Raw genomic sequence first — 110,242 nt, forward strand, 5'->3', positions numbered from 1 at the left:
GCCTCAGCTTTAGTTTCTGCCGCAGCAATGGAAGCTGGAAAGGCCCCGAAACCAAAACTGCATTCAGTTTCAACACGTCACAGTGAATGTAAAGATGTTTCAGCATCAGCTACCACTGACTCCAGACTGACGTGGATCCTTTCTGATCAGAGTAAAACAAAATCAGTTTGTTCATGAACCTTTCTGTTGCCGCCCTCTAAAAAAAACAAAGAAACAAAAAAACTGAGCTGCAAAACTATTAATTCCAACTTAAAACCTTCATTCGTCCCAAAAATCATGTGATTTATGAAAGATTTTGGCCTAATATGAACATTAAAATCAGAATTATTAAAGAGGAATGTTTTTGTTCTCAGAAGAAAAAAACATTTGCAGATTTTCTTTCCATCTGTCTCTGAACGTGCAGCTTTGTAAGAATCATCTGAACCAGCAGACTGCAAACTAACATTTTACTTCAGGTGTTCATTTTTACAAGGCACCAGAGCCATTTGAGTGTTCCTGGATGAATCTGGATGATAAAAAACTGCCACTGAATGAACATAAAATCTCTCTATCTTCCACGAGCACCAGCTGTTCATCAGTTTATATCTATCAGAAAACAACAAACAGCAGCGTTGCCGTTGAACTGCAGTTAGTGACGCAGCTTTTGGACGTGCTGGTGTGAAAATAGGTGAGTTCTGGTGATTATGTGTCTCCAGCAGCGACTGAACTTTCACGATCTCCCCTGAAGGATCAGAGAGGAGAATATTGTGAAATATCTTTTTTAAGGCACAGCGCCGCGCTGCACGGCATGCTGGGAGGAAATGGAAGATGACAGGACAGGAAGCACATGGAGACACCATCTGTTGTTGGGCAACAATGCAGAAAGAAGTGCCAAACTGACACACACACACACACACACACACACAAGACAAACAGCTCAGGCTGCAGTGATGAGATAGGAAACATGACAACAACAACAGTCATAATGGAGGTGTTAGCATTCTTAGATTAAGCTGTGCAGCTCTGTCGTGGACTGTCGTGGATTTGTAGACCAGCAGCACTCCAACACCTTCATATTTTATCTCCTGGAACACGACGTGACGTATTCTGCTTGAACACAAGCTGCTGTGTGACTAAAATGGATCAGAAATTCATATTTCACTGCTTTAAACTTCAAACCACACAAATCAAAAATGTGTATTTACAGACTTTACACCATGACGCTGAAGGTTTTTTTCACTCAGCTGTGCAGTTTAACTCTGAGAAGGGATGACATGGAAACAGAAACAGAACCAGAAACTGTCAGCATTATTGAACTTTTAACCTTTTTGTCTCATCTCGTCTTCGTTTGGTGAAAAACCTTCTTGGTACAAAACCAGACTCTGATTCAGACCCTCTTTGGTTTTTATTCTCATCATTTCTCTTCTCTCACTATCTTTAAATGCACCCAAGTCAGAGACACCAAGCCAGGCTGCTCTCGACACCTCAGCTCTGCTGTCCAGTGTTTTCTCATCAGCTGCAACAAAGCATCGCTGACAGGACGAGAAGAAGAAGAAGAAGAAGAAGAAGAAGAAGAAGAAGAAGAAGAAGAAGAAGAAGAAGAAGAAGAAGAAGAAGAGGTTGGCTGAGAGTGCGGATGAGTCACTAAAACAGAGCCGACGTTCTTTGAGGCTGCCAGCCGTCACATCTTCCTGCTGAAGCCTCTCCGGATGGCAGCCAACTTTCTAATCACATCCTGCTTATTAACTCTAACTTGTGTGAGGAGAAAACGAAGGTTTGAGACAGGTCGTCCATCTCTAGCCGAAGTCCTTTTATTCATCTGGCAACAGACGAGTTCTTTGTTCTGAGGAATCACAGTGTTTCCTTCTTGTTGCCTCTTGAAGGCACAGATGTCACATAACTGGCTGTGAGAAGCTTCGGCCTGAACGTTTACATTATGAATTATTAACAACATTCAGGCGACGTTAGACTCTGAGAGATCGGCTGTCAAGCTCTCTGGCAGATGTAGCAGTGTGTGATTTGGCTTTCAGAGGTAAAATGTCTGCTGTCATGCAGTTATTAATCCGTCCCAGTCTAATTTAATCCCATATGAACGTGTGCTGATGCTTCTTTTTTATGCCCAACAGTGTCATTCAACTCCCGTCTGGACAAATAACTGTTATTATATGACAATAAAACACATGATGGATGGTTAAACTAACAATGATTTATGCAAATAACATTCATGAGTAATGAATGCAGCCTTCCAAGCACAACGTGTAACTGCTCTGACCACAAATGAGACACAAACCTCCGCTCCAGTTATGGATCCTGATGCTTCTGCAGCGACAACGTAAAGCACAAAATATGAACGTGATTATTGTTGTTACTGTTGTTGAATTATGATAAAGACAGCAGCTGCACAGAAATAAACCCGTCCGTTTTCCTCAGAATATATGTTATCAGACATTATTCTGGCCTCCATCTGTCCATCAACTTTAACCCGCCCCATTAAACTCTGTCCTGCTGACAAATGTCTTGATCTCCATTTTTATTGAGTCACGTGGCAAATTTCACATTTTTGGGCAAACGTCCAGTCGATGCTGAAACACGCTGACAAACACTGACGGTGTCCAGCAAACAGACCGAATAATCATCTATGGAACAATCACATTTTCATCAATGAGTCAAATACAAACAATTTCAAGTATTATATATTATAACTTCTCCTCTACGCCATGAGCTATGATTTATTCCTGCTGTTAGTGTACATTAATACTACTCATACTCGAACTAACTACAATGGAAACAATAATGTAAATATCAAAATACTGTACAAAGAAATCAGCTGGGAAAGACACTTAATACAACATCCAGAGAAAAATAAAAAATACAAAAGAGGCACTTAAGAATATCAGATGCACACACACACGCACACACTTACACACATTATACTAAAAATTCAGATACTTGAGCTCGTGATCACATAATTCACCTGAAAAGTTATTTTTACAATTACATCAGATAGACTTGGCCTGGTCGGATACAGAGGAGCTGCTGTCTGAAACCTCACATGGCTTTTAGTTTCACTGATTTTTTATCTGCTGCACCAACAGAGGCCGGGCGTCTGACATGATCGGGGTCGTGATGTCATGGCGTTGGGAAGCTGAAAAATCTTCATTCATTAGGGGAAAAAAAAAGGAGCAATCTCCTGCAACCTCAATGCAGAACAGAAATGGGATGTTTGTTTTTTCTGGCATATAAATGTACAAATTTGAGGAGATTGAATCAGCTGAGTCAACAACAGACGTATCAGCTGTCTCTGCACATGCAGCCCGTTTAGGATACACTGAACCAAATTACTGCGTTATTGGTTTGTTTTTATGAGAAGAATCCAAAATGTTCCTGACGAGTTAAAATCTGCAAACCTACAGCGCTTTAGACTGGAAGACACAGATTGTCCAAAAAGTGCAACACACAACACGTCACCTGTCGACACACAAACTCCACTCACAGTCCAGTCCGGGGACAGGGACACGCCCTGTGGCCGCCATATTGGAGGCGTCTCCTGCTCCTGAGGATGACAACGACGATGAAGATGAAATTATCGTGGACAATTTTGTGTCAGCACATTGAGCCCTGAAACCGGCTTTGAAGAAAATAGGAGCCCATTCAGACTATCAGACCTTCTCAGACCTGTTCAGACCCGCTCAGACCCGTTCAGACCTGTTCAGACCTGCTCAGACCTTCTCAGACCCGTTCAGACCTGCTCAGACCTTCTCAGACCCGTTCAGACCCGTTCAGACCTGCTCAGACCTGCTCAGACCCGTTCAGACCCGTTCAGACCTGCTCAGACCTTCTCAGACCCGTTCAGACCTGCTCAGACCTGTTCAGACCCGTTCAGACCCGTTCAGACCCGTTCAGACCCGCTCAGACCTTCTCAGACCCGTTCAGACCCGCTCAGACCCGTTCAGACCCGCTCAGACCTGCTCAGACCTTCTCAGACCCGTTCAGACCTGCTCAGACCTGTTCAGACCCGTTCAGACCCGTTCAGACCCGTTCAGACCCGCTCAGACCTTCTCAGACCCGTTCAGACCCGTTCAGACCCGTTCAGACCCGCTCAGACCTTCTCAGACCCGTTCAGACCCGTTCAGACCTTCTCAGACCTGTTTTAAGTGATCTGATCTCACTTCCTGCTTTATATGCAAATGAACATGTTTGTGGTTTGTTGTCGGCCAATCCCAGCTGTTAGCTTCAGACAGGTGTACCTAATAAACCGACACCTCCACAGTGAAGCTTTCAGATTGTGGTGTCTCTAAAAAGTGTCAGATCTGAACTGTTTCTTACAGAAATAAAGTCACAATCGTCCGTAGTCCTGTACAGTTTTCAGAGCCGAGCTGCTACTTTCAACTTGTAGACAGTAAAATAGCAAAGCAGATAGATACTGAGTTGTGCCTGCGATTATTATTATAGATATTATTACTGCTATTATCATTAATATTATTAAAAATATTAAAAATATGCTTTCCGTGTATTGCTGTGAAAACTCGTTCCTCGTGTGTCCCTGATCTCCTTCTTCAGCGTTTGATGAGCCGGACTGGTTCCCAAAACCATCACGTGACCAACACGCCAATCAGCTGCTAACCGTCAGCTCTTGGTTCTGCCTTGGTTCTCCTGGATCAGATGGTTTTGGGATCTGGTCCAAGGCCAGATTGTCAGTCCTGGCTCAGGATGTGACCCCCCAGACTTCTGTCGTAATCGCTCATAGTTTATGTTAAGCCCTTAACCTGAATAGATTCTAATGACACGTTGATCAGATTCAGCCTAAAAGTTCTCGTGTGTTCTGCCGTCCAAGTTCTTCTTTGTTTCTTACAATTTATTTGATTAATTAAAAAAAGTTTCTTTTTTGTTTTTCTGCTTTAAAACCTGATAACAATTGAACCTTATTCAGCCTCACAAAGGAACGACCTCCCCGTACTCGCCCCTCCCTCCTCGAGCTCCCGCCAACATCAACGCCCCCTCCAGTCCGGCCATGTTTGACCCGAGTACCGTGCAGCCCTTCAGTCCCCCCCCAGCCAGGTCCTGGCACATCACGGCATCATGGGAAGACACAATAATCCCGCTCCTTGTCGAGGGGGCGGCGTCCTCTTCTCTCCTCTGTTGCTCTGGTGTTGGAGCTGGTGCTCTGATCCCACTGCTCCCGCTGCCCACACTGCCGCCGCCCCCTCCCCCTCGCCTTTTGGATGGCGGGCCCCAGAGGAAGGCGTGGGCGGGCCTGTAATGCTGGCGGGCGTAGCGCAGCAGGCGTCTGCGGGTGGCTGGGAGACGGATGGTGTAGACGTAGTACTCCAGGACGCTGTGCTGCATGTTAGGGATGGTGTTGTGGCACAGTGACTCCTCCAGGAAGAGGCGGACCAGCGGGGCCTTGAACGCCTCGTAGCCCAGTTCGCCCAGCGACTTCAGGATCCGGGTGATCCGCAGGTAGTTGTGCTGCGACCTTAAAGAGACAGCAACACCTTTAATGACGACGTGAAACTCTAATTCAGGATCGTCTCCAGAAGGACATTTCAAAATAAAGACGCATCACAGTCGGTTATCTACAGCTGAGCCACACGTCAACAAATCAGCTTTTAAAAGAACGTTGACAACATTTGTCCGTCCGCCACCTTGGCTTTTTGAAAAAATACATGTGGTGGAGAAGGTGGAGCTGTCAATCACACAGTGCCCCCCCCCCCCGATGTTTAAATATCTGCTTGTTTGCTGAACTCCTGCTCTGGATATGAATTATCGTCTGAACAAAACAAAGCGCTTTATTCTGGCGTTGCCGCTGATGAGAATGGCTCCCATAACCGTGGTAACTGTTCCCATCAAAGGCACACCTCAGAATAAACTAATAAATACCATCCAACAAAAGAAAACAGGGAAACATTTGATGGGATGTTGAAGGAAAGCGTGTCGAGCAGCAGCTGCTTGATGGCGCAGCATTTGTCCTTTTTGCAGGCTGAGAGAAGAACTGCCGAACACAAACTGAAGAGTCCGACGTGGAACATTCAGGTGGCAGCAACTGCTGTCAGACCATGAAAGCACCAAAAGAGGATGTGAGAGAGGAAAACGAGCCTTTAATTCACCACTTAAACATCTGCTTGTTGACTTAAAACAAGCTGTTTCACATTTGGCTGCTGATACGAGAAGAATTGAGTTGTATGGGCTTTGAAGTAATTGCCTCGAAAAAGGACAAATGAGCAGCACTTTGCAAGCGAGCGATAAGTTTTCCACAAACTTTAAACCTCTAAGCTGCTGCACGTGGACGTGTGTGTGCGCTCACTCATTGAGGTGCTGGAAACGCTCCCGCCAGTTCAGCGCTCGAGCAACGTTCCCGCTCTTATCCAACAGTTTGATGCCGTAGAAGTCCAACATCAGGGAGTAGGCCGCCAGGAAGCGCCGCTTTGCTTCACGAGTGCTTTGGAATTCCTGACAGGAAGAAGAGAGATGTTTGTGAAATAATATCTTCTTTAAACTGCCTGAGCAGACTTCAGTTTGTGTTCTCAAATCTGCCCCAGATAGTTTCCTTCAAAATAATCTGTGAACAAATCTGAAATCTGTAAATGAGAAAAGACAAATCTTAAATATTGATTAGTAAACGATGACATAACGAGGAAGTGCAGACACGTCTCTTACTTTGATCTCGTCCTGAGTCAGTTCATGTGCGTAGAAGTTGAGCCCTTGTTCTCTCAATGGGAACAACCTGGAGGGAAAAAACACATGATGAGCGCTCACTAAGCCCCGCCCCCAACAGCCAGCCACCAATCATGGTTAAAGTAACTAATAACACACTAAAACAGACAGAAGTTCCTATTTTCAAAGCAGCCAGCCAAAAACCTGGCGCTGAAGTTAGCTTAATTAGCTGGCTAGCTACAGCTAAATGAAACATGGGGGTCACTAAAAGGGGGCGGGGTTGAGTTGAAGGTCAAACATCTGGTTTGACCTTTAACACTTTCACTTTATTTCTTGGACCTTTAGCTTGACAACAAGCTAAAAAAGGAGTCAGACATGGCAGCAAAATAAACCAATCAGCGTGGAGGAGCGGCGGCGTCTCACCACTGAATGTAGGTGTGATTGTGCTCCAGTTTGTCGTAGTCGCCTCTCCACTTCGACAGAATCTCCTCGACATAGATACCTGAGGAGAGACAGAGATAATCATCCGACACACATTTTATCCTGTGAGTGTGAGAGAGAGCATGATAACACATCTGACAACTCTGCTGGTCTTTCCCAGTCAAATGTGACCTTTAGCCAAACAAGACGAAGGTGAAGCAAACAACTCTCCTGTCACAGTGTGTGTGTGTGTGTGTGTGTGTGTGTGTGTGTGTGTGTGTGTGAGCTCACCATCAGGTACTAGAGGGATTTTGTTCAGGTAGAAACGAAGGTTGCGGTACTCGTTGGGCTGCCGGGACCTTTTGTAGTTCTACACACAAAGATGAAAGGCATCACACACAGTGTGTGTGTCTGTGTTTCTGCATTGTGGTGTCAGTGTTACCACGACGATATCATTTTTGGTTTGTGTGTGTTTACCGGGTAGCTGTGTCGGTATTTGTAAAGGTCTCGGGCAGCGTAGAAACTCCTCTTCATCTTCGGAGCGGACTCTGGAGAGTCAGTCAGCTGAGAGACGAAACAAGGCCAAAGACGAAGATTTAGAAACAGGAAGTAAAAAAGAAATGAAATGAAAACACGCTGCGTTTGAACAGATGCAGCGACGCTCAGCTGAGGTCGGCGGCTGTCATCGTTGGTTTCTTCAGAAAAACCAGAAAGCAGGACCAGGATTACGCTGAACCAGGCTTCAGTCATGTTTATCACAGCTCTTTCTTTTTCTGTGTGCCTCCTAAAAGTGATCTCTGCTTCAGATTATCACAAATCTTCTCTTTTTTACTGCTGATTTTATGATTTCATGGAAATAAAAGGGACTTGATTTGACAGTTTCTGCTCTAACCTGCTGCTTTTAATCATTCAACACAGTGTGAAACAGCTCATCATCATCATGGATGTCATATTTTATTTCCTTCATTAACTTCACTGGCAGACAATCATTTAGTGAAGTGATGTAGGGGTTAATCTTCGATCATGAAATGTAAAAATGTGGTTATTGTGAGGATTTGGTGGTTTTGGCTCAGAAGCTGAGATGTAAACAGCCCTGAAGAGTTGGCTGCCTGTTCGGGTGAACCTTCACGTTTATCAGCGTGCCATTAAATTGGTGTTTTTCTGAATGCAGTCTGGTGCAGGCTGTCAGTCCCATTAATCTGAGCTCCACCTCCACCACATCCAGCCCTACCTGCGGGGACGCCTCCCCGGCGGCCCGCTCTCCGTCGGCCGGGCTGATGGAGTCGCTCTCCGAGTCGGACCCCCAGGTGGAGTCGCATTCCTCCACGGAGCTCGGCTCCTTCGGCCGCCAGCCGCCCAGCAGGTTTCCCATCTGAAGCCTCCGACCTGAGTCAGTCACATCCTCCGTTTTCAGCCTTTAAACGGAACAAAAAGCGGAATTTCCACATCAGCAGCGATGATGCGCTTCATATGAGGAGGCACCAGTGCCGACGGGGGGGGCATTAAAGCTGCAGATCACACAAAGCCAGCTCAGGTTTACTTTTTAGTTTCATCCTGAAAGTGTTTGTGCTCCCATCTTGTGTTGCTGTTGTGTGTGTGCTTTTTGTTGTGGTTGTCTTTCAATTGAATTATTTTATTATATATTATTATATAATTATCTTATTTTTTATGGTTTCTGCATCCAAACACAAAGAATTTTACTTTTTCAGTCCTTCAGCTGGATGCTGGTCGGCATCAGTCACCTCTCATACGGGATCCAGCAGCATCAGGACCAGAGCTGGATCACGTGACCCGGGACAGGAGTAGGTTACGGTGCCACACACACACACACACACACACACACACACACTGCTCTGAAGGTGCTTTATATCACATCATAGTGAATCAGTCATTTATGAAACGCTCCTTGTTTGTCCTTCATCTGCCTGCTTCTGGAAATCCAAAAATGGGACTTTCCCAAAAGATTTTGAGGCGTTTTTTCATTTGTTCCCAACTTCCACTTCAGGTCACCTGTTCTGAGGACAAAATTGACCTTTTATTCTAACCATAACGTTTGGGACTCACCGACATGATGTAACGTCTCATTTGACAGTTTCATCATATTTTCTAAAATTAGTATTTGATAATAATGGCTATACAAATCATAAATCCTGGACTATTAATTACATTCAAACTTTTGGTTTGTGTTTTGTTGGAGTCTTTGACACGTTTTAGGACTTTTCTGATGTAGATTTAAAACTTTGCATTCACAAACACAGCAGCATCAACTTCCATTCATTGTCATACTTCCTGAATAATAACACACAAGAACAAACAATTTCCATGACTTGGTTTCAGTGTCATGTGGCCGACCACTCATTCCTCTTCTCTGAATATTAGAAATCAGAAAGTTAATGTTGAGCTGTAGATGTCTCTGATGTGATGCTGTTGAAGAACAATTGATGAGTTAATACATAAAAAAATCTAATTTTTATGGTTTTATTACATTTTTGACTCATAACAGAAAATGAAATCTGGTGGTCTGTAATTTTTTTATTTCTTTTGCTCCCAAACAAAAAGTGAGAAAAAATGTTGAATTGAAGACTGTAAACTAGAGACTGAGACCATAAACTCATCAGGAGGAGGGACATTTTCCCATAGAATTCAACTGCTTCCTGCTCCTGTACTGTCGCTCAAAATGTTCTGATCTGGTGGATCCGGTCCTGAGTCACTGAGGATCATTCAGACCTGCAGCCAGAACTGAGTTGGTCATGAAGGATAAGTGAGTTTCTCCTGACACAAACATTTCAAATCAAATGAAACCTCATCAACCTCATCAACAGAGTCCCATAAAAATCAAGAGCCGCTGCGGTTTTGGTAAGAACAGGAAGTGAAAGGGTTTCTGCTGATGATTCTGGATTAGAAGGAGATCTTTGTGATGATGTTCAGTGAACAAATCTGATCATCTTTATTCCGAGAAGGCTCCCAGAAATCTGTGATTACCAGGAAACCAGGAAACAGATTAACCGGCACCAGAAGTGAGTCCAGTCAGGAAAAGCTACAGAGAGCACAGAAGGACTTCAGGAGCTGGTTCATCATCAGGACCGTCTGGACCAAGTGTGCAGATTTAAGCAAAACACTTCAGTTACACTTACACTTTTAGTGCTTCACAACCAAACATTTTAGCACAGTTGTGTTAAAGCAAACAGAAGATGTGTTCATCAGTGTTGTCATCACTCTGCTCTGGTTGTGTTATCGGCACTCTAAACTCTGAAAAGCTGTTTCCTCTTTAAAAGAGCTGCTCTGCTTTTTTAAAGACTTGTCCATGTTGGAGCTCAAACTTTGGAATTTTGTTTCTTTCATTCTTCTGATGTCGCTCGTCCGCTCTTTGTCTTGTCGGTTGGTTTCTTTTCAAATATTTAATTAACGCTGCACTTTTACTTACTTTTATAAGTGAAGTGTAGAGTTTACAACGAGCAGGAGGATTCTGGACTTAGATCCATCAGGCTGATGTTCCATCCATGATGTGACAAAAAATGGAAGGTGTTTGTGGAATTGTCGCAGTGTGTTGTCAAGATCAGCTCCTCAACACACAAAAAATTCCAAAGCAAATAAAAAAGACAAACAGCTTAAATACGATAAACACAATGCTCCCACTATTACCAACAATAGGACTACTACTAATAATAATAACTGATATTAATCTATAATTTTGGTGCATGAGCAAAGTGAAATAAAAAATTGCTTCAAAAAAAGAAGACTTTAAGAAAAAAAATGTTTGTTGTTAAATACAAAACTCAGTGTTACCTCATATTCACCACCAGGGGGCAGTGTTCAATAAAATACTGACTGTGTCACTGCCCATCACCACTGCAAAGCTTAGTTTTTGTGTGTGTGTGTGTGTGTGTGTGTTCATGCATTTTGTTTCTTTGTGCGTTCAGTGAATCACCACATGAGGAGGAAGCTGTATGAGTAGCTGTAGCTGCCAGAACCGCACAAAAGGCCTCTAAGTTAAAACAATACCTCAACATTCGCCACACACTGAGCAGTTGTGTGTGTGTGTGTGTGTGTGTGTGTTAGAAGCTGTTAGCCTCCTCTGTGGAATAAAGCCGGTCCTGTTGCTGCCTTTAACAGCACATTAGCTACCTGTGCTGATGTGGAAAAGCCACCAATCAACAATAATGACCGCACAGCACCTGCATGTGTGTGTGTGTGTGTGTTTAATTGGCTGCAAATATTTAGATGATAATGCAACAAATAAAATGAATTCTTACAAAACACAAAACAGCTAAATTATCTAACCTTGTCATGTCTATTGTGTTTTATTGAAAGTTAAAGGAGGGAGGCCGTGTGCTCGAGTTCCTTCGAACTGATCACTGTGTCGACGACGGGCTGAGAGAGCCGCAGCCAGTTGGAGGGAAACAAAGCAGAGCGGTGAGAGAGGAAAACCAAGAGTCCGACTGTGCAGCAAAACAAAGACACCACAGTGTGGACTGGTCTGCGAACTGCAGGTGGTCCGAGTCCAAGAGCAGAGAGACAGCGACCCCGATCGGCGACATCAGGACTGATTCTGTTGTTTCATCACAGTGAGACCACTCCCCCAATCCCACACCTGTGACCTTTGACCTCTATAACTGCCCATGCAGATCGCAGTCTGTCGTCTCCGCTGATCTACAGTAAAAGACTCCTCTCTGCACAAAAAGGTTATTTTTCTGATGAACAAAATGTCACTTTACTTTGTTTCCTGTCTCCATGAAAACATTCTCTCTCATTATTTAGGAGAAAATTTGATTTACTCCGTAATAACATTTCTCTCTCTCATTTTTTTGTCTTGTCTCTGGACACGCCGTTGTGTCTCTGTAGAAATGATCCTTGATTCCTTTTCTTTGTCAAGTCGTGTGAAATCTGAGTGATGCTGTGTTAGATTTTTGTCATTTCAATGAACAATATCCTGTTTGTCCTCACAGTAACCCTTCACAGTGTTTGCTCCATAACCCGCTTTGTCCATATTAAAAAATGAATCCCTTCAGGCTGATTTAGAAGTCTAACTGTGAAACATTATTTCGGTCCGTTGACGGTGAGGAAGCCGAGCTGATATGTGATAGGAAGTGATGCTTTAAGGATTCAGGAGATAACTGAACGGTAACAAACAGCCGATAAATCACCGTCACTCTCTCTTCCTGCCTCGGTGGGAGTATTTCATCGTGTCCTTAAATGTTCCCGGGTGACTCAAACTGAGAGTCGGAGCAGGATCATTATTGTACTGATGTCTCGGAGACTAATGTGTTTATCAGTCCCCTTTGGAGTTTGTCTCCTGAAGTCCTGGATCTGGACCTGAGGATTCTCCTTCATGACTCTTCAGGGCAGAATCTTTACAGAAATCTGATTCAATTTTTATCAAAGATTGACATTCCGGACCGCTGGGGGCGTGGCTTCTGGGAGTGTCAGGTGGATAAAGGCTCCTCCTCTTTGCCCATTTTTGGAGTCTCACTTTCATCTTGAATGCTGCTGGTCTTTATTCAGGCTACAGATAAACTTTATTAAATGACATCTGAACTCTGCTGAATGGACTATTTTGATTTGTGACCCACGTGATGCACTCTGGGTAATGTAGTTTATGTCAGCCATGAAGGCAAAGAACCTGAAGAGAAGAGCAGAATTGTTGACGTGCACAAATAGTTATTTAAAATCAGATAGCGGCTCCATTTTCACTTCCAGTCATCATCTTCCTCATGAAGAGGAAGGACTGGCTCTTCATCCTAACGGCCGTCATTTGGGGGAACAGAGTGAATGTTCTCTCTCGCTCCATATAGCTTCAGATAAATCAACCTCCCACTGCGGGTGGACAGCAGCTCTTCTTCTGTCGTTCCCACTCGTTCACCTGCCAAACAAAACGTGTTTCTACATGTTCACATCGAACCTCTGAACCAGACGTGACGTGAGCAGCTGCTGATTATATTGATGTACGGATCAAAAGGAAAATCTAATTTTATGCCCTTCGAGAATGAATAAAACTGTAGAATACAATGTTGATGAAAATCTCTTATAAATTATACTGAAGTCAATTTAAGGCTCCCCAAGTGTTGTCTGAGGAACCACAGAACCTCCTCTGTTGTTGATTTAAGGGAATAAAATAATAAATAATAAATAAATAAATGATAGATTGGTTAATACTTTATGGGAAATTTATTTGTACACAATCTCGCAGACATCTTTCTCATAAATATCTTTAATTAGGGATTTTTTATTTCACTTTTCTCAACAGAAGCTTCATCGATGTGTTGTCTGAGCAGAGACGTAGGTATCCATGGTAACCAGGTAACGTCCTTCACCTGTCAGCGGTCCTGTTGGTGAAAGTGGCTTTGTTGTAGAAATGCACCTCCACCCTCCAGACGGCTGGTCTGATATTTAACACCTGGATCATTATCGCGCTGCAGGAATCATTCCAAATGATTCACAATCAGCAATCAGCAGAGTTTCTGATCAGAGTCAGAAATAGGACTTAAAAATGTGTCGGGCTTCGTTCCAGATGTTTGCTGTTGCACCCAGAAGGCATTTTATTGAATCTCACCTCCATTTCCTGTTTCCCAGGGCCTTTGAAGTAGCAGCGAGCTAGCAGCTAATCTCTCAGGTTGGCAGTCTGGCTCATGGCTAATGACTAAGTGTCAGTATAACAGATGAGGCTGTTGTCCACGCTGACCTGTTTACATACACTAAAGGCTGCCCTGTCAATGTTAAATGATAAATCATTCATCCACTGCGGCTCCAAAATGAACTGCTGGCAAATGAACACCAGCAACAAAGTCCAAAATTCAGCTCGATCCATAAATCAACCCAATAACAGATCGGGCTAATCCCATCAAATGGAAATTACAAGTTTGGTGTACAGAATTTACCCACAAATAAGTGAAAATAACAAACTGACATCAGAAGAAACGGTTAAAGGAGCAGCTCTGTTTAATACGTAGCAGCAGTTGATTCGATTGCTTTGTTTTCTCATCACAATAATTTCAGTCAAACAGAAGATACCCAGTTTGGTGCTCGAGGCATTTTTCATTTTTCACATGAAAAAGAAAACAAGCCTCTGGTTTCATTTTTGAATCAAAATGTGAAAGCATGAACTCCACGAGCAGACGATGTCGGGTGTCAGGCTGAAGATGGATGGAGGCTGCGGCTGCTCTGGTAGAGACACCGAAGATGATGTATTGGACTGCAGTTTGAGATAGAGCGGTGTGCACTGACTTTTCCACGGGTAGAGAATTAAAAAGGGGGGGAACCAGAAGAACTCCACTTCCTCTGGATAATCTCCTAAAAAACACAGTGTCACTTCCAGCTGTGTGAGTCGCTCAGGAACAACAGGCCGCCGCCACAGTCATGGATTTACAGAATATGGAGGCCAGAAAGACAGCAGCATCAGCAGCAATGTGACTTTCACACTGAAGTGGCTGAAGAAGAGCGACGTAATGACACAGCAGAAAAGGCTGATGTCTGTTTTTATTGTCGGATTATTACCGAGAAGGTCCTGATGATGCTGTTGGTCTTAAATCAGATCAGCGTTTATTAAAATGGACGCAGACTGCAGGGCAGGAAAAGGAAGACTCCATCTAACGTTTTCCTGATCACTTTATGGTCTCATTCTTCAACACAACATTATGTCCATTTTTTAAATGATGCTCCATTTAAAGGGAAAGGGGAGGGGTTGGGGGCGGGGCTACAGTGTGACTGACAGACTGGTGATGGCGATCTCTGATTGTGCCTCATTTGTTTATATAAGTTTATTGCAACACCAGAAGTCTGAAAACATCAAATCTAACAAATTGGGAATTTTAATATTTCAGTTTTTGGATGAAGGGATGCACTTCTGTTATTTAGACACACACATTGCAGTTTGTGTCAAATCCAACTGGTCCTGAAGAGACGCACTCTGACTGTGGATCAGATTTTCACCTATTTAAAAGTAATCCTGTGCAACTGAGCACAAATTCCAACTGGTAATTAACATCTCACACACGCACGGCACACAGAGTGTACATTGACAGTCTGTTTCTAAAGGGAACGTCTCCTGTGTTATGCTAATGGGCCGAGATATTGCCAGTAATTCAAGGTTAGTCAAACAGCAGTTTGTTTGGTTGCTGGGCACGCTCCAGAGACTTTCCTGTCCTGGCTCGAGAACACACTGGCAGAGCGACAGCCTGAGGTAGAGTGTTTGTTTCCACCCAGTCCTGTGTTGTACACAAAGAAGAAGCCCGGCAGAGTCACACGGGGGTGGGGGGCATCACCAAGAGGTCTCTGGCCAGCAATTGAATCGAACTCAACTGGACTTAGGTTTGTAAAAGACGCTTCGCCTCCTTATCCCAGAGGCTTCATCAGTTTGGAACACATCAGTCTGACGATCACAAAGAGGTGTGTGTGAGAGATACAAATCCAGAAGGTGGTCGCAGGAAAGCGCAGATCTGGGCGTGTTGGAGGTCGTCTGCTGGACTCTGTTTGGGCAGATTTGAACTAACTGCTGAGTGTTTCTCTTTTCCAACCTCTCCACGGTAACGTCTCCATAAACTGCTCCGATTCCTCAAACAAATCAGCTCAGATTGCTTCAGCGCTCTCAAAGAGCGAGAAGGAAAAAGAGAGATTAATATCAGAAGAAATAAGAAAAGAGCAGCAGCAGGAATGGGGGGGGGGCAGAAGCTGGGAAGACGCGGAGAAAATCTTTATTGGATTTTCATCCAGCGACTGGATGGAGGCTCAAAAAAAGTTTGGAGATCTGACTGCAGAAGAAGAAGAAATTCAGTTCAACTGTTTCGATCAGGAGGCCGCAGGAAGCTGACTGCTCATTTGAAGAAACCACCACACCACCTGTCCTACAGAAACACAGCTGACAGACAGAAGCAGCAGATAACTGATGTGTGGTCTCCTCTGAAATGTCTGGAGGTTTTCATTTGGGGCCTGCATGGATCTGCACTCTGACATCATGATGACATCATGATGACATCATGGTCAAAGTAACATCGACATGAATGAAGCACACAAAGCAGCAGGACTTTGTCCAAAGCATCCAACACTCCTCCCATAATGCACCTGGTCAGCCTGGTCCAGCTCTGGGCTCATGTGTCCACAGTAGGAGGTCTTGGTGCTGGACTGGGGTCCAACATGGACCGGACTGCAGCGAACAGATAATCGCTGATCCCTTCCATCGGTGGTCATAATGTTTAGGCTGATTGTTGTGTGGCTCAGGTTCAGTTTTGTTGTTGAAGTAAGGACGTTTGTTGTGTATCATCTCACACTCATTAATTCATTAATCAGTAAAATGGGGCCTTTGTTTCTTCAAGCACACATCATTATCACTTCTAACACTTTAATATGAGACTTTTATTCTGTCAGTGTTACGAAATAAAAATTTAATGAAATAAATTTTCTATCCAGGTCAACTGTTTCCTTCCTCCTCTGAGAGAATGTCACGAGTCAGGAGACCAATTTAACGTCTAATGGAGTTTTATTCTCTGGGCTGATACCATCAAATGTCAGGCGACACCTCTGAATGACTTTTCATCCGCAGCGAAGTGCAGAGGAGCCGGACAGAAACTTATTTCTATGTTAATGGTGTTGTGATCTTATTGTCGTTTTCGAGGAGCTCTGAATTGGACGGTTCTGTGAATTATCATATAATTTCATTTTTTGCTGTGATTAATGGTGCGCTGAGTTTAGTTGGTCTGAGTCCAAATACAGGATGCTTCTCCGGCACTAAACATCAGTGTTGGCCTGCGCCCCCCCCCCCCTTTGCCCCCATTTGCTCTTTCTCTGTCTTATTTGCTTTCTTTCATTCTTTCTTGTTTCCTCCATCCAGTTTTCCCGCCGGCGGTTCTTTCACTCTCTCCTTTGTCCTTTCCATCTTCCCTCATCCGTCTGAGCTGAAGTTGAAGGGACGACCGGTGAGGTGGCCTCGGGGTTTTACACAAACCAACAAACAAACACACACATCACCAACATCATTCATTTGTATGGTATAAACATAAATGTCAACATGTCAATTTATTTCAGTATTATTTGTTTCAAAAACATCTTTTATTCTAAAACTACATTATGCAGTAAATTTCTATATAAAGCATTTCATTACAAAAATGTAAAATGACGATGAAGATTAATGAAGTCTGTCTTCACTTTGTGACAAAATGGTGTCAGACTTTTTAGACCTGACAATGTGTAAGGTTAACTTTGTGTGTATGTAAAACATGTCTATGAAGTAAGAATACATTTATGAACATACATATTTTTATGGGCTTCATAAACAAGTTTTACATACGTTCATATTACACACACACAGATTTATATAAACCTGATGAGAGGAGGATGGCGAGGTCTCGATCACATGACCTGACATTTGACATGATGTCACCAAACAGTCGAACCTTCAGACAAGCAGCTGACTCAAATCTGCTGGAGGACGAACCATCCAGGTTACCGGTGCCGCACCATTTTAGGATGTCTTTGAACATACAATACATACAAAATGAACACAATTATACACAAAACCAAAAACCTGACTTTCCGAACAACTGGATTAATGTACTGAGGCTCACAATGAAGACCTCAAAGCCGTCTCCTAGAATGAGAAGAAGATAAATAACTAGGTAGAATATAAATGTTAGCATCATCTAAAAACTCACCATGGATGTTGTCATATCTACACTGTGTAGAAATCTTAATTCATTTGTATAAAAATCAGCATATATCCAGAGAATATAAATATGTTAGCAACAATAATAATATCTCTCCCTACAGTTAGTATGAATGTGAGTTTTATTCAGTTTTTCTGGGACGTTCATGGTGCCAAAGACAAAATTAATTGGTTTCATCCACAAACAACCGAACATCTAATGACGTTGGATGGTCAGCTGCTCTGAGAATTACCAGCCATCAGACAGATCGGTCTGATTTTAGCATGAAAAGCTGTCGTCTCTGTTTTTCCATCATCAGCGGGGTTTCATTAAAAGCTCATATCTAATTTTACAGGGTTTGATATTAATTCAGTTCGGCCGTTGACAAACTTGCTCACATTGACATTGTAAACGATAATTTGGTTTTGAAAGACGTGGCTGAGCTGAGAGATTTGGCTTCACCTCCACCACAGTGACATCAGCAGGAAGTTACAGTGATGTGGATGTAAACACGTTTATTTTTGGCCCCACAGTCTTTGCAGTTGTGTGTCCTTTACGTTGACACACAGAGGAAGGCGCCTCACCACGGCATGAATAAAACATGAGCGACAATGAGGAGACAGGTGATTTTGACAGGTGATTGATGGGTGTGACAGCCTGACAGATCAGGGAGGGGAGAATTTAAAGGAGCACTGCGTGTGATCTTTGTTGTTTTATGTTCACATGTCGATCCGTTCCAACGATTGGAGAGCCTTCTCCCTAAGAGGATATTTGATGTATTTTTAATTAATAATCACCTTCAGGCCAAAGGGACCTTTAACTTCCACCTTAAAGTTTCCCTGCTCCACCACAGCTGATTCAAATGATCAGCTCGTCATCAGCCTCTGCTGAGCAGGGAACGTCTAAAACATGCAGGGCAGCAGATCTCAGAGTCAAAGAAGATGACTGTTGTTGGTAAGAAAATCATAGATTGACTTTTTCCTTCAGATGAATCATCTTGTTTTGAAGATTCTACCTTAAATGCAACCATCCTCTGTGTGAGTTACTAATAATATCCAACATAATCTTGGTCACCTTGATGTGTCATCTCAATTCTTTAGCTGCTCGTTGTGTGAAAACGGACGAGGGAAGCGGCACCAAGGCTGATTAAAGCGTGATCGGAGCCTTCATTTACGGATACGTTACTTGTTTTTCACCCCCTTTTGCTGATAAAGACGTCAGGCCGCCGCCTAATCTGAACAATCTTCGCTTCTTTCATCCTGTGAATTTCTGATCTTGTTTGTGTGTTATTAGTTTGAGAAGCGGCTCTATTAGCACGGATCAGGGATTTCTCCTCTCTTCCTTCCCGACAGATCTCTTGATCCGTGTTGTGCATAATTAACCACCATTGATTGGCTTCTCAGCTCGAGTGGAGAGCAGCAGTAACTTATTTGTTTCAAGGGTCCTTAAACGGCCGTGAAATAGGCCGCTGGCCTCCGTTCGATCTGAAGAGCCAGCTGGGGTTAGGTGACCTTGGTCAGTCTGGGAGGGGGGTTCATCTTCCAAAATGGCTGTTGTGTTAGATTAGATACAGCAAAGGCTGGTTTGATGGAGGCGAACCAATCATGGGCTGCCATCTTTTATGACCCAGAGGTGATTGGAGAGGAAGTGCAGCAGGGCGGCCATCCAACAACCCTGAAATAGATCAGTTATTCTGCCCTGTTTGGGGGGGGGGCAACACAGGAAAAAACAAACCCACTGCTGCCTGCCTGTCTCCTCCAGCTCCTGATCTTTTATTAAAAACACTTCATTATTTTCTCTGATGGATCCTCGAAGCTTGTACATGAAGTCAAAACACATTTGTATTAAATTTAGAGGCTAAATCTATTTTGACTGAATATTTTATTATACAACTTCAGAGTTTAACTTTCTGACCTGCAGAACTTTCTCTTTATTAGCCCCCCCCTCCTGTTTCATTGCTTGGCACCAACACAGCAAATGAAACTGCTCCTGGTCGATGAAGCAGATTGTGGCAGCTGATGACTCATCCTGGTGGTTTTAGTTCAGAGGAACCTGAACAGGAATCTTTTATTGGTGGAGATCTTCCACATTCTCATATCTAATCAATGTTTATTCATATTTTTCTGACAAACATGCACAGAATTATTTCTCTCTCTCTCTCTCTCTCTGTCTCTGTATGTCTCTCTATCAGATGGGTTTATTCTCAGAGGACACTCTTGCGCACAACATAACAAGGCCTCTCTCTCTCTGTTCTCTCTCTATGTCTCTCTCCCTCCCCAGGTTCTCCCCTCCCCTGTTCTGCACCTGCTCCTCCCCCTCCTCCATCCTCCCTCCATCCTCCCTCCATCCTCCTCACACACTCAGAGCTCCGCTCCGCTCCGTCCTCTCCAAGTGATGCTCCCCGGCGGGGCGGCGCTCATCGGCGGGTTGTCACCGGAGGGCAGCCCCGGCTCGGTTCGCTGATTCGGGAATGTGATCCGGAGGAAGACAAAGCGACGGAAGAAGTCCCGTCCGGGAGCGGAGAGAGGAGGAGGACTACGGGGAGACGGTCCCGGTGGGACGGGAGGGGGAGGGGGGGCTGCTGTAGTTTGAAGCGGACTTCAGATGCCGGTTCTGGGTGTCTGGTCCTGAGGAGGACTCCCGGAGGACGCGGGGCTCTCGGTGTCTTTGTGTCGGGGATGGAGTGAGTGAGACGCGGGGCGCAGCGGAACTTCAGCCTCGCCATGAAATCGGTGCTCTTCAGCCGCTTCTTCATCCTGCTGCCCTGGGTCCTCATCGTCATCATCATGATCGACATCGACAGCAAGAGGACGATCCGGACTCCGGCCCGGACCGGCAGGACGCAGCGGCCATCCCGGGTCGGAGCCCCCCCGCAGAATCAGTCCGCCCTGCCGGTGATCTACGCCATCACTCCGACCTACACCCGGCCGGTGCAGAAGGCGGAGCTGACCCGGCTGGCACACGCCTTCCGCCAGGTGCCCCGGTTCCACTGGATCGTGGTGGAGGACTCTACGACGCGCACGGAGCTGGTGGCGCGCTTCCTGGCCCGGTGCGGGGTGCAGTTCACGCACCTGCACGTGTTCACGCCCCGCAGGTTCAAGCGCGCCGGGATGCCGCGCGCCACCGAGCAGAGGAACGCGGCTCTCACGTGGCTCCGGCAGCACCGGAGCAGGCGGGAGACCGGCGTGGTGTTCTTCGCGGACGACGACAACACGTACAGCCTGGAGCTGTTCGAGGAGGTAACCGGAGCCGCCAACCGGACCGTGAACGCCTCACGGTGATTCCCGGTCGGTCCCCGTCACACCGACCGGGAATCACCGTGAGGTGATGTCAGCTTCAACTTCTCCTGATTCTGTTGGGTTTCAGTTGAGGTGGAAAACGAGTCTGTAACAGCTGGAGTTTCTGTTTAAAGTAACAATTATACAACCTGTAATGCTACTGAAGGGCTGCCTCGACCGGTTGGGGGTGGGGGGGTTAGGGTAACAGTGTTAATGGTAAAGCTGCTCCCAATAATCAATATGAAATGATATTAACGCTGACATTGACTTTGAGTGACGCTGCCTAAGCCCCGCCCACCCTGACGTGATGACATCAGAGACACCGTGTAGATTGTAACTTAGTTGAACTGAAGTTCTCGTTTCTGAGGATTTCTATCCAACAGATTAGAGACTGATGGGGGGAGATGTTGGGATGTTGAGGATAAATCCTAAAAATTGTGTGTTTTGCTTTGTTAGCAACGTTAGCGCTGCGACGCCGCGGCCTTCAGTCACATTTAGCATCCGGGTTCTAACGCGGCCCAGCTGAAGTCTCACTCTCCATATCTGCCAAGATAATTGGAATATGCTTTTTTATTGCTGCTGCGGTGGCTGTCACTGGCTCCCTGTGGAAAAGGAGACAGAGCTTGTTGTTGGACTGATGTAGAGCATCTGGTGGGGGCAGCGTGGACGCTCTGTTAACGCAGAGAGCTGAGAGCAGGACAGAAAGAGAAGATGGAGACGTACGGTGGCCAATTTTCTACTGAGTCACCAGCCAGAACTGAATTCATGGGAAAGTGTGTGTTGATTAAATCAAATGCTCGAGCTGCGTATTTGGGGCGTCTCTCATGCTCTTGATTTCTTGTTCTTTTCGGGATGCCTCGGGAGTCTCTGACCTGCAGTCAGACTAATGAAAGTCTGAAATGTAAATACTGACTGCAGGTCTGAGCTGCATCTGTTTCTGCTGCTGCATGAACGTGTGTGTGTTACTTCTTAATGCTTCTCTGCTGAAAACAGACCACCAACAAACCCCCACTCACGCCAACGTTGACATTTCTCCGATCAGAATGTAAAACATGCTTACAGCCTGGAGGAATGAACTTTACCTGCTGCTAAAACCCTAAAATCAGACTGGTACCGCAGCATTTCATCGGCCCGTTGCAGAGTGTTTTTATTAAGGGGCAGATTTCCATGAAACATGTTGTGATGGAGTGTGTTTGAGGCTGTGTGAGAATAAAACAGCTGCTGGGTGTCTGAGAAGGGAAGTCAGCAGGGAGCTCTGAGGGTTTTAGGGCTGGACCACATGGCTTTACATCCCTATCGTGATTAACTCACGCTTTTATTCTGCAGTGTGATTCTGATCTGAGTCTGAAAGTGAAGCCGGTGTAGAAGAACCTTAAAACTCCTTTCTATCTGACGGCCATCTGGTTATTTATCACAGAAAAGTAGAAATGTGAAATAATACATGTGAAATCCGGTCAGACGCAGCAGAGGATGAAATCAGATCACATGCTGACTTTAAGTCGTCTTCTCTCCATCAGCGGTGTAAAAAGGAACCTGTGTTTGATTTGTTGATAGCACCGTGGCTGTTTCATTACGCTGCTCCTCTGTGCAGGTAATGGCCTGTCATCAGGCCGTCACATGGCAGAAACTCTGTATTAGAAAACCTTGGATCACTTCAGCAAGAAATAAAAATGATTGAGGCGATGTTGACGACAAGCCCTTCATGTTTTTTAATGAGACACCAGGAATGTTTTTGGAAAAATCTGAATATAACCCGACACAGGAAACACAGAAGTGGATGTAGACTCACATAAAAGCTGTTAGTTTCATTAGAAATAGGTGTAATAGATCTGCCGGTGTTCATCTGTGATTGGATCTACTCAGCTGCTGACAGAGTGTGAGTTTTCAGATAATATTTTAACTAATGATCAGCGCGGAGCAAAAAGAAAATGTCTGACCAAAACACAACCAACTCAGTGCCACTTTGGACTCCAGGTTGTTGTACAACCTACCAGAGTAATGAGCAGAAAAGTGTTACAGCTCCCCGTCTCGACTCGACTTCTCGCCCTGATTAAAATAAACATCGGTAGGCAGCAAATCTTTAACAGCCCCCCCCCATTCCTGTTTAACTCCCTGCAGCACAGTTAGAGTGAGAAATCAGGTGGAAAGGCGTTCAGCACGAAGACGAGAATCAAGGCGGGATTCTCCGTTTGGTTTATTAAACGGCTGAGTTCCCCTGAACTCTGTTTCCTGTCAGCTCCTGGAGCTGATTCTGCAGCTCTCTGCCCTCAGGGGTCACTGAGCTGCTGAAAGCTAATCTTTTTTTGGTTTGTTGTGCTCATTTGTTGATGATGATGAAAAGCTGGTTAGATGACATTTAGAATTCCCAGAATGAGCTGACTGTTGGTTAGAAGCCTCACCGATTGGATTTTTTTTTTTTTTGGTTATTTTGAGGAAATGTCTCAGCAGCGTGGAAACATTTCTGTGTTTTGAGGGAACATTAACCCAAATGAACCCACACGTTTAGTTTGGAGATAATCAATGATGAAAAGTTCACTTTTTGGAGTCCAGCTCTCCTGCTGGTTCAGCTTCTGACTCCAGACTGTGGACTGAAACCTTCGATACATTCGCTGCATTAATACAGAAGCCGGATCTGATTTACTGCCAGAATGTTTTGTGCTGTCAGACGTCAGCGCTCCTTTTGCTGAGTTGAAATGAGGCCGGTTGATCAGGACCTCCATCACGGGGAGTCAGTCAGTTAGTTGCATAAGAAGTAATCAATAAAATGAAGTCCCCCCCCACCATCCCCTCTTCTTTCCTGAAAAGCTGACTCTGGGAATTGAAGCTTTTCAGCTGACGGCAGCAGGCAGAGCAGCAGTCTGTCAACCAGCCACAGTTTCCTGATAGCTGAACCCCCCCCCCCCCCCCGGCCCTCAGAGCACACTGACTGCACCGTCTGATGCCACACAGGCCTGCTGTTAATCTCTGAGCTGAGCTGGGGGGGGGGATTAAATGCTGCCCCTTTAAATCTCAAACCACAAACTTAAAAAATGTGCTACTATTTAATTTCTTCCATATTTTGTGCTTGAAATGAATTTGACTTTTTAATTATACGTCCATTGTGTTAATATTTCTTTCCAGAGGGTATATCCAGGCAGGGAGTTAGCTGCTACTCGGGGGGGGTTATTCTTAGATAGAATGCTCCAAAGACACACACATCCAAACATGAAGGGTATATTTCATCAAGTGTGTCCAGGCAGCAGCTTCATGCCTGCAGAGAATCGGCACAAAGAGGAAACCGGTGGAATAAAAGAACCAGAGCGAAATAAGCAATTCAATATCCCCAAACCCCGATGAGCAATTATCATAATTACATAGTGTAGTGGGGGAGTTGTAATGTCGGGCAGACGAACTTTGCTGTGAGAAAATGCCCGTGCTGGGGGGGGTATAAAGGTTGAGGGCTTTTAAGGAGCGATGTAAAAGATGTTAGACATCAGCTCTCTGCTTATTTCTGCTGCTTCTTCTCCTGAAGTGCCCCCCCCCCCCCCCCGCCGTCTGTGCAGCACTGACTGGGATACAGCTGTGTTGAACCGGAGCTGATTTTCATTTGAATAAAAAGTGACACATTAAGTCTTCAGGGCTCGTGGCATGACTGCAGAGGGCTTCAGTAAAAACGTCTCATCTCCTTTTATCTGCTGCTTTTGAAATTAAGAGGCACGTTTAAGGGAATAGTTTGTTAGCTTTTCTTTTTTTCTCCCAACAGTCCGATGACGGGAGCAATGTCAAGCTCACGTCTGCGTTAACACAAGATACCCACAGTCAATATGTCTGTTCAAATATTTCCAAATTGGTACAATTTGATTCAAATCTGCAGCTTTGGAAAAATCCAAAAGACCACAGCAAAAAGCAGTTTAACAGTTTAAGTCACACTGACAGCTCATGTTAGCTGTTGCTGGCAGCTTTAGTTAACCAGCGAGCACCACGACAGGCCGGGTCATCGAGGGCAAAGATCGAAGAGCTTCTCTGACCTTCAGTCTCGCAGGTCACAACACTTTGTTTAGCAGCATCAGCAGTTTATCTGTGGACGTACAGAGCGACATCAGTTCTGCCTTTTCGTGTCGATGCCGTATTGTCACAAATAATTAACAACTGTGTTATCCGCTGGTTGGAGTCGGACCCCCGTGGACACGCAGCAGGTTACAAACACTGACAGATTCATTTCCCTTTTCTGCATATTCAGCCTTGAAATGTGTACTAATTGGATTTTATATATTGAAGCTTCTAAATACACATCCAGATATTTCCCCCGCCAGAGAGAGAAAATGCAGCATTATCTCATGTGTGCAGGTTCATGCAAATATCACACGTACACACAAACTCAGTATGCATCCACCGTCACCTCTTTATTATCATTTTTTTCTGAACCTGTGAACCGCTCAACCTGCACACATATCATGCACCATTGAGTCACAGTCTCATAGCCCATCCACAGCCCCTCTAATTTGATTCATTCATTTTCTCCCAGCTCATTTCTTCCCTCCCTTTTCCAATTGCCTCCGTCATGCATATTAATAACACGCAGATAAAAATACGCTTGATTAAAATCACACCCGGCCCAGCCACCCGAACGCTCATCCCAGCACACAAACAACACAATGACGGCTCTTTCTCCGGGGCAGGAGGCAGGAAACGAGAACATCCATAATGGATTTCATATACTTCATCATTAAGAGTCTTTGTGTGCACACACAATTCACTTTTCACCTATTTGTTTGCAGAGAAAGGAGTAAGAGTTGATTACCCGACTGAGCCGCGGTGCTCCCAGACTCAGGGTCCTGGATACGAGTCAAATGAAATGTGATTCCTCTCAGCACTGTATTTTTCACCTCCAGCTTTCCTTTTGTTTACTTGTAAATAGCCAGCATTTACTGACTGAGCCGCTGTAATTTGTCAGGACTTACAGGTTGTCATGCACTCAGCTGCATCCAAAGTTATTTTTCATGTGCGACGATGAATGATTTGCTATCTCACTGCGGCGTCTTCCCTCTGGTGAAGATATCCATATAGATAATGAGACAAGAGCTTTCTTAATGCATGACGGATCCTGCTGCTGCCTCCCAAATATAAACTGATGCACAGAACAAAAGTGTGCAGACTCACCAGAGAAGAGTTTGTGTTGTTTGGCCACATCTGAGCAGAAAGAAATTACCTGCAATCTTCTTTCACTCTCCTCCACAATGTTCCCAAAATATTTTTATGATTGGGTTTCAGAGTCATTCATTTCCATTTTACATTTTTACCAGAAGTAGGCAACAAGGACAGGAAGTGAAACTTCAGCATCGGAGGACCAACCGTGTCCTCAAACAGCTGCCTCGGATTTATTGGATCATATGAACAGAAGACGGGCGAAATACGATCCCGATAACTCTCCTAAATATGTGTATCAGTAAATATAGTGATCAACATATTTATCGAGCCGCAGGATTGAGTCTTCCATCTCAGAGAGATGAGTGATTAGACGGGGGGGGCAGTAATCCCTGAGTGGTTCAAAGAAATCAGTACTGATGTCGTTGCATTTTCATTAAAGTAGGACTCCAAAATATCTGAGAGGTTTGCTTCCAGTAGAGACGTTGGAGGGTTGAGAGATGTTTCTGAGCTGGAAGATGATTTCCGAATGTCTGAAAAGGCAGTTTGTTGGTCTTGATGCTGGATGTGGAGGAGGAGAGCAGCATCTGATGACCCTGAGGATCTGTGGCCTTCAGAGAGCCGAAGGTGGAGCGGAGGCGACGACAGAGGAAATCTAAGCAGTAAGAGGAGTGACTTCAACTGCGTGGCACAGTTTCAAATAACAATCGGGTCAAGTTCTCCGTCGGCGTTGTGAGTTGGAGGACTGCCAACACATTTTAGGTCAAATTACTGTATCAGGGACAGCAAGTGGATCACCCAGGACGAGGAGCTCGGCCCGTTTAATTGGAGCTGCAGGGCAGGAGGTTCATCCGTTCATCCAGCTGGAGACTAGAACATCAGTCCCAGATCCTGATCTTCATTAACGAAGCTAAAGCCAAACGGCTGCAAACGAGAAATCCAGCAGCACACGGTGACCCTTGACCCCTGACCCTTTGGTCCAGTGTTTGGACATCAGTCTTCAGAAGACAAAAACAAACAGGTTCTCTCCTCAGTGTGTGCTCTCTCCGCCACATTTACATTTTCCTTTCCCTGATTCGGTCCCTGTGGGGAAGCCGCAGAGTTTGTTCGTGGTGACAGACTTGATCAGATATTTGTGGCTTTGTCAGACTTGTTTGTGTTCTCAGAAACGGGCTGGATTTCTGCTGACTGACTGTAACATGACGCTCTGAAGTGACACACACTCAGATCAGCCGCTCGCTCTCATTACTGTTCTACAAGTCCTGGAAGCAGTCACACAAACAAAATCTAATATTCTGAGAAAAGTTGTCGCTCTTTGTCTCTATTCTGAGTTTGAAAAGCTTTTGCTCTTCCTGATATAACTTCATCAGTTTTTTGGTATCTCCTGTGAGGAAGACAACATTTCACAGAGCTGGATGTCATTCAAACACTGAGAGGTTTGTGCTGTAAAAATGAGGATCCTCACTCCGTTTTTTTAACTGACACACACGTTTCCCAAAATAGTGTCTCCTCTGTGCAGAGGATTACAGTCGAGGTTGTATTGATTTTTTTTATTTATTTTTTTCCCCCTTCCACTCAGACTATCTCAGAATTGTTGCAGAGCTGGAGAACATTTATGAATCTTCTACGGAGTCTGAAAAAACTGAATTTGGCTTCAACACTATGAAGTTGTCTCCAACAATAAGAGCTGAAGGTGGGAATAGTGTAGGGAAAAATGTTTTTGCTCGGTTTTGTTGACAGTTGAGGTGATTCTGAGAACCCAAACCACTGTCCTGGTTGGCATATAATATGTTGATAGTCAAGTTACTTGAACAAAGTCTGAACAAAATGAGTTATCTAATTAAAACATGTTTTAAGAAAAGATTTAAAGAAAGATCAGGACCAGCTGGTGGATAGAAGCCTGAATAAATTCACGGAGAGGAAAGATTCAGGAGCGAACTGCTCGTTCGACTCGGTTATCAAAGCTGAGCAGGGCGTCCTGAGTCTGGGAGGCACATTCAGTAAATCTCAGTTTCCTTCTATGAAACCTGATGGCTGTTTACTATGAATTCAGAACGGTCTGATCGGCTTTCAACCGGCACGTCGCTGCCGCTGGCAATTTGTTTGATCAGACGTGGACTGAAAATAGTTCTTCACTTCACTTCTGATGTTGCACTTTCAGGCACAAACAGCCGCAGATGTTCTGTTGTTGTTCTGCACCGATCTGTAGGAAATGCATATTTATTTTCGGTGTCGCGGCAGCGTGGACAGTCCAGCCTCACCAGAGGCGAAGTTCCAACCTATTTGCATGAACATTACCGTTTGTGTAACTTTCAGTCTCAGATCTGACGCTGCTGTCGGAGACACCGTGAGCTCTGAGCCCAGAAATAAGACTCCAGCAGTTTTCATTTCTGTGTGAACTCTGCGGTCACAGAGCTGAACACTATTCAGAACAAACCCTCATCCTGGTTTTTATTTTATTTTAGAAAAATCAAGTTTATCCTTTTCCTGCGTGGAGAAATTCGAATGAGCTGTTGGATCACAATGTCAAATTCACAGAACTTTTTGAGAGTCAATCCAAACTCTGTGTTGGTGTTGAATGTTATTGCCTTTAAAAAAAAACAACCATAAACTAAAAGCTGTTGATGTGAATTTGAAGACAGGTTGTAGCAGCACCTTTTGTTCTTGCCTCATATTTTACCGTTCAGCTCAGGAGATGGTCACAATCATCATTACGTTCTGTATTTTTTGTATTTAGTCGAAGCCGTCTGGCTGATTCGCTCTGAAGCTTCCGACTCTCCGTCAGCCATCTTAGTTTTATTGAAACTCTGGTCATTAGATAGAATGAAGGTTAAACTCAAGAAGAGAAAACTTTCTACCATCAGCAAACTGAAACTCCACCTAAAAACCACCTGAACTTCCAAACAGCCTCCAGCTTCACATCTCTGCAGCAGCGTGTCCTGTAGGCTCAGCCAGATTTCTCTCTACAAACAAACGTACAACTGCAAGTTCGTCCTGCAAACTTTCCGGATGCCAGCAGTGATCTGCAGATGGCGCCAGGAAAAGCAGCATGTGTGAACGCAGTCGCCACTGAGCAGAATAATGCGCCATCTGTTGTCACCCACAGCTCAGTTTGGCTCCCAGCAAACACTTTGACATTGAGCTGCTGTCGATAAGACAGCGCACATCTGCAGCCGCCAACTTCCTGCAACAAGATGTGAATACTGTTTTTAAGATGCATCTGCTTGAGTAGAACTTTTTTTATCTTCCTGTTGTTCAAAGTTGGTCTTGATGCTGAACTTGAGCCGTCGCTGTCTCGCTCTTCAAGCGGCGCAGAACTTAACTTGTCGATTTAATGTGTTTTTTATCCTCAACGTCCCAAAGCGGGAAGATCCAGGCGGTTGTGAGAGCGAATGGGAGTTTAATGAGACCCCAGACAGACACACTGTACACACAGAAAACCAACAGCCTGGACGCCATCCAGTTCTAATGGATAAATGAAAGCTGTGAGGACGCAGCCTCGTGCTGCCGGTCCACAGTTGTTATCGCACTCATTTAATGCAATCTGGAGAAGACATTTGTTTCAGGCAGATGTCATTTAAACGAGACTGTCGAATGGATTATTGACAACCTGCTGAACTGTTGCTGGCCTGCTGGCATCATAACTCGACCAGAAAAAGCAGAATCACCACAACATTCAGTTTAAAGTTCAGCAAGAAGCTGGAGAAGTCATTCAGCAGGTTAAGTCTTCGGGTCCAGATACAGAGCAGGACATTCTGGGTTTGGGGCCTTTCAGTTCGGAGTCAGGCAGGTGGATCCTTCCAGGCTGAACCTGCAACACGGAGAAGTTCATGTTAGTGTGAAGTTTCAGCTGATGGTACGAATAAAAAAACAAAAAAAAACAAAGAGAAAAGTTAAATGATACAGATCGGACTCACATCATCGGTTCTGACTGCTTGGTGTCAGCATGGCCCACAGAGACGGAGCAGAACTCACCTTAAACCTTGGGAACGATGCCGACTGTAATTTCATGTTATTTGGTGGTTCCTGATCAGTTTCCTGATGCAGATACAGAACGTCAGTACAAGAATTCCAACATTTGGTGGTTGAAAGTTTGTTTCGGTAGAAAAAAACAAACAATATCCAGCGTCAGGCTTCAAAGCAGAGGAGAGATCAGTCCACTGCTTTTTGGGTCGCTAAGTCAAGACAGAGCAGGCCGAACCTCCATTTCCTCCTTCCTCGTCTTTAAATTTGAGTTTGTACAAATCAGGGGAAGGATTTCAGTGTCGCACAGGCGACCTGGGGGGGCTTCGCTGAGGGAGGGGGAGAAGAGATGAAATGAGAAGGTGCCGGAGGTGAGGTCGGACGATCTAAATGTTAATGTTCTCACCTGCTTCACTGGAAGAAGAAGTTTCTATAATGAAACATTACATGCTGCATGAATGTCTCCTGGACAATCGCAGCAGTGTAACAAATCCACACAGGACGGACACAATCTCAGCGGTTCATGGGAAACGGCTGCTTCTTCATTTATTCCTTTTTTCCAACTAAACGTCAAATGGACGCTCCGTGGAAGTCTCTCTGCTCGGCTGCTCAGGTCGGAGGTCGTTGGCATGAGCAGAGAGCGGAAAGAATCCGATCAGATACTTCAGGTAGGAACACAAATGAGAATAAGTGGAGCGGTTTGTTTGTTCGACAGGATGACGGATCTAAAAAAAAAAAGAAGCAGCCTTTTTCAGAGGTCATTTTTTAATTGTTGAGACGCACAACGGGATGTGTGACACATAGACACACACACATTTATGTCTATGGTGTGAGACGGTTTGCTTCCTGTATCAGCGAGCACATTTCTACTCCTGTTGCTGACTTCCAGCACGACTCGACTCATTCAGCTGCAGGCCGATCGTCTTGACCCGACGAGACCAGCAGGCCGCCGCGCCACAAATGTTGTTGTGCTCTTGTTGTGCGACTGACCCGGCTCTTTGTGTGTATAGACATTCGCCGTGTTTCCTGCAGCTCAGCTTGATGTCTGTCTTTTGTTCTGTTTTGTCGTGAGCTGCTGGCTGCAGGCCGTTTGGACGAACAACGAGAGGCAGCGTGTGATGAGCAGGCTTCAGGGTGGCCGTGCACACACACACGCACACGCACACACACACACACACACACACACACACGCACACGCACACACACACACTCACACACACAGGGGATACAGATCTTCAGTGTCATACTGCAACACAAACACTCAGCCGTCCTCCCGCAGTTCGTCTCTCTCTCCGTCCTCTGGCTGCTGAGCTTGGACGGTCCATCAGAGTCAGATCGTATTGACGTCTATGGGAAAATGTCCCTTCTCCGTAAACGTTTCTGGTCTCAGTCTGTAGTTTACAGTCTTCAGTTGAAGGTGATGTTCATTTTTTAGACCATGCTCCGTTTGGAGGGAAACTAAAACTCGTCCTTGATCAGGCTGCTGTAAATCTGAGCTGGTAAACTGAGACTCAACCTTTCTGGTTATTTTCTAAGAAAAGAAAAGAAAAGCTCGAGAAATCATAACAGATCTGCTGCAGAACACAGAAGTGTGAATCTCTCTTCCTGTTCCCCGCCATCGAAAAAAAAAGAGAGGTGTTGTGATTGTGTTGTGGTTGATGGCAGAATGACGGCTCAGCGGGCAGCGAGGCCTTCCACGTTCGAGTGGCTTTTTAAATAACACAACTTCCGATTCATCACACAGGAGACAATTGTTGCTCCGTCATCTTTAGGTCTGCGCTCAGCATCGATTGTGTTGTTGTTTGTCATCTCTGAACAAACTCTCCTCCTCCTTTGCAGATGCGCAGCACTCGTGGTGTGTCCGTCTGGCCGGTGGGATTCGTGGGGGGCAGAGCTTACGAGCGCCCCCTGGTGTCGGGGGGTAAAGTCGTGGGCTGGTACACCGGCTGGAGACCGGACCGACCCTTCGCCACCGACATGGCAGGTAAGCAGCGAACCCATGATGAGCTGCTCCCCAGAGGTTGAACCATCAACAGTTTCACTCAAATATTACACAATAAATACATATTTATGTAAACAAATGTACACAAAGAAGATTGATCTTTTAGAGGAGAACTGACGCCACGAGCCAAACTGCTAAAATTAAGAAATAAGAGTTTTAAAAGCACAGCACTTTCTTTTGAGACACTGAAGGGCTGAAGTTTGATGTGAAAGCGTCAGTATGGACATTTTTACAGCGGTGCAGTCCATGGATGAGGCACAAAATGGTTTTGTTGCCATATTTGTTGGCCATTGTAGTTTTGTCGTATTTTTTTGTGTTTGTGTCAGTTACTTTTCTTTACAGTGTCACAGTCGGACTGTTTCAGGGACATTTTTGGGTAAAACCTTGATGTTTGGTGTTTTTGTGGGTGCATCATCTTTTAACTCATTTCTAAAACATTCTGTAACCTCCATCTTTTCTTTCTTATAAATTAATCCGGGTCTCAGTTTAACAGCTCAGATTTCAGATATTGAATTTTTTTTACCTATAAAAACATCTTAAATTCACCCAGAAAGAGCTCCTTCCATGTTTCTCCATTATTCTGTCAACACAATAAACTCAACAAGACCAACTTCTCCTCACAAAAGGACACAAAAGGACTGAGGATGACTGTCGAGTTTACGGAGGAAAAGCAGCTGAAACTATCAGACGTCGACTCTTCAGTCGGCTTCGTGGGGTTGAGAAAGACTAAAAATCAGTTTATCGTCTCCAATCACACCAAACAGCAACAACCTGTCACCTTCAGCCATTTTTCCTGTTTGTCCGTAACAACATTAAATGACAAACGGCTGGTTTTTTGTTTTACATGATTTTTTTCCTGCGTATGTCTTTTCCAAACACACGTGGATACACGTGGACACACACAGACACACACACAGGTCTGCCCTTGGGATTAGTGTTAATTAAACCACAATTACATGAGAGAGTCTGTGTTTTTCTGCTGCTCGACCACAGCAAAGATCTCATCTCCCCCCATCCTGTTCCACCTAATCACACTCACACAAACACACACACACGGTATAATTATCTGCCTCACTTTTACACCGCTCTGTATAATTACGCTGTCAGTATGCAGATGGAAGATTTACTGCTGCGGACGTTTCACGAAACATTTTTCTTTTGCCTTCTGTTCTCAGGGAAGAACAAAAGGACGCATCGAGCGAGCGACACAAACTGTATTCACTCTTAAATTATTATTCATCGGATTCACATTGGAGAGCCTGCACAGCTGCTGAACGAGGTCTAGTGTGTGTCCTAATAGCATTGTGTTATACGGGCCTGTATTGTTAGCAGAGCAGTGAAGCCTCACATCTACGGCTCCGTCTCATTTCAGCAGGCACAAAGGAGCCGGACGGTGTGTAGCACCACTCGTCTCCTGTGTGTGTCTGTAATTACAAACATTGGAAACAAACACCTACCGGCACTCGAACAGATACTGAGGAGCCACGATCCGAGGCTCAAGACACGAACACACACGCACAACTTTCCATGAGCAACACAACGCTCAGGCAGTTGTACAGTCACTGAAGTGGCTCTTGTGTTCCCTGAGACGGCGATGCAAAAGTGTTTAACCTGCAGCAACCCGAGTGTTTGCACCCGACTGACGGGGAGATGAAAGGGAGACACGAGGCCGGAGGCCGAGAGCTCGAGTGGATAAAGATGATGACGAGGACGAGTGACATTTGTGTGGAAAATATCAGTTTAACGGCGAGATGCTTAATGATGCAGAGCAGGTTCAGGTTCTGTCAGGTGGATCAATGACTTTTTTTTTCCTTCAGCAGATGTTGAACCAGATTTTTTTCTGTTTGTTTGTTTTCTCAGTCGGATTTAAAATGATTTTGGAAATTCCTGAAGTGAGATACGTGAAAACTGATTTTGCTTCAGATTGATGACTTCATCATCATCAGCTGCTTCTGCATGCAGATGTTTCCTGCAGTGTGTCTGAATGGAACGACTGACAGCTTCATTTACTTTCATGATCCGGTGTCCGATTTTTATGTCTGCTCGTGCCCCGGAACTAAACCCCTTTCTGTGTTTCATATCTGCCTCTGGATTGAAATTGAACGTCGGACGGAAGCAGGAATGAAGGATGGAGGCTGAATGGAGGGAGGAAACACAACTCAACACAGGCTGCATGCCTGCTCAGAGCTGCAGGTCACAATACAGAGAGGGGAATCAATAACGCTGCATCACAACTCACTCATTTATTTAGTTATTCCTCTTTTCTCCCTCGTCTTTGTTGAGCCAACGTCATGTCCAATATGTGAAAGGCATCGAATTGTACTTGAATTTAGGCCTCACTGAGCTTCAGTTTATTTTCAGCCGTTGCTCATCTGGTTGTGTTGTGCCTGTCGGGTCTGGAACTGCAGACTCAAGGCGTCCACTGTGTGTGATGTCATCAGTGAGGGACACTCAGTGAGTTACCATCCTCACCGTTGTCAGGCCGCTGAAGCCAAAAGTTAGTCATCTTTGTTGTTCCTCTGAACTTCTGAAGGCCAATAAACCTAAATTGTGAGTTTGTAAATCAACAACGAGCTCACGGCTGATGGAGGAAACAGATCAGGAGGAGACGGCTGTGTCGGTCATACAGGTCAAAGGTCAGCGCAGAGAGAAGCTGTGATCTCAGTATCACTTCTCTCAGATCTATCTGCTCCATCTGATTAGCCTGCACTGTCAGTCTGTTACAGCGCAGATCCAATTTAAATGGATATAAAAGGGCGATCAGGTTCCGTCTGTCCCTCGTCCCTCCGTCTCTTTGTGCTCGGGGGGGGGGGGGGGTTGGTGAATGACGGCGGTAATTTTCTACACTAACTGCCAAGGCCAGCCCCTCCAACTAACAATTTGCATTGATGAACTTAAATTATGTTTGTCAGATAAGCAACGGCTCTCTGGCTTTAAAGGAACAGTCCTCCCTTTTATTCATGTCAGTGTGTCACAGCAGCAGTGACCTCCGACTTCTCCGACTTCCAGGTTTATTTAGATTTTAGGGAACGTCACCTGATGAAGGTTTCTCTCGCTGGAAAAGCAGCTTTTTGTTTTATTCGTTTTTTTCTTACTGACTGATAATAAAACTTCAGATTAAATCTTCGACTTTACAAACTTTGTCTCCCAGGAAAGAAAACTTCAGCTGAAATTCACGGGAATGTTTCTATTCCTGTCTGCTGACTCAGCAGGAGGGGAGCCGATGGGGAGGAGGTGCTGATGGGAGGTGTCTTCAGCCCTAAAGCTGCAGCCTGGGGAGGTTAAAGCCACACAGTCCTGATCACTCTGAGGGGATGGACTGTGAGAGGTGGCCTGGTTAGCTTTATTCCCCTTTTCTGATTCTCCTGCCTGCTCGTAGTTTATGATATGAGCTGGTAACCTGAAGTACGTAGAAGACAGGAGTCAATATGTTTGCTGTTTGTGCTGCTGGTTTCATAACCAGCCTGCCAACGTGCAGAAGCTCCCTTACGACAGTATTTGGCCGTCACTTCCTGCGCTCGTTGCCACTGGGGGGGTGACGGTTCACAGAAATGCAAAGCTGGATGGTTTTCGTCCTCCAGCTGAAGGTCGACGTTCAGACCATCAGATCTGAGCTGACAGCAGATGACCAGAAATGAAGATAAGAGCAGCTGGGCAGCTCTTTTTACTGTCAGCTGCCAACCTTCTGAAAAAATCTAACATGGAGGTCAATCACACGAAGCTTTGTCAGCTGACAGCTGTCAGTTTCCCAAACGAATGGCGGGAACTTCAGTGTTCTGAATTTGAAGGGCAGCAGTCCATAAAAATGCCAAATGCAGCTTTAACTACAGCAAAGAAAGTCCTGCCGGTCCGTTTGGATTTTCTCTTCTTCAACGCCTAACCCAACTGCAGTCATGGACGTTCTGACTTTCCTTCTCATCTCATCTCAGCTCTTTACAGCAGAGCCGTCTGCTAAATGAATTTCATGTCAGTCATTAGATGCACTGATGCACACTATCATTTTCTGCTGTGATTATAATAGACCCATAATGTGATTTTAATTCATTCTGGCCTCTGTTCTCCCCCTCCTGCCCTCTCCTGCCCTCTCCTGCTCCCTCCTGCCCCCTCCTGCCCTCTCCTGCCCCCTCCTGAACTCTCCTGCCCTCTCCTGCCCTCTCCTGCCCCCTCCTGCCCCCTCCTGCCCTCTCCTGCCCTCTCCTGCCCCCTCCTGCCCCCTCCTGCCCTCTCCTGCCCTCTCCTGCCCTCTCCTGCCCCCTCCTGCCCCCTCCTGCCCCTTCCTGCCTTCTCCTGCCCCCTCCTGCCCTCTCCTGCCCTCTCCTGCCCCCTCCTGCCCTCTCCTGCCCCCTCCTGAACTCTCCTGCCCCCTCCTGCCTTCTCCTGCCCCCTCCTGCCCCTTCCTGCCTTCTCCTGCCCCCTCCTGCCCCCTCCTGCCCCCTCCTGCCCCCTCCTGCCCCCTCCTGCCTTTTCCTGCCTTCTCCTGCCCCCTCCTGCCTTCTCCTGCCCCCTCCTGCCCTCTCCTGCCCCCTCCTGCCTTCTCCTGCCCCCTCCTGCCCCCTCCTGCCCCCTCCTGCCCCCTCCTGCCCTCTCCTGCCCCCTCCTGCCCCCTCCTGCCCCTTCCTGCCTTCTCCTGCCCCCTCCTGCCCTCTCCTGCCCTCTCCTGCCCCCTCCTGCCCTCTCCTGCCCCCTCCTGCCCCCTCCTGCCCCCTCCTGCCCCCTCCTGCCTTCTCCTGAACTCTCCTGCCCCCTCCTGCCTTTTCCTGCCTTCTCCTGCCCCCTCCTGCCCCCTCCTGCCCCCTCCTCCTCCTCCTGCCCCCTCCTGCCTTTTCCTGCCTTCTCCTGCCCCCTCCTGCCCTCTCCTGCCCCCTCCTCCTCCTCCTGCCCCCTCCTGCCCTCTCCTGCCCTCTCCTGCCCCCTCCTGCCCTCTCCTGCCTCCTCCTCCTCCTCCTTCCAGGTTTTGCTGTGAACCTCCAGGTGATCCTGGCGAACCCGCGGGCCCTCTTCAAGCGGCGTGGCTCTCAGCCCGGGATGCAGGAGTCCGACTTCCTCAAGCAGATCACCAAGGTCACCGAGTTGGAGCCCAAGGCCAACAACTGCACCCGGGTCAGTAATCAGGCGACACCGTCACCACGACAACTGATTCAATGTCTTTTTGACTGTAATATTCCTGCTTTTAGCTTCATACTCAAATCAAGGACAGCTGCAGCTTTCAGTTCTCTGTGGAAACAAACATACAAACAGAAAAACTAATCAATCAGAATAATCTGGTTCACCTTCTCCTTCCACAAACTCTGAGCTGCTCTGAGATTGAGCTCATCAGCACTGATGATAATTTATTATCTATACTGCTAATCCATCGGAGCTGGCAGAGGGAGGGGCCACAGCCAATCCTGGCCAACACTGAATGGGGGCGGAGTTGGTCAGGTCACCACAGACACACATGGGAGGGAGCTGGAGCACGAGGAAGGAAAAAATAAGTACCTGAAAACAAAGCAGCAGTGGATCATTTACTGTTTGTGTTTTAAAGGTCAAAGGTCACGCAGAGGGTTTGTGTTGTCTTTGAAATTAAAGTGATCTTTCTCTGTCTACGGCGCTCAGCGTTGATCAGCTAGATAATAAATCTGCTGTCAGGCCAACGACAGTCCGAGTTTAGTAAAAGCCTGATTTATCGATATTTGTCCAGCAGTGGCGTGTTTGTGTGCACGTCTGGAGCAGTCATAATAATGGCTACCATCACAACAGCGCCTCAACACAAAGCCCCCCCCCCCCCCCATCGACAGCGTGACTCATCCGTTAAGCTGGTGGCTCCGTCTAAAGTGAGACACACAATTGGATAGAAGTGACGTTATAGTGCTATCAATTCTAGTTGTGTGCTTAGACAGCAGAGATCGATGCAGCTCATCTCAAATTACCAGAGTCCCCGTTGGCACTTGGCTTTATGAAGCCACTCATCCTCCTGACAGCCGTCATGGAGCAGCTTTAAAGGACTTTTGGTGAGAAATCGATTCTATTACGTTTTTACTTTTCAAAAAATGTGCAAGCTGAAAGTGTCGCGACTCCGAAAGGAGAACTGAGGCTGCACGTGGAAACGATTCAAACCGTCAAACGTCCAAGTTTGAATGTGGAGGTGTCCGTGATAGAACATAATAACTTTGAGCCTTCTCTTCTCCAAACAACGACTTGGCTCGACCACCCAGTTACAGCTCAGTCCGGTTCGTCGTGAGTGCTCTGAACTGAATCGTTTATTCTGCTTCTGTTACACTTAAACTGGGTTTCGTCTGGTCCACCGTGTGTACTGGTCACATCGCTGCACACCAAATCCCTGGAGGATTGTGGGAAAGTGTTTCCTGCAGGGAATAAGATAAAGACCACAGAGCTGCTGGATCATCGTTTACAGCTGGATGCTGCTGCAGCAGACAGCTCTGTGTTGAAACTATCATCATCATTATCAGCCCCATTACACTAATGGAGGAGCCCTGCCGCCGATATAAATACAGGCCATTAGGAGGCTGTGACATCATCAGTCATCGCCCGGCGCTGCGATCCCGCCATCGAGTACATCACAGGCTGGAAAGCAGCAGGATGTGACATCATCACTCAACCAGTGATGGCTTCACCTTTAACTGACCGTGACAACATCATCATCGCTTGATTTATTAATCAGAAGTTATTTTTTTCAGCAAATAACAAGCGACACGTTAACTGCGACAAACTATTCCAGAATATAAGTTAAAGATCTACTTCAGGGCTGCTTTTTCAGGTTTTGTTAAATGATAATAACATAAGATGTTATCAGTCTACGTGATGTCTAATCACATCATGCTCATTCCTCAGTAAGAGACAGAGATGGGTGGTTTGTCGGTCGGGGCGTTCTTCACCTGTTATCTGGAGCTTCAGTAGGAACCTTTTGGCTCCTTCGGCCGGTCTGGCCGCTGTAACACCCCCCCTCCAGGCTCCATCTGCTCTTTAGGAGGGAATCTGGATCAGATCACAGCACCTGGATCCCGACCTTGACAATAAAGGCCAGAGAGGCTGATCTGATGGTCGGGTCAGTATCTGGAGGCGACTGACAGGAGCTGTAATGTAGTTAAAGAGGCAGAGTAATGGCAATAGACAGCAGTGAGAGGGCAGGAAGAGGAGGGGGGTGGGGGGGCAGGAACAGATGGAGACGGATGATGATAGCACAGGAAAAAGGAGAAAGAGAGCAAAAGCCTGGAGAGAGAATAAATGGAGGGATGGATGGATCGGACGTGGAGACAGACTGAAGGACGAAGGAAAGAAAAGGAAGAGCAGGAGGAATGAAACACGAGTCGCACATTTCTACAAAACATCGTTTTCAAATCGTTTAATTTTTTAAAGCTGTTTTGAAGCTTCCAGTTCCGCCTCACAGACTTCTCGGTCCAGATCGGGTCCAGAGGAGTCCAGACTTCCAGGATCAGGATCAGATGATGATGTTTTGGCTGATCGGCGTCTTCACCATAATGTTTCTACAGCTGGCAGAAATGAAGCCGAAGCTACGAGCAGAAACACAGCGAGAGCCGTCAAAGAAAAAGTGTCTGTGATGAAGGAGGTGGGAGTCCAGTGGGGGGGCACTGAGACATTGGTCCCCCCTCAGCTCAGAGTGATGCTTTAGTGGCTGCTACATTAGCCTTGTTAGAAATGCAAAGTGGGCCAATTAGCAGCAGAGTGTGCAGGAAGTGACACGTTCCACCTGAAGAAGCTCCGAAACAACGGCTGCGTTCGCAGCCAGCAATAAATCATCCCGGCGTGGACACCAAAATGCCACAAACCTGAATTATAGGTCATTAAAAAAACCAAAACAAACACTGTTGCTCCCAATAATGTGGCTCTGTGAGGAAGGAGATCCTTCTTTGTCTCTCCAGAAAAATCTTTGCAGAGTTTTCTCTCCGACAGATTGGAGGGAAATTGGCTGAAAACCAACAAACAACTGGAGAGTCTCGTGCTGCGTTTGATTGGATCCATTTCTGGAGGTGGCGAGATGTTCACGGGTTCTGCTGCTCAAATTCGACAGCAGGAGGCTCCAATAGAATAGAGTGGAGGCCAAAACCATCGTCCACTTTCCTCAGACAGGTCTGATTAAAACTCAGACGCCTCTACAAATGTGCAGCCTGATCCAGGCTCATTAGTCTGCGTCGCATTTTATTCAAGAAAATGAATTTCCTTCTTTCTAAAACATTTGTGAAGCAGCAGACATGACGAACTCACCATTCCTCCTGGAGTTCAGTTAGATCAGTAGAATTTAAAAAGACATTAACGTATCAGAGCTAAACTATCAGCTGCGAGAGTAGACAAGATGATCAGGTGAAAACCTGCGTTGGACAAAATGATTTTAAGTCTCGTTTCTTCTTCTGGAAGTTTTCTCATTCTTCTTCGTCTGTTTTTCAGGTGCTGGTTTGGCACACCCGCACAGAGAAACCGCACCTCGCTAATGAGCCCAAGCATCGAAAGGACACGGTGGTGATTGAGGTGTGAGAGGCCGAGCTGAGCGGACGAGCCAATTCTCCGTTGGCCGAGTTCAAAGACGGCGTCCGGCTTTCCCTCCTTATCAGGCTCATCCAATCTGCACAGCAGCTGCATGATTCAAGCCTGCTGGCAACGAATATGTTTGTTTTCCAAACCGATGACTTGGACTGTTCATTTCCTCCATCCATGGCTGCTGGTCACATCGAGGTAATGTTAAAAAAAAAAAACAAAACAAAAAAAGACCAAATGTGTAAATCATCATTTTTTATCATTAATGCTGTCAGATTAACTGTTGCTGTGATAGATTTGTGGTCCAGCTTTTATTTTATGACGGCAGTTTGGGGATTCTGGTGTTTGTTGGACTTTTTAACACTGTGGAAAATCTGTTTATTTAAAAGATTGGTGTTAATATCGTGTTTAGACGCAGAGCTGGAATCAGGAAGTGGTGCACTAGCTTAGCATCAGAGCTCCTATCAAACAAAACGGTTCTTATTCATTTAAATAGATGTTCAAACATGATGATTTGTAGTTTGTAAGTGTCTAAAAAAATGAGGGGGGGGCAAAACAAATGCAGTTTTATTTGAAACTATAAAATTCAAATATTAATGTCTATTCTAATTCCTGGAAGAGAATATTTGTTTTCAAAGATAATATAGAATATTTTGTTGAAGTCGATAATTATTTCCATTTTACAAAAGGAGACGGATGCTGGTGAGTAAAGGAGGGAAGGCAGGTAAATAGCTGTTCGAGGTTTTTTCAGTCAGGATGTGAATCAGCTCTGCGTCCTGATTTCAGCACTGATGACGTCAGCCTAACTCAGTCCTAACTTCAGTCCTCCCTCCTCCGCTCACCGACATGTTGAGAGGGATCCTTTTTTTTTTTTTTTTAACCCAAAGTTTGAGCTCCGTTTGTTCAGCTTCATGTCTGTGAGCCGCCAAAACAGCATCATTTCCCAGATCTGGTCGTCTCTGTTGACATTAATTATACCAACGTCTCAAAGTTAATGTGGTGATGATTTATTGATGCTGTAATTCTGCTTTAAATCTCCCTGTGCTGATCATATAATGTGAACTGGAGGAACCCCTGCGGCCCCCTCACCCTGTCAATTATGTGATCCGGTTCAGATCCGGCGAAGGTGAACCAACACGCAACATCTCTGCTGACAAACTGCCATCAATAATGCAGCGACTGCGACGATGACAAACGAAGGAAAACACGCCTGCCAGCGGACGAATAACATGGACTGAATGGACAGAAACAAACATCACAGTGTAAAGAGCCGACGTTCGGGGTGGAGCAGAACATGTGTTGGTGTTTTCATCTACACAGGAAATAAACACGGGATTAAATCCAGGATTCCACAGCCTTTATTCCAAATGACCCTCCTGTAAAAAAAAAAATCAATTCCCAAAGAAGATAAAACAGTAAGAGTCACTGGATAAAGATGAACACAGGAAAAAAAACTTATTTTTATTATTTTAATGCACAGAAACTTTTTTTTCTTCTGTATTAGGCACCAGAAAATGTAAACACATTGGAAATAAACCTGGAGGACGTCGGACTGATTCAACGTGTTCGTGTGTAACAGAGCGACAGTTATTGCGGGCAGAGAGACCCCGTTTACACAAACATGACCTCTGCAGCGGCGTCTGGCAGTGAGAGCCGGACTGGGCAGTGATGGTTGGACCCATCCAGAGTTTTCATACAGGTCCGCCTCCTCCAGCACTGTCCAGTCCTGGTCCTGGTCCGGACCCTGCCGGTCTAGCCTTCCGATGGGTCATCCAGGTTTATTTGCTTTTGACTAACTGTGCTTCTCTTGTACTGCACACAACAGAACACGCGGTTATAGCTTCATAAATGTGAGGAGACACATTCTGGGTTCAGTCTTTGAGAGGAATGTTTTAGAAAACAGAAACGAACAGACTTCTTGGCTGCAGCTGGAAGTGAAGTGACAGTCGACTTTTCTCAGCTGTTGATCTGAGAGCTGAAACACAGAGAGTCCGAACGGAACCTGCTCTGCTGTTTAAAGTGCAGAGGAGACAAACTGCTGCGGAGCCGGGGGGGGGTGGGGGAGGATCTTAACTGGGTCAGAGCCTGGTTTTAAAACGTGTTGAGGCTACCAGAGACACCCGGGGCCCCCGGGGGCCCCCAGGAGGGGCCACAGCAATTACTCCGACTTCAAGAGACTCCTCGACTTGTAGATTTGGGGGTGTTGGTCGGCAGCGAGCAGTTTGACTCCCGGGGGTGAAAATATTCTCCTGACTCATGAAGAATCATGAAAGAGGTGGAAAAAAAGGCCGGCCAGAACTGTCACATTCACTGCAGCACCTCATCGTAGGAATCAGCAGTTCCCAACAAGATTTACTGCCAATTGATTATTTTGAGTGTTTGTTTGTGCAGTTGTGTCTAAAACATCATTACTATGAATAAAAAGAGTGTTTTCAGTCCAGATCAAGAGGCTGCGGCGTCTGCTCCACAGCACCATGAGCCTCACAGAGCAGTTCGGCTCTGATCCACCATGTTGTTGATTTTCTGCTGAAACAGGTCTGCTTCAGCTTTTCACCATTTAACAGCATTAATGTTAAATAGACTAAGACAGCCAGTTCCATGTGTATTTAGATGAACAAGCTAAATTCTACAATAACAATTTAGCCTTTTAGCATCGGCGGCCTTCTGTCAGAGTAAAATAAAACAATAAACAGGAACGATTTAATTTTCCGTTCAATTGAAGAAAGCTTCATTTTCTCTGACTGTTCCTGAAGCCTCATGTCGGGAACTGCTGGTCCAGCTGATGGTTACTGAGCTGATCTGAGATGAAACAAAGCTGAAGTGGTTTTAATGAGAAGCAGTTTGACTTTATGCGACTGTGAATCAGTGCAAAATAACATCTACTGGAGAAGCAGCTTTAAACCCACGTCAGTCACATCGGACACAAAAAGGGAGAAGCTCCAGATCACCAACCAACACGCCTCCAGCCTCCACCTCTCCCCCAGGGCTCTGAACAAAGGGGGGGTCACATTATATTCACATAGATACAGTACTGCTCAGACGATTATCTGCTACAAGGCTCTGCTCGCCCTACGGGGGGGGGGGGGGGGGGTTACAATGTAGACAGCAGAGAGAGGGGAGAGGACAAGGTAGCATAAACCAACCACAAGGTAGCCATAACTACGAACGCACTGAGAGACTTACAAACTATCCGTGTTGGTACTGAGATAATAATACGATACTGAACGACAGAGCTGCTGCCGCCCTATTTTTTTCCTTCACCCAGCGTGACGTCACCTTTGTTTTTCTCGGCGTAGCGATGAAGGTGTGAGGACTTGGGAATGGGGTGGGGGGGCGGTCAAACAGCCCCCCGCTGTGCGTTTGTATCCAGAGCTGGAAGGAGATGGGTGGGCTGTTTCTGACCGCCCCTCTGGGGTCCCCCCACCCATCCTGGTCACTTCCACAGCTGGGTGCTGAGCGTCTGGCCGGAGGCCGGCGCTGGAGCCGCGGACCAAGTGCTGGTGGTGGCAGCAGCGGCGGGGGGGCCGCCCAGCTGGTTGAGAGCGCCTGGTGTTGGCCCTGCGCCGCTCACAGCCATGCCCGACATCTGCTGGGTCATCTGAGGGAGCAAAGAAAAGGGAGAGAGGAGGGTGAGTCACAGAAGCACATTCCCCCCTCAGAGGTGAGAGGGGTTGGGGGGGGCTCTTCCTGCTTAAGCTCCAGTCGCAAACTTCCATCCCTCCCTCCTTTATCTCCACGTCTGCTCTTAAAGGCTCCCAGAATCCCCTGCTCCCTGAACTCCGCCCCCCTTCACCCTCCTTCCTCCATTCTGTCTTATCTATTATAAATGTGCCAACACCCTAATCTGGTCATCTGAGAGCTGTGTGTGTCTGTGTGCGTCTGTGTGTGTCTGTGTGTGTCTGTGTGCGTCTGTGTGTGTCTGTGTGTGTCTGTGTGCGTCTGTGTGCGTCTGTGTGCGTCTCGGCCTTGGCAGGACAGTTCGTACAAACAAGCGCTCACATATCTACTCAGTTTTGTGAACACACACATCTTGCCTCCCACCTTGTTGTGAGTGTGTGTGAGAACTCTCATTAACCTCCTTGGCTGTGTGAGTCTGACAGGCTTCACATCACCGATCCAGAGCAGATCAGAAAAAATGGAAGTTTTCACAGAGATGAAGCGTTTTACATTTTACAGATTGATGTGAAAACGCCGACACACACAGATCTACAGTTTCGATGCTGCCATCGCTGAATTGGTGTGTGGGACAGACAGTAAATTTAGATTATTAGACCTCAGAGAGCTGCTGAATGTGGGAGAGGAAAGCAGGACCTGGACCAGGCAGAGCTCAGTGTGCAGAACCAGAAGTCTAAACTGGATCCTTTATGTAACAGGGAGCCTCATGAGGACAGAATAATATTAATAATCTGTTCCAGGATAATAAATATAAAGAAAATAATGAGACTGGACCGAGTTCTGAGCCCTGTGGGACACCGGAGGATGGTGGAGAGGGATCAGACAGAGACAGCGAAGCTTCAGTGAGATAAGATTTAAATAAGTCAAAGGTTTTGTGTGATGTGACTGTCGGTCACACAGACTCTTTATCTGCCTCAGACCACATTTAACTGTCATTTGAAACCCTCAGCTGAGCTCTTTCAGAGGAATCTGAAACCCAGACTGAGATTTCTCTGATATTGTGTCGCTCTGCTGCAGCACAGAGTTGTTTTTCCTTTTCAATCCAGGTCTGCAGTTCTTCGACACATCAGGACTTTGGTTATAGTTCTTTAAACTGAGCTGGATAGTAAACACATCCAAAAACAAAGAGGATTTAACTTCGGCGGGCCAATTATTGGCAAACCCTTTAAAAGCAGAGGACATGGCCTAACATCCAGAGGGCTCAGAGACAACATCGTCCATCAAGTCCTGCAAAAAAGATCCAGAGCAGGAGGAGGACGCCAAGTCCCAGGATGATATACTGGACAAGAGCCATCGCCTCATCAACAAAGCTCAGAGGAACATGGTGGAGAACAAAGTCATCACTGGCGTTCATAAAATCTTTGCAGAGGAAGTTCTGTAAGATCCAAAATGGCCGCGAGCTTTTCAGTCTGGACGGGCTGAATTCATTTTATACACACTTATTATTTCACTGAAGTAACGTCACAGAATTTCAGGATAAAAGCACATTATTCTCTTATACAATAACTCTGGTTGTAAAAAGGAACGACAGAAAGAAGATTGAATGGTTGCTGAAAGCTGCTCCTCCTGGGCCTTATATTAACTCTCAGGACCTGGGTAATGGAACGGCCTCACAGGGGAAAGTCACCACACTCATGAGCACATTATTTAGGCTGTTAGAGACACAATAAACACGACGCTTGCTTCCTAAAAGATTAATGAGCAGAGAAAGTGGAGTGGAACCGCACCAGCTAAATATTTAAATGAGATAATCATCACTATAAAATAAATAGGAAACCGTTTAGTCTCTCAGACTGTTACCTGGCTCATGGTCCACTGTCCCTGCTGCTGGCCCTGCTGCATGTTGTACACGTAGCCGCCGTTGGGCAGAGCCACACCGGACATCACGGCCCCCCCGCCCACTCCAGGGGGGAAGGCCTGCGGCGGGAACTGGCCCATGAACATACCTGCTGGAGAAAAGAGCACAAAAAGACACAAACCCTTTAAATCCAGTTTTTACAACAAAAATAAAACCGGCTGGATGTGAAAGGAGCACTTCAGTCAGATTCAGATTCCAGTTTTTTATCCATCAGCATGTTTCAAATTAAAAGCATTCTTCTGGCAGAATATGGGACCTATTTTGTGGCTGTTGGTGGATCAGTTTATATATTGAGGCTGAAATCATGAAGGATTTGGTCAGATGGATGATTTTAACTAACCAGAAAAAAACCCAACAGCACATCTTCTTCCAACATCTAAAGATCAGTGATCACATCAGATCAAATCTCAACCTGCAGCGAGGTAGTAACATCAAAAATAACAGAACACGGTTTTAAATCACTGATTCAAAGCAGAAGTCAGTGAAGGCACCACGCCGTCAAAGTTAAAATAGTTTTATCTGCTCTGGATGGGAGGGAGCGATCTGGGGAATTAGCTGCTGAGGTTCTTTGGGCTTTCATCACCATCAGCGTTTATTTGGATTCAGGGGGGACAGTAAAGCAGCAGAAAGCCCTTCATCCTGATTTCCCTCCTAATCCTCAGCACACATCACTGTCTGCCGCTCGACATTCAGCAACAAACATCACATTAACGCTTCCTCACTCTCTGCATGCGTGCTCAGGTGGACATGCAGTGTGAACATCTTTGCTCTTAACTGAGCTGAGAGTGCAGACACTTCTCTATTTTTACTGCTGCAGTGGGACTCCAGTGAATGCCTGCCTGCTTTTCAGCACGCTGACCTTTCATCCACCTCCATTTTTATGATGCATCTTCCCTCTTGTGTGTGAAAGTGCGTCGGCGTGTGTGTGTGCTCTTGTACTTGCACACTGTGCGGCAGATTTTTGCACCCTGTTATGAGATAGTACCTGTACAGTGTCGGTTTACGCTTCCGTTTGATAATCTGTCGTGTGCTTTTATTCAAATGGATTCACAATGAGGGCGGCACAGTGGAGCAATGGGTGGTGCTTCTGAGTTCGATTCCCAGGCCTGGGGAAGTCAGGTGCTCTGGTGTCTGGTTTCCTACGGTCCAGAGACGAGCTCATCGGGTTATAGACGACTCTACAGGCCTGAATGTGACAGTGATGGATTATTTGTCTGAAGGACAGACGGACCGGCCCTCAGATCCAGATTAAGGCCATCATCTATTAAATAAGTGCAGGACCAACACCATGTTGGGGCTTTTGGACAGGAGGGAGCTAAACGTATAAACCTCAGGAACAGTCTGGACTGAGATGGTCTGGGTTAGAGGGACGTGTCCACATCACCAGGACGATCCCTGAGACATTATTTTGCATTGATGTTAAAATTCAAACAGCTCCTGGAGATGTTTGGAATGGAACTGCAGGAGTTCACAGAAGTTTTGAGAAAGAAACTTCATCTGGAATACACAACCAAAAATCCTGAGCTCCCTGTAGGTCCGAGGTTTCCAGGGACAGCAGAGGAAACACACTGTGGATTTCCTGTACGACATGTTGGTCTTTGTGAACCTCTGAACAATTTTACCAAACAAAAAAAAAACTGTGAACTAATGATGGAAAAATGACACTGATTTATTTTCCTGAAGACAGCGGCTCAAAGTCCCACATGACCTTCAGCAGGCAGCCGGCACGACCGTGGTTAAATGACAGCAGCTTTTAATGTGGAAAGAATGATGAGCTGTCGTCGTGTGCTGTTGTGTCTGATCCAGCTGAGTTTGTGTGTTACCTTGTCCTGCAGCAGGCTGTTGCTGACTCTGCGGCTGGCTGCCCACTGAGCTGCTGGCATACAGAGACAGGATGGAGTCTTTCGATAGAAGCTTCTTCTCCTCCGCCTTGGTGTTGGTGGTGGTGGTGGTGGACGAGGAGGCGGAGGAGGAGGTGGAGGGGTCCGCCGGCGGGGCAGCTGGACTGGAACTAGGCTGTGATGGACAGACGGGCGGAGAGGAAGAAGAGGAGGAGAAATATAAAACAGGAAAGAGCTGGTTGATCCTAACATTTGGAAAACAAAACTAACCTTTTTGATCAGCATCAGTCTGTTTCCTGATTTTAACTTCAGTACAGAAACATCAAGTTCAACACAAAGCTGGTGGCCAGAGTTTATATTCAAATATAAAGTCTGTTATCAGATCCTCCAAACATCCACCTTTACACTTTAATATTAAATGTCTTCTCTTTTTTTTTTTGCCTGAAAATATTCATTCATTTGTGCGACAAAAGATGAGACAATACAAGGGAGGAGGAGAGAAGGAGGGAGGAGGCGAGAAGAGCAGAAGTCGAAGAAAGAGAACGAAAAGAAAGTAGACAAAGGAGGAGGAAGATTTAGTGAGAGGAAATTAATTAGGCTGCTGCAAAGAGGTACACATGAAGTGCTGCAGACAGAACGTACACAAGAACGCAGCATTCATTACATGTAATGGATGGAGCTGGATACACCTACAGAAGATCTTTACAGGTGTGTGTGTGTGTGTGGTGACAGTCATTTGGACACACACACGCAAATCGTACAATCTCTTATCCACACACAAAAACAAACTTAATACTCAAGTGTACAGGCCTATAAACACACACACACACACAGCTTTCTGAGTATATTGTCTGCAACTACTTAGCAGGCAGCACCGCTCTCCTCTGTCTCTCTGCTGACTTCCTTTGACTGGAGGAGGGAAGGAGGGAGGACAGGGGGAGGACAAGAGGAAGGGTGGAGGAAAGGACAGGAGGAATGATGGAGAGGGATGGAAGGAGGCACAGAGGACGGACAGACGGGGGGGGGGGGCTGTAAGGGTGGAGGTGGAAAGGCTGCAAAAGAGGAAGGACGAAAGAAAGATGGGGAAGGACAGAGGAAGTGAAAGAGGAAGGAGAAAAGAGGAAAGGATGCAGGAGCCAAAGAAGGATGTGAGGATAAACACACAGGGTCAACCAGCTCTCCCTGAGCTGTTAAGGTGCGGCGGGTGTTGACGGATGACGATGCAGCTCCGTTTTAAAAGTGTGAATAGGAGAGGTGGGAGGAGGCGGCGGAGTGCCGTCACCTGATCCGTCTGATGTCAGCCGCCTCTCAACCCAAACAAACCGTTAAACCTGTTTGCTGCTCAGCGTGTTCACAAAGTCCTCCAGACTGCAGTAATCAGCAGACCGTCTGCTGGATCTGAACTGCGATGGGACCCTGATGCAGGATCATTTATCTAATCAGTTAAAAGCTTCGGATTAAGGAGGCGGTGTTCGCTAATTATTGGAAAACCATCGAGTGATTGAAAGAATTCCCAAAGTCGGGCAGTTTATTGATCATCATTAATTATTACCCCGCTCCCCAACACACACACAGCTGATGAACTGTGACACAAACGGACCTGAACATCCTGCGGCTGCAGTTTGTACAGTTACATGTGCTGCAGGACAATCACACAAACACATACACACTCAGTCCACATAGTGTGCGATGTGTTGTCAGGCTCCTAGCAGCACATTGTGTAATCAAGAACCTCTTCAACAAGGCTCCATTCTTCTCACAGCGTTCGTGTTGATGGTGCAGCCAGAGCTTTGAATTAAAGCCCTGACAGCTTTTTCCTCACTGTCACTATACATAGACCTCCACACACACACAGACACGCACAGACACACACAGACACACACACAACTACACGTCCCTATGGCTTTCCATCACTGCTTGAAACACTCATACACTCCCCTCTGATAGACCATCTGTGGCTTTAAAAACACAGTGAGCTGTGTGTGTGTGTGTTCATTTACTGAAACAAAAACAAAGCTTCGACGTCTGAATTTGAGAGAGGGTGTGCCACAAAGTAAGAGAAGAAGAAACAGAAGGGGAATAAAAACCACAGAGGAAGAAATCAAGGTCATTATCTTTCTTCTTCTTCTCCTCCATAAACTCAGTTTGTCCCTCCAACTGCATCTCTTCTTCAGCCACCTATTCTTACCTTCCTCAAATACAAACAACAGAGGATGTATGGATTGTTCATAATGAAACTCATGTGGCTGGATATTTATCTTGACCTGCTCTGCCAACCATCTCTGTTCACCTCCAGCTATCTCAGGTTCCACTATCTCCTTCCTCTCTGTCACTCTTAAAACATGTGCTGAGTTTCTGGGTTCAGATATTTCAAACTAATGTTCGACTGTTTTGTGTTTCCTGGTTGAAGATCTTGTCCTGACTTCGGCCTGTCAATCATCTCGACTGTCATCTGTCTCTGATTGATACAGATGGAGCGCTGACTTCATGTCTCCTTTTGTAGATGAACAGAAAAAAGTCTCTGCAGGTCTGATTGTGAGTGCCCACTTAAGAACCTTAAAATTGGCTGCAATTTTGGGTGCCGAGATCGTTTCTGAGCACTCAGGAGAAGATTTTTGGTGCCATACTGCTTTATCAACGGCCTCTAATATCGTTATGATGACTGAAAAAAAAAAACAAAAAAAAACCATGCTATGCAAAGTGTTTTATCCTAAAAGTCCACAGCGACAGTTATATCTCTCTTAATGTTTTGGTGTGTTCTTTTTATACTGTCAATGAGTGAGTGGGTGAATGAGAGAGAGTACAGAACGTAGAGACAAAATGTGTGAGAGCGTAGAGGAAAGCTGGGGATAACACAAATCCTCCCCCTCCTACAAGGCTGTAATCGCATTTTTATAATTGACATGTTTGCAGATAGGCGAGTTCTCCCCGATGCAGAGTAATAGCTGCACGAATCAGCAGGCTGCCAGCTTCCTCTTTCTTCATGCGCCCAGCTAATCACAGCTGTAAAATAATATCCGCCCGCTGAATCCCAAATTCAGCCCTACGTGTGTGTTTGTGTGGGTGTGGACTGAAAATGGAAAATGCTAATGTTGGACCGGCGGGTTCATGTTGGCTCCTCCCGGGAGCACGAATCAAGGAATCATAGAACGCCGTCATGATGGCACCACAGGAAAGGTCACGAGGAAAGGTCACAAGGTGAGGAGGCAGGAAGCAGATACAGGTCTCATGTTTGTTGGTTGGCTTACAGAGACTAAAGTGGACCTGGACTCTGGATCTGAAAAGTGTAGCCAGAGCTGAAGAGACTGAAGAAAAAGAGGTCAGATCATATTGAAGTGTATGGGAAAATGGCTCCTTTATTCATGCAGCAGGTCCCAGTCCGACGCTGACGGCAGATCAGAGCCTGTTTTGGCTTCAGGCAGGCTTGAAGGAAGTAGTTAATGTTTCATGTCTGCTTTCTTACGTTTTCTTTAACTCAGTGTAAAAAGAAGACAGATTATATTGAACCAGCGAAGAGAAGAACATTCAAAGGTTTGAACAGCTGAGTAAAGACCTTCAGAGTCTGTCTGACATTCAGATCAGCTCTACATAACAGACAGAAGAGGCGGAGCCACGCTGGAACAGCCAACGTTCAGGATGTAAAGGTTGTCTTGTCATTCAAAGTTCCATATTTCATATTGAAGGTCCATTTTCTCCTTGTGAGCTCCATATTTTAACTTCTGCAGTGTTTTTTTATCTAAACTGTTGATGTCCAACAAAAGCTTGGCGGTTTGTGAAGGCCTCAGACTGAAATCATTCATGTCTATCGATTTTTTTTTTATAAAGAGCCAGTTCACAACAGAAGTTATCTCAAAGCAAAATACAGCAGGTCTAGACCTCCATGAAAATGATTTACAGATCTGTTCATGCCATTTTATACATTCATTCTTCTGATTTTGGGAGTTACATTTTTTACTCCACTGATTTTAATTGGCAGCTTTCCCAATTTTTTTGTTTGCGACACTAAAAATCTTGGTCTTAAAAAATTGCATTACAAATAAAAGTGCTGCATTCAGAACTAAAAACCAAATTTCCATGAAATTAAAGAAGAATCATCAGCAGAATTTATTCATTATTCGGTGAATAAATCTGATCTATCATTATTCATTCTACAGCATAACAATGAGCAGCAGCGAGCGGTGCAGGGAGTTTTTAAATCTTTCCTGGACTTCGTTGCCCTTGGTCCAACCTCTCAGGCTAAATATAAGCTGGCTCTCCTTTATTAGCGAAGGCTTTTGGGGCCGTATACAACCTCAACGAAATGCACGCACCAGTTGGAGCTAATGAAGATGCTGAGTGAGAAAACTGGTCTGAGTCATTCTGAGTTCTTACTGTTGTAAAGACACAAATAAATGAGAGCAGAGAGCAGCAGGTACATAGGAAGCTGATTTTTTTCTGCTGCCATTTTCACAGTATTGCACTTAAAGTAATAAGAAGCTGAGAGTTTTTTGTTAATTATGGCCGACCGTGCCGAGCTGCAGAAAAACCATTTGCGGTGCCGAGTCTCTGAAATAGCTGAAACAACAGATTGATTATGCAGCTCATGGAAGGTGTGGAAGTCGAGTTCTGGCTCTTGGTGCAGTGTCGGATGAAAGGGAGGACACAAGCACAGATGTACACACTGTGAAACACACCGCACTTCAGCTTTTCAGTCACCAGGAGACATGAGAGGTTAGGAAACGTTTGGTAAGAGCTAAAAATGGGCTTTTCAAGACAGTCTACCATTTTAAAGGTTCCTATTTTATATCAAATGTCCATTATTTTACATACTTTGTTTAAAAGGTTAATTTCATATTGTAAAAGTCCAGATTTCCATTTTAACTGAAACTTTGAAGAGTTGAACATCTCAGTGTAGTTTTACGTCTCCTATCAGACTTCTCTGGACCTTTAATGTCCCCCTTTAGACCACGTGGACCTTTAACATCTACACTATTGTTTGGAAAGTCCTGTTCTGGTCCTTTTCTGTCAGACTCAGGCCACATCTTAGCACCACGTCTGTATTCATTCCAGCTTGCTGCATTTGAATGTCTGCATATTTAAGCATAATTCATGAATTAGACACTGCTCAGGAGAGCATTTGCAGCATGTAATTTGCCCATCTACTGTATCTGTGCTGAACTAAGGCTGATTAATGAGCCCCCGGGTGACAACAGATATGAAGCTGAAAGAAAAGGACGTAAAAGTGAAGAAACGAGGGATGTAGAGGAGAGGAGGAGGACGACGAGGACATCTGAAGGACAAGGAGAGGGACAGGAGCGGCGCTGTATGTTCGGATTCAAGGAAAGAGAGAGTGAATGGTGAGATGGAGCAGAGTGGGAAGGAAATGAAATGGGAGAGGAATGAGAGAGACAGAAATAACAGCATGAAATCAGTGAGAAAGGAAAGACGCAGGCAGACAGACTGTGGCTGTGCTGCAGTCTTCTTAATAACTTGTATTTATTGTGTAAACCTCACTGACGGTGCTGAATTTGGCCACACAAAAGTCACGTGAAAGGTTCAGCTTCTTAAACCTGTGGTCATGACTGAACACCAGCCTGCAGCCTGCAAGTCATTCAAGCAGCTTTGGCTACTTTTGTGTTTCGGTTTTGTCAAGTAAATTAAGCTTCTGCTGCAAAAAAAAAAACCCAACAACCTCAAAGCAGAGCTTATTGATGAACAACAATGGGAGCAGCCGTTCTCAAAGTATTGATTTAGAGACGCTGTTGCCAGTGTCTTGAAATCAAAATGGGACAAACATGGCTGTAATCATCCGCTGGTCCATTTTTCAGTAAATAGGAAAAAACATTCTTCATAGAAATCATTTCCAATGGTAAACTGGAAAATTGGGAAGCACAGAATCTGCTGTTAATGTTGTTCTGCCTGCCAAAATCTGAAAATCAAACGTCCACGCAGTTTAACCATCAGGGCTGCAAATCAGCTGCTCAGAGTTCACGGTTATTTCCAAGACAACGGGATTCAAACACAAGCACACAAAAGGATCTTATCGTTTTCAGGCCGTGACCATCAGTTTTTCTGGCTGAAATGAAAACTGTCACAGCTCGATCTGATTGGCTCTCCATTTCCATAAACTCCCTGAGCCGGAAGAAACTGTCTCCAGCCGACATCTTCATCTTCATGACAACATTAGCAGAGACTCTCTGTTTTACATTTGATGGCTACAAACACGTCTTCACCACCATCATTCTATAAATTCCTAAATTAATTTCTGAATTTCCCCCCAAAAAGGTTTTTAATTTATCCATAACACACAGACCAGCTGAAAGCTCACACTGCAGTCATGGCCCATCACTCTTACTCCATATTTTCCAGTTCTGTCTATTGGCCATCCGTCACTCCATTTATTGGCTTTATATTCAATTTTACAAAAGAAAGACTAAAGTCTGTTAGAGCCACTTAAGTTGCCTTAAACTCTGATGAAGTAGAACCAAAGGACAGAGCTGAAGGAGAAACTGGTTCATTACAGCATCTGATGGTGTGAGCGTCCCTCCCACTTCACCGTTAACAGAACCAACCGGGGAGAACTCCTGGATCAGTCCATCGCCGGGCTTTTGTAACGACACTGATGTTTTCCCTTGAGACACTTTCTGTTTTCAAAGAGCGCTCCTGCTATGATCGCATCATCTGGGACAGAAGAGGAGACGGGAAAGACTCTTGTGTTTAGACTTGAAAGTGTTTCTGTCATTTCATGCCTCACAGTGGTTTTATTGTGTGCGCAGGCTGAAAATTATGTCTATTGACAATGCAGCACTATTGAATTTGGTCTTCCAGACTTTGGCACCAAATTTATTTGCCTTTTCAGACACTTTTGTTTCATTGTGCAGAAAATATAACTATTATTTTTCACTCATAAGCCTGAACTGTGAATGTTTGTGGTGAATTTACAGTGAAATCTGAATATGTTACACTGCATAGAGGCAATGTTTCATTTACCCATTTATTTCATTTTTCATGTGTATATACGTGTGTGTTTTGGGGCTTTTTGTTTGTGTCCGTATTGTGTGTTGAATGTGCATGATGTTTTTCACCTGCAGACGCCAACAATGTCACTGAAACACTGTTTGAATTTTCTTCAGGAGAGCGTTGAGACACATTTCACCTTGCTCGTAACATTTAAGAGAGCAGCTCAAAATTTACAAACGACTGAAGGAGGCTGCCTCTACAGTGTCAGACCGAAGAGGAGCTGGTGGAGATGAGCCGAAGTGTGAGACCACGGATGTGTGTGGTGGTGGAAGAAGGGCGGCTCGCAGTTAGAGCAGCCCATAATTGTTCTTCATGCCTGGGTCGCCCTGGAGCTGCTGGTTGGTCCCCGGAGGCTCAGGAGTGTGTGTGTGTGTGACCGAACGGTGAAATGTACAATTTAAAGCGGAGAGACAGGTCAGAGAGCCAAACAAACGCTGTGGATTCTGACTGTGTGTTTGTGTTTGTTCTGCTCCGACAACACGATGAGCATCAGCACACCGGCTCGTTTCTACACGTCTATCTATTCCTCGGATCAAAATGTGCAGCTTCTGAATGCATCTCTGTATGAAACTGATTTGTTTGTGTCTGTGTGAGTCCGTCTCCTCATTTCAGCCCAGCCAGAGGTCAAAGGCCGCGCCTGAACAGCCACGACAGCATTTCAAACTCAACAGTGCTTCTCAGAAATGTTTTATTCAAGCAGACCGGCCGGTTCCCCCGAGACCAGCCAGAGAACGAGCGAGAAGGAAGAAGAGTCAAGTATTTGGAAAATACAGCAAAGACTGTCAAGGATTGTAGCAGATTGTTTTTTTTTTTACTCCTTTGACTTTCTCCTGTTTTCCTCAGACACTCTGCCCAGAAAGAACAAACACTCAGTGGACAAACTCAGCTCCATCGCACCATTTTTCTCACTTTGTCCACAGATTCATACCAGAACTCGAAAACATTTCTTTCATTTCTGACATTTCCTGATAAAAGGTTTCTTCTTGTCAAGCTGGTCAAAGAGAGAAACCAGACAACAAATAATAAAAATAACAGAGAAGTTCGGCTTCAGCACTTCAGCACAGCCTTACATCTCTGGAGGACCTCTGGAAGTTTAGAGTCCTCTAGACCCCATAAAATATGAACATCACGTTTTATTGAAGACTTGAAACTAAATTTAAGAGGGAAACATTTACTGATACAAGATATTTAAGTCTGAATTGCAGCAGCGCTTGGTGGTCACAAGGAAATATGTTGATTGCTGATGCTGATTTTGTACCACAAATTAAAATATACACAATATTAATAGAATAAAATAATTAAAGATAGTTCTTAAATATCTAATTCCAGTTTAATTAAAAAAACCATTGTGTTCATTCTTTGTGGGATAAAATCAGTAAATCAGAGGAAACTGGTGAGTGGCGGTTTTGTTTTGTATTTTTCTTTTACTTCTGCTGACAAATCCCACCTGCTCCGTTCATTACAGCTGTTACCCATAATTCCTCTCTCTGTCCGACTCTGACCCTTTGAAGGACATTGGTTAAAGTAATTGATTAAAAGAGTCTGTGACGGTTGGCTTTGATATGATCCTCGGAGAGTGTGAGTCTGAGCTAAAGAGAGGTTGTGTGTTTGTCTCTGCAGACTTCATGTGTTGCCACCTGGCCGTGCTGATAAGCAGATGATGAAAACCGATGTGTGTGTGTGTGTGTTACCTGAGAATGCTGTGTGTTGCTGGCTGAAGGCAGAGGGTTGGAGACCATTGGTCCAAAGATATCCAGCTCATCACTGATTGGTGCAGCAGCGCTTGAGCTCTTCCCGCCTCCTTCAGGAGCATCTAAAGGAGACAAAGAGACGTTTCGTTTGATTTCACCTCCGGAGACATTTAAGACAGAATCCAGCTTTAATTCCCTGACTGATGCAGCCAAGAATAAACCCACGATGACATGTTGGCTGCTGGTGTAAAACCAAGAGTTTGTAATTTTACAGTCAGCCATCTTGATTTTTGAACCCATCTTAGTAGTAGGTGTGTGAAGGAGTGGTGGATCTGACATCTACCCATAGACTTCAATACAATCTGACTTAAAGCAGTGGAGTCGCTTCCGTTTCAGCCTCAGAGTCAGACTCTATATTTATATTTGGTATAAAATGGAGATGAACCAGAAAACTGACTGTTTTTTTATTTAAAAGATGAAGAGCAGCTTCTAAATGGACCTGTGATATGATTATTTTATCAACTGCTTTTTAAAAGGTCAATAACAAACAACAAAAAAAGCCCATCTCTTAATAAATATTAAACTACATTAAGGACACTTGAATTATTTAAATTTGGATAAAAAAAGACCAATATTTAAACATGAATGCTGTATATACAGAGACAGGTTCCTTATTGGGGGGTTTATTTGGCCTGACAGCAGTTGTGCGATAAAAGCGCTGCAGAAGAAGAGTGAATCAAGGTGAGCAGCATCAAGGAGCAAGAGGAAGACAACGAATGCTGTTTCATGTGTTCACATGAAAGCTTCAGTGACTGCTGAAGTCATTCGTTTTATTTTTTTTCCCGCTGCACCTTGTTGCGTCACGCTTGTGTGGATGAAAAAACAATACAGAAAAACAATGTGTAAAAAAAGTGTAAAAGCACATTAACAGATCAGGTTCAGATTAGAGGCTCCAGAAACCGCCGCCGCCGCCACCAGACATCAAACTAAACCACCAGCATGTCCGACATGAATCTCCCTCCCCATTTGTTTCTCAGCTCTCAGTGTGAAAACAGGAAGTAATTCAAACAATCAAGTAGCCAGTTAGCCAGCGAGCAATAAAACCATGAGCTGAACAGCAAGGCAGCAAATGTTAGCACAGTGCTGTAATAATAATAATAATAATAATAATACACACAACATTTAAGAAGCATCATGTCTCTTCAGGTTTATCTACTGAACTATATCTGCATTAACAGGAAGGGTGGGGGGGCTCCAACATTTCAACACAACCACCCAGTGAGGTGAGCTGATTAAATGACCCCGTCATCACTGTGCCGCCCCTCAGTACAGCGTGTACACTCATCCGAGGGCAGGGAGGGGGGAGGAAGTCATTTATATAACCACAGTGATGAAACATCTATAATTTAGGCCTTTTAAAGTCTGAACAGGACGGAGCTCCTGTAGCCCGACAGGAGGGAACAAGGAAAAGCATTTACTGAGAAGACCAGAACGACGACTGCACATCTGTCTAAAGCTCTTATTAAAACTCATTTTCAGATAATCACTTGGACTGTGGAGCCGTCCATGCTAATTTAAACTACTGACCCCCCCCCTCCCTTTGCTGTCTTATGCCTTCATGTGAGAGCTGGGCTTTTATTTTGATGGTTAAAGTCACTTTGTAAATTGGTGCAAAAAGCACTTGCAGAATAAAAGCCTACGACGACGATGATTGTTATTATTATTCCCTCGGGGGGCAAGTGGGACCGACAGGTGTAGCTCCTGAAACACAGCAGAGAATGATGAGACTTCATGTGCATTAATTACCCTTCTCCCACCCCTCACCCTGCTCCTCCTCCCCCCTCACAAAAAACTCATTCACCCATTGCGATGGTAATGAGCCACAGGGAGAAAAGGGCCCATCACTCTCATCATCATCACTGCCACAGCGGGCAATATGCCCACCAGTTTCTATTATGGGATGGAGCCACTTCTTCAGAGCACTCTCAACTTCACCAAGGAAACAGACCAATAGTTCAGCCTGAGGGTGAGTTTCATAATCAGCCTGAACACACACAGCGAGCACAGTGACCTCATTCAGCTGCAGAATCCATCACATTCAGGACTTGGACCGATTCCAGGACGAGAATTTCATTTTGGTGAAAACGCTGATTTACGTTGTGTTTGTTGTTTCCAACTTGTCGATAAAAAAGGTCTGTTAGTTTTGATCTCTGAAGTTTTGCAGCAGCCACAAACTAAAAAACTGTTACTTCCAGCTGAAATGGAATTTATGGAATTTAAATTTCTGCTGCTGATTTAGGGAATCCAAAGATGTGGACATGAGCTCCCGATGCAAAGAAGGAAGTTACCTGCTCCAGGTAGAAAATGGTTGTTTACAGAAGATGAAGGTGTTAATATTCTGATGTTGGTGGTTTGAAACATTGATCACAGATTTGCAGATGGAACCTGCAGAATCAGACATAAATCAGAAAGAAGTGGACGAATTGTTTAAGCTCCATCCTGGCAGAAATCACCCTGCAGACCCCCTTCGAGGAAGTTTGCTGCATTCATTTTAGCTCCAGCGAGGAATATTCCTAAATGACGTGTTTCATCACATCACCACAGGAGTAATGGTCAGCTGAAAGATGGACAGAGACGATTTGAGCTGGAACTGTTTGTGTTTAGAGGAAAATTCTGCAAATCGAGTTTGATTTTATCAGTTTACCCTTTTAATGTCACTTAGGACTATTTAGGAGCTCTTCACTCTGAGGATGTAAATGTCAGGGAGCTCTCTGCCTTCAGAAAAAGGTCCATCCGATGGGATTTTATGCATTTTGGATCCACTATGTTGACATGTACTCATAAAGAGCTGAAACACCAGAAGGTCCTCGGGGTTGATACAGATATTGACTCAGGATCAGCTCATTAACATCACCTCCAGAATCTCTCCGTCCTGAGACACTTCTGAGATGAAACAGAGGAATCATTCATCTCTATAAGTCTCAGGTCTCATCGGGCATCCCCGGCTCATCTTCCCATGCAATTTAATCTCCACTGTGGTGTGTGTGTGGAGTGGGGGAGCAGTTCCAAAAGATTCAGTAGCTCTCAACACTGAGTAGGTCTGATCTGCAGCAACTCTTCGTCTTACTCTCCTCCTTCGTCTCTGGAGGACAGACAGCTGAAGCTTCCTCTCTCCGTCTGGAGTTAGAACAACACAAGGAAGTCGATTCAGCGGATCAGAACTCTAACAGGAGGAGACGGAGCTGGAGAACAGTGTCGATAATAAAAGTTAGTGAAATTTATCCAGTAGCTCCCTGGACAGATTCAGTTTTGGTAGGAAGGAGCTTCTCTGAGCTGGTGATTATCATCACAGGACGTCAGAATCATCCAACTCAAACTGCGGTAAATACAGAGGAGGTGTTTTCAGGAGGCCGCCGTCAGAGGGAGGCCTTCATCGCCATCTTCAATATTTCAACATGAGCTAATATTAGACCGACGTCTCAGCGTAAAGCGCAGATGGAAAATATTGTTTTCATGTGAAATCCAGCTGAAGTGACAGGAACACAGACAGACGCTGAGGGATGAAGGAGGATGCTGCTGCTGCTGAAAGCCACGTATTTGACTTATTGATTATGTGTGAAATCTCATCCACTCAACATGGCTGCGAGCTGTGTGTCATTGGTTATTTATAGCTCTCACTGCTCCACCGCGGTCAGGAATTTCCAATCAGGGCTGCGTTCGCCGGCTCTTCGTGTTGTCGGGCCATCGCAGCGTTGTGGAAAAGCACTGAACTGACCGCCGCCCTCCTCGGCTCAGGATTAAAGTCAGCGAGCACGGAGCCGAACGTCGTGGAGGCTGGTGGGTTAGGAAATGTAGCATGAGCTAAAAATGTCACAGGTTTGAATCCTGTTTGTGACCTTTGGTGATGAATGTCACATCATCAGTGTTCTCTGTCTCTGTGTTGTGTTAATAAAGAAGACAATGAGATCTTTGACTCATGAAAAGCTTGTCAGTCTATAAAAGATCTGTTTCCACGTTTATCTGATCACCATTGAGGCTTATTCTTTGGAGCAGGATTTATTAAACGAAGTCTCTCAGAAGGTCTCTCAGCAAAATAAATCTGCTGCAGAGACCGTGGGATGAGCTGCAGCGACCTGAAACGCCTCAGATCCTTTTAATATGTCCAACAGGAAGCAGCTCTGCTCCAAACTTCCTCACCAACATGAGCAGGTCTGATCAATACAACCGCACTGCACCGCCACCATGTTCCCAGTAAGACCAGGGAGCTGATGCTCTCAGTTCGACCAGTTCAGAAACATCAGACTGGCATCGTCTTGGAAAAGCAATAACAGCAATAACAACAAGCTGCACCATCTCTCATTAGTGTGTGTGTGTTGTGTTATTGTCGATCAGCAGGAGGCCGGTCATGGTCGTTTCTTACCCAGGCCCAGCAGGTCCACCGCTGCCTCTGGGCTTTTCTTGGGGCTGGCTCTGCTCTCCGGCTGCTGACAGGCACAAAGACAAAGAGAAGAGAGGAAGAAATTATTTAGTGGAATGTCCAAGTTGGCCTTGCTGGCTTTTGTTTCTTATAAAGCTCACAGCTGTGAGCAGGAATTAGACCAGTCAATTACACTGTTGATATTAGCATTCAGCCCTGACCTTTATTCAAAGAAGAGTGTATTACACGGAGTGTCAACAGCTTCCTGATGAAGTCAGTGAACTGTGTTCAGATTCTGACTTATCTTCATGGCTTTTAGTGAATGACCACGTATTTAAAACCAGCTCAACCTCAGCTGATTCTAAATGTGACTGAATGAAGTCTGGATGAATCTGAATCTTTGGATTGATTTTTAGACCATGAACCTGCCGCTGTAAACTCCCTGTAGCTCCGTCTCTCACAGCAGAGACAAGAAAACACAACTGTGACTGTAGAGCGGTAAACAGACACAGTGGATGGGAAACGTGCGCACAAAGTGTGGCTTTTCATTTCAGAGCTCCCGGTCAGCACGCCGGCTGCATCGGAGATTTGACACTTTCCGTTATTGTCTCTGGGTCCAGGCTGAATCTGAAAAATGTGACAGATGTGATGTTTTTTTTAACCATTTCAGCAGCTACATGTAGACACTGAGACTTACTGTCATCAGAAATCAGAAGCTAATCTAAAATGAAGCACATTCAATATGAAAGTATAGAGATTTCAAGCTCTTTGTGTGAACACTTCTCAGGCTCTATATGTAAAGAGAACCATAGAAATGATGAAAAGATGGAACAGCAACGTCTTCAAACCAATTAGAGAATGAAGAAAAATGCACTGCCTAATTTTTCCATTGATACAGAAAAGAAAAGGAAATATAAGCTTTTGAAATCTTTCAGCTGTTTGTCCGTGGCGTATTATCCTGGTAATACTGTTTATAATGAGTAATCATGCTAATTGAGTTTTTTTATTTATTTATTTTTTTTACAATTGAATGCATGAGAAGAGAGGAAATAAATGACGGGGAAGAGAAAGAAAACAGAAGACAGATAGAAGCAGAGATTAAAGTCAAAGGGTAAGAGAATCAGTCAGCACGAGGACGAGCAGAGATAGAGATTTGAGAGAATGATGTGGTGAAGGAGAGAGTGTAAAAGGTTAACACGTGCACCACGAGAGATCTACAACGCTGGTAACAAACCCAATTTCCCCCCAACAAAAGATCGATGGGCCACATTAGATTCAATGTCGTTCCAATCCAAAGCAATGAAAACAATTACCGTGTCCACGCCTAATCAAGAATGCATTGGCTCACAATTGATGTGTGTTGGAACTGCAGCAAAACCTGAAGAGCAGAGTCTCAGAGCAGCAGCAGCACATGGCTGTTTTCTGCTCAACCACGTCGGCCATGAAGGCATCACGTACAAACTCAAGGATGAACCTGGGCTGGCATTATTAGCTTAACAGAGATCTGCCAGAAATTTCATTCAAAATGTTCAAAATATGAAGTAACACATAGAAATGATGTCGCAACCAACAGAGATATCTACTGAAAGTAGCATGCTAACCAGCTAGCACTGTCATGTCTCTCCTCTGTCCTTTGATCCAGAGAAAATCCATTTTTATAGTTTTGACAAAAATATTCAGCTGTGAAGGTTTTCTGTTGTCAGACGTTCTGGCTCTGTGAATCAGAAACACTTTTCGTGAAATAAAAACAGGATTATAACTAGAAATGAGTCTAGAGTGTACACAATGAAAAATAAATACAAGTAGGAATGGGCTATAAAAAGTAAAACTGTTCATACGGATAATCTGCATCTAATCGATTCCTCCTGATACTGAAGCCGGCTCACGAGAAACAATAACAGAAAGAAAATAAGTAAATCAACATATAAAGTAAAAATATTCACCATCAGTGCAATAACAACACAATGTGAGACTGTTCGGAAAAGCCCATTAACTCCATTAAGACTATTTGCAGTGAGAAAGCGAAAAGAAAAAATTCTGACATGGCTGTCCGTCTGATTTTAGACATTTCAGACCATATTCAGTGTTACAAAATTCAGATTACATAGTCCTTTGACACTGCAGCCCACACAGCCGCCGAGAGACACAGAAGAAAGAAATAAGGAAACCTAAATGTCAGTGTGCATAAAAAGCTTAAATCCCCAACTCTGTGTTCAGCAGGATTCACTGAGTCGTGTAGGCTAAAATCTGTCCCAAAACACTGATGGACAAGTTGGGTTTTGCTGCCCAGAGGGCCCCCCCACTGTAATTAGGAATCTGGGGGGACAGCGAGCGATACAGCTGACAGATGGCCAGCGACAGTCTGTGATTGGCTGTCGGGGTCTGTTGTGTTTGAGGAGAAAGAAAGAGGAATTGGAAAACAGGGCCAGCAATCAATAACCAGCACGCCAGGTGGATCGAGTCTCAGGCGCCGGCGGCTTCGCCAGAAAAAGAACCGCAGAAAAAAAACAAACCCCCCCGAGGACCACTGTCACATCAGCTCCTGGCAGCGTGGGGCGCGTCACCTCACACCCCAAACAACACTGCTGCTGTTGAACCTGCCGACACTAATTCTATTATTTCTTCGACTCACATTCTGCCTGATCACATCATCAGGTGGGTTTCCATTCACCTGCTGAATTCACATTTGGAAATTAAAAAGTGTGAATTTGGAGAATCTCTTTAAAGCAAACGATTCGTCCACTTTAAGACTTTCAGGCGCTTCGAAAGTGAAATATCAAAAGATTGTACTGGAAATTAGACCGTTAATGAACCTGACCTCCTTTCTATCCAATGACTCTCAGGAGGGCAGCTCCACCGGTTGTTATAACAGTCATCAGATTTTATATTGTATTGAAGCCTATGGGAAATTTACCGTACTTCTCATGTTCTTAAAAAAAAAAAAAAAAAAAAAAAAGCTGGCCGAGCTTATGGTCTCTGGTCCTCCCCATAATCACAGTCCAGAGCTCAGATGAGAAGAATAGTTTTATGAAAAAGGACTTTTTTTTCCATCACTGATGGTGTTCAAGGTTACAGATCTTCAACAAATAATGTCACCGGAAAGATTTAACTAATTCTGAAAATCTTTTAATTTATGCAGACAGACAAACAGCAGTGGACTCACGAGGCAAAAAATTAATCAAGACAGGGAGCAAGCTGCCAGAAATGGTAATTCTGATTATAAATATTCATTGAGTCCATGAAACTGGACCTAAGATCCCCCAGGTACCTGTGGCATCCTAATTACATTAAAGTATGAGATGATGCTATTATAAAAAGAGCTTGATGAGGCAATAAGCAGCAGTTTGAACGCAGCAGCAGCAGATTGTGTGTCTGAGCTGGACAGACGGGGAGTTGGCAGACTGAACACGCTCACGATGAGATGACATTTACCTCTGTGGATTTCTATCACCTGCATAACAGGTCAAACCATGCAGAGGAGACGGGGGTGTGTGTGTGCAGGGAGCTGCTGAATAACAACAGAATAATGAGCAGATAATATGGTTTTCACTGTGAGACCGAAAGGGCAGGTCTCAGAGATTCTTCAGACAGGAAAAACAAATTTCAACCTAAAAAACAACACCAGCTCTCAAACAGAAAAGAGAAAAACGACTTCAAACACACCTGAGCAGAACTGCAGGCGGATCCTGCAGGTCACGCTGCAGTGATTTAATCATTGCTGCTGAAGGAGTGACCGAATTAACGGATGGCACTGAAATCTTTTTACACATCATTAGAATATAAAGCTTTAAAGACAAACGACCCCCCCCCACACAGACCGAACTGCTGTTTCCTGTTTGACTTTGTTGTTCAAGGTTGAGATTAAAGTCTCTGACGTTTTCAAACTTTTCACTTCATCTCGTCTTGATTAAATGTAGAACTTCTGAATAAATCAGAAAGAGAACCTGAACAGAAACTGGCAGAAGAGCTTCATTTCTGACTTTCCTGTCCCGTCTGTATCGGGACGTCAGCAGAAAACTGGTTTAGATTTGTTGTGAGCCTGAACTGGATTTACAGTCGACTTCACTGCCTTTGTCTTCAATATCAGAGAAATCAGGACTGAACTGAGATTACTTTTTGATCTGGTTTTATTTTTTATAAAACATCTTTATTCCCATCGCTTGGTTTTTTTGTTCAACCATTTCATTATTACAGAATGAAGCGTAAAACTAAATGTATAATTAATAAAATTATATTTCCAATCCTGCAGGTGTACTGTTTAAATAGAACAGTGAGCGCCACATTGTCTGTTACGATGATCCTGTTGGTTCATGTTGAGCTTTGATGTAACCAGAACAAAATCAGGGTTAGAAATCTGAATCACTCTTTTTTAAAGCAAAATAACAAGCAGAGTTTTGCTGCAGCGGTTTTCTTTGTTGCAGATTTTGAAGCACTCGGAGACGATGCCCCCCATATTGTCCCCTTCAATAGATCGCTGTAAACACAGCAATATAAATTTAAATCCTCACAGCGGTTTGTTTCACTGATCCATGAGAAAAAGAAAACAACCTATTATTTTTCTGTGCAGCAAAACAAGTCAGCCTGAGCAAAAAATAAAACATAACAATAAAAATCACCAAAGGAAAGAAGTTCTAATGGAAATGATTCTGAGGGAGTCACTGGACAACAGAGAGAACAAGGAGAAGAACCATCAGACTGGAGATTCGCGACTGCCTGAATGTCTGTTCACCTGATTTAGCTTTATGGAGCTCAGTCATTAAGATATTCAGCACAAAAGCTTCAATTCCACTTAATTAGCCTTAAATGGATTTAATTCTGACTGTACAGTGAAGATTTACGGATAATGATGATGATTCCAACTCTATTTGTTTTGTGTTAAATTGTCTCCTCTTCGTTTCTTGTGTACAGACAGTAAGAGGGCGGAGGGCCTGATGTGTACCGTAAACCATTTTAGGCTGATGGTCAAATGTTTGTTTCTCTCTGTGGAGACAAAATGTCTCTGTGTGCTGGTGCTTTGACTCCGCCCCCCCACACCGCCGTCTGTCATAGCTTATTAAATAAAAGTCAATATTTCAAAAACATCTCCTGAAAGCTTGAATCACCAGCAGCTTCAGTGCCGATCTGTTCAAATTATTCTGGGCAGCAACAACAACACATATCGAAACACACAGCTGCCCCCCTCCCACTGAAACTGTACTCAACAGGAACAATCCTCCTTCACACCAACGAGACGCCATCCTCAGAGAGAGGCAGAGAAAACAAAGAGCAGGAAAGGAGGGCTGCAAATTGGTTGGGGGGGTGAGAGCGAGGGAGGACAAACGGAGGGGGGGGCAGAAAGCAGAGGACGAATAGGAGAGTAGGAATAAATGTGGATGATTGAGGGAGGCGGGAAACAGACAGCCGCTGACAGCTGCTGACAAGGAAGTCGAGAACAGGCAGCGTCAGCAGGAGCTGCTGCAGGACAAGAAGCTGCGGCGGACAATAAATCATAAAATACTTTTATTTACACCTCTGATCTTTTATTTAACTCCAATACAGAAAAACAGGCTTCAGTACAAAACAAAAACAAACTGAGTTCATCCAGATGAAGCTACACTTGGTTTTTGTCTGTCAGTGTGAACCAGCATCAACCTCCCAGGCTGAAACAGCTTAGACTCTGTCTGTACAAACATACCAAGTCCATTTAATTGACAGTGAGGAAACTTCCCGTTGATGTGTTTGCAGGCTGGAAGGCTTTAATGGGAAATATCTGAGCAGGAACTCCACACATATCTGCATTTGTTTCACATTAAAAGCCTCTGGAGAAAAAAGGGAGGGAAGAGCTTCTGCAAGACTTTTAATGTGAAATAACAATTCAAGATGCATGAAACACTTTATTTGATCCCTGAGGGCCATTTGAAAGATGCATAGAGAAGTACACTGAACGGATTTTTTACTTGATCAAGGCAACAACAGAAAAACTGAACCGCAGCCAGAAAAAAAACAAACTGCACGTTAAAACAACGAAACATCGGCGGAACAACAATAAGCATCAAGCCAAAAACACATGAAGTACTGAATTTCACTGGCTTCAACCAAAACACAAAATCAGCTGGAGAGAGGTCAAAGTTCATCCACCAGCAGCCAAGGGAAGGTCAAGGTCTTTGTTCTCAGAGATGGGACCTGATGGCAAACAGCCCAATGTCCCCACAGATAATTATCTTTCACCTAATTACCATCACTTTAAAGCCAGATTTATAAATGTTGCTCATTAAAACAGCAGTAGAAAAATGGCACCAGCTGCATTCAGATCAGTTCTCTGTGAGCTAAAAGGAAAAAAAGTTCCAGCACAAAGAAAGTGTGTGGGTCACTGTGCACACGAAAAAGAAGACGATGGCGTGTCAATTTTCCCGAGTGCTTCTGGGGAGATTTCCCAGCTGTCAGTCCTGCTGGTCTGCAGAATAACCAAACAGGAGAACCAGGAAGAAGACAGAGAGAAGCTGAAGTGAAAAAAGCCAGACGTCTTCCTGCAGGTTCATTGGGGGTCCAGACTGGACCTCAGCAGGGATTGGATGGATCCGGTCAGCTGAACTAAACTAACTAAACCAGACTAACGAGGCGTCTTCCTCTCTACCCGTAAACCCGTCAGTGTTCTCCACCAATTAGTCCAGTTAGAAATTCTCCTCACACGTCTCAGCATCTAATATAAAAGATGTCTAACGTTGTAATTTTGTACCGTTACTTTTCTGCAGAGCTCGACTGATTCACTCAGCAATTTCTTGGCCCTCGGAGCTCAGATAAGGAAGCAAAATCAATTTTTGCCGAGAGCAAATATGGAAAATATGAGCACACAATATTGAGACAGTGAAATGAAAACCAGTGCTGTGAAAACTTTGGTGTCCAAATTTGATGTGTTCAATAATTATTTATTGATGTTGAGGAAAGTTTGATCTGATTTCTTCTCCCTGTCTACCGTTGAATTATAAGAATATTGTTTGTGCTGCTGCGTTTCCTTCACACATCAGTCAGATTCTTTTAATGCAGAAAAGGTCTTAATTCAAACTTCCTCCTGCACATCTGCACTTTTGTTCTGGAAATCTAAACTATTGCCAATTGACTCAGTAAATTCCAAAATAATTTATTTAAACTTTCCAGATACGGTCCATATTTTTTTCCTTTTATCATATAATGATCAATGTGCAAAAGAATATTCATCGACCTGACTGTCGTACAGTGCAACAAGTTTCAGAACCTGTTTCAGAACCTGCTGTCCCAACATTAATCCTAAAGAGTTGTCTATTAAATCCTAACATGTGGCATTTTTTTCTCCAGATTGTGTTAAACTATTGTCACTGCAGCAGCACTTCCTGTTCTTGTTTTCAAATTAAAAGCCTTCCAGCAGCTGCAAATCTCCATCCCAACATCCAGGATGACCTTGATTACTCTGCTGAGGCCGCTGCAGGTGATCGTCTTCCCGTGGCTGACAGCTGCCTTATTAACACCATAAAACAGAACACTCAAACTGCCACCGGTTGATGAGCCGGTGAAGCCAAAGACAGCCAGCCAGAACAGAGAGAGGAGGAGGAAGGTTAGCAAGGAGGGGGCACAAAGACAGAGGGGAGAAAGGGGCAATTAGGAGGACTGGATGTGGAGCAAAAAGGAGGTGATGAGATATTAGTAGGAGAAAGGAAGGAGAGAGGAAGAGGTGGCGGACAAGACAAGGAAAAGAAGATGATGAAGATGAGGAGAAGGGCGACATGATGAATGATGATGAAGAAGGAAATGAAAAACAGGCTGAATTGAAGAGATAGATAACAAGACACAGTGAAGAGACGAGGAGACAAGGAAACGAGGAGACAGTGGGAAGGAGGCCAGGCACGTGTGTGTGTGTGTGTGTGTGTGCGTGCGCATGGAGAGAGGACTGTGTTGAAAATGTATTATCAATACAGACTGAAATATCCATATCATAAAGTCGGCAGCTCCCCCATCTCTACTCCCTGAGTGTGTGTGTGTGTGTGTGTCAGCCACCAGCTGAGTGACAGAGCGTGTTGAATGGTGCAGAACTGCTGCAGCCCGGCACACTTAACAGCCTCTGACTTACTGCAGCGCCACACACACACACACACACACACACACACACACACACACACACACAAAGGGGAGGGGAGATCTTAGGCTGCCACACACAAGTATCTCTTCCACCCAGTTACATTCATCTGACAGTCATGGACAACACTTTGCATTTTAACACACACACACAGTGAGAGAGAGACAAACTCAAACAAGCGAAAGGACACACTCATACATATAAAGGTACCAACAGACAAACTAATTCAAGTAATGCATAAATGCAAAAGCACACAAAGATACAAACAACACAAACACTCTACACTGTATACTTGTAAAGCCTACAAACATACGCACACACTCCTAAGAGTTGGAAGTCACAGTTTGGTCTGACGGATGAAGCGTGGCGACACTGTTCAGGGAAAGAATACCTAATCAAATCAATGCACACACAAACACACACAGACCCACACAGACACACAAACACCAATTTATAGCAGGTCTTTTCGGGTATTTTGTGAAGTGAATCTTATTTGTTGCTGAACAGCAGAGCCTTTAGAGCTGCCTGTTTCAGGTTAGAATTTGTTTGTTGGATTTGGAGAACACACACATATATACACACACCATGGCCAACTGGTCTGACACACACACACACACACACACACACACACACACACACACACACACACACAAACTGGATTTGGAGACAAGCTGGATTAGCGCAGCAGCTAACATGGAATACCAAAGCCAACGATCTGACGCTTCTTCCAGTTTGTATGAAGAGTGTATGAGTGTGTTGTTGTTGTTGTTGTTCTGTAGCTGGCTTGTGTCCTCCCACACACACTCACAGGTGGCGTTCCCACGGAGGCAAACGATGGGACCCCCTGCTGTTGCTGTGAAACTCATCTCCACCACTTTGCATAAAGTAATTGGATTTAGGGTGTTTTACATCAGGTGTACAGACTTCACTGAACCGGATTCAACTACAGGTGCCAACCTGCAGAACAGCGTGGTTGGGTGGTTGGGGGGGTGGGGGTGGGGGGGGGAGATGTCCAACGGGGGAAGTGAGTGGAGAAGCAAGTGAAGTGAGAGAACGGCAGCTCATGACAGACGCAAGAGATGAGACAAAGCTGAGAGGAAATTTGTACTACAGCATGGAAATTAGAGAAAATGTTAGCGCTCGCTGCTCCCTCGTCTCCAATCTTTGGCTGTTAGAAAATAAAACTCTAATCAGGCCTGTGTTCACAACAGAGTTTATATTCTCCATCATTAAGCGCAAAGAGATCTTTGGATCTAAAGAACATGATTTAGTGTCTATGAAGTCTCTGCAGCACCACAAAGATTCTTTAAGCTGCCCAGCGTCAGTTCCTCAGCTCTAATGGTGGTCCCGTCTTAAGAATCAGAAGCACATACGAGCAACATAAAAATGAACATTAAGTGAAAAATTTGTCCAACAGATATAAATCCACAACACAAAAAGTATTAACGATCATTCAGTCTAATTACCAGGCTAATCAATTATTGATGAATTTGAGGACACTGTCGACATTCACTCATCTGTCCCCTGCAGCATTTACTGATCATTGTCACAATAAATTTGCCGAGCTCCCTCGACATGGAATCCCACACATATACATATATATATATATATATATATATTCCAAATCCCCGAGCTGTGAAGACCCCAACTGAGTCTGTGTGGAGGGGAACGGCTCTGCAGCATCACAGCAGGGGAGGTGTGTGTGTGTGTGTGTGTGTGTGTGTTTTCTTGGGAAATAGACTTGATTCTCTTCCTCCAGCAGAGCAGATCCAGCTTATTGATCAGCCTGCTTGTGGCTACACTATCGATTGACTGTGAGACCTCAGAGCACCCAACGTGCTGCGTGTGTGTGTGTGTGTGTGTGTCACGTTATTAGCCTCAAAGTGTTGCTCCTTTGGCTGCCCTTCACACCATCCAGTCAAACCAACTCCAATCGACCACAGATATGCTTTAGCTGCCACCGATTGTGTGTGTGTGTCATCCAATCGAGGGAACCTCAGAGAGCTCTCAGTCCAGATGTACAGAGCACCTAGTGATAACACACTCCCCAAATCCCTGCACTGAATGAATAAAGACAGACACACACACACACTCTTTCATTTTTGTCTCCAACAAAGGCAGCTCCAGTGTTTTTTCCATGAAGGAAAAGCAGCCTCTTGTTCTCTTTGATAATTTATTCATGAGCTGAAAGAAAAAGACAACATACGCCGGCAGTCTAATGGGACGAGTGATTTAGTTTAAAGAGAGAGAGAGAGAGACAGGGAGAGAGAGAGACAGAAAGAGAGAGAGACAGGGAGAGAGAGAGACAGAGAGAGAGAGAGACAGGGAGAGAGAGAGACAGAGAGAGAGAGAGACAGGGAAACAGAGAAAGACAAAGAGAGAGGGGCAGGGAGAGTGTGAGAGAGAGAGAAATGAAGGAAAGATGAAAATGAATGGTGGTGAGGAGAGAACGGGACAGAACAGAAATAACAGTCACTTCTTCACTGGAAAGCTGTGTGTGTGTGTGTGTGTGTGTGTGTGTGTGTGAGAGAGAGGATTAATTTTGTCCTCACTCTGATCTTCTTGTCGCTGCATTTTATGGGACTTTTAACTTAAAAACACAATGCAGGTGTTCTCTCACAAATCCTTCTACACACACACACACACACACACACACACACACACACACACACACACACACACACACACACGTCTGTGTTTTAATGTTCATGTACATACGTATATAGGTGTTTCTGCTTTTAGTCGAAGACGGCTGAGCAGTAAAGTTAATGCTTGTAGTTAGTTTTTCATTTAAATGCCCAACATATCCTGGAGTTCCTCCTGTCAATTAATGCTCACATCATCCTGTCTGCCCTTCAACTAAATTGTAAGAAGGAATTTATTAAGTCTGAGAGGATGTAATTCAAATCTCCAAATATCGCTCCAGAGGCTTTCCTGTCAAGATAAAAACAAGCTGGCCATGAAAAAGGCCCCATGTGGAAATAAAGCGAATCGGAACAAAAATGTTTTCGACCTCGTACTGAACACTGACCATCAACTTTCAGACAACATTCATACTGATCAGCACTATTGAAGCACAATCAGAGTCCACATGAAGCTCAGAGGTTTAAATGTCTAATCAGACAGTCACATTAATCAGGACCAGACGGCCACATGTGAGTTTGGACAATTTAATTTGAATAATCAATAAATGTTAAATGTTTGTTGCATTATGGGAAATGTAGGATGCCTTGCTCTTGGATCTGCCCCTCCGCAATCATTCATCTAGAAATAATTAGTGAACCTGACCCGTTACCACAGGAATGTCTGCACTCTTTATCATATTTAATTATATGAAAATTATATTTTTAGAATTTATTATTAGACATTACTGTGTCGATTTCAGTGCTGTTGTCTGTGGAATAAATATATATGTAGTCTTTTTCTGTTCAAGAAATAGCTTTGATACATTTTTGTCAGCTCTAATCCAACGATTTCAGCATCATGCTTAAAAGATCCACATTGATCGAGGCCCTGCTCTCGGACTTTCATCTGTAACTCGAGCTCGATGAGCTGATGGACTCCACATCACTTTGGATTTTAATACGAGAAGAGGAATGCTGAAGTGAAACGAAAGGAAATGAAACGTGTCTGCTGATTAAACCTCCGTCGGTCTGTCTGTCCATCAACATGTGTGCGTGCTGATATATACATGATGTAGAGTTTGGACGAGATGAGACAGTGAGAGAGAGAGTGGGAGGGAAGAGACGGAGAAACATGGCTGTCAGCATGTTTCCTGCTATACTGGAGATTAAACAGCTTTCAGCACGTCAGCACACTTACACTTAGACTAACAAGTCTCACACACACACAAAATGCCCCCAAATATCTCCTTGACACTGAGGCTCATCAACAGCAGGAGCAGCTGATAAGGGGATGAATACCACATATCTCTGCCAGCGCGCACACACACACACACACACACACACACACACACACACACACACACACACCAATCTGTAGCCTTTCAGCAGGTCAGCTGAGGAGCTGGGTCACATGATCAGAGGGTATTTTAGACCATCCCGGGGGGGATGTGAACATGTGAAGCTGAGTTGTGTCAGACATTTAATTAAAAGTTCATCATTAAGAAACCATAAAAGTGTGTGTGTGTTGGCAGGCGGTGCAGACTGAAGTGAAATTGCAGGTAGTTCCAAACTAATCTTCTTATGTAGCTGCCATTTTGTCCTTCTGCACCTTATGGCATCGAAATAGAAACAATTCAGAATCTAAGTGAAGATTTTTCAACTTTGAGAAGTTGTCTCGAAACTCGATAGATAAAGCAAGATAAAGATGAAAGAATATTTGGGATACCTACCCTGGGGGCGTGGCTACCATGTGATTGACAGTGGGACTAGCAGAGGAAAAACAACATGGAGGATGAGTAACTTTTTCTGACCTTGTTGTCTTTGTAGCAGCTGTTGTTCAGTTTACCTTTTGGATTTTAATGTGAAATTGTCTTCCCTGTTCCAGTAACTAACCAATTGAGAGGAGACAAGCTGTTTCCTGTTTAAACCAGCTCATGTTCTCAGGTGATTCCAGGTGTGTTAGCGTGAGCTGAGAAGATAAAAACGAGCTGAGCTCAGAAGCTGTCAGGCGTGGCGTGATGAGTGATGTTCCTGTTTCCATGATGCTGTAGCTACATGTTAGATCTGAAACCACTAATAAACAGAAACATCCCACAACAATCTCTGTCAATATAACAAAAATAGTTTTAGGTCTTGGTATGATGGTCGGGGAAAATAATTGGAATATCGACTTTGGAAGATAACAGCACATGAATTAATAAAGACGATATCTGATAAATAAATATATAGACCACAGACAAATGAATGGTTACATTTCAGTCTCAGCTCTGTGAATACAGCTGCCCACAACCTGCATTCCTGCTCCCAAAAGAGCATCTCTCACACACACACACACACACACACACATAAAGCAGTATCCAAACTATTCCCTCAACACTTCACAGGCCATGGAAATACTCTGAATTCACTAACCATGACCCAGAAACACTCACATTCCCTCCTTTACTCCCCCTCTCTCTTACTTACACACTTGCACACATACAAATACTCTCCATCACATATCGACAGATCTGATCAGTAACTGCAGCTCGTTCTGGTCAAACCTGATTCATCTCAGCAGCAGGATGTTGTGTCTTCCATCAGTGATGCAATGTTTCATTTTGTTTTGTTTTTTTGGCAAAAGAAGAGGAGACTGCGGTTCAATAAAGATGATTAAATATGTTGAAACTCGTTCAGTGCGGCTCAGGTTGAAGTTCCACAGTATCACAGCCTCTAAGAAGTGGCTCCCCTGGTGACGTGTCCGTGCACCAGAGAAATCCTCCGTACTGATGCACGGAGCAAAACTAAAGCATCTGTGAGCAACATGAATGTTTATGAGGAGTCTCTCTGGAGGATTCAGCTGCTGCGCCATGAAGGTGGAGCGACTCACCCTCTCTGTTGTCGCACATCATGCATTCATAACACAACGCTGACATGCACACAAAAGAGGCAGCACTTCTCCTTCAGGCCTTGTGCACCTTCACACCAACGTCCACAAAGAAGGAGCAGCGTAGCTGGACAGCAGTTACTAATTTCCTCCTCGGTGCAACAGTTTTCACAGCTCAAGCTGAATCCAGCCGCAACAACATCAAATGACCGAAGATACAGAACCAGAAAGGCAACAACACGTTTTGGACCTCTAATGGGGGACTTCCTGTCAAACTGGACATCTTTCAATCTTATTTTAATTCCCCCTCCAAAAAACACAAAGACATTGCTCATCACCGTTTCCACCAATCAATGACCAGCTTTCCAGTTGCATGTAATCTATTACATGTGTGTTTGTACCTTTGCATTGTTGAGTCTCTCTCCTTTATCGATGTCCCTCTCTTTCTTCTTCTCCTCCTTCTTCTTCTCACGCTCCCTCTGTGAAGAAGAAGAAGAAGAAGGGATGTGTCAGACGGCAGAATATCATATGTCACACTCTTAATTTCAAACCTTCTGACATGTTCAACAATCAGACTCGGTTTTTAAGTTCTGGGGCTAAAGAGCTGACAAGATGTCCTTTATTCACAAAACAGGACTTGAAGTACTTTTAGAAATCCACATTTTTTTGGACTGACATTAACTCACAAAGTGCTGAAAGTAGAACATTAGTCTGGGAGATGTTCGACACACACACACACACACACACACACACACACACACAAAAACAAATCACACAGACATCTTCAACTCTCAATTATCTTTGGAGTCAATTTGTTGTTTAACATCTCTAAATAAAAAGTTAACATTTCTTGGCCTCAAATTTTATGACATTTCAGACCATGAGGAGGTTAAAGTAAGTGTTTAGATTTTATCCTAAATGTCTGGTCCACATTTTGTCTGTTATCACTTCTGGGTGTTTTAATTGGGTAAAATTATTCTTTAACAACAACAAATACTTCAAATTGAAGGTAAACATGATTTAATGGCGTACAGGTATGAAGGCATCAAATCATTCTGCAGAAAATCACAAAGAATACTGATCCCGTGCTGCAGTGCTATAAGCAGCCCTATAATGCTAATTAAGCACATTGGACGAGCCTTTCTTTAATATTCATTATAATATCCTATAGGAGGAGAACAGAGGCCTGATGGCAAAGAACAGCTATAGCTCACAGCAGGTGGGAAACAATTAGATGTCTGCTTCCTTAATGTGATTTTAATGCACTCACTGCTGATTTAATGTGCAGACATTATTAGCGTTCGAAGAGTTGATGTAGTGTTTTCAGGTTGAAGCTTGTGTCTTGCTCTGTTATATGTAAATGAGATGGTGCTGATGCCAGACACCAACATGCTTTAGTTAATGACAGACAGGATACCTGAGAGAAAAGCTTCAAAGGGCTGCTTACTTATTGGCTCTTCATGTTTTTATATTTATTCACGCTGAGAAAAGAAAATATTGATGGTGTTTTCATGTGTGAACAACATCAATATCAGAGCTTAAAATACTCTACAGTCAGAGCGTTTCGGATTTATTTCAAATAACAAACAGCACATTATAAAATCTGTCACACACACAGAGTTGGGGTCGAATGTCAACTTCAGAAAAGAGGAGTTTTTGTCTTGGTTTGAATTTTCAAGCATTTCATGAAAATAAAAGAAACTGTGGCTTCCGCCAGTCAGTGCGGTTTGTGCAGAGCAGAAGCCAGAGACTTGTTTCTATTGTGTCATATATTCTGTTGTACTGCCAGATGCTGGTCTTACTCCACCCAGTTTCCCTGAGAAATTTAAAAAGGATGATGATGAGGCTGTTGTTGTTTTGGCTGTGTTTTAGCTGTGTTTTTGTTAAAACATCCATCAATAAGTGCGAGCATGTTTTCTTGTGACTGAACTGTCAGCTAATGACGCTGCCGTCAGGCAATTTTCTCCAGCAGCTTCATTCTCCCATCCCATCATCATGAACAAAACACTGCAGATTACAGCTGGGTTCTCACTTATTAAACCAGTTTACACCAGAGGCAGTAATGGCCCACTCCCCCATCCAACAACCATCACTGCTGCTTTTAAAATAAACACACCTTCAGTGTCCGGTCAAAGGTTTCTTTGGGTTTGGTTTTTTTGGGTTTTTTTTTTTTTTATTAAGTTTCATCAGCTGGGATAAGAGCCGCTGGAATCCTTTTAAATGATAAGGAAAGGAGCCTCAATGCTTCCTATCTTATCTCCTTTAGCATAGGAAACACTGCACCTGCCTTTACGAAAGGGAAGGGGAGATAATGCCATCCCACAATTTCCTTGCTGCAGCAGCATTAGAAAGGAAGTAATCACCGCAGAAACTTCCCGCAGCACACCCAAGTAAACACAGTCTTTATCGTCCATGTCTCAGAAATAAAGTTGGTTGAAGTAAAGTAGAGTAAAAGTTTTCTCCTTCACGTCTGTGAGGCGAAGCGGTTGCAGCCACAGACCCATTTTGTATCATCACTCAGTCACTTTATCTCGATTATAAGACGCTATATAGTGCATTGAATTGTGGGATTGAACTGCAGCATCAGATGCAAACATCGCTCCATGATTCTGGAGAAATTATTCTGCTGACTTGTTTTTTTTGTTGTTGTTGTTTTGGTCAGCTTAAGCGCTCTGCACAGAGAGCTCCAGCATATAACTTCTGAAAATGTGAAAAATTCAACTGTAAATTCGATCAATATTTCATTTATTATGTGCTTGTCTAGTGCTCACACTGGAGCTGGTTGTGAAAATTAATCAGCAGCTACTTCAAGTCTCTGTCTTCTCATCCAACACAAGCTGGTGATAGACCTTTGAGCGTGAGTCATTTCTAACTTTTTTAGAAGCTAATTAGATTCAATCTGACGCTTTTAACAAGGATTTAACACAGCCATCCGAAGCTGGAAGCAGATTTGATCAAATGTTGTTGAGCTGCTGGGAGATAATGTAGAAAAATTAATTAGGAAAAGCAAATGTACATTTTCTGACACAATTTCAGCTTAGCCAAGTTCACCCAAGTGTGACACGTCGTACATGATGTTTGAATAAAGGCTTCGAAACGGAGCTAAAGAGAAAGAGCATAATTAATATGATTAATAATCTATGAATGTCATTTTATCAGCTGGTTTATATCAGCTGCTTTAAGCCAATGAAACCGTGCTGCTGACTTGACTGTAATCAGCTGTCCTGGCCTTTGGAAAACCAGCACAGGATACGATAACACAACAACAGACAACAAGGCAACAGTGCAGCACAACACAACCACAGCATGACACCATAGTACCAGAGAGACCTGTACCTCCTGTCTGCTCCTGTCAGCCTGGGCGGACGGCGAGGTGGAGGGAGGAGCGGCTTCGGATGACTTCTGCTGGAAGACAGCATTTCAGACAGAGGGTTAGACGCAGACAACAGAAGAAAAGGAAGGGGGTGAGGAGGAGACGGGTGAAGGCAGGCAGGAAGCACAAGGAGTACAGACTGGAGAGAGAGCAGTGAAGCCGAGAGCAGAGTTAATTAGAGGGAATGAAGGAGCGTTTTCTCCACCGCAGCAGAGTACACTTCTCCCCAGGCCGAGGTTATATTCGGCCGCCCAGCTGCACTGAATGAACAGTGTCAAAATAGAACCTCACCACCGGCACGCACCGTTATGGAGTGCCGGGGTGACCTCTATTAACCCGTCATTGACCTGAGAGACAGACTGAGCGCCGGCTTATATTGAACGCAGCAGTCTACCAGCAACAGCGGCTGTTCCTGCAGCCCTGTTTCATATTTCTTTGCCGATCATAGAGGAGGAAACGGAGATCAAACAGGGAAACAGCAGCCGTGGAACAAATCCACGAATGTGGAAAAGGTTAAAAAAAAGAAAGCGGCGTACATAGGGTATGTCCTTTATCCTTTTAACCACTCCCCGAAGGAGCTCATTAACCATGAGCAATAAATTCATTTTGTGATTACAATTTCACTTGGAACAGTAATTTTTGTATTAACTAACTGGAATTAACTGGAAAATACAGAAAACGGTGATACATCTGTTGGGTCTTCTAACAATTTCCTAATGAGTTTATGGTCTCAGCCTCTAGTTTCAAGTCTTCAATACAACATGATGCTCCATTTAGAGGGAAACAGAGCAGGAAGAGGGGATAAATGAGTGGGCGGGGCTATGGTGTGATTGACGGATGGACCACCCAATCAGGATAGAGAGCAGAGCAGGTCCGAGTGAGTTGAAAATATCCGCCTATCTGTTAGGAACGACTCCACTGTGATCAGCAGCTTGTCACAAACGTCTGGGCCACAAATTAATGTGATCAATTACACTAAAAATATTGATCACTGCCGCTTTAAAAGCACATGCATTAATATGCACGGGCAGCCAAGAGTTCCCTTGTTTCAGATATAAAGGAGCCCAGGCTCAGGCTGCATTTCTCCACAGACAGAGATTATCACAGTGCCAGCTGGACGGAGGAACAAAGAGGAGAGGAATGATGGAGACAGGAGGGAGACACAGAGAGGACAGAGTATTCCCAACACCATATTAGTGCATTCAGAAGACTCGTGAGAATTCAAACCCACTTTTCTTTTTCATAGTGAGAAGCCTGGTTTGTGTTTTCCCACAGCTTGGTGCACCAAATCCATCATTTAACAAGAGCACACTTTTTACGTTAATTAATGCCATTTTCAATCTGTCTTCAACACCCGCACCAGTCGGCACAGAACTTCTTGAATCTTTCCTGCCTGTGATTAGACATGTCAGTTACCAGATTTGACTAAGCAGCTCTGACACCGCCGTGGCCTTGTCTTTATCTCTTCTTGTTTATTCTTTGCCATCTGGCTGCTCGCTGCCTTTCTACAGCTCCCTCCCACAAGAGCGGAGACACGTCTTCACTCACAGCATCTACAACCGAAAAGCTGAACTGATTGATTATTAATAATCAAGTCTCATGTGTTTCCTTTTAGCAGGTTTTGGTGGTGAAATACATTAACAGGAAGTGAAGCACTGATGAGATTCTGCTCTGAAGAGTGTGACGAAAAGTTCAGGGTCTAAAGATCGGTGAAAATCAAATGTTTAGCCTTGTAGGCGTCCACAAGATGGTTTTATATAACGCAGCCATATCAGTGAAATCATTGTGTTTTCACCTTGAGCTGAAGTGAACACAGTGAGACTGTCGTGGATTTTAAGGAACCAATCCATCAACTTGTAAGGACGCATTAGAAGTTCAAAGGCTGTAAAAGTAACAGCTGATGAGAAGGTCGTTTTGATTCGAGTAAAGGTTCAGAAATTTGGTGTCTGTGTTTGGCTGAGACGCCTACCATCTGTGGGATGATGAGTCAGAATCCCACCTACACGCAGCCATAGAGCGGATCCTGTCGGCCCCGGCAGACCTGATTCTGGGTCCGAATTTCATTTGGAGGTTAGCAGCTATTCAGAAATTTGTGATGAAACAAATTGATTCCAAAACACAGGCCAGACCTGATGGATAAACACTGCGTGCTGCGCTGAGGAAGGCTGAATACACTAAGCCTCCGCTTTAGCGTCAAACTGCCGAGGCCAGATAGAGAGAGAGAGGCGTTCAGTGAAAGAGATGACATCACTCGAATCAGCCCACCTCCATCTCTTTCCTGCTTTAAACCATCTCAGAGTGGAAATGAACACTGACTGTGTTTCTCTGAAGGCAAAACAGAAGAACCCTTTTCTCTGTTTTTCATCCTTCTCCCTCCCTCCTCCTCTGTTAAGGCATCAAACGACTGCCTGCTCTTGTTCCCTGTGGTGGTGGGAAGGAGTGCAGCTGAGATGTGAATTCAGAGCTGTTTCTTCCCCCCCACTTATGCTGTTGATGTCTTGAAGGTTTTCTTCCACTCCACAAAACTTCCTCCTCTTCCGACTTTGATGCTGCCGGAGATGTCGACACAGCACTAAACAGGGACAGATGGGCTGATCATGAAGATAAAGAGAAAAGAGGCTGCGGGGTGAGGAGGGCCGGTGGTGGTTGGTGGGGGCAGCTTGATAAAGAGAGGATAGATAACGAGAGGAGTAGCACGAGCTGAGTAAAGGAAGATGAACAGAGGTTGAAAAGATATTAGGACTTGGAGATAGCACAGTCTAGCTGTGTGCTGCGGCGAGTACAGATAGCAAGAAAGAAGGATGGTTAACATCTTCACTGAAATTTGTCCGCTGGGTAGACCTTTAACAGCTTCATTTGTGCGCTTACAGAGGACACTAGCTGAAGTGGAGTGGAACAGTCATACAGAGGATAATAAAGCAGGAGTTATGGTGGCGGAGGGACGGCGGCGGATGGTTTGGCTGTGATATAATCCACAGCATCCTCACAGAATATTGAGTCTGAGTCCGGCGACCCTTAGTGGCCCAGTTGGGGTCAAAATCCTGTCGTGATCACTAAATATGGAAAGACCACTTCAGTTCATTAGGGCTCAGATTGACAACCAAACAAACACGCAGACATGCACACAGTCAATAAGTACAATCGACTGCTCCTTCCTCCCACACACGTCTGATGTTTGATTTTAGACGGTGAGTCCGTCAGGTCTGCGAGCCCCAAGTGATCCAGACCACTGTCACCGCAGAACCCTGATCTGAGACGGGGGGGCAGGTTGGTCTCGGTTTGATCCCCTAAACCCGTCCCCCATGTCTGATCAGCTGTGCTGATCATAATTTACAGATTTATGGTCAAATCCACGCAGGCCTATGGCTCATTGAACAGGCCTCCAGATGACCACACACCAACATTTTTACCAGGAGATCGATCAGTCTACCTCATCAGGATCACCAATCGATATTAAATGAACCGGTGATCATCAGTACAAGCCTGTCCTCCAAAAACAAGAGCTAACTGCTAGCATGGTGCTAACGTTTACTATGTTTACTGTGATGTTATTTACTCTGTGTCCTCTGTGTCCGTAGAAGGAAGGGGAAATTAAAGAATTACATCAGAAACTCCAGAAACAAAAATATGTTGATGAAACAATATGGATGGGGGCCGGCAGATGTTGGGCTGGCCAGCACAGCTGGCTGCAGGGACACGGGGAGCCGTGGACGACGCCGGCAGGACGTCCCTGTGACTAACGCAGCCAGATAAGGCTGAAATCAGCAGCCTGCCTCCAGGGCCCTCGCTCTGTTCTCTGTGACATTTTGAGGCCAATCACTGGGCTCATCACCAGATACACTCTGATGTCCTGTTGATTCCTGTAACAGACACACACACACTAATTCACTGATGGCAGAACAATGAGCTCATGCTGCATGGGCGATGGAAATGGAGTGGATGCACTCATGTTCTCCACTGTGAGCAAAGTACTGCAAGCTGCCTATTACCAGACACTTCTCTCTGCAGCACTCCCTCCACAGGCCGCGCACATGAATCCCAATACAACAAATACAAATAAAGCACTTCAAACTCTCATGTGCACGAGAGCTTCCAGTCTCTGGCTTAGAGGGCCAAATTTTGTGAATGTCACATATTTGCTTTGAGGAGAATGAAAGCCAACAAGCTAACAAGTTTTTTTCTGCAGAATTTAAATATTATTTCCCTCTGAATGGGAGCGTTGTTTAAATAATGAACATCATGTTGTGTTGAAAACTTAAAAGTATTCATTCACTGATTTTATCTCGTCTTTGTGAATGTTTAATTTGCTTTGTAAAGTGTCTGTGGGTGTTTGATGACCATTTACCGAAAACTGAGGGAGAGTTTAACAATAAAAGTAAAAGTGATTACTTTCATTTACATCAAGCATATGTCTGTTTTCAGTGGTCAGTGTAGCTCCCAGTTAAATCTGTACACAAGGTGTGAACAAACTTCAGTCAGAATGTCTCAAGAGCATTAATGCTAACTAGGATGTTCTTGGAGAAGCGGAGCAGGATCGATCATTTGTCAGCATCATCCAAACGCTGCACGGTGATGTAACTAAAAACACACAAACACTATCTCTGCATTACTGTAGCACAGCCCTCCTCTTCTTTTCTATCTGTACGAAACTGCTTAAACTGATAATGAGTTGTTCTTAATAATTAATTTGCATATAAAAGCCGAGCCGTCTGTGTGGGTGGCAGAAACAGATCCGAGATCATAGTCTGACTGCTGGCGACGCTTCAGAGAAAACAGAGGGAGAGGCAGGAGGCAACAGGGAACAAGAGAAAGACAAAATGAGAACGTGAAAGAAGAAGAGAGGCAGTGAAGACGCACCAGAGGAAGAAGCTGTGAACAAGACATTCTGCATAACTGCACTGTTTCCATTCCCCCAAACTGTTTTTGTTGAGCAGCGTTCACTTTGTGTGAACCCTCCTTGCAGTGTGTAGCCCTGAAATGAGAGGCTGTCGGGACGGAGATGTTTTCTCACTCCTCGGATTATTGCAGTCTCTTCTCTCAGTGTGAAGCTGAATGTGTCTGCTGGTTGTTAACCTTTAAGCCATCACAGCTCCATGACGGATGAATTCTCTAATGAACTTTACTGTCATTGTGTCGTTGATTGTGTTTGGTGATAATTACTTAAACACACGTCATGACGTCCTTAAGCCGGCGTTCCACCGACACCAGTGCACTTTCTAATTAATACGACCAACATGTCATGAAATAATGATGATGGTGATAATCATAACGTGTTAAAACCCACAATGCAGCCACACAGGTGACTCCTGACTTGCAGGTTAGAGAAGGTATGTATGGTGAGCACACTGTTGCTATGGTGACAAGGTTACATCCATCACAGTTCTGATCACATGATCATTACTTGTCGTTCCACCTGCTAGATCAATGTTCACAGCTTCACCATCCAGAGACAGTGAAAGAGTGAAAGCTCAGTGTGATGAGATTAGAATTTCATCGCACACAGTAAAGTTTATTCTGATTATGAATCCATTTTAATTGCAGGACAGTTTTTTCCCCCACCAATGAACAAAATACCAAATTTAAGGCGCCAAAATATAAAAACGTCATATAAACGTAAAAATTCATGCTGTCATAATTTTTGGACTGTTCATTCTTGTGTTTGGTTTTCACTGGAGAAAAACTAATTAGAAATGACTGTGATTTTTGTTGGGTCTTGTACCAAATGAACACGTTTCTGTTATATCTGGGGTGGAAACTGCCAGGCGGGACGTCTCCACAGCTCTTTTTGAACAGTTTGAATATTTCACCTGGACATATTGTGCTGTTATATTAAATTTGGATTAATTGTGCAGCTGACAACACAGCGTCAGGCTGCAGTCTTACAGTGACTCTAAATTCAACCCCGTAATACTCAGTATTCACTCACACTCACTCACACATCCTGCTGAGCTTTCACACCGCCCTAAATAACACACAGTATGAATGCAGCCCACTCACTGAAAACACACAACTCAGAGATGATCTCTCTGGAAACAAGGAGATGTGCGTCCACCCCCTCCCATACACACCTACACAATCACATCCTTTCTCTCGCTTCTTCTTCCACAAACACACAAAAACAAAGGTTTGGTCTTGATGAGGACACTCATCACACTGTCCCGACATCAGGGCAGCAGGATTTCACCGACTCAAACGTCTCAGCAGAGAAGGTTGACCAACATGAAGATACGAAACTCACAGCCTCAATGAGAGACAAACATGAGTGATGGAGGCTGAGCCAGTTTCTGCCCAAGAGATGGGTTATTTATTATCTTTGCCCTCAAACCGTCGTCTGACAGTAACACTGACCTGAAACTCAAGACGGAGGCGACAGCTCGTGTGGGTGATACTCACCGGAGCAGCTTCCTTATCGTAATACTTTTTCCTCTCGTACTTGTCCCGGATGAAGACCTCCACTGCTCTGAGGGTTCGAGTTAAGGCCTGAAATATGCACAAATACATAAAAACATGCCGCACATCATAATATTACCAATATGTTTTAGGATTTAACCGACAGTTGTCTGAAAATATGATTTAAAGGTTTTGGTTTCCACCACTTGCAAACACACACCTTAAACCTTCATTCTACTCCTGATGAGTTTCTGGTCTCAGTCTCTAGTTTACAGTCTCCCATTTTTTAAATGGTGCTTCATTTAGAGGGAACAGACATTGATCAATCAGGATCAGCTGCATAGAACAAACGATGACGAAAACTGAACTCAACTGATGGAAGTGGGGACATTCTGAGACTTCCTTTGTGCTGAATTCCAACTGAAGATTTGGTCTGTTTCTCATCTTCTCATTTCACTGAAGTTCAGATCAGCAGATTTCTGGCAGTGCATTCATACTGTGTTTGGAACAATCGTAGTCGCGCACAGGCGGGGCGTTCAAATGAGATCCCAAATGCCACAGCAGGCATACAACACAACCCCACACTCATGAAATCCACCTCCCTCACACCCCGGCACTACATCAGCACTAATCCCAACTCTCTTATCTCCCTATTTCAGCAGCAACGTTTCTGTCAGATCCAGTAATAGACTTCAGAAAGATTGAAAAATGATGACCACCCGCACAAGTCGGGCAACGAGATAGACCGGCGGTGGTGGTGGGGGCGGTGGGGGTGGGGGTGGGGGTGGGGGCAGTGTGCTGGAGCTGCATCTCAAACACAGCACTTGTTTATTACTGCTGACTTAAAACACCATCACGCTTTGGATCCACACAAAGATACACAGCAGGATAAATGTCCTGAAATATGGACCCACAGCCGGAGCTGAGAGGAGATCCTTCCCAGATCTGTGTCTGTTTAATACATAACTGATCAACCATACACTTGTTATCAATGGGAAGACTGAGCTGTAAAAATATACATTTGACCAAACGTGGTAATGTGTCTTATTATTGCTGCTGAGAGGAAACTTTATTCTCAATTCTATCTGCACAAAAAGTCTTTAGGAATAAAATTCAGAATATCCCTCGATGTGAAGGCCTGTCTGCTCCTGGTGCTGCCTCAGAGCTGACACTTTAAAAGACTGTCAGGTTTCCACAATCTCCTCGTTGGTTTAAGTGTTTTGGGGAGAGGAGTTAAAAAAGAATTTTAACTGAATCTTAAAGACTTTCTCGTGGTTCTCGTTCATGTCCGGAGACAAACATTTGCAGACCTCAGTTTTCTCCATGCTCTTTCATACACTTTGTTATTAAAATAAATAAAGGAGCACCAGCTGTGTTTTATTTATATTCATAAATGCATATATATGTAATTTGTTCAGATGTTTGTGGACTAAATTATGAATAATTTGATATAATCCATGTTTATTTTGAAGAAATGTGTTTTTATATTCTATGATAATGAAAAAAATCTAAAGTATGTGTGTTTATGAACATAACATCCATAAACACAAACACACACACACACACACACAAAGATGAAAAAATAATGACAAATATGACTGAAGCCAACCCCATTTTGTAATTTACATACACGAGCGCAGCAAATTGCGGAGTGGAAATCACCATCTAAACACAAAAGGAAATGAGGAAAACTCTCACACACACATTGAGGCGGGAGCTCTTCTAATCCTGAGTCTGTTATCTGCTGTTTTCAGCCAGCGGCGCTGCTGTCAGAACGACTAATGGACTTCAAAAGAGTGAAGAATGATGACCACCCGCACAAATGGGCCTGCCAGATACAAGATAGGGTATTACAGCAGCATTTCAAACTGGAAGATTATTTATTTCAGTCTGCTGCTGGAAATGCGAACATATGCTGATGTGTTAACCACACAGTTGTCTCATCTTGTATCTTCGAAAACGACTAACTGCAATCTGCCATTACAACAGTGTGAATGCAAACACTGCAGGAGGCGTCCTGGTTAAATGTACGGAGCGACATGAACCACACGAGTCTGTCGCTTCCTGTTTGGTTCTGGATACGACTCGGTGACAAACTTGGAATTTGACAACTTTGGTACAAAAACCTCTCTGACTTCTCCCCTCAACAGCCTGCAGCTCCAGAAAACACAAAATCAGAAAATATCCTGGCAAAGCAAATACAAAACAATGGAAGCGTTTGTTGGAGACATTAAATTGTGATGCTATATTTAAAACTTTCAAATCAAAAGTCACAAATCAGTGAAGAACTGTTTTGTGCGAAGCACTCCTGTTGTTGTCTCTGCTAATTACAGAGTGTTTGTGTATTTGGTTTTGTCGTAAATGTTTGAAAAATTAAAACCCTTCCAGAACTACCAACATCTTCACAGACTCAGAACATGCATTCAAATTTAGAATCATACAAATGTTTTTCTGATGCGAACCAAACTGTTCAACATTAAAATCATATTTTCAGTCAACTGGTTGTGTTTCTATTAGCCGTGATGCTACAAGGACAACCAAAACAGGGAATTTCAAAATAAATCAGGCATTTTATGATGCATCGCTCTGTGTTTTATGAATGATTGCTGCTTTTCAGAGCCTAATTACATCTACTTTTAAATGTTTTCCGGCTGGAAATTTGAACAGGACTGATCCATTAAAGTAAACCAGGATTGGGACTTTTCCCTCCTGTGGAGCCTCGGCTCAATCAAAACACCTCAGTAATGTGGTGGCAGATGAAAAGAAACAGATGAGAGGAAAAACCTTACGTTGCTTTTTTCGCTCCCATTTGACACACATCTGCACGAGACGGGGCTGCAGTGACATCAGAACATTTTATGCAAACGTTCCGAGACATTAAGAGGCTGCAGGGAGCTTTGAGATCGGCTTGTAAATATAGGGAGACATATATGGTAATAAAGGGACCTCTGAGGCAAAACTGCAGCAACATCAGCTCCAGAGGGTTTCACAGAAATGTTTGGTGACAGGAAGCTGTTTGTGCACACGTAGCACAGTAACAGCAATTTATCTGCAAGTGCTAGGTGACGGAGAGTTTTTATGCCACATGCAACGAGACTGGGCTGCTTGTGGCTGGAGGATACTGGTCCGTCTGCGGCCGCCTGAAGCTCTCTGGGAGGTGGGCTTCGTACAGCCGTCTGGCCCGGGTGTTGCCCATGTCCACCATACTCTGTGAGGGAAGAAGCAAAGCAGAAAGTAAAGAAAGAAAAAGAAAAAGGAACTTGGTGTTCATACCAGTAAGGTAATCGGCGGGAGGCATTTAAGAACGTGTCACACATGGTGAGCTCTTTCATACATCACACTGAAATTCAAAGCAGTTGGAGGCGCTAGTGCACAAACACACAGAGCCAAACACACACTGGTCACATGTGTCAACGCTAAATTAAGTGGGGGGTGATAAATGGGATGACGCTGGGAGAAGTGGAGGAGACGGAGTCGGAATAATCAGCCATCCAGAATGAATTAGTCATTGAAAACAGTGATTAATATTCAGAGTAAGACCGTTTCTATTCACACTCAGCTGATGGATAGGCTCTGCCTCGAAAAAAAAAAAAAACACACACGCCTTTATAATAGTAAAGACACACAAACCAAACAACTCAACCATTAAAGACATGACTGGTGCCCTCGGGTGATCTTCACACACAAAAATCATCCAGACATGTTGTGTGTAATCCAGTCCATAAACACCTGTGCACAGACTCACTACTGTTGTGTACATGTGCTGCTGAGGACACGTCTGTGATAAATCCGCCCTCCATTAACACCTGGCCTTTGTGTTTCATTTGTTGTTTTTCAAAATGTCCTTGTTCCAGAGACAATCATTTCATAAATTACCAAATTGACTTTTCATGACTATTCATTCATAAATATGTTTTCAGATTTTTGCCGTCCTGCTACTGGTGATGAAAAGGTCGGTGTGTGTGTACCTGGATCTGCTCAGGTGTCCACTGGTCCAGGTTCACAGACTTCACTCTGGAGATGTGGACTCCCAGGTTGCGGTGGATGCCGGCGCAGCGGATACACATGAACACCCCGAGGTTCCATGACGCCCATCGAGGTCCTGGAGAGAGAGGGGAAGGAGAGAAGGAGAAATGGAAAGAGAAAGAGGAGAAGAATGAGAAAGATGAAGGGGAGGAGGAGAAATCATCATGACCAGTTGGGACGATATAGATTCAGTCCTTCAACTCTTTCTAATACGAAATTCTCGAGGTGGTGGAAACAAACTAAAACTTAGTTGGGAATGAAAAAGGGACGTGAGGCCTTCGGTCTACACGAACTGCCGCCATACAGATAAAGAGAAGTCCACAAAAAGTCAGAATTTACCGACAGTGTTTGACTGACAGGTGACTCCAGGAAGGAGCTGATCAGAGCCAGACTGAGACTCAGGAAGTTAATCTGAAAAGATTAAATCTGCCAACACACACATTCAAAAAATAAAAATAAAAAATAAAGCTCCAGTTCAGGGAAATTGTCTCAGGTGAGAAATTTGGCATTTAGTTGAGCGTTTCTGGACGTTCACACCTTATTTCCGTTATCCTGAAGACTTCCTTATCAAAACTGCTCAGGATGTAGCTTCTCAAATCCCTCCAGCTGATCTTAATGGGATTTTATAAAGAAGCATTTTCATTTGATTTTAGTTCATCCGTTAAGAAAAAATTACATTTTTCTCCATCAAAGCAACAACTGTGAAGAGTGAGCAGACGCACAACTTAAATGAAAAACCAAGTGTTGTGTAATTGTTGTTGTTAACTGATTTGCCTGCCATTTAGATTTTTTGATTTCTTTTGTAAAGGTATTGTGCTTTAATTAAGAATTAAAACCATAATGTTCAAGTTAATAAAATACATGAGACTGACTTTATCAGTTATTTTATTTTCCGACATTTGACAAAAAGGTGAACGATGCACATCAGAAGAGCCACCATCGTCACTCTCGATTCAGTCGTTTACTTTTTGATGGGGGGGTTCAGACGCCGTGAGACAAGCTGACAGATGTTTAGTCTTAACCAAATTAAACTCTCTCAAAGGCACATCAGCACCGTCGCGCAGTGTTGTGAAATCTGTTGAAAACATCTTATTTCTCCGAGCTCAGATTCCCACCGATTCCCACCATCCATCATCCATCACACATCATCCAACATGTCACACAAAACTACCGCCGCTCTGCCAAACCTCCACTGGGACAAATAGATGATGGCACAGAAATGACAGTCAAATCATTTTAATGTGCTGTTGGCTTCAGTCCCTCAGCCTCCTCCAAGACCCTGAAGCTTTACCATCAGTCAATGTGATGACTGAGAGCCACTTTGAACATACAGAGGATCAACTTTTATGGATTCGGGCCAGAGTAACGGTGGCGAGGCAGGGCAAGTTGGATGGCAGCGAGTACGCACGCCGTCCAGCGGGCTTGGCGGTCTCGGATAAGAGCATCAGTGTGTTAATGCGGTGGCACTAATGCGCTAGACGGCCTAAAGAAGCATTAAGGCAGGGATGACTGAGTGTTAAGCCTAAATCAAGCAGCTCAGCCATTATAAACTGGACTGTATCTGCTGGATATCTATCGGTATGGATTGGACTCGCTGCGGTCCGCCCTCAGATGAGCTCACCACATCTCCAAAACAAACCCCAGCTGAGGTCTCATCTATAGAAAGACCACAGACACACACCAACTGAAACTCCAAAGAGAATGAGTCTTTTATGAAAACACAAAAAATATTTCGATTAAGAAAATCAATTGAGCAGTTCAGCGGGGTCTGATTGTATTGAGAGAACTAAATGACTCACACAAATGAAACTAAATGTACAGCAGACCTGAGATAAGCCTTCAGACCTTCTGTGTGCGCTGCATGATACGACTGCTCTGCACTGTTTCAACCAGTCAGTCACATTTTTCTCTGAAAGCACATTGATACAGATGAGCCCCAGTGTCTCTGGATGATGTGAAAGACAAAGACGACGACAACAACAACAACAACAACAACAACACACCTGTACCTGACTGGACTGAGATGCAATAACATCCACAAACAGGAGAAGAAATTGAATAGGCAGTAAAGTAAAATAAACTATTCATAGCCAAAATGCAGCATAAATTCAAGATCAAATGATATTCAACGACTTCTGTCAAGTATCTCAAAAGCTAATGAAGTTATATTCTAAAAGCCGAGATTTTGTTATGACTGATGACATTTCACAATCACAGAGACGAACGCTGACTGAGAAAACACGTGTTTCTTTTATAAGATTTAAGAGAAAACTCTTTGCTTCAAGTTTAACTTAACATGAGGGGTCAAATCATATGGATTTTTTTCTCCAAGGTCACCATCAAAGCCAATCATTACGAATTAAGGAGATCAATAACTACTAAGTGTAAGCAGTATTTGTAGTAAAACACTTCAGTTTCAGCCATTTCTTTAGTCTAAGAGAAGGAGAATTTGACTTATGAAGCTTAATGTTTCTCTTTTTCAAAATCAATTTTTGATAAAAACTGAACTTCATCATATTTTTTGCGGGGCAGTTGTGTGTGTATCTGAATAAACGTTGAATAAACAGGCTCCAAAGTGTCTGACTGAATTTACTGGTGTCTTTTACTGTCAGGCTGTTTCCACCACGTTTCAATGATCTGGATACCAAAACCAACCGGGCCATCACCGGGCCGAGACTGGACCTTGATTAAGCCATCACTGCAAATTGATAACCAAATCCAATTTATTTTTACACTCAGTGAAGCTGCCCCCCCGATGGTCAGTAGGCAGAATGCAGGATTGAGTCATATCAAATTCCATCTCACTCACACATATCGGCCTCAGCTGGTTCAGCTGACCCAATCGAAAACGACCACCAGATTTCTGGTGACTATAAAGTGAACAGTTTGTGGATGAGCAGCAGCTTCAGCTCTGAAACACCAGAATCATCCGAGTTTAATTCATTCAATAGCTGCTTTATGATGGCATTCATCTGTATACTGTGATGAAGTGAGGATAAAAACAGACAGCTGAATAGAGTTCTCTCTGCAGACATAAGCCCTGGAGTCTCCACACACACACACACACACACAGAAAGAATACAAACATCAGTGCTAATTTGTTGTCTGCTGACCTGATTAGACACAATGGCTTCTTCTCTCTTATCACACACACACAGAATTTCAAGTATTTTAATGCAGGTAGTTGGGAGCCCATTAAAGACGGGTGCACGCACACACGCAAACAAACACAGTGGCACCTGCACACAAATCATTTCATATTAAAACATACAGACATATTCATATACATGCAGACAAAAGCCAAGCACACACTGAGACAAACAAAGAGTCATCTCAGTTGAGACACACACTGACAGACACACACACCCTGAGGCCTTGATGACTGACAGCGGAACTTTCCAACTGGGAGGGGGGGGGGCAGCTAGCCGAGCATGAAATTAAAGCCCCAACAGTCAACCTGAGGACAGTCGCGTTGGCGACAGATGTGTGTGTGTGTGTGTGTGTGTGTGTGCGCGTGCACAAAAGGGACACGTGATGGTGGCAGCAAGGTACGACAGTGTGTGACCATAGACGTCAGCTGTGTAGCTCTTAATCCCGCCGAACTCGGGCCAACAGCAGGTTGGAAACACTCCAAAGGCTCAAACAAGTGAGAAAAAATAAACAAGGAACATGTGAATTCACCGATGTGATTCCTCAGAGCTCATTCAATCAATATTTATTAGAGGGAACAGAAATCAGCAGTGAGAAGCTGGAAACGTTCGTTTCTTCAGGGAGAGAGCGAAGACACCGTCTGAAGCTTTCAGGCTGAACCTGGCCGACTGTGGACTTGACTCATACAAATCCGTCTGCACTAATCCAGGCTCCTGCTGTGGCCGCTGTTCCGTCTCTCTTTTCCTGCTGTTTCGGTTTTATTCCTTTTCTTTCGGACAGCTCTACTTTGTCCTAATGTCCAAAGCTCAGCTTCATTAATAAGATCTTTAGTCCTTTACGTGTTTTAGATCATTCTTCTGTCTCCTTTAGAGGCCGAGCTGTCAGAGTCTCTGGATCAGTCCTGAATGTTTGAGTTTTTGTGTTGACAGAATAAAGACAATCAGATATTTGGAGTTGATTTTTCACCATTAATGAGCAGAACTCCTGATCAGATAAAGATAGAAACTTTTTTTGGTTATTATGGTTTACTGTTTTCATCTGGATTTCTGTCTATGTAGGTTGTGTATTTTTTATTAAGTTACTGGATCTCTTAAATTTCCTTTGCAATTAATAAAGTATGAGCAAAAATACAAAAATACAACAGTTTTTTTTTATTATTCTTTTAACACGTTTTATTCTAATATCTAGGAAAGGTTCAATGAGAGCGTTAAATTGTGTTTGGTTGCATGAAACTATTTCCTAATTAGTATAATGTCCTCTCATTAAATCATCTGCAGGATACCAAGATCTTCATCTCAGGACGGAGCTGAGACTGAGGGTGAGGAGTGACAGGAAATAAAGCGGCACAGTGTTGCTCCCTGCCGGTCCATGAGTGACTCAGTGTCAGCAGTAATGATACCGACACCGTTCCCCTCCTTCTTTATTATAACAAGAGCAAGAGATAATAAAAACTCATCATCTGCTCTTAAACAAATTCTGGAACGTTCAGGTTCAGGCGGTGCATAAATCACAATAAATACAATGGATTATCAGACGTAATAAAGGCTGAAGCAGATAGATGAACAAGCATGGAGAAGTGGTTTCTTCTGATTTATGGAGGAGGATTTGTAGCAGTTTCACTGCATTTTAAATGTCACAGCAACAAACAAGAACAAAAACCCGGTCTGAACTGAAATATGAACAGATGCCTCCATCTGCTGGGGAAAGAGGGAAGTGTTCAGGATGAATCCAGGATTCAACATCCATCCCAGCAGGGTCACCTTAGATGGTGAGCGGTTCAGGTCTCAGCGAGACTCTAAACCTGCACCTCTTAACAACTGGACTTCAAAAAGTCAAAATAATTCACTGCAGACTGTCAGAGGTAAACCTGTCCGTCCTTCTGAGGTGGATCAAGTTCTCCAAAATAAACTGAAATACCAGACATCGTCCCATACTTTCCAAAAATCAGGGCTCTGGTCCGGTTGATTAGTGTGGCACTCACATGAGTGACGTGTCACAATCGACTGGCTAACTTCATTCTGAGCGTGTAAATATAATCACATCACAGCCCATCAGAGTGGGGAGAGGTTGGTCCTTTTGATAGTCTGCGGACAGTTTATTGTGCTGACAGAATAAAGACACTCAGTATTTGGAGCTGGTTTTTCATCATTACTGAGCAGAACTCCTCGTCAGATAAAGATAGAAACTTCAGATCAGCTGTAGAACGACCCAAACACATGAGAGGAACTTTTCTTTGGTTATTCTGCTTCACAGTTTTTATCTAGAAAAGAAGGATAATTTCAACCTGTGTAGTTATTTTTTTCCTGATTACTCAGCTACCATTTCCTATTACAGTGAATAAAGTCTTCACTGAGTCACATTTATAATCAGCTGAGGTTGATTCTAAATATTTGGAGACTTGGTGGCATTAGAAAAAATGGAAAAGCCTGAATATGACTTTAAAAAGGTAAATCCCCAACTGAAAAGATTCCCCAAGTAATTCGTAAATCAAACCATATAAGATTAAAACATTTACAGCAGGAATGGACAAAACAATCAAAAGTTGCAGCCCTGTATTCAGCCAGGACAGACACTTTTTTAGACAGCTTCAGATAAAAGATCACAGAGTGCTGCTTCTGCAAACTAACCGTCCTTCACACCTTTAAAATGTGTACTTCCGGAGGCTGCAGGTCCAAAAGACTTTTGGGTCTAAATTTGTCTGTGTGCGTGTGTGTGAGTCTGTGCCAATGTTTTATGTGCGTGACAGCAGCGAGGTACCAAGGACAGGCTGTGCTGAGTGCCCCTGCAGCCATTTGCCAAGATCTGCTGTGCCAGCTCAGAGTACCTCCTACCACAAATCATAACACTGACACACTGCCAGCCTGTGTGTGTGTGAGATTTACATCACATTGGTGAAAGGACCGTGTTAAAACCATAGGCGAAAATTATATTCTGGACTCTAAGTAGTAGATGGACGTGGATGCCAAGAAAATGGATTCACAATCAATAAGGCCTCTCTCACACAGTGCGATACTGAGCGTGTGTGTGTGTATGTGTGGACAGTGAGTGTGAGTGGGGGTGAGTGGGGGTGAGTGGGGGTGAATTCCAGTGGGAGGATGAGGTGAGTCAGCGCTCTGCAGTGGTCTTAGCAGTGCGGCCCCGCCCGGCACCGTGACTGCAGCAGGCAGATGCTGCTCATTCAAGACAAACCCCAAAACAAACGGATCAATCAGAGCGGAGCCGCGGACTCCGAGTGGTCCATCAGCCAAAAAAACAAATCAATGGGAGCTAATTCACTGCCTCTGCTGTGTTTGCTGAGATCTGCGTCCCGCAGAGACACCCCTGTTAAAGTCGACAACAACCACCTCAGGTTGTAATTTGTCAGCCATCAGCCATCTTGGTTTGTTTTTGAACCAGAAAGAGGAAATTTGGAGGTAAAGCAAATAAATCATCACATCAAGAAATCGCTCAGCTCAGAGCCAGCAGGATAATCGGGCTAATTCTGACCACGTTTCGATACACACAAGCTGCCGACACTCAACAACCGCCTGGCTGATTGCTCACAACTGTGTTCCCCTGGAACTCTGTCCACGTGTGTGCATGTAAACGTGAGGCGTTCAGGTGCAAAGGAAAGCTGTAGGTCACCTCCAGGCCTTTACTGCTGCAGTGAAACAAGGGACAACAAAGACAAAAAGCTTTTAACGTCTCACCCAAAAACACAAATACATCTAATTAACACTTCCTCATTGTCTGTTTCACTTCGTAATCTGACCGCCTGCATCCATTTAATAAATACGGGGTAGTGATTGAATTGTGTTTGAATTATCTGCGGTGACAAGCACACGTCTCGTACTCTGCCTGTGTGAATGTGAAGCGGGTCAGTCCCCTGTTTGTATCCCACCTGGTCCTAACCAAAGTGGTGTGGGTTCAAATCCACTCTCACTGTACACGTGGCCAAACAAAACACACACCGGCTGCAGACTTCACATTAATGATCAACAGGTCATTAAATGCACCACAGGTGAGTTCACGCTTGTGAGTCACACACATAAAACATTGGCACAGACGCACACATTGTCATTACGCTCACCAGATAATATTTATCTTCTTTGCATGTCGTTTGCACACTGCCTGTTTTAATTTCTTTCCACGTTATTTATATTTTAGTGCAGGCCATTCTATTTTTCTACTTATTCTTGTCTGATGTCTTTAATCTGTGTTATTTTTATTGGAGTTGGCACACAAAACATTTCACTGCACATTGACATGCTTAGAATTAGAATTTTTATGTTTTTACCACTTTTGGACAATAACTTATCAGATGATCACTCTTCATTGAGCAGCTGCTAAAACTCTGCAGACGGCGGCATGTTTAATTCTGTTAGTCATTAAGCAGCAGCATCTGAGTCAGGATTATTTTTATACATTAGATCCACACATTCACCGAAAAGCCTGAAAAATGGGACCAAGTATAAAGAAGGTGCCCACCGTGGAAGATCAGATCGTCATTTTTAATTCTTTTTTTTTTTTTTTTTTTAGGGGTAAATAAAATACAATAAAGAAAAGTAAGACGTGAGAAAAATTATTGTGTAAAATTGCCTTTTCAACTGAAATCACAAATTTGGACAAAGTTATCACAATGATATTATGTGTGTTAAGTTCTACGAGTACAAACAATCCTGAATGGCATGTAATAAAATAAATGTTAATTATTTCTTCCTCATGGATTTTTTTGAGAGGAGAACATTGGACAGGTGTTTCACAGAGTGGCTGTGTATTATTATAATGAACTGTATTTCATTTCAGTTGCACTTTCCATCTTAATTAAACTATTTCTCAATGAAATCTGAACAAAATCGTCGAGGAGGCTGAAAAGGTTTGTAAAATTAACATCTCGGTTTAGGTTCATATCTTCCACTGACAGAACCAGAATCTGCCAGCTGAAGATTGGAGGGAGGATGCTGTGCAGGTGAGATGTGAAGGTTTCCTGGTCCTGAACAAAGTGAAGCTCGAACTTCATTTCATTTCATTGAATGTGTCCACAGAACAGTCCGAGTTTTCCGCTCATAAATAATCCAGTCAAGGACACACACGGCACCGCGCCAAGCTCACCGCAATGAACCCACACACGACCGGAACAAGGGAACATCTGCTTCCAGCATAAAGGCAGACAGCAGGACTTTCAAGAGCAAATTGAATTCATTCAAACCAAAAGATAAACATGCATCATGATGTAAAACGCATAATCGATGATGGCATTAGCCTTAATGGCTATCAGCCTATAATTTGTATGTGATATAAAATCTATTTCAGCTAATTGTTTATTTTTCCCTTTATTATTATTATTATTATTATTGTCATCATCATCGTCGTCATTGCTCTTTTTATTTTGAAAGTGCTACGCGGAAGTTGCCCGCGTTTTGCCGCTAATCGGACAGATTTCTCTTATTATTATTATTAAATTCGTCTACATTCTTGACTGGGTGACTAAAAACTCAGAGTTTGTGTTGAAATAAAACATTCAGAATCAAAAACAGCTCTTAAAAATGATCACCCTTTGAATGCTCCGTTGTTGGCAGGCAGGCTAACCGGGGCGTCGGGATAACGTCGGTATTTGTTGCTAGCTTTAGCCGGACGTTAGCTGAGAAGTTCTGCCACCGTTAAACGTGTTTTTTGTGACTTTAACCTTCCTGCTCACAGGAAGGTTGAAGTCTGACTCACCTTTGGCCTCACAGTCAGCACAGTATTTATTATCGTCCTCTCTCAGCAGTTTGGACAGAATGGCCTGATGCTGCTCGTTCAGTTTTTGGGCTTTTTCTCTCTCCGACCGCGTCGTCATTGTCGACAAAGTCTGTCCGTGATAGTCCACTTTGTGTAGACAAAATAACGAGAAAACGGCGTGTTGTGTTGTGCTGTTTTTCTCCGATTTGTGTTAGAACCGGCGGGACATCCCTCATGAAGCCGCTCAGCAGCGCCGGGAGTCGGTTAGCTTCCAGCCGGCTAACCGCTAATGTGGAGCATCATCCCGGATGCCTTCACGACTGTCGGAATTCTGAGACTTCCATCAGGACAGAGAGACAGATGGATAGATAGCTTTATAATCATTTTAATATTCAATGATTGAAAAAGTGCAGACAGTAGAAACCTGCTATAAGGACAGCACATCATGCCGGATATTGACAACAGACCAACATCTTGTGGACAGTTAAATTCTGGACGTCCCGCCCCGTCCTGTCCTGTGCTCCCCAGGACTGGCTCCGGCCCCCCGGACCTGGATGATTAGTACTGAATGTGGAGTAATGGATGGGTTTATGTTGTTAATTCATGATGACAGTGACAGGAAAAAAATGTAGCACAAGTTGCCAGAGTCAGTCTATCGTAACAAAGTCAAAAATACATCATCAGGCCAAGTGACCCAATCTGTTCCAGCTAATTTATGTTCAGCCCTCAAACCGCCCTCAGTGTTTCGTGAAAAGGGGGTGTATCTGAAAAAGCCTGTAAGGGTCAGGGCAGGATAATCAACATCATAAATGAATATGTAACTTTTTCACTGAGCAGCACAGTTCGACAAAGAGCTCAGGCTGACATCACGTAACCCAAAAATAAGAGCAGAGACACGGAATCAGACTCATTTTGGTTGCATGAAAAAATTCACCTTTAATGTGAACACACAGCAGCAAAGACAAAGTGTTAGACATCGATGCGTCACAGGAATGATGGTAGCAGCTACTTCGAAACAAAAGCAACACAACAGAAATGCAATTTTATCAGGGACACTGGCAGAAGATTTCATTAAAAAAGTTAAAGGAGAAAGTACAAATAATACAAAAAGTTCAAATAATTACAATAAATTAATATCAAATATATTCATATATGTGTGTGTATATATATATATAAGGTATGTACCACATTACATGTAATTTCATGTGATTCTACCAGATTAACTCAACAAAATCTAGACATAAAACTCTTTAGGTTAATAAAGTAGCTTAGAAAAGTCGTCTGTTAAATCTCAAATGATAACGTTGAGTAGGAAATTTTCAAACATACTAGTTCATTCTTTATCTTTAAAGCAGACACACTATGATCCAAAACTGAAGCAGTTTCACAACATCATACCGACATAAAGTAATGAAATTTATTTCACACATATGAAGCTCGTTCGCCTCTTTGTGGCGTTCACTTTAAAATGCAGTGTAACATCAGCAGAGCAAAGGAGCTGCTGCATCACCGTGAAAGTTAAATTACAGATCAAATAAATAGGAAATATCAATGATCGCTGAACTGTTTCAGGTGAAGTTAAAGTGAACCATCACATTAATGCTCATCACCACCAGAGGACGCCACAGGCTGGTCCTGTCAGTCAAGTCCAGAATCCAGTGAGAGTTTTGAAATTTAGCACAGCTTCCATGTTGACAAAAAAAAAACAAAAACATCTCATATCATGTGGAGGTTATCTAAGGTAGGGTCAAGTCTGAAATTTCAGCTGATGTCTCTGTCGTGACAAAAAGCACCTGTTAGCATGATTTAAACTTAAAGGCTCCCTTTACCAGCATCAGCTGGTCATTTATCACACTGAAAAAATAATCGCTGCTCTAATTTCTTCTGCCCCAAAATTCAGTCAGAAGGAGAGAAAGCCTTTGAATGAAAATGGCTCAAGCCTCTGAGACAGCACTGAGAAAACGGGGACATGAACTTAAAGAAAACTCTCCTGCTGCCGTTCCAAAAATCCAGCATGCTTTTTTAATAGAAGGGAGACTGGAGTGTTTATCATGATGTCAAAGAAGTGTGGAGTTTCCAGTACGTTCAATCAACAACAACTCTGGCCGTGACTTTATCTTTATCAGTATCTTATGGGTTCGTTAAGATGCCTTCAATTACCACACCCTACGGCAGCCATGTTGAAAATCTTCAATTTCTAGGCAATAATTTCTCTAACGTCTCAAAGGGACTGATCGGATTGAGTCTGATGACCATCATGGGGACTCCATTGGGTGTGCAAGTTTCTTCTGGTTTCTAAAAAAAAAAAAAAATCTAACTAGTGAGTTTTAACTGGTAGATGTGTTTTTCCAACGTTAATTAATGAAATGTGTGTTAATCTAACTATAAAGTTAACTTAAAAGCACCTCATATGGACATTAGCTAAAGAAAATTAGCCAAAGCTAAGTGATAGCTGCATGCTAACGTTCCTTTAGTCAGTTAAGCAAACAAAACAAAACACCAACTAGCTTCTCTTCAGATTACTTGGTGTTGGGCAGCTTTTCATGCAGCAGCAACTTTATTTAGCTTGTAAAATGCTGATATGAGCTAATAAATAAAGGGAAGGGACATTTTTACTGTGACCTGTTTGCTTTTGAGAGTTTATGGTCTTTTTGGGAATTGTGTTCAGGGTTAGGGTTATAACTAAACGCTCACTATGTTGACGGATAAACAGGATCAGAGACGTTTGTCATTTCAAACAGTCCAACGTTACAAATTATTTACTGAACTGTGCGAGCGGGTCAGCGAACACTCTGGGTCAAAACGTAGCATTGTTAGCGTCCAACATTAGGTCAAAGTCTTGACGTCTTGTTTGAAGGGTTAATGTTTGACATTGACCGCTGATGGTCAGCAAACACAAACCTGAGCAGATCCTGCAAACATGGCACCCATTAAACCGGAGAGCTGAAGTCCTATTTCCGGCTGACGAAAACAAAGACGGGGTTTTATCTCCATCAGCTGGGGGAGATGTTTCCTCGACATGTAATTACACGGCACTTGGTTTTGATTAGTTTTCTTAAGTTAACGTTGGTCAGTGTGTTTGAGAATAAGAACAAAGAAATGCACTTAATATTGCTCTGACAAACAAACTTACGGCCGTGTCTCATGAGACAAACAGAACGAGATTTATCGGAATGTTTAAGGGATATTTTACATCGTATGTTTCCATCGCAGAAAAAAACAAAAAACAAAACTCTGCCTCAAGTGAAAATTTGTAAGAAACTTTTTGCTGATTTGGGGAAATTGTTTCATTTGAAATTAATATAATTCATTATATATTAATCTTAATTTAAATATTTGAATGGAAACCCAACTAAGGCATGAGCCCAAGTGACCAAACTCAGTGCACTGTGGACGCCCACGTTATGGCACTTTTTTCCTCACAGGTGAAACCATTAGTGACCATGTTTTTCTTTTGGACACTACGAGTGATTCGTATCCAATCAGCAGCAATGTCAGAGGTGTTGAAAGGTCAAAAGGTCGCTGGTCTTGCTGAGGTCACAGGACAGACTCGATGGCTTCCGGCGTAGCCTCAACGGCTTTGGTTTGGTGCATGACCAGCGGAGAAGTCTCCTCCTCCGCCTGGACGTTGGCCACCGCCTCCACCCGGACCTCCATCAGCTCGCCGCCCTGCCGCTGCTCCTGCTCCTTCTTCATCTCCTGCTGGTTGATGTGGTGGAGGATTCCAGCGCCCAGAGCGTCGCCTTCCACGTTCACCACTGTGGTTGTACGATCCCTGTCCACAGAGCACACAGAAGACACATCAAACCCAGTCGTATCAATTCAAAATGGGGACTCCATCTTTAACCTCCTACTATCACTGCAGTAAATAAGCATGCTTTATCATAGTTAAAGGGAGGGAAAGGTTCATATTATTAGAGTCAAATACTGATTATAGATACAGATGAAAACAGGCTGTCAATAATTCTATTTTCATTCTTAAATATCTCAATGGAAGACGGCCTGAGGAAGTGACTTCCACTTCTGTTCATCTTAATCTGGTGTTCATTTGTTCTGATGTGGATATTAATCCATTTTATTTGATTTACACATTCACAATTTCATGTGAATGAAAGCTGAACCAAAGGAGCAGAATCCTCTTTATCAGAAACATCCCACAAGGATGACAACATTGATAGAGCTGATGCTGCACAAGGTCGGATGTCTTATCTTAGCAACTCCGAGCCTTTTGTCCCAGACACAAGTTGGAGCTGCGGAGGGAGTTTTGAAGGCCGGATTTATTTCTAGTTAAGAAGGTGAAACACATAAATGCGTTTCAGAAATTTCCTGTTTCACCATCTGTGTGTTACTTCACAAAAAAAACTGTTGATCTGGAGGAAGTGACAACAAACCTATAAAGGAAATTACAACAGACAGATTTTTAACACTTTGCCTTCAGCCCGCCCCGTCAAGCTGCCTGCTGTGAAACGCTGCTGTTGGTTCTTTCAGTATAATGTCGTCACTGTGTGTGCATATGTGATCTGACACAGCTTTTTGTGTTTTCAAATGTGAGAGTCAGCGAGTTCACCAGCTTCACTCACACAATCCAGTCGACAGCCAGCATGAGGGACAGGTCATTGGTCGGCAGGCCGATGGCCTCCAGGATGATAGCGATGGTGATGATGCCGCCGGCCGGGATGCCAGCCGCGCCGACGCTGGAGGCCGTGGCCGTCACCCTGAAAAACATACATGAGAAAAATACTAATTATATCAGAAGCAGCAGAAAAAGGGAGGAAGCCTTTTATCATCCGAGGACTCACAGGATAGTGAAAATCTGCCCGGCATTCAGCTCAGCGTTGTTGAGCTGGGCGATGAAGACGGCAGCGATGCACTGGAAAATGGCCGCCCCATCCATGTTAACTGTGGCTCCGATGGGAAGGATGAAGCGGCTGATGCGTTTGTCCACGCCATTGTTCTCCTCAACACACTTTATCATGGAGGGGAGGGTCGCTGAGCTGGTGAGTGGGGAAGAGAGAGAAAGAAATCTGGTAAATCACTGCAAACCACAAACTCAACTTTAGGAAGACTCTCTGTGAGGTGGCGTTTACCTGGAGCAGGTGGCGAAGGCCGTGGTGAACGGCGTGATGAGGCCTGACAGGAAGCTGAAGGGGTTCTTCCGTGTGAAGCCAAAGTAGATGAGCGGCAGCACGATGCCCCCGTGGATGATGTGGCCCAGGATGGAGGCGAAGATGTATTTTCCCAGACTGGTGACCAGAAGAACAACATCTTCCATCTCTACGATCTTACTGCCCACCAGGAACATGATGCCGAAGGGGATGTACCTGAGTGAGAGCGAGGGCGGAACGAGCTATTTATTATCAACATAATAACACACAAAATACCACCTGATCTATGATCACACACACACACACCACATGATCCAGGACACCAGCACCATGGTGGCCTCATTGAAGGCGTTGAAGAAGCGGATGAGCTCCTCCCCCTCGTCACCCAGTTTTCTCAGCGCCACCCCGAACACCATGGCGAACAAGACCAGACCCAGAATGTTCATTCCGTCTGTCTCTGTGCCAACAGGAACCTACAAACACACAACAGAGACACAAGCTGTGAGAGACAACACTGATAGGACGACAACACAAGCACGCTGACGTTCAACGGGAAGTTAGTGGTGACCAAACTGGAAGATGTCCCTACTTCTCTCTTGGTTCAATACGACTTCATGTTTGTTCTGTTTGTACCAATGGTCCCATGTAGAGGACGCTCGTCCATGAAGGGGGGGTTGGGGGGGCCTGCGGAGGTCTGTGATGGGTCGAAGGGCTCAGTGAAATGGATGATGGGTAATGAATACGGACAGGGACAAATCCTGAGCTCAATCCTCTGTCTTTGTCCAGAGCTCTCCCTGTGGTGCGGGGTGGGGGGGCACCGTGACCCATGACAGAGAAATACCGCGGACTGATGCCAGGACCAAATGCCCCAACTGTCCCCCCACAGCCCCAGAATGAAGTGATTACTGTTTAAATTTAACCAATGACATCATCTAACATACAAACGTGACTGTTGCTTTTCCCGTTCGGATCGACACGTCCTGCCCAGCGTCCAACACGTAGACACGTTTTAAAACGTAGACTGGTGTCACCTGTTGGGTCGGCCATCTTGGCCCCTCCTGTTTGTTTCCCTCCATGTCCCTCAGCTGTGTGTCTATCTGTCTTTGTTTGTCAGAACACAGAAAGTCATCAAACATCTACCACTTTCTAATTACTTCTAACAATGAACAAAACTGTTTTTAAACCACAAACAGAACAAAAAGCTTCCTCTTCCAGAAATATCAGCTTTTGTCAATCTGGTCCTGAAAGCAGTTCATCCATAATGTCGTACACGGTGTGTGGAGTGGGCCACATCCAGACGGAAGAATCCACCGAGCGGTTTTAACCCAACGGAGAAGATTCACACAGGTTGTGTGTTATTTGTGCGACCATCCATGGGATGTGTCCCGTACCTTCTGATAGAGGACGGTCCCGTTGGTGTCGTTCCCCACAGGAATCATCTTGTAGTCGGTGGCATACTGCGAAATGACGGAGGGAGAACTCGTGTTAGCTCATTTGGTTTTTAGCACATTGAGTGTTGACATGGAAACAGACTCAGGTCAGTGATGCCCAGAAATCTAAACCGCCAGATGATCTGTGTCAGTCAGTGGAACTTCCTCCATAACTGTCTGATACACTTTTCTGGTCAGCGTTATAAAGGTTGTGTTCACACTCTTCAGTTTTCTAAATCTCTTTCTCTGCTCTCATAATTAACCTTAAATGGACAAAGAATCGCACTCCCGATCTGACTCCCCCAGTGCCTGAACAAAAACCTGAACAGCGGATAGAAGGACAGGAAAATGTACCAGCAGTGATCAAAACCCGGCGAAAATCAAAACTGGACGACGCTTGATCCTGATATGAGAAGATCTGACTCACGCTCACTCAGCAACTGCAGAAACTACAGAAGCTTATTTTAATCATCTCAGGTAAAATCTTGGAGGCTTCAGGCCTAATCACATAATCATCTGATAAAATATGAACACACAATTCTGGAATGGTGTTTTATATTTGATAAGATTCTGATCTTAATTATGAGGCAGATTGAGGTAATTTCCAGTCAGAACATCACACCGGACTTTATTCTTGTATTTCCTCTTTGACTTCAGGTGAAGGGAGGTATTAGTGGAATCAGGTGCTGTAATAAGATGGCCATGTGATGATTCTGTACGTGAAGCTGATTAAAAAGCAGACGTATTTTAGAGGTAGACGGAGAGCCTCCATTTTTTTTTCACGATGCATACCAGAGAATTTGTGGTTTGGTTTTTACCCAGAAGTTGTTGCACCATCACAAAATCTGCATAAAACAGAACACCAGAGCAGCTTTCAAATGAGTCTGTAACTCAGCTGAGGGCTGATCTGAAGCTGCAGAGCAACACTAAATAAATGTCAAACTGTTGTTTTAACGTCTAAAGAGAGCTGCTGGTGGTTGAACATTTTCTAGCAGTCATTGTGCACAGAGAGGTGGGGGCCAGATCCTCTGGACTGCTTTCAGCTTTGCATCAACCGCCCCCCCCCGATGCTTGTCATCTAACATCCTAAAGGTGTAGCCTTTTAAATGTCTTTTTAAACATCGCACTCGTCATCTTGCATCACCGCCCCTCTGCTGCTTTCTTAGTCTAATCCACACTTGGACCTTTTCCACAGGGACTCTACTCTCTATAGGCTGAGTGTGTGTGAACTCAACAACCTGACTGCACTTTGAAACGTTTCCCCTCCCACTAAGAACTCACCTAGTTGTTGGGGAGACGGTTTATTATTCACCAGCCTGATTTTAGGGAGTTTGAGGTGATCAGCACAGTCACATGTGTGCACAAGTAAGTGCATACTCTCTTTGTGTGTGTGTGCCTGCAGCCATTTTCTGCTGCCACATCCCCAAATATTGAACTTTCCTGGCTCCTCATTTGAGCCCTAACAGGCCTGATCATAATTCTAGGAAGCGGAACGGGCCGTGTTCAGAAGCAGCGAGGCGATGTGCGTTGCTAGGCTGGCGGGAATGGAATGGCCTCGCCATGGTAACGGCTGGTCAGGGACAAGGAAAAGAGGCACTGGTTGAGAGCAGCCTGTCTGTTTTCTGAACGCCTCCTCATAAAGAGGCTCCCAGCGCCGCGGCGGGGACAATGAACACGGAGCGGGCGTCCGCGTGGTCGGCAAAATAAATTCTGAGGAACAATCCCAAACCAGACAGGAAAAACAGACAGAGAGCAGCGATGGTGAAGTGAAGTGAAGTTTGGCACTCACAGAACGGAACGCAGCAGCAACCAAGTTCGCAGGAAATAAGTTCCTGAAAGAGGGAGAGAGAGAAAAAAGAGTTAGAGCTGAAGGTGACGAGTCTTTGAAAACCACGAGGTTCACACATCTGAATAGTTAACAGTTCACAGGATCTGTTTGTCATCACACACTCTGTACTCTGGCTCTTTTCCCAGGGTGCACTGCTCCTCAGATTCCCTGACACTGCAGTTATTCTGGCTGTGATCTGGCGTCCGATTCATCTTTTACTAAAACAAATCAGATGAGTCTTTATGAGGATTATCATCTCGGACGTTTATATCGTTCCTAAAAAGTCAAACAAAGTCCTACTTCCTGTTTTCGCTCTTATGCTCATGACAGCATCCATAACGGACAGGAAGCTCCTTTAAATGCAGAGTCTGCTTCGGTGCAGTCCGTGTTGTGACTCCATTCTAACATAATTTTCCATGACAGTTTGTCAGGTTTGCTTTCCCTCCTGAAAGTAAAGCACACAGGATTACCGGCAGCCCGGTGTTTGTAGTAACTTTATCCTCTGGGGTCACACTGTATTGTACAAAGAAATACAGACTTTGCACCGTTTATTCCAGCGGCCCGACCGCAGCGAGCCCTTCAGCCCGTGACCCCTCGACCTCCGTCGGCCATTTTATTTATCTTCACCGGGACTTTTTTCTTTTCTTGTTATTTTGTTAAGTTCTAGTTAAGTTTATAAACTCCTCTTCTCTCTGTTAAGGGTTCAGGTTTCCTGCCATCACATGATGGAGGTGAGAATCTGGATTAACTCTAGAAACCAGAGCTGGGAGCTGGCAGACATTCCCCTCAGAGGCCCCCCGGGGCCCCGCTCCTTCCTCTCTGTGGACCGATTGTTAAATCTGTCTTACGTAACAACTTGATTTCCTAATTAACTGAAGTTAAACATCATGTACGCTCCTTGAATTGAAACTAAATCAGGGTTATTCAGCTGCTGCAGTCTGAAGTGTTTCAGTCTCTGTTGACTTTCACGTCGATAAGTTTCCAGATTCGGACTCACCTGAAACGCGTGTGATGAAACAGCTGGTTGTTTGTTGATTTTTTTTTTTTTTTGACATTTTGTCTTAAAGTAAACAAAACTGTCCGTGGACTTTGTTCATGTTTGGAAGAATCAGGAACTAAAACTTTAAGAATTTCATCCTTAAATGTTTCTGTGCTGATGGATTTATTCCAGTTTTTCATGATTTTATTTGTGAGAAAATTCTTTATTGCTTTGGATTCTGTGTCAGTTATAAAGCTCTTTGTTCATCGTGGTGAAGTTTCACTTTTGTTGTGTGTAAAGTCAAACAGACTGACAGACAGCAGCAGCTGATCCAGAATCAAACACATCCAACACATTGACGCAGAGAATGAAACGTTATTCGAATAAACCTGAACCTGACGAGTCTGAGACTGAAAGTCTGACCCGAGGAATAAATAGAATGAAACAAGCGGCTTTCAACAGCTGCTCATCAGGACACAAATAGAGTCTGACTTCATGAGAAAGAGAAGCAGACAGTCCACCTGTTGTCCTGATAAACCACCGCCCCCCCCAAACTGTGGGAATGTATTATTAGGTCGGTCCTGTCGGGTGTCTGAAGGCCGCTGAGCGTTCAGACTATCTTCAGGCTGACGCTGCTGCTTTTTTATTTAATCAGGGAACATTTTCACACTGATAAAATTCTGCTGCTTTTTTTTTTATTTAATCAGGGAACATTTTCACTCTGATAAAATTCTGCTGCTTTTTTTTTTATTTAATCAGGGAACATTTTCACTCTGATAAAATTCTGCTCAGTTTCCGACACGTTGATGTGAATCTGCAGCAGACAGAGTTTCTGAAAAACACAATAACTCCTCTCATTTCTTATGGAACATGTTCAACAGTTTGCCAAATGAGCAGCATTTTAGTGTTCAGGCTTTTTGCACAACTATTCTAACCATGAAGACGATCCCAGGTTATCATGGTCAGTTTCATTCATAGCCTGAAAGTGAAGCTGTGCTGAAGGCCCATAAATCGTTATTCTATCTAATAAGCAGTCAGGCCAACAGAAGAGATCGGAACAGTTTCCACCATAAAGCAGCACTGCACTGAAATCTGGATCTGATCTGATCTGAATGGAGTCGACGGACCGCTCTGAGTTCTCGGAGGGGTTCTTTTCCATGTTGAATTCATTTGTGGACGTCTGACAGGATTTTGGAATGATGCAACACCACAAAGCGAGTCTGACAAGTTACACAACAAGCCCATAATCAGTTTATCTGGTGTTCATTTCCCACACCTGGATTCAGACGTCCTACCTGGATGGGGTGGCAGGTCTCTGCTGACATGTTCCCAAAGAACCCCCCAGCCCTGAATGAATGAGTGTGTCTGCACACACACACACACACACACACACACACACACACACACACACACACACACCTGTTTGGACGGTCTACGGTACCTGGCCAGGTCCAAAAAGGAGTCTGTGGTCTCCTTGTTGCTGCTGACGCTCTCCAGGCCCAGGCTGTTGGTGTTCAGGGCTCCGGCTCCAACTCCGGGTTTGATGATGAAGGCCAGCGCGACCCCGATCCCGGAGGCGATCAGGGTGGTCACCAGGAAGTAGGACACCGCGATGCCCCCCAGCCTGCCCAGGGAGCGGGTGTCCAGGCTGGCGGCCCCGGACACCAGGCTGCAGACCACCAGCGGCAGGATGATCATCTTCAGCATCCGCAGCAGCATCTCTCCCGGGAAGGCGAAGTAGGACATCTGGGCTCTGGTCAGGTTCATGCTCCGGACCATCAGGCCCAGCCCGACGCCCACCAGAACCCCGGACACCGTCATGATCACCAGCAGGTTCCTCCTCAGGAAGTCCGTCAGCTTCTCCAAGAAGCTCCTCGGTGCGCCCTTCTCCAGGATCCGCTCCGTGGACGCCGAGCCCGGCATGGCGTGGCCGTTGATCTCGCTCTTCTTCTCCATCCTTCTGGTCTCCAGAGCAGCGTAAGAAGATCCGACAGGAGTCCGACAGCGTGGGGGGAAGATGAGGAAGGCAGAACCGAGAGGAGCCAATGGAGAGGCGAGACGGCACAACGAACCGGCCGGAACATGCGCACTGCAGGAGGCGCTTTATTCCGGCACAACTGATGCAACAGCAGCAGAAATTACTGAGCTGGTGACATCTGGGACAGCTTCAGCTGTGGTTGGAACTAAAACTGATAATAATAATAATAATAATAATAATAATAAAAATAAATAATAATAATAAAAATAATAATAATAATAATAATAATAATTCACATCTGGGACAGCTTCAGCTGTGGTTGGAAATAAAACTGATAATAATAATAATATTAATAATAATAATAATAATAATAATAATAAAATAAAATAATAATAATAATAATAATAATTCACATCTGGGACAGCTTCAGCTGTGGTTGGAAATAAAACTGATAATAATAATAATAATAATAATAATAATAATTCACATCTGGGACAGCTTCAGCTCTGCTTAGAAATAAAAGCTAAAATATATCCTTCAGGCTGCTTCAGCATCATTTCAACAGAAGAATAAATCAGACTCCTAATTAAAACAACCTGACAGATAAACGCTTTAAATGTTTGATTCTTATTGATTATTGATCTGATCTGGTCTGTTTCTGCAGTTAGATTTATGATAAATCAGCTGTCACTCACTGACTGATGTATGACAGTTGAGTGTCAGTAATTTCCTGAATACAATGAAATAATTATGATGTATAACTATTTCAATTTCATTTGGATTTGGTCCAATGAAAGGTTTGGAGTGGGGGCCATCTCTTTAGGTCTGATTCTTTAGAGAAACCTTGCTGCGTTGGCAGCATTTGGCCACCAGGTGGCGCTGTAAGAAAACTATTAAAGATAAAGACAACGATAAACAACTGACAATAAATAAATTTCCATTTCAACATCTTTCCTACGTTCATTTTTATTTACTCTTATTTACTCTTCTGTAAACATTTTTATTGTTATTATACTCATCATCACTAATATCATAAAATATAAATTTTAAAAATCTAATAAAAATTAACTATATGATAAAATACTAATATGATTGATACTATTTGAAATAGAATCAAATAAAATTTGTGGCAACTACAGAAGCCCAGAAGAGACAAAAGGCAGCTTATGATGAGTCAGGATGTTAGTGGAGGAGTTGCATTCTGGGTAATGTAGACTTTAGTTTTGTGCCTTTGTCTTATTAACGTAATGTTTTTCAAGCAACACCATAATAACATCAGTATTAATAATAAAAAGATTGTTTTAGCAGCTTTATTGTTTTATTTTCATCATTCTGTCTCTTTACTGTGTTGCATCTGCCTCAGTTTTTTGTCTCTTTCTTAAATGATGTTGCATTAAAGCAGCGCTGCTGAATCAGCAGCGTCCTCTGGACGGAGACGAGGACAGAGAGAAGCTGTCTTCTGTCGTCTGTTGTCCTCAGTGACCTTCGCTCTGCTGTTGCTAAGTTGAGCCAAACTTTCCCTCCCTCCACCAATAGAGACAGACTGTTCCCCTTCCCCGCACAGCTGTGTGGCCCAAATGCTGGAAATAACCCCGGCCTGCGGATCAGGAGTCATGGCTGCTGAACAGTGGCAAATGTTGGGAAGGAAGAACGGAAGAAAAAAACATCCAGCCGTCCAACAAACC

The 110,242-nt window shown here is 44.2% G+C and overlaps 4 protein-coding genes across 9 annotated transcripts; 1 reads left to right on the forward strand and 3 right to left on the reverse strand.

The window, feature by feature from the left end:
- Positions 1 to 2,503: 2,503 nt before the first annotated feature.
- On the reverse strand, positions 2,504 to 8,503 carry LOC115055448 (opioid growth factor receptor-like protein 1). Its single transcript, XM_029521267.1, has 8 exons — positions 8,285 to 8,503; positions 7,531 to 7,617; positions 7,345 to 7,423; positions 7,057 to 7,135; positions 6,637 to 6,703; positions 6,284 to 6,429; positions 3,945 to 5,455; positions 2,504 to 3,694 (listed from the first exon to the last, which is right to left on the reverse strand). The coding sequence occupies exons 1-7, from the start codon at positions 8,423 to 8,425 to the stop codon at positions 4,912 to 4,914; spliced, it is 1,143 nt and encodes a 380-aa protein (XP_029377127.1). The 5' UTR covers positions 8,426 to 8,503; the 3' UTR covers positions 2,504 to 3,694; positions 3,945 to 4,911.
- Positions 8,504 to 20,380: 11,877 nt separating this feature from the next.
- Positions 20,381 to 40,781, forward strand: b3gat2 (beta-1,3-glucuronyltransferase 2 (glucuronosyltransferase S)). Its single transcript, XM_029521339.1, has 4 exons — positions 20,381 to 20,923; positions 31,889 to 32,033; positions 37,003 to 37,151; positions 40,455 to 40,781. Exons 1-4 carry the CDS (start codon positions 20,408 to 20,410, stop codon positions 40,539 to 40,541), a joined length of 897 nt encoding a protein of 298 aa, XP_029377199.1. The 5' UTR covers positions 20,381 to 20,407; the 3' UTR covers positions 40,542 to 40,781.
- Positions 40,782 to 41,914: 1,133 nt separating this feature from the next.
- On the reverse strand, positions 41,915 to 97,511 carry LOC115055383 (stromal membrane-associated protein 1-like). 5 transcript variants are annotated; one of them, XM_029521130.1, is made up of 11 exons: positions 97,238 to 97,511; positions 88,330 to 88,463; positions 87,484 to 87,569; positions 84,365 to 84,431; positions 77,935 to 78,000; positions 75,000 to 75,077; positions 61,026 to 61,089; positions 56,606 to 56,727; positions 47,898 to 48,090; positions 46,017 to 46,165; positions 41,915 to 44,139 (listed from the first exon to the last, which is right to left on the reverse strand). In XM_029521130.1, the coding sequence occupies exons 1-11, from the start codon at positions 97,353 to 97,355 to the stop codon at positions 43,975 to 43,977; spliced, it is 1,242 nt and encodes a 413-aa protein (XP_029376990.1). In that variant the 5' UTR covers positions 97,356 to 97,511; the 3' UTR covers positions 41,915 to 43,974. The 5 variants fall into 5 exon arrangements, with proteins under 5 accessions (XP_029376990.1, XP_029376992.1, XP_029376993.1 ...); XM_029521132.1 differs by having other exon boundaries at positions 61,026 to 61,086; positions 77,935 to 78,003; XM_029521133.1 differs by having other exon boundaries at positions 46,017 to 46,162; positions 77,935 to 78,003.
- A 716-nt stretch (positions 97,512 to 98,227) lies between these two features.
- Positions 98,228 to 108,642, reverse strand: slc1a4 (solute carrier family 1 member 4). Of its 2 annotated transcripts, XM_029520840.1 has the most exons (8): positions 108,021 to 108,642; positions 105,562 to 105,604; positions 103,734 to 103,799; positions 102,649 to 102,815; positions 102,325 to 102,558; positions 102,037 to 102,231; positions 101,818 to 101,952; positions 98,228 to 101,012 (listed from the first exon to the last, which is right to left on the reverse strand). In XM_029520840.1, exons 1-8 carry the CDS (start codon positions 108,533 to 108,535, stop codon positions 100,775 to 100,777), a joined length of 1,593 nt encoding a protein of 530 aa, XP_029376700.1. In that variant the 5' UTR covers positions 108,536 to 108,642; the 3' UTR covers positions 98,228 to 100,774. The 2 variants fall into 2 exon arrangements, with proteins under 2 accessions (XP_029376700.1, XP_029376701.1); XM_029520841.1 differs by lacking the exon at positions 103,734 to 103,799.
- Between the last annotated feature and the right edge of the window lie 1,600 nt (positions 108,643 to 110,242).

Source organism: Echeneis naucrates, chromosome 15 (assembly GCF_900963305.1).
Source record: "Echeneis naucrates chromosome 15, fEcheNa1.1, whole genome shotgun sequence".
Taxonomy (NCBI): Eukaryota; Metazoa; Chordata; class Actinopteri; order Carangiformes; family Echeneidae; genus Echeneis; species Echeneis naucrates.

Bases quoted from the DNA above. Each gene is read 5' to 3' on its own strand.
- LOC115055448 (XM_029521267.1), bottom strand. From the start codon at position 8,425: ATGGGAAACCTGCTGGGCGGCTGGCGGCCGAAGGAGCCGAGCTCCGTG. The intron at 6,704-7,056 runs GTGAGACGCCGC...TTTTCCCTCCAG, and splicing joins AATCACACCTACATTCAGTG to GTTGTTCCCATTGAGAGAAC. The intron at 6,430-6,636 runs GTAAGAGACGTG...TCTTCCTGTCAG, and splicing joins TGACTCAGGACGAGATCAAA to GAATTCCAAAGCACTCGTGA.
- b3gat2 (XM_029521339.1), top strand. From the start codon at position 20,408: ATGAAATCGGTGCTCTTCAGCCGCTTCTTCATCCTGCTGCCCTGGGTC. The intron at 32,034-37,002 runs GTAAGCAGCGAA...TCCTCCTTCCAG, and splicing joins CTTCGCCACCGACATGGCAG to GTTTTGCTGTGAACCTCCAG. The intron at 37,152-40,454 runs GTCAGTAATCAG...TCTGTTTTTCAG, and splicing joins AGGCCAACAACTGCACCCGG to GTGCTGGTTTGGCACACCCG.
- LOC115055383 (XM_029521129.1), bottom strand. From the start codon at position 97,355: ATGACGACGCGGTCGGAGAGAGAAAAAGCCCAAAAACTGAACGAGCAG. The intron at 84,432-87,483 runs GTATCCTCCAGC...TCGAACCCTCAG, and splicing joins AGGCGGCCGCAGACGGACCA to AGCAGTGGAGGTCTTCATCC. The intron at 56,728-61,025 runs GTAAGAAACGAC...TGTCTCCTTTAG, and splicing joins GGTGGACCTGCTGGGCCTGG to ATGCTCCTGAAGGAGGCGGG.
- slc1a4 (XM_029520840.1), bottom strand. From the start codon at position 108,535: ATGGAGAAGAAGAGCGAGATCAACGGCCACGCCATGCCGGGCTCGGCG. The intron at 102,816-103,733 runs GTACGGGACACA...GTGTGTTTGTAG, and splicing joins GGACCGTCCTCTATCAGAAG to GTTCCTGTTGGCACAGAGAC. The intron at 101,953-102,036 runs GTGAGTCCTCGG...TATGTTTTTCAG, and splicing joins GGGCAGATTTTCACTATCCT to GGTGACGGCCACGGCCTCCA.